The sequence below is a fragment of the Gopherus flavomarginatus genome, chromosome 17, assembly GCF_025201925.1.
Source record: "Gopherus flavomarginatus isolate rGopFla2 chromosome 17, rGopFla2.mat.asm, whole genome shotgun sequence".
Lineage (NCBI taxonomy): Eukaryota > Metazoa > Chordata > Testudines > Testudinidae > Gopherus > Gopherus flavomarginatus.
In genome coordinates, this window is record NC_066633.1 from 5,833,722 (window position 1) to 5,955,254 (window position 121,533).

Below are 121,533 nucleotides of genomic sequence, written 5' to 3' on the forward strand. Positions count from 1 at the left end.
ACCCAGGTGTGGCTGGTCTTGTAATCAGGGCCAGCTTAGCCTCTGTCTCTCCAGCTCTCAGGCCTCAGAACATTTGCAGAATTAGGGGCTTAGACCAAAAGTAGCGGCCAAAATATTTCTGTAGACACATGTGATACAGTCTGATTGTCATAATCCACACATATTTACTGCATGACCTTCGAGGTAAAACATCACTCAGGCACTGCATGCACTGCTGTAGCTGTGAGCTTCATTGCTACGGCAAATTTAATTAAAGCAGAATTAAAATAACCTCCTAGGAGGCTACCAAAGTATTAGTCTGATAAGAACTCCACCCTTAAAGAGACTGCTAAATTTAGCTCTCAATTTATATTTTGTTTTTAAAAAGACTTGTACAAAACCCTAAGATCAATGGAAACTTTGGAATGGCTTTTCACAATTCCAGCATCAACAGATGTTTTTGTAAACAAATGAATATTTCCTCCGGCATTGTCTGCAACAGTTAGAACCAGAAAATGCAACTGACTATAAACAAAAGTGACACTGACTTCCTCGATTTTCATTGTCATAGCTGATAGAAATGCAAAAAGTAAACAAACAAATGAAACCATGAAAGCTAATGCAATGATTAAGATTCTCGGTTGGTTCAGACTCCATTCTATTCTATTCTATTCTATTCTATTCTTTCTCCCACCACCATGATTGCTGTAATGTCCGAGCACATTCCAGCAGTGCATTAAGCAATGTGACTAACATTTGACACATGTGGTTTGTTCTTTCTCTCGTCCTCTCCCCAGGCGGAGAACTGTGTGTGCAGTGCAGGGTTTTTGTTAAGTCTGGTAATTTTGTTCAATGGGGATGCTGCTCTGTGTCTGTAGCAAAGAAGGCAGATCAGAGAATGTGCTCCTTGCACTTGGAGTGGAAGCAGTGAGGTTTTGAGGCCCTCAGTTCCTGTAGGAGTTTGTTCCATGTGACCCATCTCGAGTCTCTGCTTCTTTACTGAGGCTGCCCGAAGTGTCAAGGTAGGATGAGCAGTGTGGGCAGATATCCATTAGGAAGAGGACTGAGAGCCAACACATTGCACATAGGCCACCTGATAGATGCCAGTTGCTGAGCAGCACCAGCCTGAAAGCCATGAGCACGAGATGATGGTCTCAGCTCCCGTCAATCCCCTCAGCCAGCCAGTTCCACTCCAAAAAATTCCATACAAGGGGTGACATTATCTGATTAAAACATGACCACATAGATCATTGTTGCAACCACTGTAATATATTTGCAGCAAATCTTGCACAAAGGTTGTCAAGTGAGGTGTCTATGAAAAGGTTATGATTTGCTGGTTATGGTTATGCTATCTGTATGCATGTATCATTTTTGTATTTGAAGTTATAGACTTGGATTTCAAATGTTTGCTCCTGGGATAACACCCACAAGGTAGCTAATCAACACATCTTGGAGGGACTATTCAAATTGAGTGGCCAATCAAAAGAACATTCAACTGACAACGGTGGCCAGTGATATACAGGAGATCAGACTACATGATCTAGTGGCCCTTCTGGCCTTAAAGTCTCTGACTCTATGATTAAAGAGTTAAGCTGCACCCACATCCATGAAGCAGATTATTATCCCCATTTTACAGATGGGGAAACTGAGGCATGGAGCTAGGTGCTGTAGAAAACCCTAAGGAAAACACATGGGCCATGGCAAAGCTGGGGACATATCCTTGATCTCCCAACTCCTAATCTTTCACAGCAAGAACATCCTTCATGTCAGCATCGGGTACCCAGCCCTCTGGTTCCCATGCCCAAGGCAGTACGAGGGGGCCTGAGTTGCATTGATAAGTGCCATCAATAGCAGGAATTTCCATTGTGCCACCCATTACTAATAACAATTGCTACAGCCTGCTGCATTTTAATCTGGCATGATATGAATGGGCGATTGTGTACTACCTATGCACTAGGCCAGTGGTTCTCAAACCTGTCCAGACGACTGTACCCCTTTCAGGATTCTGATTTGTCTTGCGTACCCCCAAGTTTCACCACACTTAAAAGCAACTTGCTTACAAAACCAGACATAAAAATACAAAAGTGTCACAGTGCACTGTTACTGACAAATGGCTGACTCTCATTTTTACCATATAATTATAAAATAAATTGATTGGAATATAAATATTGTACTTACATTTCAGTGTCTAGAGAAGTATAAACAAGTCATTGTGTGAAATTTTAGTTTGTACTGACTTTGCTAGTGCTTTCTACGTAGCCTGTTGTAAAACTAGGCAGATCTCTAGATGAGTCGATGTACCCCCTGGAAGACCCCTGTGTACCCCCAGGGGTGCACGGACTAGGCAACTGGACTGAGACACAGCAAATTCATTTCACACAGGTCAAACTGAGCTATTGGCCAGTAAAGGCTTTCTGACACTACCAACCTGGGCCAGATTTTCTGAATTTGGCTCTGTTGTGTTCTCCACCATGTGTAGCTGATCTTGTAAGCGCCTCCCCTGCACATATATCCAGTGTCCGAGACAATGGAGGCATTAAGGGGACTCCAAAAGCTGCTCCTGCCCCAACAAAAGTAATTGAGGTAAAATGTTTCCCATTTTCCTTTATGAATCTGCATGAAGTGCTCAGTGAAGCAAAGAAGCCACATTTTTTGGCTGATGCTGCAGCTTTTTTGACCTCAGCACTTGAATCTGACAAAGAACCAGAGAGCGGGTTTGGGGGGTTGTGACTTCAATGTTTTTTAAATGAGAAAATATTCTGACGCTTAAGTTATTTCCATAGAAACTGCTGCAGCAAATAAAAAAAAGGGATGGTGACGAGATAATCTTCAGTAAAGCCAAGTCTGGAGGAACACTGACCTGACAAATGCTAATTTTTGTGGTGATGTTTCTCACGGCTGGAATCTATATAAAACCACCAAACACGACACATTTATCGGTTCCCACCATGTAGTACACTCACCTCTGTAACTCCTGTAAATGAATCTATAAACCTATTTCCCGGAGGTGGGCACATGTACATACTGAATCCTAAAAGCCCCCCCTGGAAAATACAAAATCTCAGCAGTTGCTAGCAGTGGTACAATTTAAAGTTCAATATTGTAATCACCGCTGCATTGTGGTGCCACAGAGAAGGCATGTGTGGTGCAGATAATCATGGCAAACAACTCCAGAAGCAGATAGCAAAGAGAGTGACCTAATTCAGGAAGGATGCGTTACCCAGAAGCCACTCTTTCTGTTGTGAGTTATAGCAGTATTGCATTTCTACTCCTTTCCATCAGAGGTACTTTAGAAACAAACCTCAAACACCCTGTTTGAAAGGAAGAATCACAGATGAGTAAACTGAGGCACACAGAGGTTACCAGGCACACACTGAATCAGTGGCAGATTCGGGAGGGAGGCAGAGAGCAGCTATAAGGAAAAATACCAACTTTTTCTCCAGTAGCGCTGGGAAGAAATCTAGGGAAAGCAGCAGAGAGCAGGACACAGGGAGCAACATGAAAGAAAAATGAAGTTAGCGAGACCTCAGAATGTCCTGAAAACTCTTCCCCAGGAGAATTCCTCAGCTGCCCTCCCTGGTGTTGGTCTAAGCTGTTCGAATGCCCAATGATATGGCTCTCCATCTCCTTCCAAGCCCCTATGCATTTCTATGGCAACCCTTTCAGTTACCTCCCACTGGACGGTACATCACTCCCAAACAGGCCGGCGGGATGATGCGAGATGCACCCTGCAAAGGCTCTGTCATATCAGGACCCATAAGATTTGCTCCAATGTGCGTCGGGTAGTAAACTGCCCATCAGCATGTCTATGCTGGATGCTGGTTGGGTAAGACGGAGCAGAATTTGAGTTTGCTATGGTGGGCAAAGGGAGACAGCTGCCAGGTTACACAGCATTAATGCTTCACTTTCAGAGGCTGAATGGAACATCTCACTAGCACATTTGATTCACTGGAAAATACTCTCTTCTACGGGGACTGAAGGTGGAACCCATTCACTTTCAGAAGAGATCGGAGGAGAGTATCAACAGCTAAATTGTGAGCCATAGAAGAGGGAGCCAGTGGAGGGATTCAAAGAGGGGGTGACATGGTCAAAGCGACAGACTAGGAAAACGATCTCTCCTGTGTGTGAAATTCACCCATGTAAGCCCTATTTTGAGGGCTGATGTGGTGCTCACACCTTATATTGGTGCTCTGTGCAAAAGTGAGTTTCATCCAGAATGTGAGGTGCATGACAGGCTCTGCCCCCTCTTCCCTGACAGGTTTTGAAAGCAGGCGGGAGTAAAGATGATCTTACCAAGCTACACACTGTCCCGAAAGAAACTAGATGAAAGTGTGTGTTCTAGGAGGCAGATCTCGCATGCCCCTGCAGAATGCAGCTCCTGAGATGTGATTTACCGTCTTCTCATACAGCTGGAGGCAGAGGGCAGGGCATTCAATGCCTAAAAGCCTCATGACCATGCAGACTTCCTCCAAGACAAATTCGTTCTCTTCTCCTCCAGTTCCGCCACCCTCCTTGCCAAACAGCATTATTTCTCCAGCATTATAGACTCCCATGACCACAGTCCCAGCTGGTTATTTTCTATCTTTGAATCTCTCCATAAGCCCAGCCACATGGAGAGGGGGTAGACACGCCCCCTTCTAAATTTGCCAGGCTCTGTTACTCATACAAAATACCAACTCTTGGGTCCTTATGGATAAGAGACGCTCCTGGAGTGCCACTACCTGCTCAGTACTTTAATGAATGAAACCTTTTTTGCTTTCAATGTAAGCTCAGCTGTATGGTGGGAAAAGCTTTGATTTGTTTTGTTCAGCTTTCCCATATTGCTGTCTCCTATCCATTTATCTTAGTTTTATCCTACTGCCCATCACCATGGTATCTGGGTACCTTCCGTGGAAAGCCAATGGCATTACCAAAGCCTGGAGCACTTCTCTTTTTGATTTTTTAGATTATATTAATTTCCTTAATTTAATTTATTCATTTCGGGGTGGTTGGGGGACTTCATTGTGCACACTCTCAGTTCTGTGCACGCTGGGGATGTCTTTTGGCTCATTCTTTGGCAAATGAAGATGGATGGTACCATTAACATGTTATTCTAATAACTCATTCACATTACGGGACAAGGAATGGCAGATATGGTATGCAACGTGCATATTCATCTGAATTTGCTATTGGAACAAGAGAGGAGATAAATCTGTGATAGAGCCAGCAACACGTCGGACAAGTGCAATGGAGTTCAATTTACTGGTAGGAGGAAGCAGAGTGTGTGTACACTGCTCTATACATCATGTGAGCCCTGTACCCCATGGGCCAATGGAAGCTTCAGCTGCTGCTGAAGTGGTGAAAGATCTGGGCACGGTTTGCGATCAGCTAATGTTATCCATTTACCTGTCTGTGCAGTACAAAAACAAGCCTCAGAGGCTCTATGAAGCAAAAGCACCTGAATTGTCTGACTCCTTTGTGCGTATGCAAGGAAAGACTGACCTTTTATTGATAATCTCTCCATATAAACTGACTGGGAACGCAGATCAGCCCACGAGCCTAGCCTCCATTGCATACTTGTTACAAACAAGCGCCTTTGTGCTTTCTCCCACGCTGCCCCTCATGTTCGGGAGGAGCTCCTCGTAAACATCAGGAAGGCTACCTCTACATTCACCTTCAAATCGCGCCTTAAAACTCCCCTTTGCTGTGTTGCCTACTTCACACGTGACATGTAGACTGCTTGCATGCACGCTCGATTGTGCTGACCAATATTTTCTCATTGTCTTCTTGTACTCTCCCCTCCCCGCCCCCACCTGCGTGTGTCCATTTGTTGTATCTGGTCCTATACTTTGTAATCTCTTTGGGGGCACGAACTGCCCTATTTAACCGAGTGTGTACAGCGCTGAGCACAGTGGGGTCCTGCTACAAGACTGGGGCTCCCAGACTGTACAATACAAATAATAAATACTAACACCACGGGAGTGTATCCAGAAATGTGATTCACACCAGGCTACTTTTGGAAATGTCTAGCTAGGATTTCAGAGTATTCATGTAATACTCCATGGAACTTTTTTGCACTTTTTTTTTTCTATTAGTACTATACCAATAGAACCTATTTACCTACCAGCTGTGCTGAATTCGATACTGTAATGTCCATTTTAAAAAATAAAACACGCAGCCAACACTATATACACAGCTGTCGCAGGCCTTTACGGAGCAACGTTAGTCATCTCTGCTCAAACCTTCTGACACCCTTCTTGTTGGCCAGTTGCCTCCTGGCAAACAATCAGTTAAACAAGCCTACAAACACCCATCCACATAGGCCTGCATAGTGCAAAGCAGGTCTGAGACACTCACTCAAATGCAGAACTCTATAAAATTCCCGTGGGCCCACAGCAATGCTAGATTGTAGACATTTGGGATTGTTGTAACTTCATGCCATTAGCTGTCATTGCCTTTGTAAAGGCAACATACAGTTTTCTGTTTTTTTAATTCTAAGAATGGACCATTTAGATGAGTATTTGGCATATTACAAGAACCGGGCAGAGATTAGACTGTAGAACTGTTTTTCTTACTGCAGGTTTTATGGGATGGATACAAAGTCAATGGGAATCTTTCCATTGACTTCAATGGATTTGCATCAGACACTTATACCCAGGCATAGAAAACCGGCAGTCATTTTGCTGCTCTTCCACTATGTCTGTACTTGATTCGCTCTAACCCCCCTCCCTGCCTCTCAGCGCAAGATCTGTCATTTTTTTCAAAGCCAAAATTCATAAAAAACCATCGTGCCGCCTCATCCACTCACCAGAGACTTCTCATCTCTCTACCGCCAAGCCGCCCACTCATGATTATGAACCGTCGTCGGGGTCCACATTCCAAATGGGGCAGGGGAAATAAGGCACACAAGAGCTTTTAATTTAATTTACTTTATTATTTTGTAAATGTGAATTTTACAATTAATGATCACATCTGATTCTTTTTTTTTAATGGATTTCTCATCATATGAAAACAGCTATGAGCACACTCCGAACTCTTGGGGTTTATTTATCTTTTTAGTTACTGATATATTGTGTCAGCCATGGCTACGAAATAACAGTCTTAACTCTACGGAGTAACAGCACATAAATACTAGTGAATAATGCACAATTTAAAAAAGCTAGCGTCTTTCGTGGCTGAGAGCTGAGAAACATAACTCAGTGGTACTGTGAAATTTTTCTTACAGCACAGAAAGGTTTTTTTGTGTGTGTGTTTTTTTTTAACAGTCATGAATTACAGTACTACTTAATACCCTATACAGACTCCTTAAAAACAACCTTGTACTTTGTCTTTTTTCCAAACATTCTGTCCAAAGGATTAATGTTCTATTTGAATCAAGTGCCATCCAAATGTTCAAGTAAAAAATATTTATACATTTATACTTAGGGTTTTTTTTGTTTTGTTTTTTTTGTCTGCTAAAAATAGTATTGCAAGTTTTGGCTTTTATTTTGACATAAAAATCACAATCCTGTGCAAAATGCTTAGAATGGAAGAAACTGATCAGAACACTTGAAGATTTTCCAATTTGAGTGCTTTAGACTTCAACGTTTTTTTTTATCTTTACTTTTTTTTTAAACCCTCATTTTTATAACCATCTCGAAGCAAGCCTGAATATCTTGGGCATGGTAATAATCATGTCTGGAGCTTGCTTGTTGACATAATGACGAATTTATACAGCAGAAACACTTTGAAACAGTAGTTGAAGCCCAAGACAGCTATGAACTCTCAATTTTCTGTTTAGAATTTACTGCCAGTAGAAGCAAACAGGGGTTGTCTATAAGTTTTCAGTTGGTTAATGGGCCATACACCCTTCTCCACTTGCAGCAAGATATTTCCATAAAAATAAGCAATCTGAACAAAACCTTAGCAGTAAAATGACTGAGAAAATGCATCAGTCCTTTGCAGAATACCATGTCTAGAATGCTATGATCCTTTAAACATGTGTTAAATAGGGAACAATTCCAGTTTTGTGTTGCTGTTAAGAAAAGACTGTAATAAGATGAGCTTAACCCTTTGTTTCTCTTTCCATATTAAAGCACTGCACTATGCAAGAGAATGAATAAGAGGAAAGAGAAAGATTAAAGTGTATGCAATTGAGCGTGAATCCACTGGGAATTTAGAAAGCAATAATTCTAGCCCCCTTACGAGAGTCTTCAGTATGAACAGACTGAAAAAAGGTTACACTCGCTAAGGAAGCGTCAAAGCAAACAGTTCAAACACATGGCAAAATGGACCCACTTTTCACTTTTTGAGAATCTAAGGTGAATTTCTTCATGAGTTTTTCCCCCTCTCCTCCAGGAAGTAAAGAGGAGCATTCTTAGGAAAACACAGTGGGCCTGATTTTCTTCTCACTTTCATTGGACTTCCACCAATGCAACTCCACTGACCTTAGTGGAGTTACTACTGATTTACACCAGCATATATGAGGAGATCAGGTCCAGAAAGACTGGGCAACCTCCAATAAATGGAAGGCTTGGCTTTGATTCAACCCTGCAGTAAGAAGATGCCTATCAGTTTGTGAAACCCCATCCCATGTTGGTAACATTTTCGTTACAAATCTTAGCTAAAACTGGAATCGCACAGTATTAACACAGGATGGACAGAGAGACAGTAGAAGGTCATGCTACCCCTCTACACAGCAACTGTAATCAGGACATTGTTCTTTAATTTGAGCTAGCGAGGAGGAGAGAGTCCGGGTTCTACACCATATGGCAACTGCATATAACTTGTAAGCTTAAATGCCATTCAGTTTTTTCAAAAGGTGCTTGATATAACTTTAGATATATAATATACATGTAATATTGCTAATAGTCAAGCATATGAATAAAGGTGCAGACATACCATAAATACTGATGCTTCGATTTGTACTACCAGATCTAAATGAATGCAGTTTCATATTCACATTATAAAGCAGCCCCAAATTCTATGATTTAAAAGGTGTCGTAAACAAAGAGGAGGGAGGATTTGGTTATGATCTGATTTTCTTAATCTGTTTTCCTGGGAAAAAATGATCAAAAAATTCTAAGGCACTCAGGAAAGCCCCATACAATCAATGGACTGCTCTGTTATCACTTTACATTCAGTATTTTAAAGGGATTATTTCCCCCTCAAAGAATACAATCATCATCCATATACATTTTCAAACATATCATTAATCCTCCACACACAGGAAACATTAGTGCAAAATGCTTGCCCTCATCTACCAGACAAGGAAAAAACCCTCCACCCTTCACATTTTAAAAGTTTGCCTTTCTAATTAAAAAAAATAAAAATAAAAAATAAAAGAAATTACAGGAAGTTGTGCTAGATATAAAAATATATATTTTTTCACTGTGCAACTTGACTCTCTTCAGATTCTCTGTCCTAAGCCATTCGATATCATTCAAGCACTTCTGCTGCTAACTCAGTCTAGGGTCTCCCAGTTCAGGGCATTAGGTGCATTTATTTTGCAGTTAGGTTGGTCCAGAGAAGCTTTAGCCAACTGTGAATCTCAGTTGGAGGGTTCAGTAAATTTACTAAACACTAAAAGTGCCACACAAAAGAAGGCGGGATTTTTAGTATCATTTTGAAAAAATACATAAAGGGATAGTCAGTACTTAAACTGTCACTGATTATAGGACTGACCTCCCCAGGGGCATGTATGTAAAGCAGAGACTTAAATCTTGTATCTCTATTTCCCAGCTCATTGAATCTCAGACTTAGGAAAGTTGCTGACTTGCAATGAACTCTGCCAAGTAGCTGAAGGATTTGCAGTGAGAACGCTAGCTCACTGAGAACGCTGCTGACCCACCAAGCCTCATTTCATATGGGATGCGCTACCATGAGGTTTGGGTCAGTCTATTCGAGACAGATTCCCAGCATTTATCTGGGGTGACAGTGAAATGGCTAAAGAACTGGACCAGTCAATTCCCTGAAAAAAGCAGCCCCGGGCAAGTCTAGTTCCATGGTCCCTAATAAGATTTGTTCCTAGGGCCATATCTTGACAAGTGGCACCTAAGCACTAGTCTACTATGCAGCTCAGAAGGTGCACACTCTGTCTGATATTCTGCCAGCCACCTGGACAAACCATGCAAACAGGGCACAGGGCGAGCTCTGGGCACCGCATGTAGGAGAGAGCGGGCATTTCAAACATAGCAAGAGGAAAATTTTCATTTGCAGAGGTGGGCAAAGTAAAAATATGGCCCACAAATGCCCTACTCTTTAATACACCCAAACAATACCCACTCAGCCACACAACTTTGCATAGGTCTTAAGGGCACCAATCCATGTGACCGGGGAGGGCAGAATACCAGCTCAGTTACATCTCAAGAGAGCCAGATTCAAATCATACAAAACTGAGAGCTACACAAGATGTAAGGTAGAATAGACCCGGCGGTGTATTTTATTCAGGGCAAATCGAGAAGAAGGTTGGAACACCTTAAGTCTTGGAGAACTTTGCTAGTAAGATGCAAACAGCTTCAAGTATTGAAGAAAAAAATTGCCAAAGGCTGGGTCACACCCTTTCCCCGCTTTTACATGGTGAGAGGAGTAAACCCCTGAGCAAAGCGCTGTCTGTGAATTCAGTTACCATAAACAACTAATAGCCTTTGTAGACGACTATTTGTGCACTTTGCACTTGTTCATAGTTTCAAACTTTGTTTTTACAAGGAATTGTAAATAACTTTAAAGCAGGCATTTTAGTCACAGTAAAAACAAATGAAAACAAACAAAAACAAGCCGTATTTAGCTTTCATATCACTCCCCCTCCCCCCGAATCTTAAAAGCATTCCAAACTCAGCATTATAAAGCACCAGCTTCATGCCGACCAGCACCTGGTATTTCCCTTTTCTACATACATCACGGTCTCCATGCTGGCTCTCAGCACATACTCACAGTCTCCCTGACTCCCATCCAGGTAACCTTGCAATCCTCTCTCGCCTCTGCAAGTAGTACAAACTTAATAATGGAACTCACGTAAGCAGCTCCGTAATGAGAAGCACAATTTGGGAACTGCGTGCCATGCTTTGCACTCTGTATGTTTTCAGAAGTTCTGGGGATGTCGTTACTTTCCAGAAAAGTTTACTGTCACTTTGGGGATTTTCTCATCTAGTCTGACCTTCGGTTTCAAAAATGAAAGCACTGAGAAGTCAACAGAGAGAGAGCACACGTCCAGCCACAGCTCTGGAGGACAAACTTGCATTACGACTTGCGCATATACCTGTATACATACCAGATGCCCTTTCACTTAGCACACGCCTTTAACAGTCAGCTGTAACACAGTGTGTGTTATTGCATAATAATGCATGCCTAAATGTCTTGTTAGACACAGGGCCAAGAAGGCAAAGTGCCATAAAATGTACCCAGAAGGGCATCGAAAGGATTTCTTTTATAAGTGATCAAATATTTCCCCTGGAGTCTCCTTCCATGAAGAGGTATTTGGAGTGAGAGGGTAGAAAGAAAAAGTACTTCATGGAAGGACAGAACCAAAAATTATGAAAACAAATCTGATTTTTCCCTTTGTATTTAATGTACTTTAAAAGTTAGAAACACAGGGCAGGTTACAGGCCTCTATAGGAGCTTACAGACTGTGGCAGCTGTCAAGGAAACCAAGCGTTTCAGCCTAGGCCAGTTTGATTTTGCCAGACATCTCTGGAGGAAGAGTTGCTATTTCAAGCAAGTCTGGTCTCTTTGGAGCAAAGTTTTCTGTGGTTCAGAGTAAAAAGAGTGAGGTGGCTTTCTGTCCCAGCTGCCAGTAATACTGCTTTTGGAGCGGCTGAATGCATCCTCACAAGCTGACAACTCAACTGCATTCTGGCGTGTGGCTTGGAGAAAACTAGTTTCCTGAAAGCTAGGACTTTTGTCTCCTGCAGGGCCCAGTTACATTTTAAAAGGGGTGACGGGTGGGTGGGTGCTGGGGGAATCTTAATTTTATTTTACCCTATCATGTGCACCTCAGTGTGAGGGAGGCTGTGCTCAATGGTGCATTCCAACCAGTGGAGAGCTGTTATTAGTGCATGCCAACAAGTTAAATCAGATCACTCCCTCACGCCAGGTCACGTAACAAGCACACCACTGGAAACTATGTTCATTCAAACCATTACCAGGTACAGCTGAATTCTCACTGAGGCTAACTCCATCTGCCTGCTACACTTGCTTCCAAGTATCATTCCCCCACAACCTGTGCCTATACCTTTTTTAAGGAAAAACAATGACGTATCTATCTATATCTAGATCTGTTTTCCTATTTCTGCAGTTCAGTTTCTCTCTGAAACTGTTACAATCTGTCTCAGCAACTGGACTGAAATTAAATATTAAGGAGTATTAGCCTAGTAAAGAGGTGGCCAAGGGGTTGCCCGGCAAGTGGGCCAGTCGAGTGACTGTTTGCTCTCATCACTGCCACACAATGGAAGAGGTGTCAGGAGGAGGTAAGGTTGTAGAAGCTGATTCAATCAAGAAGGTCAGTGATATACAGCTACACCACGTCCTGGGGGGAAAGGAGGAGCAGCTCCAGGAGAGAGACACAGCAGTCATACTGCAGGAGAATAACACGCCCAGGGTCTCAATCTGCAATTACCACGCAGTCCTCTCAACTCATACAAATATAAAATAAAAGGTGTGGCCACTCCTATCCTATAGCAACTAAAACCAACAACAAATCAGCGGACAGACACCGAAGAGCCCTCCGACCTTGGTTACAGCCTCACACTTAGTAACACTAATGTTAAGGATCTGTTCTCTGATCATTTAACAAGAGCCTTTTTTTTTTTCCAAGCAATTCCCCACCCTACCCGGCCTTGTTAGGGCCAATTGTACAAAAATGACTAAGTCAGATGACTTCTACCTTAACACATCTTTCTTTCCTGTTAAGTGACGGTAAAACTTTCTCTGGAGGAAGAAGTTAATGATGGCTTTACTTTGGAGCTGAATAATGCATGGGGTGGTGATGATGCGGTGCAGCAGCAGGGAGTGTCAAGTTTTTTCCTGCCCTTCTTAAAAAAAAAAAAAAAAAAAAGCTACAATCTTATAGGCTAATCTCAGGAATATCAAAAAGGAGCCCAATATTTGTTTTCAGTAGGTCGCCATAGACCTAGTCATTTACAGTGTAACGAATGCAATTATTTCCTTCATAAATTTTAAATACAAGCAGAATAAAAATCACATTTTTTTCAGGCAACAGTAGCAGTTCAGTAGGTAAGTGGCTTGATCACATTTTTTTGTATTAGTAATGCATGCAAGCAGCTTTAGTATTACGGATCCCTTATAGGTCACAAAATGTTTTCTCTCTTTTATAAAGTCCCTCCATAAGTACCATCTTGTCTTCTCACTGGAGTTTCTGGCCGACTAGTGGAGCCGGCACCTTGTTCGAAAGGTTGTGGAGTGCTTTGGGTATCTGACGCCATGGCATCTGTTCCAGCTGCCTCCTGTATAACAGAGCCAGCCCCTTCGGCATCCTCACTCTGTTCAAATGATTGGTTGGATCCATTGCTTAAGTCGACATTTACTGTGTTAGTTCTCAAAGCTACTATAGTTCCCGAATCACTCCTCCTTTCTGCATAGATTCGCTGCTCAAAGACTTGAGCGGTGCTGGGCTGGAATTCCGGATCCAGGGGGACACTGTTTGTTGTGGAGCCCATGACTGTGCGGTACATCTCCATCCCTTCCGGCAACATGGACTTAATCTTCGGAAGCCAGCGCTTGCGGACTCGTCGGGCGTTGGTGCACATATCGGCTGCAATAACATTCATCTCGCTTTCCTTAAAGCTTGGGGCAAAATTCTGACAATACACTGCAAAGACAGGGATACATTTCACTGAGAACTGCTACATACGCAACACAAAGAAGTTTGTGTGATCAGAGCCTTTGTCCCATCTCAGCGCTGTACACAAGACATCAGTAACATGCAGCTATGGTTATCTCTGACAGAAAACATACAGTTCTATCACAAGAACATAATTGTTATATTATATGAGACCACTGGTTCATCTAATCCAATATCCTGTTTCCAGTAGTTGTACCAGATGCTATAGAGGAAGGTACAAGAAATCCCTTTATGGACAATTATGGGACAACTTATCCATAGAGGAAGTTTATTGCTAAAACCCAGGCAGTTACCCGCTGGCTTACACTGAAACACGGGAGTTTGTATTCCGGATGGTATCACTACTATCCAATAGGCAAGTCCTTGCCTTAAATTGCTCCCAAATTTTCTAGTAGGATTTTACTAGACATTTATTTAGAGGTAAATCATCACTAAACCTGTTGTGGGGAGAAGGAGCGAGTTCTGCAGCAGTGCTGAATGGGATGTTATCAGGACAGTAAAGGTACACATCAGTGTCTGTATCAGGACTGGGAGTGGCTGGGTCATTACACAAATTGAATCTATTTCCCCATGCTAAGTATCCTCACACCTTTTTGTCAACTGTCTGAAATGGGCCATCTTGATTATCACTACAAAAGGTTTTTTTCTCCTGCTGATAATAGCTCATCTTAATTAATTAGCCTCTTAGAGTTGGTACGGCAACTTCCACCTTTTCATGTTCTCTGTCTGTATATATATCTTCTTACTGTATGTTCCATTCTATGCATCTGATGAAGTGGGCTGTAGCCCACGAAAGCTTATGCTCAGATAAATGTGTTAGTCTCTAAGGGTACATCTACACTACTCGATCTATCGGGAATCCATTTATCACGTGTAGTGTAGACGTGATAAATCGATCCCCGATCGCTCTCCTGTCGACTGCTGAACTCCAGCTTGGCAAGAGGCGGAAGCAAAGTCAATGGGGGAGCCGCGGCCATTGATTGAGCGCTGCGAGGGAGCGAAGTAAGCAATTTTAATTCGATGTAAGATACGTCAACTTCAGCTATGCAATTCTCATAGCTGAAGTTGCGTATCTTAGATCGATTCCCCACCGTGTACACCCGGCCTAAGGTGCCACAAGTACTCCTGTAGTTCTTGGCGGTCACTTCATTGAGATCTCACTGTATATTTGGAGTATTCAACTCATTCCTTCATTTAACTATCAGTAATTAAATGGGTAACATACAGATTTAAAACCTCAGGATTTTTCTGGACATAAGGTCTTGCCCTATTGTCCGCAATCCATTTGGCCCTGTACTATCATTTCAGGGCATCCATGGCTATCAAAATTCCTGTGGAAAGTGCTGTCATCTCCAACAGCAGTAGTGGAGGATGCCCAGTGCTACTTGGGGGGTGCCCAGCACCTTGCAAGACTGAGCCATTAGTAGGAAAGCTCTTCCTTCTCAGGGACTTGGGCTTTGCTTTGTAAAGCACCACGAACCATCTGTTGCTCAGGTAATAAATAATGCAGTCCAATATTTCTGACTTTTACAAATCAATTAACGTCTTCTGCTACCTCTTCGCCTCCCTCCACACCCTACAGATCTGCAGCTGGGGCTAGAAGGCCCTTAGAGTTCTGCAGCAGAACAACAATTAGGGCGAGGAAAGATTTATTTAACAAATCTAAAAAAAATTGCACTCCACTTCCATTTTGTAGTTAGATATTTACATAAAGATTTACTATCCAGACAGACTCCACTGAGGGGAAAGCATGAGAGGACCCTGGCTTGCACTGCATACCAAGCATACATTAAATAGGCTTCACTGTACTAAAAGACCAGCTTTTTCTAAACCACAGAGTTCCTCACTTGCAGTCAATCCCAAGCACCATTTGCTCTACTAATGTGCTTCTTGTATTCAAAAGAATTACTGTAATAGGCAAATTTTTAACCACTTGTAGCACATATTTTTAAGTATAAACATTCTTTTTTTTTTTTAGGATGACAACTCTCTTAGGATTTCTGTATTGTGACCATTAGTTTTCCCATATTCAGAGCACAGAAAATGGGCCAGATCCTCAGCTAGTATAAATCAGCATAGTTCCACTGGCTTGCGCTACACATTTAGATATCACAAATACAGGAATTAGTTCTTAGGATCTCAGACACTGAAATCATTGAAGTTAAAGAGCATTATTTATCAGTTAAAATGTATAGTGTCTTACCTTCTGGCCTTTTGGGACAGTTTCAGGTTTTAAAACAGTCAAATCCTATTACATTATCAGCTCTAAAATGGATTTTAGTTCCTCTATATACAGACTGGATAAACTGCTTGATATTATACAGAACCATGGTCAGTTTCCAAGTTTAAAAAATGATTTTTTAAAAAAAGCTATTATTGTTTACGTATATCCCTTTTAAAAGGTAATTATTTGCAGAAAGACTTCCTTTTTTACTTACAAAATAAAAAAAAGATTTATAAACAAGCATTTTCAGGGAAATAGGCTGTGAAACACAAATGCTTATACCCAGATGATGAAATAGATTAATCCACCCTAACAAATTCTGATGCAGACTGCAGAATTTCTAATTCTCAGTGGCCAAATTACTCATTAAGAACAAAAAACTGTGCCATAAAGCAGTGGTTCTGAACCAGGGGTATGTGTACCCCCAGGAGTACTCAAGTCCTCTGGGACAGGTTTAGGGGGGTCAGAAATGCAGGGCTGGCATTAAGAGGTGGCAAGTAGGGAAACTGCCCTGGGCCCCACACTATAGGGGGTCCCTGCAAAACTAAGTTACATGCTTCAGTCCTGGCAGCAGGTCCTGGGCTTCAAACAAGGCTCACAAGTCAAAAACAGCCTCAGTATCGCACTGAAACGTTAAGTACAATGCGTCTATCCAATGGATTTATTTTATAATTATATGGTAAAAATGAGAAAACAGTCATTTGTCAGCAATAGTGAGCTGTGACACTTTTGTATTTTTATGTCCGATTTTGTAAACAAGTAGTTTTAAAGTGAGGTGGAACTGGGGGTACTCAAGACAAACCAGACTCCTGAAACGAGTACAGTTGTCTGGAAAGGTTGAGAACCACTGCCATAAAGCACTGCAACTTTCAGACACAGCTATGGTCAGGATCAAGGAGGAGCAGACAGAGAACCACCGAGGGCCCATATGGAAAATCTCTCCTTCAAATATGGTTTGGGACTTTGGCTCTGATCTGCATGGGTGGATCCCTGCACCTACGTGGATCTGGCTGCAGACTCAGAGCCCTAGTTTAGTAAAGTTATTTCACATTTTGTGAAACGGACTGTTTCAGTTATCAAGCATGTAAGCCCATGAAAGAATCTCATCTATTAATAAAAGTATTGTACTGCAAAATTAGCGATTTAAAAAAATACCAAATAAAATTCAAGATAATGTGAACAATAATGTTCAGTTTCAAATTGTCATATTGTCAACACAAAATACTAACTTTAGACAGATAATTGAAAGTATTTTTTAAAAACAGTGAAAAGATTTGAATTTTCACATAACCAATTTCAATGTATAAGGTCACAATTATTATACACTCTTAAGGGCCTTCCCCGGTTTAAATTGCAGCTCTTTCCTAAGCTTTTGCTTTTGTCAGACTGTTCTAACACGGCAACAGTAAATCTCCCCCCTCCCCTTACATTTCACTGCATTAAGAACCCTGCTGTCCAGGGGCTTCCTGCTCGGATCACTCGTGGAGGACCGAATTCCAGTTCCACAGCTATTGGCGAGTGTGTTCCTGCAAGAAAGGGAGAGAAATGCAGATCTTATACCCAGGATTTCAGGTAAGAGTGAAAGCTTAAAGTGATGCAGAGAGATACTGTCTTACTGAGTTTATTCTCTTTCAGGTAGCAACCAAACAGTATATTTTTCAGTTGAGGAATCAGAAAAGCTGGCACTTCAGACCATAGGGGCTGACATCTTGGTTGCTCTGAGACTCAAGCACCCACCAAAAAAACCAGGGGGTGCTTAGCATGCGCAGGGCCAGATTAATGTTTTGTTGGCACCACTCCCGGCTCCGCCCAACCCCTGCTCAGCCTCTTCTCCCTGAGGCCCCCGCATGCAAGGGGAAAGTGGGAGTGGGGAGGAGTAAGCAGCGGATGGGGTCTTGGGAGGGAACACAGGTGAGGGTGACACAATCTGGGCACCGGAGCCCCTTCTCCGTGTGGATCTGGTGCCACAATGCCATTGTAAACCTAGTACTGAGCACCCACGAGTCACAGTGTTGTTGACACTTTCCCATCCAAAAAGCTACAGTGAGACGTAATGTCTTTAAATTGGGATGTTAGTGAGGACATCTTGTAGGTGAGTGCAATGATTTTAATAAACTGTAATTCATGATAATGTAATTAAGTAGTTCATTACTATTTTAATAATGATTACATTGGTAAGATACCAATGATATACACATATTCAATAACTGGAATATGAAAGAAGTGTATAAATATGCTGAAAATAACCTACCCCCAAAACTAGCAGAGTCCTCCCCCATCCCCCAAACACACACACACCTCTTCAAAAGCACCCACTGGCAAAAACAAAAGTCAGCGCTCGTGCTCCAGATTAACCCACTGAAAAGAAGAAAAGCAAGAACAAGTATGGGGAAAAAAGGCTCAAATTAATTTTTTTTTTGTCAAAAAGGAACATACCGGTCAAAGAAAGTGGCTAGAAGACGTCTCAGAAGAACCTTATGTTTGACACCTGCACATAGATGACAGTTCATGAGCTGTCCCCGGGTGATATAAACGCCTGAGCCTGCAAGAGTTAAAGTGTACAGAGTTTAAAACCCACACCCTTATTTTCCCTAAAGCTTTAAATCCCAGTACAGAATGCAACACAAAATATTTCTGTTTTCCTGTTTGGACTGCAAACTCTTCAGGGGAGGGATGGTCTCCTATTATGTGTTTATAAATGATCTGGAAAAAGGGGTAAACAGAGAGGTAGCAAAATTTGCAGATGATACAAACCTACTCCAGATAGTTAAGACCCAGGCAGACTGCAAAGAGCTACAAAAGGATCTCACAAAACTACTTGACTGGGCAACAAAATGGCAGATGAAATTCAATGTTGATAAATGCAAAGTAATGCACAGTGGAAAATATAATCTCAGCTATACATATACAATGATGGGGTCTAAATTAGCTGTTACCACTCAGGAAAGAGATCTTGGAGTCATTGTGAGTAGTTTTCTGAAAACATCCACTTGATGTGCAGCAGCAGTCAAAAAAGCTAACAGAACGTTGGGCATCATTGAGAAAGAGATAAATAATAAGACAGAAAATACCATATTGCCTGTATATAAATCCATGGTACGCCCACAACTTGAATACTGTGTGCAGATATAGTCACCCCATCTCGAAAAAGATATTTTGGAATTGGAAAAGGTTCAGAAAAGGCCAACAAAAATTATTAGGAGTATGGAACAGCTTCTGTATGAGGAGAGATTAATAAAACTGGGACTTTTCAGCTTGGAAAAGAGACGACTCGGGGGGATATGATTGAGGTCTATAAAGTCATGACTGGTGTGGAGAAAGAAAATAAGGGAGTGTTATTTACTCCTCATAACACAAGAATTAGGGGACACCAAATGAAATTAATAGGCAACAGATTTAAAACAAACAAGAGAAAGTATTTCTTAACACAACGCACAGTCAACTATGGAACTCCTTGCCAGAGGATGTTGTGAAGGCCAAGACTATCACAGGGTTCAAAAAAGAACTAGATAAATTCATGGAGGATAGGTCCATCAATGGCTATTAGCCAGGATGGGTAGGGATGGAGTCCCCAGGGCTGGCTCCAGGCACCAGCTAAGGAAGCAGGTGCTTGGGGTGGCCAACAGAAAGGGGCGGCACTCTGTCCGCTATTGGGGTGGCACGGCCAGGTCTTTGGCGGGAATTCGGCGGCAGGTCCCTCAGTCCCTCTCTTCCTCTTTGAGACCTGCTGCCAAAGTGCAGCTGAGGAGGAAGAAAGAGAGTGAAGGACCCGCCGCCGAACTGCTGCTGAAGAATAGAGTGGCGCGATAGGGCTGCTGCTGATCAGCTTTTTCTTTCTTTTTTTTTTTTTTGCCTCTTGAGGCAGCAGAAAACCTGGAGCCGGCCCTGGGTGTCCCTAGCCTGTTTGCCAGAAGCTGGTAATGGACAACAGGGGATGGATCACTTGATGATTTCCTGTTCTGTTCATTCCCTCTGGGGCACCTGACATTGGCTACTATCAGTAGACAGGATATTGGGCTAGATGGGCCTTTGGTCTGACCCGGTAGGGCTGTTCTTATACAGTGCCTAGCACAACAAGGCCATGATTTCAGCTGCATTCTCAAGGGACTGCTGTAAGGCATATAAATAACAGTAACAATGGTTGGGATTTTCAAAGAAGCCTGAGTGAGTCAGGGGTCTATGGGATCTGGGCACTCACTCCCTTGGGGTCTAGTGAGAATCACAGCCCATAATAATAATCCCCTGATTTTATCCAAACAGAAAGATCCACTGCAGTCTGGTGAATGGATCTGGTTACATAAAAGACACACAGTGCTATGATTTATTTCATTTTAAAAATGATCCATAGCAAACTACCACCATCCTTCCAGAGCAACCATCCATTTGGCCTTTCCTTCTGTCAAGGAAAGAGCTGTAGAATACACATTTAAACTAAAAAAGGAGGCTGGCATGGAAGAGAGACATATTTATTTTACAAATCCATTTATTTCCAAGAAACACAGCACAACCCTCGCTGGTAATTTTGGTGAGCTGGGAATTATAGTTTCTAATGCCCAGGAATTGCTGGGTGTCAAATATATTGGCTTAAAGTATGTTTGTAGGTGAGAAATCAACCTTGCTAAGGAAGCTTTACATGTCCAGAGGTTTGAAAACAGACTGTCAGTGTTTTATGGTAGGTCTCTTACCCTTTCATTATCGAACACTTGTATATAGCACATAACTTGCAAAAGCAAACCTACTGTATGCCTCAAAATCTGCCTGCTTACGCAAAGATGGGGAAGTGCATATTTTCTTTTCACGCACTGTTACAATATAAAAGTTATTTTTTTAAATAAAGCTTAAATAGTAGGTCACATCTAGAGCTGGAACAGACTAAGTTCTTGCAGATGCTGAGATATACAGGAGAAATAAAATTACTTCTTGTGTTTCCAGGGAAGCCTATGCACGATTAGATCTGTACTTACCTTTAAAATTAAGAATAAAAGAATATTTAAAAAAACTAGTGGGACAGACTGAGTAAACCTGGAGCAACTGCATTGAGCTCAATAGAGCTCCCGATTTACAATGTAGAAGATCAGTGCTTGCCCCTTTTCCTCTGTGTGAAATGGAGGACTAAACAACATCTGAGCTGTCCTGGGGCAGGCGGTAAAATGACTGCTTGATCTCTTACCAGGTGATGGTTAGCTCCTTTCCTCTTACATACGGTTTTTGGAATACAAGGGTAAGAAGGGGAGACAAAAAAGTGGCACGGTGGGATTTCTGAACCTTGCAGCTTCTCACCATGCTCAGTGCACGCTCTGTCTATCAATCAGTTTTACTATGATCATTTCTAGAGAAATTGGGCAAAGTTTTCAGAATCAATTATGGCAAGAAAAATCTGATGGAAGGAAGTATTTAGTATATGGAGGTTACTAAACTTTCAATGAAAGATTTTTCTTATGTACTTTGGGCACAGCCACCCCCATCTGTTTTTGCTAAGGGTGTGTCTACATCTACAATTTTGCAGCGCTGGTTGTTACAGCTGTATTAGTACAGCTGTATAGGGCCAGTGCTGCAGAGTGGCCACACTTACAGCAACCAGCGCTGCAAGTGGTGTTAGATGTGGCCACGCTGCAGCGCTGTTGCACACCGCAGGAAAGGAGACCTGCTTGGAGGAGGGGTTGGGGAACGCCAGAGCACACCGCAGGGAAGGAGACCTGCTTGGAGGGGGGGTCGGGGAACGCCAGAGCACACCGCGGGGAAGGAGACCTGCTTGGAGGGGGGGTCGGGGAACGCCAGAGCACACCGCGGGGCTGGATACCTGCTTGGAGGGGGGGTCGGGGAACGCCAGAGCACACCGCGGGGAAGGAGACCTGCTTGGAGGGGGGGTCGGGGAACGCCAGAGCACACCGTGGGGCTGGATACCTGCTTGGAGGGGGGGTTGGAGAACGCCAGAGCAAACCGCGGGGAAGGAGACCTGCTTGGAGGGGGGGTCGGGGAACGCCAGAGCACACCGCGGGGCTGGATACCTGCTTGGAGGGGGGGTCGGGGAACGCCAGAGCACACCGCGGGGAAGGAAACCTGCTTGGAGGGCAGTGGAGTTTGCTTGATTACCAGAGAGGCTTCCTCAGGTATGCTGGGATACCTGCTTATTCCACGGAGGTCAACAAAAACGCTGGTGAGTGTCTACACCTGATGACCAGCGCTGGTGATCCAGCGCTGGATCCTCTACACCCAAGGCACGACCGGGTGTACGGCCAGCGCTGCAAACAGGGAGTTGCAGCGCTGGTAATGCCCTGCAGGTATGTACACATCCTAAGTTGCAGCGCTGTAACCCCCTCACCAGCGCTGCAACTTTGTAGTGTAGACAAGGCCTTAGTTTGACACTGTAATTAGCCGCTAAGCCTTTATTTGTTACAGTATTTTGAGAGAGAAGCCATCGGAGAGAATGCCAGATGTTACCAAGGGTAACTTCACTTTAATAAGTAAAAAATAATCCAGGCAGGCACTATCCAAGATATGAATCTACTCTTTTCCAGATTGAAAAATGTAAATCAAGCAAAGATGCCCTGAGCCAATTTGCAGTTCTAACTGTGAAAATAACCTGCATCACTTGATGTCTTTAAGTCTTACATAAAATGCAAGTAGATACAAACTGAATATTCCAGCTACAAAATAAATACTCGGTGTTTTATGCTATTGTACAGTGGGTGCGTTTTATTTCTGCCATCCACTGAAGAAAATATATGTCCTTGATCAGAAAGAAATCTGTCTAGCTAATTTTTTAAATTAACATTCCTACAACAGGCTGAAAATAAATGTGTGCTACTCATAGTATTGTATCCAAGCTATAAAATGATCAGAAAGAAAGGACAACTGGTTTGGCTCGATAGCACTAACTCACTTTTCCCGTCTGTGACGTTTTCCGTCAGAGGAACTCAAAACACTTGACAGGTATTAATTAATCCTCACAACTACCTGTGAAGTTAGTAAGGGCTTTACATAGGTATTACACCACCTGAATAGAGTCACTTCTGGGGTAGAAGACAGCAGTTCATAACACTACACAATAGTGGAGGCAGGAAGTGGAAAAGAATACCATATCCAACTGAAACGGCAATGGGCATTTAGTGAGGTAGACTGTAATTACCCAAATTGGAATTTAGTCTGGACATCAAGGTCAACACATCCCTCTTACATAACAGTGCCATGGGATGTTTAATGGCCACCAAAGGACAGGACTACAGTTTTAAGTCTTGCATATTTTACATCTGCATCCAGCTCTACAACTCCAGTATATCAAACCTAAACAGTACCACGTCTCAGCTTTCTGAATGCCTAGCCAAAATATGCATCCAGGTCAACAGTAGCTGGATTTGGCTGAACCTAGAGAAGACTGAGAAGAATCTGGTGGACAGAGGGAAATGCTTCAAAAACCTTTGCCTCCTCTTGAACATCCCACACTACCCAGGATATCTGTCCTTAGAATGTTAAATTGGTTTCCAGCCTTGGGGTCCTATTGCCTTACTGGTAATTGGTTGCCAAAATTGACCAGTTCCACCTGTGACTAGTCAGAAGATTACAGCCTCATCCTTGCCCCAGATACACCAAATGTGTCCCTAGGGATCGATTCTTGCAATTCATATCTAGGGAGAAACCCACAAGCCCAACACTGTAATCTTTTACCCACTATTAAAGTTTTTGTTGTTTTAATTAAAATCCAAAATGTCTTAATGTGTGTTCATTTCTATAAATCCCACTTCCACTGCTCCGTAAATCTTGACATTTGATAGGTAAAAAATTTTTTTTCCATCTGTGAAACAAAATTAAAATACAGTTGTGATGCAGCCCATACCAATCAGGAAGAATATAAACTTAGGGAATTCAATTAAATGCTAAATTAATTCAATTGAATAATTCCTGCTAATGACACATTCTTCTAACAGTGAATTAAAGGAAATTTAAGATGTTCTATGTTTTTTTTCCCCACTGATTAGTGATGGGTACATTTGTTCATAGTAATACACAAAAAAGGAAAATTTGCATACAATATGTCTGATTGCAACTAAGGTTCAAGGGAGATAAGGGGTAAATTCTAAAAGGAAAGATGTCTAATCTTCAATTATTCTAATGTTAAAAAAAAAAAAGCTATTACCTGCAACAAGTTCAAGTTTTTCTCCGGGATCTCCCTCTGAGTAGAGTTTTGGGTGGCACCGATATCCAATTTGACTGATAAGACTTGCTGGGAGAGCAACTAAATCACGTCGAATGAGGACACACGAACGACTTTCTAGTGGGATCTGCTCTGGCTTCTCTTGAGCTACTTGAAAAAGAATAAACAGGGAGAACTGTTAAATGCTTTTAAGGTGCAGGATCCAAATAAACACAGCTCGATTTTGATGATTCAATATCTTTTTCACAACATTGTTCTTGAAAATAAATAGTTATCTACTCAACAAGAATGATCATTTTATATGTGGAGGCAATGGGCACCCTTATGCTGGAGCCAGGGCTAATATCTGTGATCTTCAGAATGAAGCTTCTCTTGTTCTTACGTTTAAACTCAAGGTCTTCCTTTTTTCCTGATCCCTTTCTGAAAGAATAGCTCATGTAGGAGCCTTGTCTTGAATGGATTCTGAGAGAGGGATTAGTGTAACCTAACTGTGCTTTATTTTTTTTAATCATTTAGAAAAATTGCTATTTCTGAACATCTGAGATCACTCTCTAAATGTGGACAAGTATACAGAATCAGCTTTCTAAAGAGAAGACACAAACTATTGTATGCAACTAACCAAAAATAAAATGTTATGCAAATATATTAGAGGTTTCCCCAAAAGGCCATAAATTGCCCAATCAGGTTAGTAGCTACTTCCCTATAATAACTACTTTTCTTTAATTTTCTGCTGCTGAAAAACGTTATATACACGCTGACAACAAAAGTTAATCTTAGCATCTCAATATTATCCGTCAGCACTCACTTTCCTAAAGCAAAACGTGATTCTTACGTTTCCTTTCCACTCCCATTCCCACTTCCAAGTGTCTAAAATTTTATCTCATCACCACCAAAAAAACCAAAGTTTTATTAAGCTTTGGCTTTAAAAAAAAATTACACTGACATACTAGGATATTGCTGCAACTTCCCTTAAAACATTTAGTTACATACAATTGATGGGGCCTGCCACTGCCTTTTAGCAGATGTTAATACTAAAAAGGTAAAACAAATGAGTTACTACGAACAAACTCTGCACAATGCTAGGTTTTGTGAACATACAGAGGATTAGCTTCCCAAAACGTGTTTATAATGGAAGTCCATTATCATGCTTAAAATTACCTATCACAGCAAAACAGGACTCATACAGATGTGCATAGGTGCTAACTGCATCATCTACAATATATTTTAAGCATTTATAAATTATAAAAATACATCCAACTGTATAATGGTCTACACCTTGATCAACAAGTTTTGATAACATATGTCAAACGCTATACATATGATCAGGACTGCTCCTTGAAAAGGACAAATACACCCTTAATATAATTGAGTATAGATTTATGATTCTTTTAAAAAAAATAGTTAGACAAAAGCATTGGATCAAACATGCCATCACTTAGCCTCTTAAATGTATCTTACTCTCATTATTTTGATGTTTCCTATCCTTCAGGTAGAATAGCAAATCTGGGGACTTCTGTGTAGTTGTTGTTACGGTTCCCACAACAGAAAGGTCTCTTTTACAAAGAAGTTAGTGTTCTAACTAGGACATATCCTGCAGTGTTCTATTATTATGTGACAGCATATTATAGGACAAAAAGTTGTAAAAGCCAACAAAATGTAAGGCTATATTAAGTACCAGCGTAATGCAATATTATTCTTAGGTGAGAAGCCGTTTAAAATGGAAAGTTTTTGTTTCTATGAGATGTGTGGTTTTGTTTTAAGAATCATGGCATCAGCATGTATCTTCTAAAAAAGATCATCTCAATCTACCAGCACACCCAGAACAACAGCCTGGTATTACCATGAATGGATGAGGAACTAATAGTGGAAGTAGGGTGACTAGAAAGCAAATCTGAAAAATCAGGACGGGGGTGGTGGGTAATAGGTACCTATATAAGAAAAAGACCCAAAAATCAGGACTGTCCCTATAAAATCGGGACATCTGGTCACCCTAAGTGGAAGAACAATCCAGACGATATTTTAAAGCATAATTTCTCCTACCACTACGGCCTGATTATCTATGCAAAGTAGAAGTACTTTGTAATGCTGATGTGCAGCTCACTTACATAAGAAATTTGCACCAACAGAAATAATTTTTCTGTTTCAAAGCTCTTACAAGGAGAATTTCCAAATATTCAGATGTACTATTTTAGAATGAAATTGCTGGTTCTTGTGGTGGAAGTATCTAAAGGGGCTGGTATCTTGCTGGTGCTTTTGGACATTGAGAAAGGAAGGATATGAACTGAAAAATATTAGAAGTATTTAATTTAAATAAATCAAGAACTGGAGAGCATTTTATCCAGCACTAATATTCAGACAAAAGCTACTCTAGTCTCCTTACGGTCCCTTTGGTTTTGCCAAAATTGCTCATATAAGCTGTCATAAACAGATAGCTAAGGGTTAATGTCTCTTTCACCTGAAGCACCTGACCAGAGGACCAATCAGGAAACTGGATTTTTTCAACTTTGGGTGGAGGGAATTGAGTGTCTGTGTCTTTGTTTTCTGGCTGCCTGCTTTCTCTGAGCTTTGGAGAAGTAGTTCTACTTTCTAGTCTTCTGTTTCTAAGTGTAAGGACAAAGAAATCAGATAGTAAGTTATATGGTTTCTTTTCTTTGGTATTTGCATGAATATAAGTGCTGGAGTGCTTTGATTTGTATTCTTTTTGAATAAGGCTGTTTATTCAATATTCTTTTAAGAAATTGCCCTGTATTGTGTCATCTTAATACAGAGAGACTATTTGTATTTTTTCTTTCTTTTTTTATATAAAGCTTTCTTTTAAGACCTGTTGGAGTTTTTCTTTACTGCAGGGAAATTGAGTCTGTACTCACCAGGGAATTGGTGGGAGGAAGAAATCAGGGGAGATCTGTGTGTGTTAAAGTGGCTAGCCTGATTTTGCATTCCCTCTGGGTGAAGAGGAAAGTACTTTTTGTTTCCAGGATTGGGAACAGAGAGGGAGATTCACTCTGTTTGAATTCACAGAGCTTGTGTCTGTGTATCTCTCCAGGAGCACCTGGAGGGGGGAAGGGAAAAAGGATTATTTCCCTTTGTTGTGAGACTCAAGGGATTTGGGTCTTGGGGTCCCCAGGGAAGGTTTTTCAGGGGGACCAGAGTGCCCCAAAACACTCTAATTTTTTGGGTGGTGGCAGCAGGTACCAGGTCCAAGCTGGTAACTAAGCTTGGAGGTTTTCATGCTAACCCCCATATTTTGGACGCTAAGGTCCAAATCTGGGACTAAGGTTATTACATGGTGTAGCAGTGGTGGGATATAGACAGAATCAAGAAGCCAGTAGGAATATTATATTTTTCTTTTCTCTGCTAAGGGCTTTTTAGCAGAGAGAGAAACAGTTGGTTTTAAAAGGGAACCAGAGAGAATTTTTTTTTTCTGCTCTCTCTGGCAGTTTGTGGCTTGCATGGTAAGCAAGAAGCCATTACCGGACTATTAACAGTCTTTTGTCACACAATAGCCCTCCCATTAGGAGTCAAGTACCAGCACTTATAGGCATGCAAATAAAGTGGTTTTTCTGGTTTCCCTTCATTGAACATTAGCTAGAAAGAGAAAAAGAAAAAAGGCACTGTTGCTAGGCAGACTTCAGGAGGCAACAGAGAACCTGCAGTTCAAAAGATAAACACCGGAGGGCACCCCAACACAAGAAAACAGGAACCATGACTTCTAAGGCAAAAATTGACGCCGAAGAACAAATCAAAGAAGCTGAACACAGGCGAGAGATGGAAAAACACAAACAGCAACTGGAAATAAAACAAAAAGAGATGGAGATGAAAGAAAGAGAAGAACAGATCAAAGAGGCAGCCTACCAAAGAGAACAGGCAGCCTACCAAAGAGAACAGGCAGCCAAAGAGGCAGCCAAGGAGGCAGCACACAAAAGAAAACTAGAAGAAGAAGAGGTGGCCCACCGCCGAGAAATGGAAAACCACCACCGAAAAATGGAAAAACAACAAAAAGAGAATGAAGAGAAGGAAAAACAGATGGGTATAATCCGCCCATCTTCCAGTGCATGGGCATCTCCAGTGGTTCTGGTACCCAAACCAGATGGGGAAATACGCTTTTGCGTGGACTACCGTAAGCTAAATGCTGTAACTCGTCCGGACAACTATCCAATGCCACGTACCGATGAGCTATTGGAAAAGTTGGGACGTGCCCAGTTCATCTCTACAATAGACTTAACCAAGGGGTACTGGCAAGTACCGCTAGATGAACCTGCCAAGGAGAGGTCAGCATTCGTCACCCATGCGGGGGTGTATGAATTCAATGTCCTTCCTTTCGGCCTTCGAAATGCACCCGCCACCTTCCAGAGGCTGGTAGATGCTCTACTAGCTGGACTGGCAGAATTTGCAGTTGCCTACCTCAATGATGTGGCCATTTTTTCAGACTCCTGGCCCGAACACCTACTACACCTGGAAAAGGTCTTTGAGCGCATCAGGCAGGCAGGACTAACTGTTAAGGCCAAAAAGTGTCAAATAGGCCAAAACAGAGTGACTTACCTGGGGCACCAGGTGGGTCGAGGAACCATAAACCCCCTACAGGCCAAGGTGGATGCTATCCAAAAGTGGCCTGTCCCACGGTCCAAGAAGCAGGTCCAATCCTTCTTAGGCTTGGCCGGATACTACAGGCGATTTGTACCACACTACAGCCAAATCGCTGCCCCACTGACCGACCTGACCAAAAAGACCCAGCCAAATGCAGTTAAGTGGACTAATGAGTGTCAAAAGGCCTTTACCCAACTTAAGGCAACGCTCATGTCTGACCCTGTGCTCAGGGCCCCGGACTTTGACAAGCCATTCCTAGTAACCACAGATGCATCTGAGCGTGGTATAGGAGCGGTGCTCATGCAGGAAGCAACAGATCACAACTTCCATCCTGTCGTGTTTCTCAGCAAGAAACTGTCTAAGAGGGAAAGTCACTGGTCAGTCAGTGAAAAGAAATGCTATGCCATTGTGTACGCCCTGAAAAAGCTACGCCCATATGTTTGGGGACGGCGGTTCCAACTACAAACTGACCATGCTGCACTAAAGTGGCTTCATACTGCCAAGGGGAACAACAAGAAACTTCTTCGTTGGAGTTTAGCTCTCCAAAATTTTGATTTTGAAATTCAACACATCACAGGAGCTTCTAACAAAGTAGCTGATGCACTCTCCCGTGAAAGTTTCCCAAAATTCAGTAGTTAAAAAGTTTTCTTAAAATGTAAAAGTCTGTTAGTTATATACTTAGTAGTATATGTAAAGGTGCATGTGTTGTATTAATCTGTTTATTTTCAAGTTCTAGAAGGAAATCGCCGCCAGTGAGCTTCCCCACTGTCTGCAATTTGGGGGGCGTGTCATAAACAGATAGCTAAGGGTTAATGTCTCTTTCACCTGAAGCACCTGACCAAAGGACCAATCAGGAAACTGGATTTTTTCAACTTTGGGTGGAGGAAATTGAGTGTCTGTGTCTTTGTTTTCTGGCTGCCTGCTTTCTCTGAGCTTTGGAGAAGTAGTTCTACTTTCTAGTCTTCTGTTTCTAAGTGTAAGGACAAAAAAATCAGATAGTAAGTTATATGGTTTCTTTTCTTTGGTATTTGCATGAATATAAGTGCTGAAGTGCTTTGATTTGTATTCTTTTTGAATAAGGCTGTTTATTCAATATTCTTTTAAGAAATTGCCCTGTATTGTGTCATCTTAATACAAAAAGACTATTTGTATTTTTTCTTTCTTTTTTTATATAAAGCTTTCTTTTAAGACCTGTTGGAGTTTTTCTTTACTGCAGGGAAATTGAGTCTGTACTCACCAGGGAATTGGTGGGAGGAAGAAATCAGGGGAGATCTGTGTGTGTTAAAGTGGCTAGCCTAATTTTGCATTCCCTCTGGGTGAAGAGGAAAGTACTTTTTGTTTCCAGGATTGGGAACAGAGAGGGAGATTCACTCTGTTTGAATTCACAGAGCTTGTGTCTGTGTATCTCTCCAGGAGCACCTGGAGGGGGGAAGGAAAAAAGGATTATTTCCCTTTGTTGTGAGACTCAAGGGATTTGGGTCTTGGGGTCCCCAGGGAAGGTTTTTCAGGGGGACCAGAGTGCCCCAAAACACTCTAATTTTTTGGGTGGTGGCAGCAGGTACCAGGTCCAAGCTGGTAACTAAGCTTGGAGGTTTTCATGCTAACCCCCATATTTTGGACGCTAAGGTCCAAATCTGGGACTAAGGTTATTACATAAGCACACACCAAAAGCACAACCGTCACTGCAAAAATATATCCTGGGGACAGGTTCAGGGACACTGCTTGCAGAAGGGTCCAGTTCTTCTCTCCCATTTAGAGCCAATGAACGAACACTATATACTGCACACCTTTGCATGACTCCCTATGACAGGGAAGTATTCAGGTATAGCACAAATACCATACACAGCATTAGGGGATACGGGGGTCATTTAGGTTAGATGTCTGATGTGCTTAATAGATGCTGTTCAGGAAAAGGATAGCATACGTTTAGGAGTCAACAGATATCAAAATCGGGCATCAGGTTTTTTTTTGGTGACGCCACAATGTTTTTTAAATGCAAGAGCCACAGCAAGGGATAAAGATTAGGCCATATTATTTCATATTGCTTGTGTTAATTGCGGGCAAGCTTGCCAGAGAAAGTGTTCCAGCAGCTTGTCAATTCTTTCTACACAGTCATGGTTTATACTGGTGAGCAAAGGCATAAAGTACCACACACACAAAAACAAAACTCCCTGCACTATTTGTTTAAAGCTGCAATTATTATTTTAATTAATGGCTTTGGGTGAAAAAATGCAAAAACTATTTATTGCCACTTTAAAAACTGGCAGAACATAAGCTGTTAAAAGGGTAAGAACATAGAGACATTAATTTTCCAAGGGCTGTTAAAATGGTTCCATGTTAGTGTCTTTGTAAAAAATAAAATTAAAGTCAAGTTAAAGAGCTGCAGTAATTGTAGAGAAAGTATCCTTGAACAGTTGCAGCCAACAGAGCAAAAATCCAAACATTTCACAACAGAAGGCAGACACTGTGGTTTGTAACCATCATTCTTATACATTTTAAAGAAAAACATTTAGACTGAGATTGTGGTTAGTTACTATTTTCCATAACCACATAGATGTGATTTTAATTTATCTTGCTAGATAAAGTTTGTTAACAGCTTTAAAAGCAAGCAAAGCTAAAACATGATCCCCATCAATGAATTAACAAACAAACAATAATTATTTGCATGTATAGAATGTTTTTCATACATATATTTCAAAGCACTTTACAAAGGTTGGTACCATGGAAAACTGAGGCACACGATGGTTAAGTGACTTTCCTAAAGTCATACAAGTAGTCCTGGAATAGAACCCAGGCCCTCTTTCTCCAACTCTTTATGCATTTCTTTTTCAAACTAACTGTTGTAATTGCAGGAAGTTAAACATACATAACATTCAGACCAGCAAACAAGCTGCACCAGATGACAGACAGTGGATTGTAAGTTTCTGTGCATGTCACACAGAGTGACTCTGAAGGTACATCAATTTTTGGGCTGGCCAGTCTTGATACTGCAATAATAAATAATGCAAAGAAAGCAATAGGATGCAGTCAAGAGACTGTACTGCCCCGGTATTTGTTAACTTCCTAGAGTAACTAATTCCAGCTGAAGCCGGTGTCAGTCCCATTTCCTGAAATCCAGCTACTTGGTCTGAAAAACAACTTTAACTAATAGTACAGACAACACTGATCTGCCCATATTGTGTTTCTGGAGATACACACGCACACACATACAATATTGGGAAATGTCAGAGATATTTTGGCAGAAAAAAATATTGTTCTGATTTATTTATAAGTGCCCTGTGTGTTTAAACATAAGAACCAACAACAAGGCCATAGGTGACTTAACATTCTCTTTTCTGAACCAAACCGTCACATGAGACTTCAGCCAAAATTTGTGCTAGAAAAAAAACCCACACAGCGTAATCCAGATTAATCTATTCTAATATAATCCAATATTGTTTCTCTTGCTTATTGCCTCTGTCTATAAAAAAAATCTTGTTTATATATGGACACATCTCATTTGTGGATTTTGTTTTGGTTAAAGAATTAGTACAACTCAAACAAGATTAAACAAACTTTATCAAAGATTTAGGTCTTTTTTAATGCTACTGTACTTCAATGTATATTAATCACTGCACACAGAACTGGAGCATAAAAAAGCAGGGTACAAAACACTTTGGCCCCATGTTTTCAAAGAAAGCAAGTCTGTTTGGCCTTTATGCTCTACAGAACAGGATAGTATTCGTGTCTAATTAATTTGTATCTTCGGAGGGCAGCTGCTCCTCTTCCTCTGAATGAAATGGCAAACAATGTGAAGTATTGTCTAATATAGTTTTGTACTAGACCAAGAAAGCAGCTTACCAGCTAACGCAGAAGAAAACAAGAAATAATTTAAAAGGCAGTGGAAGCTATGAAGTAGCACCAATATATTTAATTTACACAAATATATATTTGAGTCTGAAACTTGGAAGCGTTTCATAACATGCGGCAACTGAACTACAAGAGGACACAGCCAGGATTTCAGTATAGAAAACTACCTCAAAGCTCCCTGATTGGGTGAAAACTTTGTGCCAAACGCTGGGAAGTGCTGAAATTAATAGGAATTACTGGCACTCAACAACTTGTGGCATTGGTCCCTTCCAGCACCTCCTTGGTGGTGCTGAGCGCCTTTGTTCCACAGGCCCTTAAGACGCACTCTGCTTCGCAGAGGTCTGTTATGTAAGGTCTTCCATTTCTAAGCATCACTGTTTTAGCTGACAATGGGCTGTTACAAACCATTAGATCTTTAGAAGTATTTTATTATTACCTTTTATTACACAGTTCTAAGAAGCAATAATCCAACTGGCTATACATTTGTAAATATTATTCATATGATGTTAAAAAAACTAATACAAATTAATTACTGTACCTATAAAAACTTTTTAAAAAGTAGAAGTTATAAGCAAAAATGAAATTCTGACGATCTAGACAATGAAGAACAGGTTAACTGGCAGGGCTGACAAGAAAGGTAAAAGGGGGACAATTGTACCTGAACTCCGTTCTCAGCCCCCTCCCTATATCTGTAACTGGGTGAAATGGGAGGGGCTGCAGCCCCAGCAAACAATGTACCATGGCCTCAAATGTCTCTTGATAGGCTGTTAATGGGCCTAGTGCACATGCATCCGTTCAGAAAGAATGACAGTAATATGTCAGTGTCCAACATTTTCACACTGGGATGCCCAAATCATGTAGTTAGGCGCCTAAATAGGTGACCTCATTTCAGAGGTGCTCAGCACCCATGTCTCTGATTGACTTTAATGAGCATTGCAAGTGCCGAGATTTTGATGTCTAATTTCAGGCATCCAAATTGGAAACTGTTGACTGTACTCCCTAAAGACCAGTTACTTTAATATCGTCTTGGCTCTTGCCAACTCAAGGAGCAGCAATACCAGTTCCCCCTTGGAGGTTCACAACTCCAGAGGGTTTCATCTGGATTCTCTTCTTATTCTTCTCATTCACTTTTCTCCAGGGTAGGGAAGTATTATTATTCCTATTTTACAGACAGAGAACAGAGAGAGCAGCTGAAGTTACTCGAGCCTGGTCACACAGGAAATGTGAACCCAGAAGTCTTGGCTCCTAGTCCACTGTCGCGTCCACAAAATCATCCTCTTCTCACCTATCATGGGTGACTGGAATTTTGAAGCACACACCTAGCTGCCCTCTCTTCCCCACAGAGTCAGAAGTTTCCTTTCAAACAAAGAGTTTACAAGAATCCCTAAGTCACACTTGCTAGGTAGCGGACATGAAAACAGTAGCCAACATCAGCACCTATTTTCACAGATTCTTAGAAGATTTACTGGCAAGCGGCATGTATGTTTCTAGATAAATACACGCACGTGTGCATGCACACAAGAAGAAAAAATGATAATATAGTCTACTATAGAACTATACACAGTTTACTAATGGTGCCTTTTGCAGCAGTATACTCAAATGTAGAGATATGGTGTGTGTCCTATTTATACACAGAGTTAATCTGGAAGAACAAGAACAATATTATTGGCTTATAAATGCCTATATCTTGCCTTTGTTTCAGATCTCAGACAGGAGTGAAACATCTGCCAGTCTAAAATTAAACATCTGTGTTTTACTGTGAAGAAACAGGGACTAGAAGTTTAATGCCAAAAAAGGTCTGATGCAGAATGACACCCATGTGGATCTTAAGTTTCCTCAGGCTGCCGAGTCCTTAATAAGAGGGAGAATTTCTTGCCTTCAGGTTGTTTTCTGTGATTTGGTTCATACAAGTTTAGAACAATTCACATCGATTAGACAGGCGGCTGCCAATGAAGCCAAAGATTTTCCACACCCTCTAGTCGGCATTACACCTTCCCCCTTTTTCCCTCACAGCCATTAGAGTATTCCCACTTTTACAATAAGAAGATAAGACCAGCTCTGTCTGATGAGTGTGATGCCCTGTTCATTTCAGAGACCCATTTTCCTCTTTCTCCTCTATGTTTGTACCTAGTTTGGTGTTCTTTTATATTTCCTGGAAAATATATTAATTCTTGGCTTCTATTGACTGCCTCCTGCCTGATCCTAAGGGTCAGACTACTCATTGATCTGTATCGGAGGCAACTGAATCAAAGAAAGATGACTGCAGTTAAAACAAGCAGATTTATAAAGATTGCAATTATTTGGTTTCAAGATGTTCAAGGGATTATTGCTACTGGCTGTGGTTTAAATTGTAACATTTACTTTCTAAGTTTGGTCTGGGATCATCTTCATACACTATGCTATGTATACTCTCACTAAAGATTTTGGATTGTTTCTTGCCCTTTTCCCTTACTGTCAAGAAATCAGAGGGCCAGGAGAGAAAACTATTCTCTTAGCTAATTACTGCAATTTTATCCTATAAGAGCTACTTTAGATGAACTTTCAATGAAACATGCATGTGCCAGTTTGGTATTTCATAACTTTCAGGTCCATTCTTTATACTCTAGAAATTCGTTGCATGAGGATTTAAAGACACTTGGTGCAATTTCACTTGTGCCTGTTGAAACTGAATAAAATCAAATACACCCGCTAAACAGTAAAGTGACTGAAAAGAATATGGTTTGATATTGAAAGATGATGAGCAGCTGAAGTTCCATTGAAATCCTTTCAGGATCAGGCCCACGGTGCTAGAGTTAAAGCGATAAGTATTTTGCTTTTGTTTAATCTCCTACCTAGTTGCATACGTCTCAAATCAAATGCTAGATTCCATAAGAAGACTAATTAGTTTCTTTACGGCCTAAATGTTCTCCAAGTCTGGACCTATTTACAGAACAAAGAACCATCATATGGAAATGCTACAAATGCACACCCACAAGTTATGCAAATCCTGATGATGATGATAATAAATAATAATAATAATAATACCCAAAGCCAAACACACACACACAATTCTAACATCCTCTGACTCTATACTGGAATGTGATGTGAGGAATGGCCAGTTTCTGAAGTCTGGTCTGATCCAGAATGGCAATTCTTATATTTCCCTCTGAAAATTAGGGACTTCTTTCATGACAGCTAAGCTTTAATTCTTACATCTGCAATGTTTTTTAGAAGGGAAGTCAGCCTTCCCCTGGATTTATTTTCAGTTTCTTTTGCACTTCAGCATTCCTTATGGTTCACCACACCGTGCCATTGTTTCTAAGTCAGCTACTTAATGACGCTTAAGCTTTACTCTGACTTTCTACCATCAAAGCCCTTTGCCAAGGTCATGAATTTGCATGTTGTTTCTTTCATTTGTGCCGAATTTCAGAGATTCAGTCTGTTTTTTTCAGAAAGGCTTTTACATGGGAGAAAATAAACAAGAATCTACAATACCCAACTGCTTTCAGAACAGACCTAATGAACAATGGCCGGGACCATCCTATGAGCCTTCTTCACTGGCATTCAGCACCCTGCAGAACCAGGCCCCGACATGGAGATGAAAGACAACAGAGGACACTGAAAAAAAATTCAGTTTCAGCTTTAAATGTCCCCTTACAATGAAGCAGACAAATGTCTTTAACAATGGATACCTGGCACCATTCTGAATTACACTAAACTGTGCAAGGAAAGAGAGAAAAAAAAAGAGGGGCGGGGAGGTCTGTGTGCTCCTTTTTTGGCTTTGTTTTTGTTTAGACTCAAAAGGCTCTTGGAAACTTTGGCAATCACTGTTTTACACGGCTTTCCCCTGTCTTTTGTGAGATTGTCAAGATCTATGTGCCGGGAGCAGGATTAGCTTTTCCTTGCTCTTCCATGTTGTAGGGTTTTTCATTCTGTGTCTTTTGAAGGAAGGTTTTATTCAGAGTCATTGACACACAGTGAGAGTTACACAAGTCCATAATCGGATGGAATAGCCTGAATTTTCATTTCTTTTTTAAATCTTTCCTTCTCTCATCCCCAGATTTCAGGGCAGCCTGGGACTATGGCTATGGTTAAAAGAGAAAACCCTTTTTCAATGTGCTTGTGCAGGAGAGACATGTTCTAGCTAAAATTTTACTGATTATAACCCTGGGGGAGGGGGCACTGGCTGGCCCTTCAAGTTGGACAGAATGGTGACAATGCGACCTCCTACTTGGTGTGAGCTCCTCTGTCATTCCACCGTACCTCCCTAGACAAACTACCCATGGCTATGCCTCGTCCAGCAATTCAGAAGCCTACTCACAATCTGCATAGGGAGAAAGAAAATATTACTCCTCTTCTGGATCATCAGATCCAACCTAAAGGCTAGACAAGTGAAAAATTATCAAAGCCGGCAAGTCAGCTGTTTAAGTTTTCTATTTTCTGAGTGGAGCAGCTCTGTTTTAATGTTACACAGTAATAAGAGTTATATGCAACAGCCTGCTGGCTTAGTAGTCGCACACTGTACCATCCTATAGTCTTCTGTGTGTCTACTGAATTTGTTCTGTTCTGCTATTATATAAATAGGCCCCATGGCTGAGAAACAAAATATTGTATACAAGGGTATAATCCTGTTTCTCTAAAGAACAATGTTAGAAATGCTCAACATTATGAAGACAAACACTACTCAGTCATAACGCTCTGCAGTGGGGAAGATGGGGGGGGGACAGGACAAACATCCATGCAAACAGCCTCAGCTCTGTCCAGTTAGATGGAAATTTTGAAACACGTCCTATGCATCACCAACATCCTCCATCCCACCAACTAGCTAGCCAGCCGAGGACTTTACAGCAAATATATAGCGCACACATCATTCCCTAGAATTCCTTAGTCTATTCCTTTCTGAAAGTTTACAGTCAGTACAAGGAATTTGGATTCTTTCCTCAGAAACAGCAACTGAAAGAGCAGACTGGCTTTTTAGAAACTGTTTTAATATTTAAAAAAAAAACCAAACACCTCAAAATTTGCCAGTAGCAGTATTTGCTGTGAGAGCGGAAAGGCCAGTTTAAACAAGATACAGTTTCCCCTACACCTCCAGTAAAACACATGGCAATGATTTCTTCTCATCTATCCACTTACAGATTTGTACAGCAAGAACGTTACTGTTCAAACAGAAGTTTGGGGTTCTGTTTTTATGGAGAGGGTTGGAAAGCCACACTTGGGAGTGTCTTGGTGCTGAGAATTACCACCACCATGAATTACATAACTGGATCAAACAGAGGTTGTTAATGCAACATTTTCTACCCATCTCTAAAAATAAAATGGTTCCAAGGAAAGGAAGCCAACTTTTCAGCATATGTGAGAGAGCTAATATTTTCAAATTAGTCATTTTTGATCCAGGAATTACAACGGGAAATAGTAACAGTGAAAACTAAGCACAGACTAAAGAAAATTCTGCATTGCCAGCTTGACAAATCTCAAAAAAACCATGAAATATGTTTCCACCCAGGAACTGAATACAAATCAAAGCTGCATTCTCAAACACCTGCAGCACCAATTAAGAGTCAACTGTGTTCATCCAGGAGCCTCTTTTTGGAATGCAGAAAGAACATACATCTCCCAATATGTTCTTTTGAAATGCCTCAGAGAGAAATGCTAGCTGTTGAGATTAGAATCCCCACATGTTTGCTACCACATTGCCTCTATCCTCCTCTCTAGCCCTCCAAAAAAGCCAAAACAAAACAGGAACCAGAGACATTTCCAAATGTCAGTTCAAGATCTTGAAGATGAACAAGGCCAATGCGGTTGTTTTTCAGAAAAGTTTATCGCTTGTGAGGGAAGCAGAAAAGAGAATGTCCCCTCATATACTCATACTGCAAAATCACAACACCTGTGTCTCCTGGGTGGCAGAACCCAGTAGTTCCTTGTCTAGCAATTCATTGCTGAGAAAATGTTCTCCTTTAGCTAATGCTTTCACAGTGCAATACTAGCAGGTGATGAGTTAGGTTAATGAAGACTTTTAACTAGTCCGATCAATTATTTCTGAAGAGAAAAAGGGAACTTAACTGATAGCATACAAGATAAAAGTCTTGGCTGAGATATATGTGTTAGGGATAGGGGGAGAAAGGTTTGTTTAAATTATTTCTGATATACCAGAAATCTGATTTATTTGAGGTATTTGGATGGAGAGAGCAAGATATACCTTATAATTGATTTTTGTAAAAACAGGAGGGAGTAGTGGGGAAATAAATGGATGAAGTGATTTGCAATTGGATATAAAGCCTTTCACCTTCAGATTGCCGGTCCTAATCCAAACCAGGATGGGTAGTGGTTGAGGTAGCTCTTGGATGACCTACTGTATGTGAAATTAGTTGGCACTCTCAGTTCAGCAGTTAATGGATAGGTGTCCATGTTACAAAAGCATAAAACAAATGGAGTCCCTGGCTGAGACTGCCAACAGGAGGAGGCTAAGGATTAAATAGACTATGGTCACTGCACTACTCTCTCACCCCTACATGTGATCTCTCCAGTTCTGAGAAGAGGCACATTAGTGGAGTGATGGTGGTGAAGTTTGTATTGTCCTCTGCCCATGCTGTACATGTTCTGTGGATAGAGAATTCAAGTTTCCTGGGCTGTCAGACCAGCAGTTTTCAACAGCATTAAATTCACAAACACAAATCTTCATGTGTAAACAAGCAGGATATAAAAAAACCTGATGAACAATCCAAAAAATATATTCTGGACAAAGGAGAAAAGGACCAAGTAGCAACTTAAAGAGGAAGAGAAAAACAAAGGGGTTAGGGAAAGGGAATGTTTTGGTTTATTACCTGAATATCCTCCTGAGGATTTGATGTACATCTGACCATACTGTTCTTCGACCATAGTATCATAAGCCTCATCATCTTCTTCATCCTCCTCATTGTGGTAGGAAGTGGGACTATCAGTAGTTGGAATGCTGCTGGCTCCTGGGCTCGTCCTCTCCCCTTGGGAGTACTGCACTTGCTGTATGTTTGGGATGAGAGTAGCTAAGCTGGGCATTCCATAGTATGAAACACGAGACAACTTTAGTGGAGCAGCATTAGAAACGCTTCCTCCTGTACTATCCCGAGTGCTGGCTTCCAAGGGTCGCTTGGCAGGAAGGCCTGACACTGCTGTGGGTTGCAGCTCGAGATTTTCGTGTTTCACCCGGGTGAGGAGCGGGATGGGCATGGAAGGGGACATGACGTAGGGCACAGAACCAGACTGCAATTGGTTACAAGGGCTCTGAGGTTCCGAACTAGGATCTTCTATCATGGTGGTTTGAGAGTCACAGTGGGGAGAACTCACTTTGAACATCAAGTCTGTCCCTTTTTCTACGATATGTTGGATCTGTAGGAAACCTGCAGTATACATCACTACCAGCTGTTCACTCGCGGCCATTGTGAGTTTCCCAGTGTAACAAAATGAAAGGATTTGCTGGAAGCAGGCTGGTGGCACCGTACCTGGGAGCTCAAATGCACTTTTGCTGTTCCCGCTAAACAAGTCTCTGAAGTACAGGCTGCTGGCTGCTAACACTGCACGATGTGCCTTGAAGGCTTGGCCTTTGACAACTATGGAGACATCACAGTAAAGCCCCAACAGCCTCTGCTCATTCAGGCAGCCCAAGACGGTGTTCCCAAAGTTGGGAATTTCTATGTGCAGCATCTGTGACATGGCTCAGGATTAGTTGGAGCTCCTTAGACATGCAGTGCAGAAGTATCCAAAGTAGGGTACATCTGAAAAATGAAGAAGGCAGGGAGAAAAAAAACAGCATTTTTAGACAGTTCTCTACAACAAACAAATAAAAACAAAAACAAATAACCTAACACAACTGAAGACTCAAAACTAAACCTAAGGGCTGATGTACAACACCAACTGTTTATAAAATTACTTATTGCTGTTTTTAAACAAACTTTTTAAAACAATGTATTTAAATATTCAAATATTCTCAATTTTTTTTTAATTTATCATTGGTTCTTTCCTCTGGAGTTTAAAGTAAACAGGATAATATGGATGGTAACAGAGTCAGAATGAACAGCAAGGTAGCCCTACTAATATTCAACAGACCTTTGGAAATGGATAAAAATACCTGCTGAAACTCAAGATGAAATAGTTACAAAACAATGTGCCATTTTGTCTGAAATAAATATAGCATTCTGTCTAAGCAGTTACTGCAATGAAAACATATTTTCATGATCCTAGACAATTCCCCTACACTTGTTTTAAAAAAGAAAATATTCAGAGTTAAACTACTTCTAAGTGAAATTACAAATGCCATTTCATTGAAAGGGTATCAAAATTAAGCCAGGTAATTGAGCCCAAACAAACAAAACCAAGGTACTGCAGTAAACTTAACATCAAGTCATTTGTTTTTTTCTTTTAAATACAGACGAGGGCAAGAGAGTCTCCACATACGTCCCCCTCCGGCCAGTGCCCTATGTTCTGTTCCTGGTCATAGTAAAAAGGGATTCTGCAGGGGACATAGTGCAAGTCTAATCCAAGACGAGACACGCACCCTGTAATAGGAACAACTCCATCTTCCGAAATCAGAAACAGGACTCTCAAGAATGCCTCTGAACAAACTTAGGTAAAAAAAATATATCTTCAGCCTATCCGACTTTCGACTTTGCATCAAATAACAGCACACAGTGTGCTGGTTTAGGGTATCAGCACCTTTTGGGGATGAGAATAATTTCTCCTTTTCGGTACAGAAAGAGGCAAGCTCTGAAACAAGCCCTATAGGACCAGTAAGATTAAATTAGGTAATTTTAGTGCATAAAATTCCAGAAAAGCTGATCAGTGCTTATTAGCCCAAATAAAGGCTACACCCCAAGAATCCCCTGCCCACCATCACCGTCCCCCCGACTTAAGAGAACAGAAGATCTCAAATTATGTTTGCACTTGATGGTACTGAGTAAACTGTGTTTAACTAGCACCAAATCCTCATGACGATGGCATAAGTAGTAGTTTACCTGGTAATTTTTTTTTTTTTTAAATCTCCTCTGAAAAGAAAAATAACCTACAAAGAACTTCTCTGTTCACACTGCTGGAAAAAAGTACTATCTGGAAAGCCACTGAGGACAAGGAAGAAAAGAGAACATGCTCAAAGCCAATTTAATTGTATCTACATGGTTTAAAAGAGATTTCTTCAAAGCAAGGAACTTCTATGCCCCCTCCTCTGATACCATGTGAACATACCTTAAACAACGAATGATCCAAGGTACTGCTGCTCAGTGAAGGATCTCTTAAGTCCCTTTTTATCGCCTCCGTCTGCTACACTAACTGCAGCAACGAAGATCGTTCAGGGGGGAAAAAAAATAGCATCAAAACCTCCGTTTGTATCTGCTGTAGCTTAAGCTTTCACCAAGTCAAATCTCGACGGCAGTGCATAGCATCTAAATGAATAGGCCGGATGCAGATTAACATTCAGGCTGCTCTCTGCAATGAATAGAGCCCTTTGATTAGGGACCTGAAGTAAATGCCAGTTTCAAAGCGAAGCTTTAAAAACAGAGAAATATCAGAGCCAGAGGAATGCTCTCAGTGTTGGTACAAGACAGACTTTTGATGAGTCACTGCAATGCAAACAAAGATGGCAGAAATACTGTACTGTATGCTGATGAAATGCTTAGTGGTGCCACGGCAACTGAGACAGGTTTTAAATTTATAGTGCAGTTTTGCATATGAATTACGCTGTAAACTGCCTCCTCTGCCATCTAGTACATCCAGAGTGTCAAAGCATTTAAACTATTCCAAACAGTCTGCAGAGCTGGCACTGCTGCTGTTTAACTCCTCCAGCCTGAAGAAGAAATTAGTCAAAGGAAGCACATCTGCTCCAGAAAACACTACCCATCCCACTGAGGGGGCTTCTCATTCCTTCACTCTGGTTCAGATCTCTCTGCCCCATGACAACAGATGAAAGGTTAAAAACCTCTACAAGTATCTCCCCACAACAAGCATCTAAAAATATATGTCTGGGGGGTGCCCAAATCAGTACTAAATAAAGATGCTCCAGAGTCCTAAGTGCATATGGAGCAACATTCATGGCCCCCCTCCCCCTTCCTTAACACACAAGAAAGCTTTTCAAACACAGGAAAACATTTACCCCTTGGGAAAGCTTTTCAGTCTGTGGCTGCTTCCACTAAAAGCAAATCCATTTGCTTAAGTAATGAAATCCTAGTCACATTGTCTCCCAGATTCAAATTTTAAATTACCTTAACATTTATTGAGCATGCTGGTGCTTTTTCTGGGAAAGGGGGTGGGGTCTTGCGTTTCTTGCTTGTTTCCTGCACGGAATGTTTTTTATTTCAATTAATGTTCTGTGGTTGGTTCCAATTCCTCTGCTCATATGGTGTCACAGATAAAATTCAAAACTTAAAAAAAATTAAAGATTAAATCAGGCCACCTTTAGTAGAAAGTAGCTACAGATAATGCAAATATGTGGGGCTCTCCCCAGTCACTTCTTATTTAGTGTGTGCATGCCTGGTTTTTACTGTTCATATGTATTCTTGGTGCATTAAATTCAACTCTGCAGAATCAAAGCAAAACACTGCCACTTTTGAGATTACAGAGGTTGGAAGCAAGCCTGGCGTTTCTTTTCATTCCAGCAAAAGACACTAACACATTTACAGGACTATCAACCTCATAACAATACTTGGCAGTCCTCTAATCCTTCCAGCCAAGGATCTCAGAGCGCATTGAGAAGACATTAACAATTTAATCCGAACACACCATGAGCCAAGTTTTCCCTATTTAGCGGATGAGGAAACTAAGGCACAGAGTGGTGCCCAAGGCCACACAACAATTCTGTGCACAGCTGGGAGCAGACACCACATCTCCTAGCTCCTAGTCTCAGGCACTAACCACACTGTCCCCACCTCCCCTTCCAAGAATTGTCTATCGCTTTAAAAATAAAACAATCCTATTTGAAAAAATGGAGATTTTCCCCACACCAGTCATTCTCTCCAAATTTCTGATTGTATTTCAGGGTCTCTCTTGTCATCACCTCTGCTGGATTCAAGGAGAAAAGGAAACGTTTGGGATCATGGTCTCATAAGAGATTTAATTACTATACAGCGACGTTAACCCAGGGAAGCAAAACAGCTGCTCTTGATGTTGTTTCCCACTTGCTAGAAGAAACCTCAGCAGAACTGCATCCCAGTGGATGGTATCAAACCCAGGGTCCTCGTGCAATGGAAAACGAACAGCAAAAAAGTTTACCACTCAACCTTCTATGAAGGAAGCCATGGCTATATGGCAAGCCAATCCTGGGTCAAGAATGATCTCTCTTTTCTTATGGTAAGAGCTCCCTTAGAGATATATGAGAGATTAGGGAAGTACCAGATGGTACCTATTTTTCTGGTACTCAGTCAATCCCCCTGGTTCTGAAAATCAGACAATGCAACATGAATGGAAAGAGCTAAAGTCGGCTGATCACCACAAACAGAAGTAGCCAAGAAAAGGTACTACAGAGTAGATAAGCATGGTTTTCTTTTAACACTACAGATGAATCAATTAGTGGAGTCAATGGGGATATCAGACAAACAGATTATTTTGCATGGAAAATGGAAGAACACACCAAAACATCTTATGGGGAAATTTACAGTAGAGTTTCCTTAAAAAAAAATAAGTAAGTCAGATTTGGAGTATAGCATTGAAAGCTTCAAATTTACATGCAACTTTCCTCATCTGCCACCTCACCCAGTTGCTTACCCATCTTTTGTATCTACCATAACATCAGCTAGAAGTAACTTCTTTTAGTGGTGCAAAATAGACCAGGTTAAAATCGGCATTCTTCCAATGAAATTCTAGAATATCATCTTCTATGACAAGCCTGTTAAAGATTTCAACCTACTGTCTGCTCCCCATTTTAATACAAAATATATTTGTTACCTCTTAGAAATGCTGGGTGGGTTTAGCTATGATGGAGTAGGATTTTGTTTGCATTTTCCCTTAAAATAAAGAAGTCGTGCCAAGAAGATTCCACCACATTGTTACCGCCAGAAATTAGGGTCTCAATGGTCCAGAATACACTCCTTAAGAAGTACCAAAATAACACTAGACAAAAGACTTCACCTTAAACCACCATGAACTGCCAGTGCTTGAAACGGTTTTTAAGGCATTTCTACACTGCCTAGCAGTTCAGACTATGGGGTTGTGAAATCAGTACACGCCAAAGTGCTGTGCTGTAATTTTCTCATGTACATGCTGTGGGCGGTTTTCGTTTGCACCTGCAGTGCCCACGAGAGGGAACTGCAGCGCAGCACTTTGACGAGCACAGACATTCACACCTCCATTGTCCAAACTATAGGGCAATATAGACAAGAACCTGGACTTCCAGGGGCATTCCATATATAGTATTCATTTGTTGCTATGATGTTTCATGAAGGATCCAAATTTAAAAATCGCACCATTCTGATTACCATCTTGCCTCAATCAAATTAAAATGACAATTTTAATTTCTGTTATTTCACAACCTGCCAGGTCTAGAAACACTATGAGAAAATTAAAGCAAACGCTGTCAGGACTAGTTAGGGTGACCAGATGTCCCGATTTTATAGGGACAGTCCCAATATTTGGGGCTTTGTCTTATACAGATGCCAGTTACCCCCGTCCCGATTTCTCACCCTTGTTATCTGGTCACCCTAGGATCAGTAAGCTTTTCAAAGCACTAGTCCTGGACCAGTGTTCAGAAAAATGTTTTCTGGTCCTTGGCTATCTTTCTTCCACTCTTTTAGGGCTCATGTTCTACCATGGTGAATCCAACTGGTGGAGAGAGAGCTAACATAAAGTAATCTTGGAAGACTGAATAAAAACCACAAATGCTATTTGTCACTGTACACACCTGAAGAACTTGCTGAGAGTTTCTGACAATGGTAACATTGTCTTATACCTGACAGGTCTTGACCTTCCAAAGTAATGCTAGTCTTTCTCCAAACTCTTTGTTCAGAAAAAGAGGACCAATAAGTCCTTTGAATTGATTAAAATTTGGTTTTCACTACATTAACCTTGCGAGTTCCTTGTTCTGAAATAGAAGGAAAATGCCTTTAGAAGTTAAAGGTGTAAATTACTGGCTCACAATACTGCACCAAATGGAGCTACTTCTGTGTAATCAAGTCCTAGTCACTGTATAGGGCAATACAGGTTCTTCTTCATGTGGTCGGTCTGAGCTCTTTTAAATTGTCTTTTATTTTAAGAATTTTTAATCAGACCAAGAAAGTGTCCCCACCTCCTATGCACAACACTTTAGCTCAAATGGGAAAAAATGTAACTAAATTTGATTTTTTTAAAAAATAAAGAATTAAGATGCATTGAAAGTCAACTGAAAGAAAGATAATTTTCTTTTCTTGCTGAAAACCTCTTGTTGGGAACGTTTAGGCATCTAGCAAAACAAGTTTACATTAAAACATATTTTTAGGAAAGCCATAGCCCTAGTCTTAACACATTCCTAAAAAGTTTAGGCATTATTTGACATAAGGCATGTTACAGTTTTGTGAATATCCCTATACTGCTCTGTTGCAGCTACACACGCACTTTGGATGCTGGAGGTTTGCTTCTTCTAAATGACTTGTTTGTTGAAATGCCTGAGTGGTCTGGACCACACTAACTTTCCCTGAGGGAAAAAGTTATCTACCTAGAACAAGATGCTACCATCACAGCTCCTTTAGGAAGCAGAAGTAATGAAATAATGTATTTAAATGGTCTTTTCCTTAGACAACCTATAAAGCTCAGAGACAACCAAAGCACAACTTATTTATTTTAAAAGAAAGATCCCTGTCATAACTGCTTTCTTAAAAGTAAGTTGTACTGAAAAGCAGCTGGATGTCAGAAAAATAGAAGATTCAGTGACCCTCTGAGGGCTGTAAACAAAACTCTACAGAAAAGCTTTCACAGCTATCCCCAGCCAAAACTCTCATCAAAAGAAAATAGCTGAAAAGTCCTGCCCTTGAAAGCTCCAATGGGTCAAAAGAAACTTCCCTTTCTTCTGTAAATGAGGAGAGAGAAAGAAAATCACACCCTTCAATTTAAGGCTGCTAGGGGATTTCTAGCATGGAAGAGGCACATTTGAAAGGAACAATAGAACCAGCTTCAGAAGGAAAAAATGAACAGAATTTTCTCTGCTGAAAACATAATGGTGCAGGAGTGAAGCAGGATGCCTAATTCCCGTTTAAAACTTAGTCACCAAAATATATGGTTCTCCTTTGGCTCATCCTCAACCAATTAACTATGTAAGGTTCCCTTACTCCTAAATTCCTTAGGAAATCTACAAGGGAACGGGAGGGGTACTTATGGTTAACAGAAGCATAGACCCTTCTCCCCACCATTTCTGAGGAAATACACCTTCCATACAGGACTAAGGAAAAATATGCAATAGTTCACTACAACACTTGGTGGCTGAATTAGTCAAGTGCCTACTCATTGTAACTCCAGCAAAAAGGGAATACCAATATCGAAAAGATCGTGCAGATGGGGGCTGTAGGGATACAGAAGAGGGTCAGCGATACCACTCTCCACAATAAGGAAATAAAACAGCATTGCATGTTTTTGTTTGTCTCCCCCAAAGAACATGAATTACAAGTCACTGTCTTTTCAGCAAAGAGGGTGCGAGGAACTCAATCACAAACATGAAATTGTGCAAATGCCAGTATAATTTAATGCCAGCCCATCAGGAGAAGGAAAACAAGGTTATCTTCAGTAATCAACTGACAGTAATACTGAGAATCTTTTTTTTTTTTTTGGCTGCATTTGTTTCTGTAGCTTCAAAGCATTAAAAAGGAGTAATGATTTATTTTGAAATGCTGAGTTGGAAGCAGTGACCAATGCTAATCCACCCTATTTTTAGTGTAGCAGCAAGTGACAATTGGTGAATACGATTAATTCTGGTTTATTAAGATAGTAGAAACTAATTTTGCAAATATTAACAAGTAGCATGCAAACAGCGCATGCAGAACAGATATGCAACACACAGGACAGATATATTTGGTTTATGATTTTAAAAAATGAACACAGAAAGGAATGTATTAGATGTTCACATACCTCAGGGGAAGAGGGGAAAAGATGAAGTTAATTAAATTAATGCTGGTAATCTAGCCTAACAAAGTGAGCACAAATCCTTTATTAAAGGAGCCCAACATAACAGTTACTGGGAGCTTTCCTCCTGAAATTACAAAGCACTCCAGCAGCAGCCTCTGACACCCATGCATTAGATTTACGAAGAGATCTGTCATACTGCAAGGTGAGTCACTTACACAGCCTCAATGAAACACTAGCACTTGAGGTCATACAGTCATACTGGATTCTGTCTCAAAAAGTACAGTAATTTCATCAAGGCAAAGCATGCTATTTCAATTATTTTGTAATTATTTTTTTTCTTATTCACCGCAGATTTTAAGAGCTTATCAAATCAAGGACAAGCAAATCTAGAGAACAAAACATTTAAATTTTTGCAGGTTGCTACAAGGGAGAGGGTGAGGCATAGATATAAAATAAATAAAATTATTTTGCAAAAATTTAATTTTAACAATCTAATAAAAGCTTCTGAAGTCCAGGCTAACTCACAAACATAAGCATCTCCAGAGAGAACACTGTCTACTATTATCATGCCTTCTGCAAAAGTGTGCCTTTCCTGCATTCCATTACAGACATTAATTCATATCCATAACACATCAAAGACAAGTGTCATGCTGAATTTTATTACCCTCACTCCTTCTACACAACAGCATTTGCTAGCAGTATATATCCTGCATGACTCAGTTCTACCATCATGGCAATACAGAACAAAAAACCTTAAAATAAGTACATGTCTTAAAAGGTCAATTAAGAGAGCTTACAAAACATCAGACGCTGCTTCTTGCTTGAGCTCATTACCTAGTATGGTGGAGCTGCCTGTGTGATTTTTTTTCTTGTGCAAGTTAGCCTGTGAGTCAGCATTAACACACATGAGAACATCAGGAATACTGCCTAGTTCTGATGCAATGGAGGTTGTATAAAAAAAAAGCGCACTCCGTTTGGACAGGAGCCTGTAATTCAATTGCTTTTACTTTTCGATTACTGCATAGTCTACTGTTACCAAACTACATAAAAGAAGGGAACTTTGCTTACATATGTGTCTGAAATTAATCACTTCTTACTTCTGCCTACAGTTTATTTTCTTGTGCTTAAAAAAAAAACAATATGCATAATATAAATTAACCCTTCAAGGACAAAAATCTCTTTGAAGCTATTAAGACTGTCTCTTTCTGTACCATTTCCAGTGTAAGCAGACAACATTGCCAAAAAAGTTTTGGCCAGCGAAGGCATTTATACATTAAACTTTTAATATGCTCTATAAAGTGAAGCTACAACTGCATATGAGCTTGATCATTAATGGAAATATAAGCTTGCCTTTAAAGGTTGACATAAAGGAAGTTAAATTCTACAGGAATTTAACTGCATATCTAGCATCCATGGTCACATGAGAGCTATTTCAAAGACTGTTTGTGCATCTGGTTGTTGATCAAAGGCATTTAAATTGACAGCAAACATGGTGAAACCTGTGCCAGATTTTATGTGAGGAACTAAGCACCTGATGAACATACAGTGCTTTCCACCCAGGTTATGAAAGCTTTTTTAGGGCACATCTTGTGTACAAAATTACAACAAAGTTGGCAAACCACCACATGAAAAGCTTATTAGAACAGTGTTAATTACAACACCTTTTTTATACACATCCATATGTTTGCCTCCGAGGACTGTATTTTTAACTGAATGTGGGATGAAATATTGGTGCTACAGTACAGGAGTTCAGCTCTCCTGGATCCCTACGTACTGATTTTTGGGAGTGGAGATCCAACCAAAAACCCCACAGATCATATACTGTATTTAGCCAGATGATCTCAAAGAGTTTTAAAAAGCCTTTGTACATTATTGCGCCATTCACATGATCTACATCCTCTAGATGGCAAAACGGGTGAAGAGAAGATGGGTCATTTGCCAGTTACATGAGTAACAGAACCCAAGAGCCCTGATACTCTGGTAACAAACAAACATTGCCTCTGTTAAAGACGGGTAGAGAGGTACGTATGTATATATGCCACAAACAATAGCTAGGAGAAGTAAGATTAATATTCCCATTTACTGTGTCTAGTTACAGTAAGGATCACCACAGTGTGGTTTTGAATCACGTGAGCTGCAAGATCAAGGTAAAAGTGGCAACGACTAGGGTGGGAGAGTCATCTTTAACTTTCAGTTTCTGACTTTTCTGTTCATGTTACAACACTCTGTGTTTTGAGTATACAACAATTACAGGTTTGGAATATGCATTGCTCTTTGTTATCCACATTCTACTGACCCAACACAACATAATGGCTCCTTCAAAATTTCAGTGCACTAATTTTCAAGACATATACCTGCAATGCATCCCACAGGCAGCCCTGAAACAATTACAGTCCACAGGGTAACTACCAAAAGGCACAGGGAAATTACAGGATTTTGGAGGTAATCCTAGAGTCTGAGAACTTTTCGTGCTGTGCCACAGATGCCAAGATCACAAGCCCTGTCACCATGAAAAGTGCCAGTGAATATTATAAAGGGAGAAGGAGAAAATCTACACAGACAATGACAGAGCAAGCCCTACAACCGCCCAGATTTACTTAAAGCACAAGATATATTTTCCTACTTTTTTTGAAATCAGATTTGTACACTTTTTATTTGTTTATCCCTAAGTAGCAGAGAAAAACCTGGAGATTGGAGGGAGAATGGTAAGGAAATCTCTGGGCTTTCAATTTCACATTGTAAGTAGATTATCTTCACACACTAATTTCACCTCCTATTAAAAAAATGATGTTTGTTTTATAGATGATTGAACATGGATTAATAATCCAATGGATCATAATAATGTTCTAAATAAGATTTTTATTGTTTTAAGAGCAAGTGCAAGTTAAAGCACTATAAATTCCTATTACACTTTTGTAGGAAAAGCTAAGTAGCTATTAATTGAATGTCAATAACCAAAAAAAGAAAAAATGTTATGGTCCAATTTTCCCTAAACATAAAAGTATCTTAAAACAGTATAATCCTAGTGGGTTTTTTCCCCCCCAAAACATGTGCAATTATTCAAATACAGACAAATTGATTTTTTTAAAATGTAAATTGCCTCTGGGCCAAATCCTTGTGTGCCAAACTTCTTAAATACTACAGTACTGCTTGACAATATTTCAAAAGAATTTAAGTGCTGTTTTGAATACTGCTGACAATCTTCCTCACCCAAATTTGTAATTTAAATACCTTAAATTTGAAAAGCACTCTCTCTGTGGCATACTTAACTCCCCCCTCCCATTCTTCATGAAAAATTAAGCTTTTCTGAGTATCTCAGGATTTTCCTAGCCCTGCCTTATTAAGGACCCAATCCTGCAAACTGCTGTGTGATTTTTGGCTGGACCTTTGTGCCCACATGGATCAATGATACACCACATCACATAGCAGACTGTCCAAGCAAAAGAGCTTGCAGAATCAGGGCCAAAATGTTTAGGCTTTAAAATGTTCCTAAATCTGTTCTCCAAAGGGCACTTCCTGTGTTTGCAGTTAATAATTTTCATCTACATAACACGGTACATCTGAGGATCTCAAAGCCCTTAGATATTAATGAAGCCTCACAGAACTCCTTTGGTGTAACTATGATACCCATTTTCAAGACAAAAAGATGTTAACTGAGTTGTCCAAGGCCATTTAGCGAGTAAACGGTTAAACCAAGAGTTAAACCCCATGAGCCCTGGCTCCCAGTCCCACACTAACCACTAGACAAGACTTTCTCTCAAAGGACTATAGTGTGTGTATAAGATCATAAGAATTTTATGTAGATGAGACAGAGTGGCGAAAAACAGCTAATTTTTTTTTCTGGTAAGTGTGATTTTTGTATGAAGCAGTTCCATTTTTGCTGAAACATGTTTAAGATTCCCATTCAGTACTGCAAAGCACCTTGAAAGGTCAGCAAGCACTTTTATATTCTCAGAAATCCATCTACAACACTGCAATAGATGAAACGGATTGACCTATACAAGAACTGAAACAGCCTCTATGAAATAATCTATCTAAACTCTTTTATAGCTGCAGCAGTGTTTGTCACAGGCACATTTGAAAATAGTACCTACCTACTGCAGCTGATACAGGGCTTGATATGTTTTAAATAATGGTCATGGTCTCTTGGGATGTAACCAAACATGGAAGGAATAGCTGCAGAGCAGAGAATACAGTACAAAGATAAAATATGCCCATATTAAAATGTGTGCAGAGCCCTGTGCCCATTACTGAACTCATTAAAGGCAGCGATACTTTGTAACATACTCTAATCTTTAATATTCATAGCTTGGTTAATTTGCATATCATGCCATAAATAGTTGAAGCAGAGGTAAAACACAAAGCGCTCTACTTGCATTTCTAATTATGCCTAAAATCAAACGTAAATCATAACACATCCAAGATATTGAAAATATTAAATTTGCTGTCTTGCAGTTAAAGTTTTTTTTTTAAAACAATTCTCTGTAAAAGGAAGACTCAAAGAGGGTTCTATGTATGTGTATGAGGGACTGTATTGCCTTACGTTGCCAGTTAACATGTTCACGCTATAACCTTGGGAGGAAGAGGAAAAAGATGTGCAATTACATAGTTGGACTCAATTACCTAGCAGTTACTGTCAATTCTTCAGGCTGAAGGTTACCAAGGTGCCAAACCTTCCATTGTCAAGCAAGCTTTGCTATTGCCATTTATAATGCTTGCTGCTAATCGGCTGTTTGTTTGCAAGAGGAGAATAAAGGAAGTTATGTTCATATTTAAGGTACTACTGCAGAACTTTTTTCTGTAAACAATATTGCTGTGTCCTTGCCAAATTTCATCAGTATACTTGGAAAAACAAAAGATGTTTCCCCTTTTCTGTTTTTTAGATATTTTCTCTGGTTATCTCATAATGTTCCACATCAATAGTCACCAAAGCAGGAGAAAGACCCAATGATTTGTACCGTCTGCCAAAAACAGGAGAATTGGAAAGTGGAGACTGTTGGTGCCATTTGTTAGCTCAGGGATTCTCAAACAGGGGGTCGGGACCCCTCAGGGGGTCGCGAGGTTATTACATGGGAGGTGACCCCAAACCCTGCTTTGCCTCGAGCATTTATAATGGTGTTAAATATATAAAAAAGTGTTTTTAATTTATAAAAGGGGTCCACTAAGAGTCTTGCTATGTGAAAGGGGTCACCAGTAAAGTTTGAGAATCACTGTGTTAGCTACTTGCATCTCATCCCGTCACCCAACGTGGCCGTATCCGTTTACTGTAGTGGTTTTCAAACTTTTTTTCTCGTGACCCAGTTGAAGAAGACTGTTGATGCCTGTGACCTAACGGAGCTGGGGATGAGGTTTGGGGTGCGGGCTGCGGCCGTGAACGAGAGGTTCATAGTGTGAGAGGGGCAATCTGGGCTGGAGCAGGGGTGCGGAAGGGGAGCAGGGCTCTGGGCTGGAGGTGCAGGCTCTGGGATGGGGCCAAGGATGAGGAGTTTGAGTGCAGGAGGGGGCTCTGAGTCTGGGGCTCAGGGCTGGCGATTGGGGCACGGGCTTACTTCAGGTGGCTCCCAATCAGCAGCGCAGAAAGGGTGGCTAAGGCAGGCTTCCCGCCTGTCCTGGCACTGCGGAAGTAACCAGCAGCAGATCTGGCTCCTAGGTGGAGGCATGCAAGCAGCTCTGTGCAGCTTTCGCCAACAGGCACAGCCCCCCCCCCCCCGCAGTGCAGAGCCAGTGCTGGGGAGGGGGGAGCTCACGGAGCCCTGTGACCCCACTGCCTAGGAGCCAGACCTGCTGCTGGCCGCTTCCAGGGTGCAGTGCGATGTCAGAAAAGGTAGGGACTAGCCTGCCTTAGCCAGGCAGCACCGCCGATGGGACTTTTAACAGCTCGGTCAGCAGTGCTGACGAGAGCCACCGCGACCCAGTGCCTTACATTCCACCACTCAGTACAGGTTGCGACTTGCAGTTTGTAAACCACTGGTTTACTGCACTGACACTGCTAGCTGGAAAGTAAAACTGCGTATGTTTAATTATAGAAGAACTATAAATTTCTCTTCTCAGTTCCAAAAGGCATCTGTGCCAACCTCTTCCTCATCTCCAATAAAGACAGATTGCTAACTCACGTGCTCACCTGCTGACAACTAAGGGGAGAAGATGATAACTAAGATGTAGCTTGCTGAGGAGAGCAAATTTAGGGAAGCACAGTAAATTGACAGTAGCCACTCACGCATCTAGCCAGCTTCCAGATTGCGTCCAACAGAGTAGGATCCAAAGGACAAGAAACATACAGTCAAGAACCAGCTACAACACTGATATTTCAACCCAGGATTTTCTGTGATTTTGCTGAAAGGGTTCGTGTCTACACTCAACTCTGGGGGTCGGGGTGCGGTGGGATGAGAGGGGGAGAACAATGGCGTCTGTGCATGCCACAACATTTGAGCCTGGGTTTCGCTTCAAACTGGCATCTCTGTGGTACCCTCTTCCAAGACAGAGCTCAACCAATGCAGAGTAGCCCCAGATGCACCTAGGATGGTCTTTCACTGCTATAAAACAGTTCATGCTTAGTGTTAAAACAGTTAAGGATTTCCTTCATCTACCAGCAGCCAACACCTGGGCAAGCAGATCATCATGCTAACTATTAAAAAAAATTGAGCTGATTATCACTACTACAATGGTCTACCGTTGCTAATTTAAGCTTGGGCTAGGATGAAACAACAGGAGCCTTTTTCTTCAGAATAGCTGGGAATTATATCTTAAGTGAGGGAAGTAAATTTGAAGAACAGCTAGAATTTGGGATTCAACTAAAGCTTTAGAGCTTTTTGCCAGTTTGGCATTACAGGACTGTGTGAAAAGAAATCACCTGACTGAAAAGTTAGTCCTGGAAATGGAAGAATTTTCTACCTCCAAGATCTTTGAAGCTGCTAAGTCACGTTCACTGAAACCAAAAGAGGCAAGAGATTCAGGGAAAAACAGGTATCGTAGATTGCTAGATTCTATGGTTCTCAGCTCTGCAAGAGTGAGAGGGAAAACACTGCTTCCACTAAGTTACTGAGACTCTGCAGATACAATATTCCATTTTTCATCTCTATTTTTTCCTATATTTTACACAAAACATTTAATTTCAATTTTTTCCTCTTGTCATTGAGTAGGAGGAATGTGCTCCTGTGATTCAGTCCAGAGCCAGGAAGAGAGACTGGGAATTCAGGATAGAGATGATGGGATCTGCATACAACTAGTGCTCTAGGCTCTCACTCATGTGGGATCAGGTCAACCCAGTGCTCCTGTATGGAGTTCTGAAGCTGCAGAGCTCAGTTAACACAAATGGACGTTGCAGGTGCCCACCAATGGTAAAAGACATGGCAAAGTCTTTTAAGACAAGTTAAATATGAGTATCTAACTGGGTAAGTATGCTGTTTAATGGAAAGGGTCGGCCCCCCCAGCTCCCACTGGTTGCGGTTCACAGCCAATGGGAGCTGCAGAGCCGGCACTGGGGTGGGGGCAGCACGCAGAGCCTCCTTGGCTGCCCATGTGTCTAGGGGCTGCAAGGACCTGGCAGCCATTTTCGGGAGCCACATGTAGTTAGGGCAAGCAGGGAGCCTGCCTTAGCCCTGGGCCCACGCTGCGCCATCGACTAGACTTTTAACGGCCCGGTTGGCAGTGTTGACTGGAACCTCCAGGGTCCCTTTTTGACCAGGCGTTCCGGTTGGGTGATTAAACACGACAGCCGCACATACACCCAGCTGCAAGAGCATCATTAGTGTATGTGCTTTTGAATTCCCTCTTCCGTCCCCTTTAAAGATACTTTCCTCTGCATGTATGACATTCACCTCAGCATTACATAGGTATGTTTGCATGGAAGTGGAATAAAAATCTACTTATGGAAACTAAATTTATCTTTATTATTCTCCATCACACGGTGGCTGCTGCTAACAATCAAGACAACAGTAATAAGTGCCTGTGCGTTGTTATAGCTGGACACACACAGCAATCATTACAAGGTTCAGAGCATGGGACAAACAAACAATGCCAGGCCTAGCACACTACAGCAACACACATTACTGTGGCTCTGTGTTAAAATGTTCCTTCAAGGCCTCTCTCAGCCGAATATCCCCCGCACTGAACCCCTCTAACAGTCTCGTGTTCGTAACACACAGCACAATACTGAAGAGCAGTGCAGGATCCAGGTGTCTTTCTGACAGAGATGGCTGGCTCATAGGTTACCAGGGCAGTTGAAAAGCAGCTAAAACCTAGTAGGGATGCCTACGGAATGATGGGATTGAGAAACCTGCATCATGTGATGCTGAACCTTTCCCACAGAAGGCATTGCAAACCCTTCCTAAAACACCCTGCGGCCAGTTGCACAGTGGGTGCACTGCTCTCTGTGTAGATGCAAGAGCTGCTACAAGGAGCACAGTGTGGACATGCAACAGTGGTTTAATTACAGCGATGGCTGTACATCAACATAACTTAAGTTGACTTAACTTTGCAGCGCAGACATAGCCTAAGAGAGGTGAAGTGATTTGCCTGTCTGTAAAACAGAACTAACAATACTTTCCTACCTCACAGGCATGCTGTGAGGCTTAATATACGTAAAGCAATTCAAGATCCTTGGATAGAAAGTATTACTACTACATTACTGTCAATGGCATAAATAATTTCTTTTTAAAAGCTTACTCCTTTATCAGGCACAAGTGGGTCTTGATTTTATGGAAGGCCAAGACCATCACCGACAAAAGCATGGATTTTAGCACAACAGTGACCTCAGGGACCCAGATATCTATGCTTTTTACCCACCCTTCTCCATGTAAAGGACCAGAGCAGAGTTCCTTGGCAACTAAGACCCATAAAACAAAGACATAATCCTATCTCCACAGACCTGACCCCACAGTGACATTTTTATCTTTGCTGCTACGCAGGGGCACATAATGCTTCTCTGAGGGAGCCACTCTAATGGCACATTTCTGCTCTAAAGAAGCTCAGAACCTTCCTCCTCAATGTCCACAAAAGTAAGTAGCTATAGGTGAGGAAAGCATCCAGGGCGCACACAGTAAAATATGTTGTTACAGAGCTATGTTCAAAGCTCCAGTTAAAAATCAAATCAACCAAATCTCAGTAACTAGGACAAAAATAACTTCCTGCAAGACAAATTTTAGGAAACCGCAGAACGCGTGAGCTACATGACAGATCAAGGTGAAGGAAAGATGGTTTACTGTTATCTACATTCTTTGTAACTTTTTCACTTTTCTTTATTTTACCACTGGGACATTCACTGGGGCATCATGCCATTATTTTAAGCTTCTTGTGTGGCTGTCCTCAAGAAAGCAAGCATTTTTCAATCATCTGAACTCAACTAACTGATTCTAAGCAAAGAGTAAGCTAAATATCACCAAAGGGAGAAAGGTAATCGGATTTTCAAGTCAGACTACTATTGAATCTATGCAATATAATCATCATCACTATGTTTCCCTGTCTTAAGGCTTGTCTACACAAACATTTAGTTCTCAGCAAGCTGGAGTATAAAACTACTCTGCATTAGCCTGCCAAATGCTATCTGTACAAGTGGACCCTGCCGATGCACAACAATAGTTTGTCAACGTGTTACCTGCTTTGAACCGGGAGTAGATAAAAGCGCACCACACACAGGTAGTGCATGTGACCAGGCTTCACACCGACAGTTAATGCACGGCAGACTAGATTCATATCACCCCAGCTTGCCATGAACTAAATGCTTGTGTAGACAAACCCTTAGAAAAAAAGACAGAAGACACTGCTGAGAATGAACAGATGAAAAAAAAATTACATTTTTCATCTATTTTCTTAATTTTATGTTGTTTCCAGGGCAAAGAAACTCCATCAATAGTGGGGGTGTTAGACTTTGATCCCACTGAGTCCCCCAAAGTTCTTGTGTTATGATTATTACTAGTAACCTCCTCCTGCCTCCTTTTGGAGCTTCTGTTTCCATTTCAACTGAAGTATAGTCAAAAATGGTACAGATTTTATCAGAGTCAGAACATCTTTTTTGTAGTTTCTACCTTAAAGGAGTTGCAGAAGAGAAATCACAAGTCACTCCAAAAGGTGACCATTTACCCCTTTTTTCACAGTTAATACAATCTGCTGCATGTAGAGAGAAGTGAAAGCAAGCTGCTCAGAGTGTACAAAGCTTTTTCGCTGTTCATATGTACCCTGGCATTTTGCCCAGACCTATTTTTAAGCCCATTTACTAGAAATCCCACAAATTAAAGGAAATACGGATAATGTTGTAAGAATCCTTTGGGCCAAATAAAAGCTACACATAATTTTCCTTGTGCATCAGAGTAAGATCCTTAACCACAAAAACCAGATTTCCCCAAAGCTCTTTTGCAACAGTGAGAAAATCTTGTTTTGTAAAAAGTTGCTTTGATTCGCTACAGGATTACAAGGAATAATGGCAGACACCACTGCTTAGTTCAATATGCCTTTAAGCTAAAACTGTAAAAGATAATTACTGTTATGAAACAGAAAGGTGTTAAGAGAACACAAATAATATCTATCTAAATATAATATCTATAACTCATGAATGGTTATTGTTAATGACAGTGAGACATGCAGAATGGGCTCATACAGAAAAGCTTTAAAATAGTTACTGCAGTATTTTCCTCCACACAGGAGACTGCCACGTATTTTTATTTTCTAGTTTCTTTCAAAATGTAAGTTAAAATTGTTCATAAAAGCCCAACAAGCACTAGTTAAAGTCTGCAATGGCACAACAACATTCTGTACCCGCTTCCCTCATACTGCTCAGCACAGTCCGCTCCCACATTCCTTGCTATTCCAGTGCTGAGAAAACACGAAAAAATTGTACCAGATATTCTTCTGTTTTGACTTTCTACCCACATGGCAAATAATGAGACCGCTAAATTCATTTCACTTGTACATAAAACCAGGATTTTAAGTCAGGCACATCTCTGATGGAGCTTCTTGCATTAACCAGTTCATTAAGTGAATACTGGGTTGTACCAATGACCTCTTTTGTTTCTTCCCAGTAGCTACATCATAATACCTGCCACCTCCTTACTGGGTCTAAGTCATAGTGTTGGGGCTTGGTTCACTGCCACTACTTGCCTCGCAGTCAGCTGAAGACACTAATCCACAAGCAGTAGTTACAGTAAAATATAAAAGGAGAACTGCGCACAATGGTGGCTATTATGACAAGTCTAGATGTCATACAGCGATGTGTCATTGCATCATCGTGCTGTGACTGGATGCAGTAAAAAGAACGTGGAGAAAAAAAATGATCTGAAGAACTTATCCGCAAGAGAGGCTACTTCTTGGTGCTCCCCACCCCAATTTCTACAAAATGCCCTCATTTGGATTTACGCAGTGTTGTTGTAGCTGTGTTGGTCCCAACGTATGAGAGATACAAAGTGGGTGAGGTAATATCTTTTATTGGACCAACGCCTGTCGGTGAGAGAGACAAGCTTTTGACCTTACACACAGCTCTTCTTCACATCTTTATGTAAGAGATAAAACTTTATTAGTCACTAACATAAGTCTGATACTGCATTAAGAAAAATAATTCTATTAGTTCTATTTAAAAAACCACCCTTTGAATCTCTAGCACGTGACACTCCACTGATAAGAAACTAACACTAGTCTAAATACCATTATACTACATTCTAAGCAAGAATTGGCCAGGGCTGACATATGTTTAATTAAGGATATGATTTGGTCATGGAGGTCACGGATTCCATTACTTTAACAGATCTCCATGGCTGGCTTCAGCCTTGCCATGACCAGACCCTGATTTTGTACTTTTTTACCATGACTGCCCTGTGAATTTTGCCTAATTTTACTGTGACAAAATCATATCCATATGTATAATAAAATAGTTCTGCTGAACCTTGTGACTCTAGTAGGATATAAACATATACAAGGAGGCACAGAAACATTTGGAACAGCTGCAAAACAGTTTAATGATATCTATGTAGAGCCCCATGTGTGTTCAAACATGGTCTCTGCCCCAAAGGATTTTCAGACTAACTTATAGGCCTAGGGTGACCCACTCGCCCCGAACTGGGTGGGGCAGTCCCAAAATGCAGAGTTCACGTCCCAGTCCCAGGCTGAATGACTCCAGGACAGCATTTGTCCCGGACTCCCTGCAGTACCAGGCCGCACCTGCCCGAGGCTCAGGAGCAGTGGCAAGCCTCTTCCCGGTGTGTGTGTGTGTGGGGAGGGGGGGCTGAGGTGGGCCTTAGTCCCACCTTTCCACAAGACCCCCTTCTCCCAAGATCTCGCCTCCTGGCCAGGCCAGAAGCCGGAGCCAGGCACTAGTAAGAGCTGCCCAGCGAGTGGGCCAGGGGCTGCCCAGGGCAGGGGGAGCGGCCTGGGCTCCCTGAGTCGCTCTTATCATGGCCCCGCTCTGGCTTCCAGCCTGGCCAAAGGGCAGGGCTCCTACATGTGTCCCGCTTTTGCCTTTTGAAAAGGTGGTCTATGTAGGCGACACTCTTCTTGCTTTATTCATGTGAATAGTCTCACTGGGAATGTCTACTCTGCAACATAAGCCCAGGATTAGTTTGACTCGAGTCAGTTGACCGTGTTATGGAATTCTGGGCTTGAGCATCTACATTGTATTTTAACCCTATGTTAAGACTTTTCCTAACCCATGCTTGAACCTGGTGTCCACCCTGCAGTGTGCAGACCTGAGTCAAAGTAACCATATCCCAAAGTTCCCCCTAAAAATGGCCTCTCTAGCCCTAGGACCATGGTGCACTGTGGGAAAACTTTGCTGCCCACCCTGCACATTACCAGAAAGCAGCTTGCTTTGCAAAAGGCTTGATCGGTTTGCTGTCCATTGCAAACCCAAGAGGCTCTCTAACAGTGTATTTGCAGATTGATGATTAGGAGAGAATGAGTTAATGCTGACCTAAGCTGCTGCCATTTGTAAAGGGTGGGCATGACTTCCATTTTCAATAGAGTAGACTGCAGATTACTGGAATAAACAGGACTAAGGAAGCTGTCCCAAGAAATTGTAGAATACTTCCTGCTGACCCCGAGACCTGAGTCTAGTGAAGCTGCATCTATGCTGCAAAGCGACAGGCCCCGGAGCCTGTGTCCCAGCTTAACTTGAGCTCAGACCCTACACTTCTGCAGAGTCATGGGACTCTGGGCCCAAGCCCTGGGTTAGCACAATTGCAGTGCAGACGTAAGGTGGGTTAGTCTTGAGCCCGAGCTCAAGGCTGCGCTTACATTGCAGTGTAGACACATCCACTGACTAGTTGAGTAAGTGACCAGGCTTCTGCTCTAATTTAAGACATATCTGGACAAAAGAGGACGGTAATAATAGTAAAGTCACATGGTTGCTTCAGTTTGTAATGCACATGTGCAAGTCAGGTGAGTTCTGATCCTGCTTCAAACACAGTATACCTTGTAATAAGTCCAAACTTATCACCTACTGGGTTTGGCTTTACTTGTTTTTAACCAAACAAAACAAACCCTAGACTAAGTCTTTTTCTAATGCTTGGCTGCTCCTAAGGAATTCCTCCAGGACCTCCTCCATCCCAGTCCCTCATTCCCTCTGTTTAAGGCAGAGTCCCCAGCCACTCTTAAAATCTGACTGGATTTTACAAGACTACCTCCCAGGAAGTCAACCGAGCTCTAGTCCTTCAGCTCAACAGAGGAGTCTTGCATTCCGTGACACATTATAGCAGAGTGGCAGTTCCAAGAACACTGTTTCAAAGCTTTAACCACATCCACCTAGAAGGAATCTTCAGTATAGAGTTATCCCTTTTTACTGCTTCTCATAAAGTAAAGATGGCTGCAAATCCCTGATAAGTAAATTACAATAAACATTTGCACTAGGGACTTTAGAAATATATTTTAACACAATGGCCATAGTTTTAAAATATTCAAAGAACCTATCAAATCAACTGAGCAATACCTACAGTAAGTTTTGGTAAGTTTTAAGGAGAGATTAGCAAACAGCTACATGTGTCAGCAAAAGCTATAATTGTGGTTAGCTCCCCTGGACTGTAGGGATAAGGAAAGGGGCTGTTTTTCAAATGAATATGATACAAAATGAAGCAATCATCATTATACATGGATCCCTCTTCACTGTGGTTCATCCCCAACCATCACTTACTAGGTCTCCCTTACATTCGTTTAAAAACTTTCCTTTAAAAAAGTAAAATAATTATGCAGAGGATTAACGAGTTTTTCTACTCTACAAAACGCACCAATCCAAACAGATAAACACGTCACTCTGGGACCCTTTCTAAGGTTTACAGGTTTTGCTTGAACAGCAAATGTTTTTTCCTGCCTGGGAAAATATTAAACCACTAAACTTGTGATGCCAACTCTGTTTACTCCTATTTTATGTTGCTTCTCAGATGGAATCTAATGAGCAATTTAAACAGTGGAGTAAGAATTCAGTGCCGGTCAGCGACACAGCCCACCAAATTTTAGCTAGACCAACATGTGTCACAAGTGAACAAACAAGCAATTTTGTTCTAGCTTGCTGATCTTCCAGCCATTATCCTGTTTATTTGGAATACAGATTATCCAAGCAGATAACACACGACAGTGGTAGCCCTCTATTCCCTGCCCTCTCTCAAACATACATTTTTAGGTCCTCAGGCCAATACGACAACCAGCCTCAAAAGTAAGAGGGAACGGTGTGTGGGGTTCCTCAGAACCTAGTGCTTTCTGAACTGTGTGTTGGACAAATGGGATTGCTAAGAACAAAACCCAAAAGCCAAACATCAGCTGCTTGAACCCATTTTTCTCCCCACAACGGCCTTACATTTGATAGAACCATGAAACTGACATCTTATTTCAAAGCCAGAGAGTATAAAGGTATTCAGTAAAAGTTGAAACATCTTTCAGTTCGTCATACAATCAACAGCTTTTAGTAGCCAATACTCATATTATTGTATTTCAGCACCATAACATCTTACCATGCCCATATTATTAACACCAAAAAAGGCCTTGTTTCCTATTTGCTGGAATGTATGCCTTGCTTGTCGAACTGCGGGTGCACATGACAAATCCTATTTTCCTACTGGACCAGACCAATGGTTGTCCAAGCCCAGTAATCCTATGTTCACAGCAATCAATAATTGAAGTTTCCAAAGAAGGTGAAAAAGCAATCCTAGTGGCTATGGCTAGTTGTTAGGATGTAGTATACTGGAAGCAGGTGTAATTACTTTTGAAATCTGTGAGATCATAGTATGCTATAAGGCATGCAATTTTACTATCCTATTCTATAGTCAGAAGAATAGCTAGACAAATATTATTGATCATAAAATTCTCCTATCCCTTTCTTAGTTCAACCACTGACTCCGATTACCTGCATCAGTGAGTTCCACAGATACATTACCTGCGCATGAAAACATTTATTTCCTTTAATTTGATTTTTATTTACTGACCATTAACCTAGAGTAAATTTTGGTCTTTTATTATGGGACAGTCTGAAAGGGGGAGACTGAACAATGACAAATGTACTTTTGATCTGGAATACGTCATGTCATTGGACTGATTGATTAGAATCAGACTTGAAGCTGCTAAACAGATGCTGCTTCTAACTCTTTAGTACAAAATGGTCCTCAGCACAAAATTCAATACAATTAGAACAAGCTCAGATGGTTTCTGAATATTCACTTCATGAGAAAAACATAAGCTCAGGACACATAGCCTAAATTATTTTGCATCCCTAGAAAGAGCACAACTTCTAAACCAGGGATGAGATGACATCCATTTTAATCTTAACTTCTCCTGTGACATGACCAGGACTTTTCTTTATGAAGATATTCTCATTTCCTCTTAACTGTCAGAAAAAAGAATATGTATTCCTAGTAGTATATAATTACTCCTATACTGGGATTTTCTTATGGGCACTTTCATTTATGCAAGGGCAGCCTATTTTAACATTGATCATTTCATAAACGTACCAGGGAGTCGAGTCTAGTGGTTGTAGCAGAGACTAAGAGTCAGGACTCCTGTGTTCAATCCCCTGCTGACACTGACTCTCTGACTTCAACAAGCATTGGAGTGCATCCTGTGTGACCTTATGCAAATCACTTCACTGTGCCTCAATTTGCCCATTTCTAAAATAATGACCTACCTCAGAGGGCTGCTTGGCTTTAATTTATTAAAGGTGATGACACATTTTGAGATCCTTAGATCGAGAGGCAAAGAATTATAATTGGGTTAATGAAGGAAGGGTAAAGCCTGGAGGCAAGGAGCCTTTCACCACAAAAGAAACCATTATCACTGCAAAAAACAGAAGTAGGAGTGATTTGCCTCCGTTATTTATTTTTTTATATCTTCCTGGCCAGTTAAACAAGACCCATTGCAATTGTGAAATCCAGGAAAGTTTGCTGCAACACTGTGTAATACTTACAAGGCAATTAGCCAAAAAAAAAAAACAACCCACAAAAATAAGTTTTTTTGCCACACAATTCTTACCACTTCTTATTAACCCACTTCTTAAGAAAGTCTGCTGAAATAGGTTCCAAAGCTGAGACATGTCAGCTTGGCAGAAGGAATGGAAAAAAGAAATAGCAGCATTTCTAGCATATGGTGAGAAAGATCCTCAGCTGCTATATATCACAATAGCTTCTTTCAGCATAGCTCCATTAATTTACATCAGCTAAGGATATGTCTGAAATGTAGATCAGCTCCTCACAATCTTCTCCAGCAATGGTAAGAGACATTGATGATTTCCCTGGTCCCCTCTGCATTTTTATACTCTTGGACATGGACATTGAATTGTCTTGCTGATGCAGGCGACCTTTTCATTTCTCGTTCCCCCAACATCTTTCTTAAAGGCTTATTCGTGGAAACTCTGCCTCAGATGTGTCAACTTCCACCACTAAACTTGACTCTTGTAGCACTTGACTCTGTAGCTTTCTAAATAAGTCACAGCAAAAACAAGATGACAACTAGTGTCTTCTGGGCACTGTTAGATTCCATATTTAGTTGTAAAACAAGTAAAACTTGTTTTAATGTTATAAACTTACATCCTCTTATGTTTCATTTACGCAGCACCTTTCTTTTGAGGATGTCAAAGTGGTTTAGAAACAATAATTAAGCCTCACTAACCCTCTGGGAAGTAGGTATCCACCTAACGATAAAATTGAGGGAGAGAGCGGTTAAGTAATTTATCCAAGGTCACGCTCTGAATCAGAGTCACGATTGAAACACAGGTGGCCCTGACTCTCATTCCCTTGTTCTGAGTTAATAAGTAAATACATACATTAATAATAAAGCTTTCAAATAAAATTTCCATTAAATCACTCCCCCCACCCACACACATCACCTTTTGGGAACTTGGGGGATAATAATAAGGCTACCAATAATGCAGCAAGTATCCAAAGAATTACAAAAGAAGAAAATAGACTGCTAAGTTGAAAGGGAGTCAAGTGTTTGCATGGTGTTAATTGAGAAATGAATCCAGCTTTAAATATAGTAAATGGGAGACTATTCTGAATCACCTCTTGAATTTTTTAATGCTACTCCTGGGAGCACTGAAGGTAAATATGTTAATTTGACTTCAATCATGGTTTAGGAAAAAAAGCACACTGTATTAGTTTAGGGTACCAAGTCTTAAAACTATTCATGCATTTCTGCATATTTTATACTCAGCAAATAAAGTTCCAAGGAGGCTGTGAAATTATTCTGAGTAAGCAATAATGAGGCGTGTATTATATAAACCTCATACTAATGGTAATTTATTATTAAAATTTAAAAATTATAGCAGCCACATTTCAAAAAAGAGTCCTACAGCAATTTTTCTTCTTTTAAGAGGGAAGGGAACATTTGTAGGACTGAAGTCTGAGGTACCACCGGTTTTATACATTCTACAGACAGTAGCCATTTACTAAAGCTATACTACACATCCTTCTGGAAAACCTTACTCTTTGACAATTCTGTAATTATCTCTTCCCAAGTACACCACCATTTCTATGATAGCTACAGTGAGGAGTCATGTCCACCTGTTTATTACATAGTACCCGGACAGAGAAATTGCCTTGGTTTCAACTGAAGTTCGTAGCCACAATACAGTTCACAGACTGATATTTCAAGGAAATTTATTTCCCAACATGGAGTAGGAAGCAGAAAAATCAACAGTGCTACAAATCTGTATTTCTCACAGTGTTTTAAGAGCTATCAGACCCTTGAATTCTTTCAGTGAAGATACTCACTTTTTTGGGATCTCAACTAAGTTGAAAAGAGGACAGAAATCAGAAAAGGAAGTGACATCGCATATTTTTGTGCATCCTGGCCAATGTGATTGCTCTCTACAGCATGCTCTTTAATGCTTTTTCCAGTTCAGAGAATAACATGGTATGCTGGTACAAGGTAGGGTGACCAGATAGCAAATGTAAAAAATTGAGATGGGGGTGGGAGGGTAATAGGTGCCTATTTAAGAAAAAGCCCCCAAAATCGGGACTGTCCGTATAAAATTGGGACATCTGGTCACCCTAGTACTAGGTGCCTGACACCACTTAAAAAACTCAACCACCAACAACCTCCAAAATAAGACATTATATAAAAACTCAGTAACTTGAGCGATAGTCTCCCACAGGTAGCAGTGGAAGCACCATTCCATAGTCTAACAGACCTCATTATTTGGAAATTCTTCCTATTTAACAAAATAAAAAATGTAGGCTGGAAAATGTTATCATGTTACTCCTTCCTTTATTTGCCTTGGACCATCCCAAGGAATTTCTTGCCCTACTTGGTGTAAGAACCTTTCCAATACTAACAGATTGTTATGTCACCCCCACAATGTGACATGAAAAGTTATATATATTCAGTTCTTTAATCTTTTCTTGTAAGTCAGTGGTTTCCAGACTCTCAACCCATTTTGTTATTCTTCTCTGCAGTACATCTCAGTTCAAGTGGCATCTTTTTTATATTGATATGCTCATCATTGCTTAGTGTATAGATGAAGCCACAGAAATGTCTTCCACTCTCTCTCTCTTACGTGCCTCTGGTGTCCACTGATGTATGTCAGTCTACTTACAAATCTGGGGAAATAGACTTCAGGTGTCAAAGAACTATAGAAGAGGGGTTCACTTCAAAGGTTATAGGAGAAGTAGTACCAAATTTCTATGTCAGATATATAAAATAGCATTCAAGTACATTATCTGAAAGATACAGAAATATCACACTGATAAATTTTATAATAATTAGTGTCATGATCTTGGGAATCTGTCTATGTCTATTGGAAAACAATCACAACTGTACATACAAAATGATGGAGTCTAAATTAGCTATCACCAAGAAAGATCTTGGAGTCACTGTGGACAGTTCTCTGAAAACATCTGCTCGATGTGCAGAGGCAGTCAAAAGAGCAGATAGAATGTTAGGAACTATTAGGAAAGAGATAGATAATAAGACAGAAAATATCATAATGCCACTCTATAAACCCATGGTATACCCATCAATACTGCATAAAGTTCTGGTCATCCCATCTCAAAGAGATATATAGAATTAGAAAAACTACAGCGAAGGGCAACAAAAATGTTTAGGGTATGGAACAGTTTCCATATGAGGAGAAATTAAAAAGACTTGGACCTTTCAGCTTAGAAAAGAGACAACGAGGAGAGGATATGATAGAGGTCTATAAACTCATGAATGAGGTGGAGAAAGTGAACAGCGAAGAGTTATTTATCTCTTCACATAACACAAAAACCAGGGGTCACACAATGAAATTAACAGGCAGCAGGTTTAAAACATAAGAAAGTATGTCTCACAAAAAGCACAGTCAACCTATGGAACTCGCTCCCAGGGGATGTTGTGAAGACCAAAAGTATAACTGGATTCAAAAAAGAAGTAGATAAATTCATGGAGGATAGGTCCATCAATGGCTATTAGCCAGAAGCTGGGACTGGATGACAGGGGATGGATCACTTGATGACTGGTATGTTCATTCCCTTTGAAGCCTCTGGCACTGGCCGTTGTCAGAACACAAGATACTGGGCTAGAAGGACAATTGGTCAGAGTCCTCAGTATGGTCATTCTTATGTCCAACTTATTTGCAGTATTGTTGTAGCCGTGTTGGTCCCAAACTATGAAAAAGACAAGGTAGGTGAGGTAATATCTTTTATCAGAACTTCTGTTGATGGAAGGTACACTCTGCTTCTTTCCTCAGATCTGAAGAAGGGCTCTGAGTAACTCAAAGGCTTGTACCTTCTAGCAACAGAAACTGGTCTAATATAACATATTACCTCACCTACCTTGTCTCACTCTATGCATAACTTATAAACTCTGGTTGATGTAATTGAAGTATCCCAGAATACCTCGGTATATGTGAAATCAGCTATGTGCTGTCAAGGTTGTGCCTCACATTCCCTAGACCAGGAAAAATAGAGTCATCGAGGTTAATGACTGAACTATGACCACTGAACAATGGGTATGCTAAGGAGTTTTGCCTGTGGTGGGAAACCAGTTCAATCAAGTTTTGCATGCAGGGCTGGGGTCAGAAGAGTGGAAAATCTCTGAACAAGAGGACAAGGAACCAAGTTATTGATGCTAGCAGAACCCATTTTTAAAAGATTCAGATTTGAACACATCTGTTTTTCTCCCATGGTCAAATCTTCTCGCAAACAGGAAGATGGTTCTGGATTGACTAGGTGGCTAGTCCCGGAAATGACCAGATTGAAAGATATCCTGGGACCTTTCCTGGCAACCATTACAAATTGGAGTCCTTAGGTGCCACTGTAATAGAAATAAACTACACGGACATATTGTTTGGCTTATTCTTCCCTTGTATTCATCTTTCGTTACAAATCAAAAGGAGCCTCTGGAGGGTATGTTAAAAATCCCTACCTTACAAACATGTAAAAAAAATTTAGTTGCATCAGTGAATATCAGGAACTGCTTAAAGGACCCATAGCAATGTTATAAGGCTATACATTTAATCTACTAAAGGCTCCATCCTGCAGTTCTCATACACAAATCACTAACTGAGCACATTATGGATTAACTTTTCTACATGTTTCTTTGAGGAAAATAGAACACTCAACCAGTTGGAGGCAACGAAAATCTATTTAAAAAGGCAATTCTTGTAAGTCAGGGATCGGCAACCTTTGGCATGCGTCTTGCCAGGGTAAGCACCCTGGCAGGCTGGGCTGGTTTGTTAACCTGCCGCGTCCGCAGCTTTGGCCGATCACGGTTCCCAGTGGCCACGGTTTGCTGTCCCAGGCCAATGGAGGTGGCGGGAAGCAGCGGGCAGCACATCCCTCAGCCCGTGCCGCTTCCCACCACCTCCATTGGCCTGGGACGGCAAACCATGGCCTGTGGGAGCTGCGATCGGCTGAATCTGCAGACGCGTCAGGTAAACAAACTGTCCCAGCCTGCCAGGGTGCTTACTCTGGCGAGTTGTGTGCCAAAGGTTGCCGATTCCTGTTGTAAGTAACAGAATTTTGAAATTTCGTTTAAAAAATAATGTTCTTATGCCAAAGTTCAGTCCAGAACAGGAGTAATATGGGTACATTAATTCACTGAAATAGAAGGATTTCAGGAAAAAACATCCTTAGGTTAAGATCTATTTGATCATGGAATAGTCTCCAACAGTGATGAAAACCTTACAGCATTTAACAGACAGGACAGAGCATTGGAAAATTTACTACAGGGCAGGGGGACAGACTAGGTCACTTAGAGTCTCTCTCTTCACTGCTTTTAACTTTATGATTTATAACAGAGATGTTAAAGACCCTAGTTTCTTACTGGTTTCCAAGAAACATTTATATTATTTACAGAAATAGACCTATGCAGAGGAAAAACGAGTTACAATTGATAGAAAACGTTCGGTATTACATAAGAAACTATTAAACAAAAACATTGGCGAGGAGTTTTAAAGTTGAGACGGTAAAAGATCACATCTCTTTGTATAATCAGATTCAGAACTGTTCAAACTGGGCAACATACCTTAGCTTCCCAGAACAAGTCTGATGGAGTCTGATGGAAAGGGGACCAAAAGGAAGCTGTTCTGTCTTGTAAGGCCAGCTACTTAGCATGGCACTGTGACCTTTTTGTAAGTGCACTAAGTGCACCCACTGAGAAGGAAATTCAACTTCAGAGAATTTCTGCATCTCAGCTGGGAGGAACACTGTTTTTTATTCCAATTTTCTGCTGCATCTTCATGCCTGATAAATCTGGTCATTATGTGTCCTGAAAAGGTAAAATTGAACAGTAGAACAAGCTGCTGAATCAAAAGCAGAAGGCTTCCCTTTACAGTAGGGATAACAACACTTCTACAAACCATTATGAAAATGGCAATTAAGTTACCTTTCAAGAGGGTTTTTTCACATCTCAACTCACTTGGATCTCAACTCCTTGCAACCTCATCACTACACCCTCTGGTGCTTGGAAAGAGACTGCTTTTGAGAAACAAGAACCAGCATGCCAGGAGGTAAATTGGAGAATCATTCATTCCAGGAGAGGAACTCCATACAGCAAAATATCATTGCTACTGTACACTGAATTTTTTCAGAGCTTCAGCCAGCAGACTCCCATTTTCTAATACCAAATGCAGTTTACCTTTGAAGGGGGATATGTTTTTATACATTCCAATTTAGTCTGACAACCTCTCTTATGCTGTTATAGAGAAGCATTAGAATGATTTACACGGAGGGAAGAAGAGAATCAAGATCTTAACAGTATCACTGCACTTGACATTACAGACTCCAGCCTGCCAATGAAAATGGAATTAGACCAGCACCATCACCACTGTTCATTTCATTGGATAAATCTACACAATCCAAACTATTGTAGAAACCCATTGTACTCCAGGCTATTCTATACATCACAGAGCTTAAAAACATTTGCTATCTTTCTCACTTCTAGAGGGAGATGAAACAGACATATTTATATTAGAGTTTGAAATGCAGAAAACTACCATTCTAATTCTCATGCCATTCCCTTGATATTTTTTCCCAGAAGGAAAAACAGAAGATGCTTTCCATAAGCAGAGGATTTCAGCAGCTAATTTTACTATCACTTATGGTCAACTTTATGACTAAGATTTCATGCTGACTATATTAATCCTGTCAAATTTCAGAGAGCGAGAGAAACAATACTGTATATTTTATGGCTGCAATAACTTCTAAGCCATTAGACATGCATGCTGACATGAAAGTAATCAAACTGATTTTTCCCCATTACAATGAAGAATTTTGTATGAGCAAATAGTCTTTCTGACACAGGACTGAAAACCCCAAGAACCCTGCACTCAACTCAGGAAATTAGGAAATCACCATAAGACATAGCTCAGAAATTTGGGCATTCTGCTTACTCACATGTTATTTTCACTAAAGCAGAAAGGAACATATTAGTCAATCAAATGATCAACAAAAGACAGTGCAAGGAATAAGTTGAGGTTTACAAAGAAATGCAGACATTACAGAAGATGCAATTAATTGTTTTTCCAGGATCAAGGGCTCCATTATTCCTCTTACCTAGGAAGAGGCAATGATCTCCTTATACAATATAGCAACTCATCCTCTGCATTTAAAAATAAAAGTACTTCACTATCAGAAGGAGAATAAGATCAAATGGTGAAGGGGAATAAAGTTTATGACACAGAATTCATTCCAGCTAGGAGCTCTTCTCAAGAGCCAATGCTGCATTTTTGCTGAGTGACCTAGAAATATAGGTGGACACATGGATGTGAAGTTATGGAGGGCTCAAGCTGGGGGACTGATCTCACACTTTCCAGAGGTCCTGACACAGATAGGTTCCTATGCGGAACATGGTCAGTTAACTAGTTCTTCAGTATTGTAGGATTAGGCTGCCACTGTCATCCCAATAGATTCTGCAGCTCTGAATCAGCTGCCTGCATAAAAGTCATTTTTTGCACCGGAAAACAACGTCAGAGGCAGCTTATTCCCAAGGTTTGGAAGAGGACTTCGAGCTACAATTTAAAAAACCTCCCACACAAACAAAGGGGGGTGGGGAGAGTAGCCATCGGAAGTGAAAAATTAAATCATGTTCCAGGATGAAGAACCCTCCCCTCTGAGAAGTCATCTTTCAGCCATTAGAACTCCCACCTGCGCTATTTCAGACACAGTCTCCTTAAAACACAGAGTTTGTGTTTAGTATCAGTATCAAAGGTCAGCAGTAAATTAGAGAGCCTTTTAGGTCAAAAGTTCAGTTGAGAAAGGAAGCTTAGTTTTCAACTTGACCTTTCCTCCACTCTTCCAAGCTTGACAGAATAAATGCTGAAGTGGTACTTTTAGCTTCAGATCCTGGTACTCTTGTCCATTAACCTGCAGATAGAGCCAGCAATCTGTACTACTAGAACTTTCTCCTCTTCAGCATCCTCATTTTTCTGCCAGAGCTAGGTGAATGGCTCACAAAGTGTAAGAACCTGCTGCGATTCATTTTGTATGTTTAAGATGGTATCTTCTTCCAGTCTTATAACTATAAAGACATTTTAAAAAGTCATTACTGCTCTTAGCATTTTGAAATCTTACAGAAAAGTTTGCATAGATTTATAACTAGTTGATATATAAAAATGTAAATCTGTTTTGAATATCTTCTTGGACTAAAACCAATTTTAAAAAAAAATTGTAAATGAATTTTGAAATGGGGGAAATTTTGAACTCTAGCCTCTTACTATACTAATAAAGTCCACCCAGATTTGGAGACTGGTACACACTTCTCCAGAACCTCCTTTTTACCCTGGTTCAGCATTCCTGCTTGTTCTTTGCTTCCATCTATTTTTCTTCTCTTTTAGCTCTATTATTGGGACATGATTCAATATCAAACATTTTGTGGCTTCACCACCCTCTGATTTCAACGAGAAGGACTATCTCTAACCACTGATTGTGAGGGATTTTTGAATTGTCTTGCCACTTATTTCTGTACTTTGAGCTTTCACAATTAAAAAAGTTTAAATAGCTCCACTATTACACTGAGGCATCATGTTAAAACTGTATGAAGCACCTGCATGATTGGAGTCCAGTATAATAAAATGTACTTAATGTTGTCTAAAATCTTGTTTGCATTAGTCTATAATGGCAACATTATTCAACAGTGTCATTTCTTACACAAACAAACTTTGAAGGTGTCTTAAAAGGCACAAAAATAAGGAAATTGGGATTCAAGGCTGAAACTGTAACCTTAATTCACCTTATTGTGTTTGGGAAATCAAGAATTTCCAAATGGTATCTAGGAATATTGTAAACTTCGGGTCAGGGGAGTGAACTCTTGGAGTTTTAGCCTTCGGTTTCCTTGCATTTGCCAGCAGCTTAATTATAAGTAATTTAAAAACAACGCTGGTCTGATAATCATAGTACATTCAGGATTGGACCGCTAGTCCAGTAAAGTCCATTACAAACACCCACTCGCATTATCTACCTAATTTTTTTTAAAAGGTCATTTTAAAGCTTACTGTTCATGGAGCACCTTTAAAGCTCTTTTAAATTGGGCAAAAAGCAGTTAATGAAAAAGTGGTATATGTAGATTGGTGTCATTAAAAAAGTTGCATTAAAAAAACAAAGTGCCTAAACAAGGCCTCTCCCAACCAAACCAAAGCACAGTGTATTTTTTTTTACAATCCACAGTAAACAGAGCTGGCCTATAGGCCAACAATATACCAACACTTACCAAACTGTTACAATCAGTAGTATTTGTGATGTATTAACAGCCCACCTTCGGAAAAAAAAGGTCATCTAATATACGAAGTCTAAAACATTTACTTGTATCAACCTCTGGCCAGTTCTCCTTTTCAAACAAAGATCACAAGTCAGCACATGACATACGATATCCAGTCAAAAATTAATTTCACCTGAACTTGTAGACCCTTCAGTTACCAAGAAGTAAAGAGCACAATTTGCATAATCTTGAGTAGACACAACTGGACACGTGATTGTTGAAACATGGCAATTGTTTTGGGGACACTGCTGTAAGAGCATTCCCAGATACTAGAACTGATTTTGACACAAATTATTTCAAGAGATAAGCATGTTATTTATCAAAGAATCATTGGAGCAGAATTATCTCAAAACTACTTGAAAGTTACACAAAACGCCAAAATTCATAGTTTTGCAAGTGTATCAGAAGTCTCCCGAGAGAGGCAGTGAACAGTATCAATGAGTTTCTCATGACCTTACAGCGATTGCCATGACAACACAGTCTCAATCCTCCAAACATGGATATTCATTTGCACTAGTGTGATTTAGAATAATTAGAGTGAGATTTTCTGAGCTCGGGAGACAAGGAGTGACAAAGCAAATGGAGACGGTAATGCTGTACAATGGTTCACGAGAGCAACGTCTGAATTTCGAAGGCTGAGGAAAGCAGTTCCAAATTTAAATGTAAAGAGAAGAAAAAAAACCCAACACTCTTCAGAGCTGTGTGACCTAATTTATAAAACACAATGTCAGTTAGAAAAGCTTTTAAATAAAACATTAAGCTAGAGGTAATTTTAAACCTTGTGGATTTTATTTTACTCAATTATTTTCTAATGCTTCAAGAATAACTTCAAGAATAAATATTAAAAAACCCTCAACCAAGAGTTTCATCTAATTCTTTGCAAAAGAAATGAAGATATTTTATACTAAACAAAATATCTCCACTATGCCAGACATGAGATCATTTTTTTCTCGAAACTTTATTTTCTATAAGTTGTAGGAAATTCTTCAAGGTTTTAATACTTTCTTTGGGCTGAATTTAATTGTCCATTCGGAGGTTAGTTTCTTAAATAAAGATTTATGAACTCCTAAATACTTTTATGTGCTGTTTAGAAACAAAGTGGTATATACTGTCCATTAGATTCAGAGCAAGGGAGTAGAACGTGTGACTCCCATTAGAAGACCAGTTAGAGAACGGCTCACAGGGTGGGGTTGGGGTACCACTGCAGAATTTCACTGAATTTGTGCAAAGACCCATTTTTCCATGTCACGGTCATTCATAGTGGAACCTATGGCAGTCGTCCTGTTAATTTAACTGCAATTTTCATACAACTACAAATAACACATTGACTTCAATGGTGAAATATATTTTTTTTTGTTCATTTATCTGACCAAAAAGGAGAACTCCAAAAGGCACGGGAAAAAGTACTCCAAAATTACTGAAGTAATTACATTCTTCTAGAAGCATCGTACTGTAATTCATTATAGAATAACCTGTGCTAAACATTATTATAATTCATTTCCAAGACACCTTTTATTACACATACTCACAAATTAAACTAGCCTGGAATAATTATTTATCCTGCTCAGAATCTGCATGAACAATTGAGATTTGGACTCTGTTAGTCAGGAAAATACTTTTCCTGCCTCCCCGCACAAAAGGAATTTTTTTTCTCATTTTAACCTCAGTTTTTTAGCTGTATGATACATAGCACTGCATCTAAAATGTGCATTTGTAATGCAGGTGTGCCAGGGATTTATAATCAACAGTATAGCAGCCAAGGCTCGTCTACACTTCAGTTTTGTTGTGGGTCAAGTTGAGATACTTACTGTTAAAGCACCTTGCATCCACAAACAAAATATTTTGTTGTGGATTGCCTGGCCTTCGGATGCATGGTAACAACACCTCCTTGGAAGCATGTTTTCTCAGGTGTGGGACGATTTTCCCTGCAGCAAAGCATGTGTGGCTACTTATTACCCTGTGTGCTGGCAAACTGGGTAACGGAGGAGCATAAATAGGGAAAAACAAAGGGAGAGAGTTTGATGATTAATACTGCAAGTGCCCTTCTCAGAAATACTGTAAATTAAACTTTATTTCTATATGTTGCAGACTTGGGTACAGGTATTTGCCTCACCTATAAAAACTGTAATTTGGAGTCTAGGAAATACCACCTGTATTTTTAAAGAATTTTGAAACATCTTCCTTGGCTACCAAGGGTGGTTTGGTGAGTGTTTTGCTTCTCCGTCATCCCCATTTGATAATATGATGACATTACTTAGACTAAAAAGAATGTGATGTTTCACTATACAACTAACTGAGCAGTCACTTTTTCTTCATACAGGTCAAGGACTGTGGCACGTTTTCAGATTGTCCTAAAAGTGAAAAAAGTTCAGTATTTTAGGTCAAAACTGAATGTCAGAATCTGTTACAATCTAGTATTCTGAATAACTTCTATTTTAAACGAATGTCATTTGAAAATTAGAAATACAGCTACTGTATGCAGGAACAGCATTTTGTGATCTGGTGCTTCAGCACAGTTAGAAGGAACAAAATTTAAAGGACATGCAGGGATCATAGTACCCAGTACAGAAATGTAACTACCTTTGGGGTGCAGCACAAGCAGCTGTTTAATGGCACACTGCAAAAGTACAGCAAGAGCTTATGAAAAGGAAAGGGGACTTTTGTATCCAACTGAAAATGCACAGGAAATTTAGGAAGGCAGAGATCATCTGCCTAAGTGAGACGTTAGCCAGGAAAGCAAGGTTAACACCGAATACTTTAAAACGAAATGCAAAGGGATATGTAACAGCCAGGTCCTCGGTTTGTATGTATTAGCTGAGAGACAGCAATTCCAACCATACCACACATCCTTGCACAGTGATTTTGCACTGGTTCAGTACTGATTCAGAGGAAAGCGCACCATCTAAAGATTCATGAACGCCACTTCCTCACTTAAGTTATGATCTGGAAAGGTAAAAGCAGTTGACGGTATGGCTGCCAGTCATATCCAGGATTGTTTATCAGTGTTGCAGAAGTAAACAAATGCAGAGTCGAATGTGTGACTGGAAGCAGAGAAAGAGGGGAGATTTATAGTTTGTCATATTGAAAATGGAATGTATATGTAACATTTCAATGAGCGTGCCATGAGAGAATTAAAGTTCAACTCTTAAAATATGCTTAACAGTGTTCCTTTAAAGTCTATAAAAGGAAACATTTATGAAACACACAAACCCAGAAGATAAAAAATTCCTCTCTGCCACCGTATTTAGGTTAAAACATCTTACTACCTTAATTCATTCTGTGACACAAAGTTTTTTTTAAACTTGATTTATTTCTTTCACAGTAATTAATTATGTAGGTCCCACTGTATATCTAAATATTCAATCAGTGATGCATTACAAGGGGTGCATTTGTTATCACGAGATGCCCAAGGCAGGCCATAGGAAGCATGAGGCAGAGCCAATTGTTAGAGCCAATTGTTGTAATCACTCACTAGTATAATTATCACATCACATCCACACCCTGGGGCCACTTTTAGGGTATTAAAGTTCTCTTCTGTGCTACCAAAATATGTATTTCATGTGGGCAAAAGGCATAATAAGTGCACATATCCAGCCAAGCTCTGTGGTTCATACAGAATGTCCCTCAGACAATCTAGATGCTCTCTCAATGAGAGCTTCTTTTAAACATACAAATGCAGATGTGTCTGCCTATTTCTTCGTATATTAAAGCAGAAAATAAACCAGGTTTAGTATTCATCCATTAACAACAAGAAAAACTCTGCAGCTTGACCTAGCGCCGTCAATGTCCGAACATTCAACTGAAGTTGCTTGATGAATGTTATAATTTCCAGGCTATTTATTTAAGTTAGTTTGATTTTAAAACATTGAGTTATCTAGCCATACACACAAAAATCATGTGAAAAGTTTCTTGGCAGGTGAAAAAACACATTTTTTTCATGATGTGGTACTTCAATGACCAATCAGAATTTTACTGATCTTTCTCAGTCACTTATGTGTTGAGAAATAGCCTGTGAAATTTCAGTCCAAAAGCTACAGTTTTAAGTGCCTGAAAAATTGGGTCTTACAGTGAAAATATCTTCTTAATTTCCACTGTAAATCATGAGCCTATAGAGATTTTAGTTATTTAAGTAGTTCATAGTGTTTGTGAAAAAGAGTCTGTTTTAATCAGCCATTAATCTATTGTTCGGGCAAACTCTGTGTCTGGTTCCTAAAATGATCCTCTGCTTTCATTTTAGTAAAGACTCTTGCTCATATACCATGAAAGGGAGTAATTTTGAACAATGCTAATTTATAGTAAAATATATGGTGTGAAAACCTGACTCCACTGAAATCATTAGAAAAACTCCCATTGACTTCAATGAGGCCAGGATTTCATCTAAAATGTGCTGATGCTTGGAGAAATGAACATAAGCAACCCAAGATTCCAATCCTGGAACAAGTTCTGTGCATGAACCCCCTTGTGACTGTGCAAAGTTCAAGGCAGTATTAGGGCTTCAGTGCGGGATCTACTAAAACTGTACCAACCCCTCAGCCTTTAGAGTAGTTTAAACTGGCTACATTTATAATAATAATATTGGCTACTAATAATGTCTTAATTTTATAGTACTAGTACATTTTACCATTAACAAAAAAAGCTACATGCTCTATTGGTAGCGGTGTGATACAGGCACCTGTCCATTAGGAACGGGACTGAAACCATCAAATCATTTCAGAGAGCAATGAACAGCCATTAAATCAGTGGTGGGCAACCTGCAGCCCGTCAGGGTAATCCACTGGCAGGCCAATGTTTGTTTACATTGACTGTCCGTAGGCGTGGCCGCAGTTCGCTGTTCCCAGCCCATGGGAGCTGCGGGAAGCAGTGGCCAGCATGTTCCTGCGGCCCGTGCCACTTCCCACAGCTCCCATGGGCTGGGAACGGTGAACCGTGGCCACTGGGAGCAGCGGGCAGCCGTACCTGTGGATGGTCAATGTAAACAAACTGTCTCGCAGCCCAGCAGTGGATCACTCCGACGGGCCACATGCGGCCTGCCCACCACCGCATTAAATGACAACAACTTTTGGTCAGAACCTACTTGGGCTGGACACAGAACAACCACTTAGAAAAGGAAAAATTCCTGTCCATTACCAGCTCCAAGATGTGCAATATCCCAACCTCCGCTATTTTAAAATTCATACTTTATCATCTGGGGTTGAAAAAATCCAGTAGAAAGGCACAAATGAATTGTGCTAGTAAGCAGAAAAACTGTTACATCTTCTAAATGAAATTTTGCCAAAAGCTTCTGCACATTTTTTGTGTCACGCTTTGCATTATGAAGGAAATTTCTTTTTAGAAGAACAGGAGAATTATTTGCATAATATTCTTTGCAAGTTAATATCAGTCGCTGATAATGATCTCTGCATAATACAAAAACGTTTGAGAAGACTGTTACAACACTAAAGTAATCATATTTTAAATTATGTTTCCCTTTATAGAAAGGTGTTGCAAAAACACACAGACATGAAATCTGTCTGTTGAAGCATTAAGAACCACCTGACCATCTTCCCACTATTCTACTGTTACATATTGCAACACTGGCTTTCAAAATCTTACAAAACAAATTATACTGCAACAGTCTGGCTTCACAGAAGGCAGAGCTTTTTCCTGTGTTGATGCTACTGCACATTAGATTTCACAAGAGCTTCTGATGCACTGTATAAATTAAAGGAAGATCAAGAACTTAAGTTCTACTACAAGGCCATACCAACTAAGGCCCAGATTCTTCCATCCCTGCTCATGTTGAGTAGAACCTTGCCACTGATCTAAATGGGACTGCTCCTAAGTCATGCTACTCCTCAACCAGAATAAGCGAGGCAGAATCTAGACCCACTTTACTTGCTATCTGCCAGGTTGTTTTAGCTCACCACTGTCCCTTAAATTTCTCCGCGTGTAATAAACCATTTTAGTAAAAGTGGACAATGTGACCAGACACCAATAATTGATCATAAAACCATTTCCAGAGCACAAGAAATTAAAACTGCACAACCACCACCACTTTCCCCCGACTGAATGAACCTGTTCTCATGTGCAAATGCATACTACAAACAACGTGTGCAGGAAAAAAAAGATATCCTCTCTGACCTCAAACAGCTTCACAAACCTCTTTGTAAGGGTTAGGTGTATCTTATCCAGGCAAAAAAGACCTCACTTCTTACCAACATCATGGTTATGTATCTCCTTAGGCTAGGAACTTAAGGATGCTCTTTAATCAAATATACAGGATAACATCCCATTCAGATGTGGGTATAGACCAAGTATATCTGTCAACCCACACCAACAGGAATCTAATACATTCTCATGTTCAATGCATAATGTGAGACTAAGATTTAACAACCAGAACCCATCATTTAAAAATGAACTAACCTTCTCTGGTCAAGAGTAAAAAATCTAAATACACACTCAGAAAGACATCAAAAGCTAAATCTTACCTCCGACTAACCCACACATAAAATCACATACTTCTATTAGCAAAGCAGGACAAATATATTTCTAACTGTATGTACAATATAATGACCTCAGACTCAATTTACTACAAAGACTGTATTCTGCAGAATTTAAATTGATATAATTCGAATAAACACTCTTGAAATCAAATGTCCTCAGAGCCTGCCTGTATCATCTTCAGAATCAGTCAGGGAAACAAATTCACTTGACCATCAACCATTCCCCCAGAACTTTAGCAGGTACTACAGGCATAAGCCAGTTTCAAACCCTGATAAACATTTTTGGCCACTCACAAAGGCAAAACTAAAATTAAACAGCTGAGCTACATAGCCTGGGCACAATGCAAACTGAGAATTTCTAGTATTAAAACTCTGCTTGCAATTCCTGTTGCTTTTCATATTAGATTTTGCACTCTTGATGCAGAACATGTAACAAATAACTGTACCTGTTCCTTACCCCTTTTTCCACCCTTGTTGTTAGTGAGTATGAAGTGAACAACTTCCCTTATTCCATTAAGGTCTCAAACATTCAAGAACTACAAGCAGCCTCAAGATCCACATCTAGGGTGGCCAGACAGCAAGTGTGAAAAATCAGGATGGAGGTGGGGGGGGTAATAGGAGCCTATTTAAGAAAAAGCCCCAAATATCGGGACTGCCGCTATAAAATCAAAACATCCGGTCACCCTAACCACATCCCAAATTCTCTTTTATACCCATAATCCTTAAATTACAGATTGCTAGGCAAATTCCCCACGCTTTCTATTTGGCACTTGAGACCAGTTAACATGAATGAATTCTCTACCCCCTTTTTCAGTTTAAAAAATGTCTAAGTATTATATCTGAAGAGCTGGTTTTGGACTCCAGCAAAGAGACCTGATTGCCTAAACTAGCCAATACCTCATACGGAACAAATGAAATGCACTGGGGATTAAATGCCAACAACGTGGTCTTTGCATTACAACACGAGTAAGACATGATCACTCCTCCAAGAAATCACTGAAGTTTTCTTCAGAAGGCCTGAAGATGTCACAGGCCTCATGCAAGTCCAAGATGGCTGCTCACCATCTTGGAGGATTACACAGTAACATACACAACCTTAAAGTCTTCAATGCAGATTTATTTCCGTGGCAAAACAAGTTTGTGAAGACACAGTGGAGGAGATTCTGCTGCTTCACCCAAAGCAGACGGGAGATAACCAGTTCTCCTCTTTTGTAGTTTACAGATTTCAGCTTAGGATGTTTTACTCATGTTTGCAGCATAAATGGTAACAGGGCTGAGTGTTCCATTTTACTCTGCAATAATCCAGCTCCCTCATCAGGATATATTCATCCTTTGACTCTGTAGTTTATTCACCCGCACACCCATCCTATCAATTCAATACTCTGTCCAGATGCTGAGAATGACAGTTCAGTTCTTTAGCAAAGGATCTGTATTTACTACTTCTCTAATATCCTATAGTAGGTGTAGATGACTCAAGACTTAATTATATAAAACAAAACTTCACAAAAGAACTTTTAAGAATTTAATATGTTTAAATTTGGGACTAAATAATAGTGTGTTCTGGATGATTGAGAGGCTTGATAATGTTAAACTGAACAAGTACAGTCTGCTATACTGAGGAGGACATGGCAAGATTCCTAGGAACTGTCTGGTAAGTCAAGAAGTTCTGTGGTTCGATTCATCATGCAGCCTGTACATTAGTCAATCATACTCCTTAGTCTATTCTGGAGAACAGGAAAAACGATGGCTCCATTCCAAATACTGTGTACTCTGAAGAAACCCTAATAATCACTTAACACGGCTCTTGTAAAACCTCAAGAAACACTGAAACTCTTCACTATTTTGGAGGAAAAGATGAGAATTACTGCAAATAATTCTTTGCCATTCTATTATAACCGTCCCACATAGACCTTAAAAACAGTTTACAAACAATCTGCAATACCCCATATTACTATTCTCATTTTACACTTGGGTAAACCGAAGAACAGGAGTAGTGATCCATGTCCTGTCAGAGAGTCAACAACAGAGACAAGAACAGAACCCCAGGATTCTGACTTCAAGTCCTCTGTTCTAGCCACTGAACACCTCTCTCCCCCCGAAAGTGCTGTACACTTACTGGTGGGATAGGTCAGCCTTGCCCAAGAAGCACTTGGCATCTGCATCTCCAATTGCGATTAACAGGAGTTGCTGGTGAGTAGTGCCTATCAGGCTCAAGTAATTAGTAAACAAAATTTAATGTATTATCTCAAGCTATACAGCATTTTCAAGGTTTTTCCTTCCCTCTGCTACATTTCAAAACATGATTATTCTGTTCTTTTTTAAAATCTGAATTAAAATAAAAGTCAAAGCTTTGTCTCTTAATCAGAAGTTAGGGAAAAAGTCACAATAGCCCCATTCATCAAAAGCAAACTTGGTAAAGTAGTGGGTACAGCTTATATTCATAAGGAGAGAATGGAAAACACTGAGCTGAGGAAGAGTTAAGGGACAGAAATAGAAGACAGCCCTCTAAAATATTTTTTTTTAGCAACATAACTGGCTATGACGCTGTTTTCTCTTTGTTTACCTTCTATGGAAAGCAATATAGAAAGCCAAAGTAATACACTCAACTACTTTCTTATGAGCTTTGCTCTTTTTTAAAAAAATCCAATTATAGAACAACTTTCTCAGCAGGGGTCAGTATAGAATAAAAATCACCAAAGTTAACATACACAAGACCAACAAAGATTAATGTCTACATGGTTTCAAAAGTAGTACAATGCAGATTTCATTAACATTTTAATTGTAATGTATATCTTTTTAATCTTCTTTCACACTAATGGTTTTATATAAGAAAAGAACAGAAACATAGAATAAAAAAACTGCTGACAACAAAAAATCAACATGCAAAATTTAACAGAAGGAACTTAATGCTGTAATGGGAAATGAATTAGATGTTGAAAACTGTGTTAATGTTGCATTAAAGTAGAGATTGAATTTCTTGACTCTTCCATGAAAACAAAGTTAAGATTACAACTTTAAATCTGTCCCTTACACAGACACACTACAATAAGATTGTTCATTATAAGACAACAGAACATGTACACCTAAAGTTTTAAAAAGGGACAGTTAAGACATTGCACTGTACAGTTTAATTTATTTACAGAGCTGCATCTTAGGAGGAGGGTTCTATTCTTCTTCTTCTTCTTGTCTATTACATTATGCTTTTCAGTAAATTTAATATTTCTCTCTGTTGTATGAGCATATAAGTATGTAAAGATAAAAGTTACACACACTTAGGTCTTTTTTCCATTGTACAACCAAGGTTGGATGATAAAGTAGAGTAGAGCAGGAACAGCTATTTATACCAATGTTTGATAAGTGCAAATGGAGCTACACTGGAGCATCAGAAATGGCATAAAACTTGCAGAGATGCATTTTTACCTGAATATCCAGTCCTCAGAACAAAAATAATCTAGGATGAAAATCAGCATGAGAAATTTCAGCACAAACTATAATTGTGTATAAGTTGTGAAAATACAGGTTTTCAACAAAAGTGCCCTCTCAACCATAACTATAATAAAAACAGATATGCATAAGTTCTTTACACAGGAATAAATATAGGTTGCAAAGCTTGATGTGCTCAATGTAAAATACAGAAAGGTTTCCAAGTAAGCAAACTTCTAATGAAGGATTGTCCTTATTTGTGAGGATTCCATTCCATCAATGAACTGAACCACAAACCTCTGCATCCGACAGAAAGGAGAATCTGCTTGCTCTCTCTCTAAAATGACTAGCTGCGCCCTGTAAACAGCAGGCTGGCACACAATGCTTCATAGACCTTTCTCCCTTGGAAGTATTTAATCCAACTACTTGCCAAACCTAGTTATGTCTAGTTTTCAAAAACAAGTGACGTTTAGCATTATCAAACCAACATAACCCACCAAGTCTTTCAAGCACACAGCTGTTGTCTTTCAAACAGAAATTTCTGTAATTCCAATAATGTATTAATGCACCTGGGTGGTACTGTATCTGTCATATCATAATTTGAATATGGGGCTCAGCACCTTGCAGGGACAGGAACTCAGAAGACAAATGCTATCCCCACCATAACTTTGGCATTGTTACATTGACACTACAATATGTTCTTCTTGACACCTCTACAAGAGGTTGTATTTTCCAGCCTAACTCTGTTTTTTCTAGTGCATCACATAACTATAGTATCCTGCGGCATAGGGAACTGGCATGCGAAACACATATCCACACACAAAGTACGTAGCTTTAGGCTGCCACATGTGTCTCTAATAAATCTTGCGGTGTTAAAGCATTTATGGAAAGAAATCATTGCTGGCGCTGGACGACACGACCCCTTTCCATACAAGCGTTCAAACCCACTATCTTGAGAGAGCACAGGCTCTGTCATATTTAACTTACAATTCTTTGCACATGCTATTCTTCAGTTTGCTGATGAATTTTTGCCTCCAGACTCCCAAGGATGGAAAACATCTGGCTCCTCTCCCTAAATCAATAGAATCCTCAAAGAGCTCTGATTGCTACAAATTAGTTGCTACAAAGTGAGGTGAATTTTTTGCTGTTTTTACAAATGATTAATAGGTCCCCATATTGGCTTTATTGCTGTTAGGATGTCACTGTGAGGTAAAGTATTTAATCTCATCCCAATGACTATATATGGTCACTTTGATGGAGTCACCCCCTCCCCCTACATTCTGCTGCCCTTAACTCCTGGCACGTACTTCCAAAGCAAACTGGCAGTATTTGGGAACTGTGCCACTAAAGCAGAAGTCAGTAGACTCCCAATGTTACCATGAACTCCCCCCTTTTCCAGTTAATGCTTTTAAACACCCCTTAAAGCTAGAAAGATTTTGAAAACATACATAATGAGAAACTTTTTATAAATACTTTGAAGTCATTTTATAAAAGAAAAAAGTGTCAAGTTACTTTTGTTTAAATGTAGATTTTATAATTATTTCTTAGAAGTTTAAAATCAGCCCCTCTTGATGTTGAAAAGTGTGTTAATTTATTGAGCCTGCATACTAGTTTGTTATTATATGATTGCTTGTGACTTCTGGACTGGTGTCAATGATTCCCACAAACCTGGGGAAAAAATGCATGGAAACATTTTTGTCTGGTTAGGAAAGGAAACATAAAAATTTACTTTGCGTGAAAGTTTCTAAAAAGTAGAATTTCCAGACTATTTAGAGGATTAAGAAAATGATTATTTCTTTGGACAGTACTCTGAACATGGAAAGCACAAAATACATGCCAAGAACTATTACCAATACAGTATTTCAATAAGGTTGCAAGGTATTTTAAGTCTCAGTAAGTGTACCAAAAAACTTGTTTCCTTCCATGAATCAGAGTCACTGGCAGCCAATCACTGTCTCAAATCATATCCCTCTATGGTGAAAACCATGTGAGGCAGCAGTGTGGTACTGGGGGAATTTCCCCGGCAGATCTCCAGAGATATATGGGAAGCCAGGGCCTTTGACAGAGAGGTCCTGTACTTCCACACCATATCCTATCCCAAGCATCCCCAAGCAGTGTAACTCTTTTGCAGACACATTGCCAGTGCCTGCTCTCTGCCCGCCCTGTCCCTAGAACCCCCAAATAGTTAAGCCACAAGGAAAAGAAAACAGTTCTAGGCTGCATTATCTTTCCTAATTTCTGTGAAACTGGAGAGCTCAGGGTCTAGTATTTGTGGTCAGGAAAGAATTTTCCCCCAGGTCAGATTGGCAGACACCCTGGGTTTTTTCACCTTTCTCTGAAGCGTGGGACATGGGTCACTTGCTGGTCCGAACGAGAGTAAATGGTGGATTCTTTGTAACTTGAGGTTTTAAAATCAAGATTTGAGGACTTCAATAACTGAGCCAGAGGTTATGGATCTATTACAGGAATGGGTGAGTGAGGTTCTGTGACCTGCAATGTGCAGGTCACACTATATGATGATGACGACTCCTCCTGGCCTATGAGGGGTTGGGGGAGAAAATGTGAACGCTCCCCCACTTCCCACGCAGCCCTTCCTCCACTCCTCACATCAGGCCTTCAAGTTTCCACCCTTCCCTTCACAGAGACCATGTATTCTGGGAAAATACCTCCACCCAGTCTGCAGTGATGGGGGAGGGTGAGAAAGGTCATGATATCGCAGAAGTGGCTGAGGCTAAGTCTACACTACAGCTTATGTAGGCATAGTTTATGTTGCTCAGGGGTGTGAATAAACCACCCCGAGTGACATAAGTTACACTGACATAAGTGCCAGTGTGGACAGTGCTATGATGGAGGGAGAAGCACACCTACTACCGTCAGTGGAGGTGGTTTTATTATGCCGACAGAAGAGTTCTTTCCCGTCAGCACAGAGCGTCTTCACCAGATGCAGTGCAGCTGCATCGCTGCAGCATGTATGTGTAGACATGCCCTCAGTCTCCCTCCATAAGGAAGGGGGAGACTCAAGCTCAGAGAGTTCCCTTTGTGCACTGATCTACGTCACATGATCTGGCTGAGTAGTAGGAATTTTATTACCTCTGTCCCCATTTAAGAGAAATCACATGACAAAATGAGTGCAATACCTCACACCTGAAGTCTTGGCATGATTCTTTACCCCTCTGTAAGATCATGTCATTTAACAAGTTAAATACAGCAGATGTGGATAAATACAGTGCACGATTTAATATTTTAAAAAATCTCCGCCTTCAAACATTTGCTTAATTTAAAAAAAAAAAGTTGAACTTAAAACTTGCTAACGAATCACAGTTCCCAGCAAATGAGCAATTACAGTTGACAATGATTTATGCCTGAAGCAAGCTGGGAAACATATTTTGCAAATGATCTCATCCACAGGCAAATGTGGCATGACACTTGATTTGCTAAAAAAGACACAAGGTTGTCAAAATTCCTGTCACTTTGCAAATAAAGTCAGGTAGAAAGAAAATGAAGAGCCTCGCCCTCTTTAGCATGGTTAACCTATTTCTCAATGTGCTTGAGAAAAAAAAACTTTAGGTGTTTCCATCAAACCTAGTTAGTGACGCTCTGATAAAGAGCAAAGGTTAACTGAACTGCTAAGACTTCACAGAACTAACCTAAGCAATGTAGAAGAGATGGCCCCTGAGTGACTGTAAGGCTGCAATTCACAAGAGTTGCTCTGCTGGCATCATAGACACCAGCAGAGATTTAGGGTATGTCTACAATGGAAACTTCAAAGCACTGCCATGGAAATACTCCCACGGCAGCGCTTTGAAGTGCGAGTATGGTCGCGTGCGAGCACTGGGAAAGAGCTCTCCCAGCGCTCCTGGTAAGCCACCTCCACGAGATTAGCTCCCAGCGCTGGAAGTCTGTCTACACTAGCACTTTAAAGTGCTCAGACTTGCTGCGCTCAGGGCAGTGATTTTTCACCACTCTGAGCCAGCAAGTTAGAGTGCTATAAAATGTAAGTGTAGACAAGCCCTAAGTAATTGAACAACTGCAATGCACAGCACTTTCCCTGGCCATCAGGTGTTACAGAAAGCTTAAATAATCAAAAGAAACAATATATAATAAAGATATCCGTGTTTGGGTAGAAGAAATGACGTGTCTTTAACTTTCCATTTTCTTCAACGTCTGCATGAGTTTTGTCAAATCAATCTAAAATGTTAAACAGTTTAACTGTCCCTTGAAGTGTTTTGTGACTTATATAATCACTAGAGCTCTCTGAAGCTATTATTCCTTTCTACCTCACTAAACCCCCTCTGTTTTCACAGAAAGCTACTAACAGGTTGCCTCAGCTTAAATTCAAAATCTGGGAAAATTATGGCTGAATCTCCATTCTAACCTAATTTTGTCAGGCCTGGGTATTTTTAAACACAAGCACTCTAGGGAGATAGCCAATGGTAAAGTCACATCATCATTTTGTAAGATTGCTTTGCTAAGTTTATCCACAATCCAATGACTCCAAACAATACTTAGCAACACACCAGCCTATTGTGTCAGAGAGCCATGTACCAATATAAGTACTATTGTGTCAATAAAGCTAGCTTTCAAATAAAGTACATATCTGCAGACGTGCACAGCAGAGCAGAAACCGTCCAGGAGACCTGGCAGGGAAATCACACTTTATAAGAAGATGGTCTAAAATAAATATTTCCATTCCACACAGTGAGGGTTTGCAATCTGATTGGAATAAGCATACACAAGTGTGGAAGTTTCTCTGAAGCTAACCCAGATTTCTTCGGGGGTACAACGCTGAGCTGAACAAGTGCTCTTGTGCTATTTCTGGCACTTCTCAGAAAACCAACTGGATATACCACAAAACAGCATCTTGTCTCTCGGCACTTTGCTGTCTGATCCTAACTGAAACCTGGGGCTAAAATCTGAAGTTTACAGAGAGGTTTGTTTTGAGTCTAGGCCTATTAGAAACAGACAAAGATTCAGAGGGAAGGAGCATTCTTATCTTCTCCAAACCAGTTTAAACATCGATGATCAGAATCCACATGAAAGGCCAATTAATGCAGTAAGACAGTGCTCTTCACATCTTTGGGCTGACAAAGTTTACAGAATTAGAGCCCGACATGAAGTTGGTGCTGATGGCACCATTTCATATAAACTGAAATCTGTCGGAAACCTAAAAGATTCCCAGGGTAAGGAAAATCCAGACAGATCAGATTTATTATTCAATAGTGGCATGAAGTTGCTTTCATTTTGCAGAAAGACATTGTCATAGCCTGAAAAAGAAGCAAGTGTGAATTGGTCACCATCACTTGCAGGAGTACTTTTATACACACTTTGTCAGCATGCTAAATATGGTTTTATCTTGCATGTCTTCTATACCCTTAAAAACAGAGAGAGAGAGAATTAGTGTAGCTAATAATAAGCAACACAGTCATAGAAAGGTTTCTTCCAAGATCAAACTTTGGGAAGCTGGAACAACTGGGCTTAAACTCCATGAACAAAATTATTAAGATAACTTTAAATTGGAATCCAGTACTTGAAGTTTTCACCCATCTCTTATCCACATCAAGATCTTACATTTCAGAAACTATATATTCTAATACATCACAATTCAAGATCCATTAAAAAGCTGCCATCAAGTAAAATTTATGCCACCAATTTAAGTCTTACAAAAACTGTGTTTCTCAAAAGGTACGATTAATAGAAATGTCTATATGTCTGGCATTTTCTCCTTTAAATTCTAATGGAAATGTTTTTGTTTGGTTTTCAGTGCTCCTCTACAGTGTTTGCAAAATAAACACTGTAGTATTGTGCACCTGCAGAAGAACCAGAAGACTAAACTTCCTATAGACTGGGTCAATTGTTTGTTTATTGCAACGGTCCAATTTAAGAGAAGTTCAAAGCATAAACATTAATGGTGCAAAATTAAGTGAGATTTTAGAATCCACAGTGTTTTATTAACTAGGATAATTAAATTTGTTTTGTAAAATTATGTTTACCTGAAATATATATTATATATTTAACCTGAATGTCCCTTTAATACTGTTCTATGCCCTTTTGTGTATTTTTTAACTAAAGAAAAAAATTCACATTTCATTACAGAAAATGTATTACTTTAAAAAATTGCTAAAATTTGCAAGGAAGAAAGATTTCAACTCCCACAAGTTCATTCTTTCCCTTGGGCATTCCAATTCCACCACCCCTCTTTCACATAACCCCATATGAAACCTCGATTTTGAGACTATTTGTTGTTTTTACACAATGGCATGAAATCTTCAGTGGACCATGGAATGACATTTATTCCCAGGAAAATAAGGGCAAGGTCCTTAATTATCTTGTATTTGCCTCTCACTAGAGGTTGAGCTATTATTACCTCTACTGTTCATAGCTTGAGGATATGTGCTGACTGTTTTAGGCCTGGCTAACAACATATATTCAAGTAAAAGGCAAAAGGTTTAGCCTTAGTCTGTTTAAAGCTATTCAAAAGTAGATATTCAGCAGTTGAATGGGCTTGTATTTTTGTTTCATTTTAACTATACTCATACATACATTTTAGCACTGCTTCTGGATAGCGCTGAGCATTGTTCGCTCTTATGAAATCTAATAGGCCTGGAGGGTGCTCAGCATCTCACAGCATCAGGATCCTAACGCTTTGTATGAAGTATGACTAGATTGTTTCAAGAATCACATTAGATACATGATTCCAGAAACCCACTCTTCATGCACTGGAATATTAACTTCTAGAAGCCAATATGCAACTGAGAGGACAGCAATAATTCAGTTTTGTTTACCGATTTCAACTTCTACTACTGTTTAATATTTTAGTTTGAAAAGGTAAAACAGCATGCCAGCTCATCAATTACTCAGGACACAAGACAGACACTTGGCAAGCATGAAGTGCATCAAGCTACTCACAATCTCACAAATGCCTTTTGAAAGGAGGAAACACACAAGTAAATATTCAAATTAATGAAGCAGTGTGTAATGGAGACTTCATTTTAAGTGTTCCTGTACTTTTCCTGTGAATACATATGGGTGAGTCTCACATACTGAAGTACAGAATGTACTGCTATCATTTTATTTTCTATAGCAGTGGTGACATTTGGAGAAGTCCTTGAACAGGGCAAATGTAGTTTAACTACAACATGCTGCCTACTGCGGTATCTACCATAACACACCAGCATTCGGAAAGGCACTTATCCAAAAAAAATCCCAACCCAATAAAGTACCACTATTTTTTCCACACTTCTACATCAACAAGCTGCTTAACATTCTGTGTCTTGCTGACCACGTGAGATAGCGTAAAATAATACTGGAATATTATAATACATCTGCTCCGCACATACACACCCCCAAAAAACCACAACTGCAGTCATTTGAAATGATAGCATCCTTTGCAAAAATGTTATACCATTATTCATAAACTATGCATTTGGGTGTTTTTTTTGTTTTTTTTTTTTAAATCCCTTTACTTCAGGCCATACAATCCTCCAGTACCAAGAAAGAGTGCAAACATCTATACAAACACTTAGAAATTAAAATCAACTAAGCACTGCAGCCACTTCATTAATGTGTTTCTAATTATAACCTATTTCTCAAATCCATTTTGCTAGGTGAATAGGATTTGGAAAGACCATAGGATCTAATCAAATTCTACCAGAAGATTCAGCATCTTTTCTAGGAAAGCTCCAATACTAGGAGAGGAGGTGTGCTTTGGGAAGTAACTCTCCCCCACCCACCCCCAAGCAAACAAAAGAAAAGAAAAAATAAATATCACCTTTTTACACTAATGGATGCTTTAATCCTTGTTACACAAAACACTTCCTTATCTACATCTCCAAATAACTGCAATTTGACATTAAGAAAAAGACAGCACAGCTCATCATGTTATTTGAAGTAATTAATTTATGTTTGTGTCCCTGACTCCATGAAAGGCTAAGCGGTTTGTTATAATATTTACTGTGTCTGTTCCTTCAGTATCAGGGTTAAAATCTACTGTATTTATTATATTTTTTTTAAAAATGAGAAAGAAAAACCTGTTTACTGAATGCTCACTGAATTAGTGACACGGGGCAGAAGACTGTTTTATATTTTATTGACTCAATACACTTACTGTATTAAAAGCAGGACCTGCCAGCAGCAGGAAACAGCAGTAAAACCTCAAAGGAATTTTTTGGGGAGGTTGAGAGACAAAGTCCAGGATATGTTTCCCCCATATTACAGAGTGGATTAAAATATCTCTCGTAACTATTTGTTAAACATTAGTAGAGTGCTGGGCATTGTACAGAACAATGAATTACTATGTACAACTGGACACAATCCTTTTATCAAATGCACCAAAGGACTATCAGTTCTTTTGAGGGCAGGGCAGAAGGAAGACGACAATACCCCTAGAGAAGAGGAATGTGGTGTGAAGGGAAAAAAAAAAAAATCACTCCCAGTGGACAGAGTGAAGAAAAAAAAGTCTCTGTGCTGTTTCTTGGGCAGGAGGAATTCCCTAGGGAGGATGTGGGAAAAGATGGGGATTCGGGACTGGCTTTATTCCCTTGGGAAGGACAGATGGGAGACAGAGCTGGGCAGAAATCCGCTGCAACAGTGAGAGGACTGGAGCCCGCAGGGGTGCCTCAGCTATAGTACTGGAGAGTGGCTTTTCAGGGGTAGGGTGTGGGAGATGACAGGAGAGGCATTTTCCGGGTAAAGGGTGTGGGAGGGTAAATTCCTAGCGTTAGGACAAAGGCAAGTCCAATGAGATCAGAGGGAATGGTGTGGGGGGAAACTCCAATAAGATAGGGTGTCAGGAGAATTGGGACAAGTCCCCTGGAATGAGGATATTGGGATGACTCCGCTGTATATGGGCAGGTGACTCCATTGGATGAGGAGGAGTAAGGGGTGACAGCCATAGGGGGGAGTAGGTTGGGACTGAGCCTCATGGATGGAGGGTGAGAGGGCCTAGGCAAGTGCTACCTCCATGTTAGGGGGAGAGGTAAGGAAATAGAAGGATTATTGTCCCAGCTGGAGGGGCAAGGTGTTTAATCCCTCGGAGGTGACTGGTAGAAGTGACTGTGTGGGGACAGGTAGGGGTTAGTCTGCTGTTAAAGGACTGCACTCTCATGCAATCAGTGGGGCCAATTCCCCTGTGAGTGGACTGAATATGTTGGAGTTGAGTCCCGTTTGGGAGGGAGCTCTTCTCCCCCCACCCCGGAGGCAGCATAGGAGGTGCGGGGGAGACCCTCTGGTGCAAAAGAGGGGTGGGTGGGGCAAACTCTCTGTTAGAAGGGGCAGAATGAGGAGGGTGTGATCCCCATGTTGGGGGACAAGCAGGGGCAAGGCCCATGTCGGTGGGAAAGAACATCAGAGAGGGAAGAGGCAAATCCTCTGGATGATTGGCGGGGGGAGGGGTTCATGATGAGTCTGCTGTGGATTGGGAGCAGGGTAGGTGGGGACTGAGTCTCTGCGGGAGAATCCCCTCTGGGATGTAGGTTAGGAAGAGAGCACCAGGCTGGGGGGGTTAGTCCTCTCTAGAGAGAAAAGAACCAGGGAATAGGTGTGGGATGGCTGCCCTCTTAGGGGGGAGGATAGAGGAACCAAGTCTGCTGAATAGGGTGAGCAGGGGAGGGATAGGTCTCCCTTTAACAGCAGTAGGAATATGACACACACACACTTTGAGGGGGTGACTCTCTGGAGGCAGGTGTAAGTTAGGGGTGGGTAGTTCCTGCAACTAATAGGCTAGGGGACAAGTCTCCCTTGAGGAAAAAGGGGTTGATTCTTTAGGGGAGAGGATGAAGAGCAACCACAGGCAAGGGGGTGACTCGGGGGGAGGTGTAGGATGGGGTGCGAGCCCCAGGGGAGGTGGACCCAGCCCTAGGGGTGAGGGTGGCTGGGGGGGCAAGCCCCAGGGGAGGGGAGGTAAACACTGGTGGGGCGAAGTAGGATGGGGTGCAAGAGCCCCAGGGGAGGATGGGACCCTAGAGATGGGAGTGACTTATGGGGGGGGTGACCCCAGGGAAGGATGACTCCATGGGGGAGTAGGATGGAGTGAACAGTGGAGGGCAAGCAGGGAGACTGAAGGGGTAGGTTGGGGAGAAGGGGAGGGGGATGACTCGGGGGTAGGTTGGGACAAGCACTGGGGGAAGGGGAGTAGGAAGGGTGAACACTGGTGGGGCAAGGGGGATGATGGGGGAGGTTGGGGCAAGTCCCGTGGGAAGTGGGCCTAGCCCTAGGGATGGGGGTGAGAACCGGGGGAGATGGGCCTAGAGGAGGGAGGGTGACTCTGAGGGAGGAATAGGCTGGGGCAAGCCCTGGGGAAGGATGACTCAGAGGGAAGTGGGGGGCAAACGCCAGTAGGGTGAGCGGGGTGACTAGGGTGGTAGGTTAGGGAAAAGGATGATGGGGGGGAGGTTGAGGCAAGCACTGGGGGGGAAGGATGACTCGGGGGGAAGGAGAGAGGGTGACTCGGGAGGGGGTAGGGGAGCAAACATTGATAGGGGAAAGGGGTGACTGGGGGATACAGTGGGGGGAGGGAGGAGGTGGGGGAGAGGGGAGCAAACACTTGTGGGGTGAGGAGGTGACTGGGGAGGTGGGGAGGTGACACTCAGGGGGGCGAGGGGGTGACTGGGGTAGGTTGGAGCGGGGGGACAGGTGGTGACTCGGGGGGGAGGGGAGCAACACCGGGTGGGGCAAGTAGTGCAGGTTGGGGCGGGGCAGGGGGTGACGGGGGGGGTGGGGGAGTGACACCTTAGGGGGAGTGAACCCCAGGGGGTAAGAGGGGGTGACTGTGGGGTAGGCTGGGGCGGGGGATGGGGGGCGACTCAGGGGGAGGGGAGAAAAGCCCAGGGGAAGTGAGGGGGTAACTGGGGGGTAAGTTGGGGTGGGGGGCAGGGGTTGACTCTGGGGGAGGGGAGCATCACACAGGGGAGCAGGCTGGGGCAGGGCAGGGGGAGCGAAGCCCGTTGGGGTGAGGAGGGTAGGGTGGGGTGGGGTTTGATGCAGGGGGGTTAAGGGGAGCAAACCCCAGGAGGGCGAGGGGATGACTCAGGGGGGGCAGGGTGTGACTTGGGGGGTAGAGGGGAGCAGGTTGAGGTGAGTGATGGTGGGGGTTAGGGGGAGCCAAGGAAAGCCGGGGAGGGAGAGGGGGATAGGTGATGGGGAGGGTTGGGGGAGTGAAGTGAAGCCCAGTGGTGGGGAGAAGGCTAGGTTGAGGTGGATGATGGGGGGGGGTTAGAAGGAGAGAAGCGAAGCCTGGGGGGGGCGAGGGGTGACTGAGGGTAGGTTGGGGCGGGGGGGGTGACGGGGGGTTGAGGAGAGTGACACCCGGGGGTGGCGAGGGGGGTAGGTTGAGGTGGGACAGGGAGGTGACAGGGGGTTAGGGGGAGCGAAGCGAAGCCCAGGGGGGCGAGGGGGATAGGCTGGTGCAGGGGGGGGACTCGGGGGGTTTGAGGGGAGCGACGCCTAGGGGGCAAGGAGGATAAGTTGGGGTGGAGGGAGCGAGGGGTGACTGGAGTAGGTTGGCACGGGGTGGGAGACTTGGGGGGGTTGAGGGGAGCGAAGCCCGGAGGGGCGAGGGGGATAGGTTGGGGCGGGGGGGCCAGGGGTGACTGGGGGTAGGTTGGCACGGGAGGTGAGGGGTGACTGGGGGTAGGTGGGCGAGGGGACTTGGGGGGGTTGAGGGGAGCGAAGCCCGGGGGGGCGAGGCGGATAGGTTGGGGCGGGGGGAGCCAGCGGTGACTGGAGATAGGTTGGCGCGGGGCAACGGGACTTGGGGGGTTGAGGGGAGCGAAACCCAGGGGGGCGAGGGGGACCGGGGGTAGGTTGGGGCGGGGCGAGGGGGACTGGGGGTAGGTTGGGGCGGGGGGGCGAGGAGGATAGGCTGGGGCGAGGGGGACTGGGGGTAGGTTGGCGCAGGAGGAGGTGAGGGGTGACTGGGGGTAGGTTGGGGCGGGGCGAGGGGGACTGGGAGGGGTTGAGGGGAGCGAAACACAGGGGGGCGAGGGGGACCGGGGGTATGTTGGGGCGGGGCGAGGGGGAGGAGGATAGGTTGGGGCGAGGGGTGACTGGGGGTAGGTGGGCAAGGGGGGCTGAGGGGAGCGAAGCCCGGGAGGGCGAGGGGGACCGGGGGTAGGTTGGAGCGGGGTGGGCGGGGGGTGACTGGGGGTAGGTTGGCGCGGGGGGGGGGCAAGGAGGATAGGTTGGGGCGAGGGGGACTGGGGGTAGGTTGGAGCGGGGGGGGCGAGGAGGATAGGTTGGGGTGGGGGGGGCGAAGGGTGACTGGGGGTAGGTTGGGGCGGGGGGGGGCAAGGAGGATAGGCTGAGGCGAGGGGGACTGGGGGTAGGTTGGCGCAGGAGGAGGTGAGGGGTGACTGGGGGTAGGTGGGCGAGGGGGGTTGAGGGGAGCGAAGCCCGGGAGGGCGAGGGGGATAGGTTGGGGCGGGGAGTGACTGGGGGTAGGTTGGCGCGGGGGGGGCCGAGGATAGGTTGGAGCGGGGGGGGTGACTGGGGGTAGGCTGGCGCGGGGGGGGCCGAGGATAGGTTGGGGCGGGGGCGCGGGGTAGGCTGGCGCGGGGCGAGGGGACTCGGGGTGGGTTGAGGGGAGCGAAGCCCGGGGGGCGAGGGGGACCGGGGGTAGGTTGGCGCGGGGGGGCGGGGGGTGACTGGGGGTAGGCTGGCGCGGGGGAGTGACTGGGGGTCGGTTGGAGCGGGGGGGCAGGGGGTGACTGGGGGTAGGCTGGCGCGGGGGGGTGACTGGGGGTCGGTTGGGGCGGGGCGAGGGGGACTCGGGGTGGGTTGAGGGGAGCGAAGCCCGGGAGGGCGAGGGGGATAGGTTGGGGCGGGGGGCGGGGGGTGACTGGGGGTAGGTTGGAGCGGGGGGGGGCGAGGAGGATAGGCTGGGGCGAGGGGGACTGGGGGTAGGTTGGAGCGGGGGGGGCGAGGAGGATAGGCTGGGGCGAGGGGGACTGGGGGTAGGTTGGCGCAGGAGGAGGTGAGGGGGGACTGGGGGTAGGTGGGCGAGGGGGGTTGAGGGGAGCGAAGCCCGGGAGGGCGAGGGGGACCGGGGGTAGGCTGGCGCGGGGGGGTGACTGGGGGTCGGTTGGAGCGGGGGGGCAGGGGGTGACTGGGGGTAGGCTGGCGCGGGGGGGTGACTGGGGGTAGGCTGGCGCGGGGGGGTGACTGGGGGTCGGTTGGGGCGGGGCGAGGGGACTCGGGGTGGGTTGAGGGGAGCGAAGCCCGGGGGGCGAGGGGGACTGGGGGCGGGGCGGCACTCGGGGGGTTTGAGGGGAGCGAAGCCCGGGCCAGGGGGCGCGTGTCCCCGGCTGCGCTCCCGGGCAGGGGCAGGGCCCGGGCCCGGCTCCCGGCGGTTACCTGCGGGGCTCGCTGCCCCATGGACGCGCGGCGGCTCCCTCGGGCCTAGCGGCGGCTGCCCGGCTCGGCGGCAGGAAGTGATTCCAGCGGCTCCTCACATGGACTTTCCCTGACCTCGCCCAGCAGCGCCGAGCGCCGCAGCCAGGCAGCCCGCGGGCGGGGACACGGGGCGCAGCCGGGCTGATCGCGGGCCCTGGCCCGCCCGGCACAAAGCGCCGTGGGGCTGGAGCCGGCTGGCGGGGCCCTGGCCCTGCAGGCGCCACAGGCTTTCCCCGGCTCCCAGCCCCCTCCGGGGAGCTGCCTCCCGCGAGCCAGGCGCTCCCTAACCCTGGGGCTTGGGCTAGCATCGGCCGTACACTCTGCTGTGACATGCCAGGGGCAGGGGAGGCAGCCACCAGACTCCCCCCAGTCACGCGTGTCCCCCACAGATAGTGTCAAGCTGGGGACAGCGGGCGCTAGGGGTCTGGACTGTGCAGTACATGGGGACATGCCGGGCGGGGATCAGAGGGGTTTGATCCTCAAATGTAGCGCTTATTATTTTTCAGGGGAATTAAAAGAGGAGGGAAAAGAGGATCTCAAATATGCACAGCTCGGTTTCCCAGTATTCAAAGGGTCCCTGCGCCTACTCAGGGTAGGAACACACACTGCACAGTACTGGACCCTATTCTGCAAGCCCTTTGGGCTGTGAACTTCCACTGAAGTCAACAGGCTTTCCACTCCCAGACCATCTCCAAACTGGGCCTTAAGCATGCACAATGTGCTCATTATTATATTTAAAAAAAAATAGGGGTTGATGAAAACTTAAGTTTTTAAAAAGCACCTGGGTTGTTTCTACCATGCTGCCTGTTTTGCTGGGGAGGCACTCTGCAGAAACAGCTGCAAAGAAACCTCATAATCCAACTCCAAATCCTCACTCAAAACTCTGCTTTGCCAGTATGCCTATAAAAACTTGACTGGCTAGGCTACTGCTGTGCTGAAACCGTTACCTATCACCAATATTGTCTCATTGTTTCCTTGAGCCCTCCTGTCTGTATCCATTTCTTGTCCCTTGTCTTTTACTTAGATTTTAAACTCCTTGTGGGGCAGGGAGTGTCTTTTTGTTCTGTTTGTAGTGCACCTACCACAATAGCATTTTCATAGAATCTCATAAATTGGAAGTGGAAAAATACCTGAAAACTCAGCTAGTCAATTCCCCTAGCCAGTACAGAATTGGTTCAATGGTGTATTCTTAAGTATTCTCTACAGTCCAGTTCTAAATGTCCTAGACCATGAGGCTTCTACCACATCTTTGGAAAATTGGACACAGTCTAATACAAGTATTCTGTTTGGAAATGCATTCCTGTATCAAGCCTGAATTTTCCTTTGCTCAAGTTCATGTCATTGCTCCTAGATCTACCCCTTAGACTGCACATAACAGTTACCTATAATAAGTGAAGCTATTTGCTGATTCTGGATTTGTTTTATTTTTTAAAATATCCAGAATATTTTGAACCAAAACTTGTAAATGATCTCAGTGGTTTTTTTTTATCCTGGATTTAAAACATCCTTTCACTAAGACTCCAATTCTGCAAATGCTTAGGGATATGCTTAACTGAGTAGCCCCCTTGACACATGCATAAAGTAATATATATGCATAAATGTTTATATCAAGGCCTAATTAATATTTTTTCTTAATTTAAAATATTTCTGAATCTTTTTATCTAAAAGTGTGAAATCCTGCTGACAGCTACATCACAAGATTTTCAGATTCTTAATTGCCCATCTCTCTCTCAAAAAAGAGAAATTTCATTCAAAATATTAATTTCAAGGAAGAATTACAAGGATCACTGAAGGGATGGGAATATTTCATATTATAAGAACATTCCCTTTACTCTATTATCTTGGCTAGATGAAGCTTTCAGCCAGAACTCAATTATGATCTGAAGGCTAAGATAAAGAAAATTACTAAATCTAAAATAATAATAATAATAACCCTAAAAAACCAACCCCCCCAACCCTATTGTGTTTACAAGAACTAAAGAGAACATTGTTTGTTTAATTCTTTGTGTTAGGGTACGTCTAGACTACCCGCCGTATTGGGTAGCGATCGATTTCTCGGGGATCGATATATTGTGTCTCATCTAGACACGATATATTGATCCCTGAACGTGTTCCTGTCGACTCCGGAACTCCACCAGCGCGAACTGCGGTAGCGGCGTCGACAGGGGGAGCCGCGGACGTCGATCCCGCACCGTGAGAATGAGAGGTAAATCGATCTAAGATACTTCGACTTCAGCTATGCTATTCACATAGCTGAAGTTGCGTATCTTAGATCAATTCCCCCCCCCCCAAGTGTAGACAAGCCTTAGCCTCATCTTTTAAAAGAAAAATGTTGATTGTTAGAGGTTCCTATTAGTGTAATCGAGGAAAAGATTGTCTCCTTGTACCCTCCTGTCTGTAACTACTGGTTGTCTCTTATACTCAGATTGTGAGATCTTTGAGACAGGCACAATCTTTTTTGTTCTGTGTTTGTACAGTGGGGGCCTGATCAGTGTCCCTCTAACTTTTCCCACCCCTGTGCAGAATGAATTTTGTATGTGCACCAATATGAAGGTGATGTGTGACATTTGGGCTCCCATTAGGCAACATTTTCTGAATATGTGTGTTTTGCCAACACAGGACCTTTTTTAGTTCCGTAGACTTGCATCAGAAGGGGTAAGAATTTGCAAGATCTGCTCTCTGTTAGAGTCTGGTAAGTAACCCTAAATCACATTGTGAAATAACTCTAAAGCAATTAAAAAAGAGGGAGGGATGAATGATATATCATACTCTGTAACATGCAAAGAGTGCCTTCCAGTGGAGACAAGCTTAGTACAGAGGAAAGACCCTTTCTGAGTTCATAGACTTCCTGCTCCCATTAAAGTGAATGGCAGTTTTGCCATTGACAAAGACCCTGATAGATAAATTGTCTACAAATTCTTATGGTCTAGGTTTCAGTCTCAAGGGAGGATGCCCTCCACAAAGTAGGCAAAAAACTGCAGTGTTATATCTGTACAAACCCATTGGGAAGTCAATTGTTGTTGTTGTCTGTGAGGTTGGACAAGGTGTAAATCAATATAGCAGTTAGCCTAGTGAACACAGCCACCAGATGTAGGACTCTGCTAATCTTACAAGTCAGCTATAACTTTATCTTTCCATAACATTTTCCCAGACATCAGTGTATTTTAAGTTTTATATACATAAGCAAAATTCTCCAGGTCATAGAACTGCTTTAAACTAGCCCATGCGAAGGCCATGTCTACACTACAAAATTATGTCAACTTAATTTACATCAGCATACAGCCACTGCACTTATTAAATTGCTTGTGTGTGCGTGCACACTTAGAATCATAGAAGATTAAGGTTGGAAGAGACTCAGGAGGTCATCTAGTCCAACACCCCTGCTCAAAGCAGGACCGACCCCAACTAAAGCATCCCAGCCAGGGCTCTGTCAAGTTGGGCCTTAAAAACCTCTAAGGATGGAGCTTCCACCACTTCCCTAGATAACCCATTCCAGTGCTTCACCACCCTCCCAGTGAAATAGTGTTTCCTAATATCCAGCCTAGACCTTCCCCACTGCAACTTGGGACCACTGCTCCTTGTTCTGTCATCTGCCACCACTGAAAACAACCTAGCTTCATCCTCTTTGGACCCCCCCTTCAGGTAGTTGAAGGCTGCTATCAAATCCCCCCTCACTCTTCTCTTCTGAAGACTAAATAAGCCCAGTTCCCTCAGCCTCTCCTCATAAGTCATGTGCCCCAGCCCCCTAATCATTTTAGCTGACCTCTGCTAGACTCTCTCCAATTTGTCCACATCCTTTCTGTAGTGAGGGGCCCAAAACTGGACGCCATATTCCAGATGTGGCCTCACAGTGCTGAACAGAGGGGAATAATCACTTCCCTTGATCTGCTGGCAATGCTCCTACTAATGCAGCCCAATATGCCATTAGCTTTCTTGGCAACAAGGGCACATTGTTGACTCATAGCCAGCTTCTTGTCCACTGTAATCCTCAGGTCCTTTTCTGCAGAACTGCTGCTTAGCCAGTCGGTCCTCAGCCTGTAGCAGTGCATGGGATTCTTCCGTCTTAAGTGCAGGACTCTGCACTTGTCCTTGTTGAACATCATTAGATTTCTTTTAGCCCAATCCTGCAATTTATCTATGTCACTCTGGACTATATCCCTACCCTCCAGCGTCTCTACCTCTCCCCCCATCTTAGTGTCATCCACAAACTTGCTGAGGGTGCAATCCATCCCTTCATCCAGATCATTAATGAAGATGTTGAACAAACCAGCCCCAGGACTGACCCCTGGGGGACTCCGCTTGATACTGGCTGCTAACTAGACATCGAGCCATTGATCACTACCCGTTGAGTCCCACGATCTAGCCAGCTTTCTATCCACCTTATAGTCCATTCATCCAATCCATACTTTTTTAACTAGCTGGCAAGAATACTGTGGGAGACTGTATCAAAAGCTTTGCTAAAGTCAAGATATATCTTGTTCACCGCTTTCCCCATCTCCACAGAGCCAGTTATCTCATCATAGAAGGCAATCAGATTGGTCAGGCATGACTTGCCCTTGGTGAATCAATGTTGACTGTTCCTGATCACCTTCCTCTCCTCCAAGTGCTTCAAAATGGATTCCTTGAGGACCTGCTCCATGATTTTTCTAGGGACTGAGGTGAGGTTGACCAGTCTGTAGTTCCCCAAATTCTTCTTCCCTTTTTAAAGATGGGCACTATATTTGCCTTTTTCCAATTGTCTGGGACCTCCCCCAATTGCCACGAGTTTTCAAAGATTGTGGCCAGTGGCTCCGCAATCACAGCAGCCAACTCCCTCAGCACCCTCGGGTGCATTAGATCCAACCCCAGGGACTTGTGCATGTTCAGCTTTTCTAAACAGTCCTTAACCTGTTCTTTCACCACTGAGGGCTGCTCACCTTCTCCCCATACTGTGCTGCCCAGTGCAGCAGTGTGGAGCTGCCCTTGTCTGTGAAGACCGAGGCAAAAAAAGCATCGAGTACTTCAACTTTTTCCACATCATGTCATTAGGCTGCCTCCCCCATTCAGTAAGGGTCCCAGACTTTCCCTGACCACCTTCTTGTTGCTAACATACCTGTATAAACCCTTCTTGTTACCCCTCACATTCCTTGCTAGCTGCAACTCTAATTGTGCTTTGGCCTTCCAGATTACATCCTTGCATGCTCGAGCAATATTTTTATACTCCTCCCTAGTCATCTGTCCAAATTTCCACTCCTTGTAAGCTTCCTTTTTGTGTTTAAGTTCACCGAAGATTTCTCTGTTAAGCCAAGCTCCTTGTGTCAGTGGTGTGCGTCTTCACTAGGCAGGGCCACCAATGAGAGGGGGAGGGCAAGTGGGGAATTTGTCTCAGGCCCTGCAGGGGCCCCCACGAGAGTTTTTGGCGGGTCTTTGGCGGCAGGTCCTTCAGTGCCGCCGAATACACCTGGAGCAAATGAAGGACTCGCTGCCAAAGACCCGGAGCTTCTTCCGCTCCGGATCTTTGGCGGCATTCGGCGGCGAGGGCTGCTTCTGCTCTGCGTCTTCGGCGGCGGGTCCTTCACTGGCTCCGGGACCCACCACCGAAATGCCCCGAAGACCCAGAATGGAAGGACCCTCACTGCCAAAGACCCCAGGCCCCCTGAATCCTCTGGGTGGCCCTGTCACCAGGAACACTTGTTTCAATTGCATTGTTGGTGTAGGGCATTGTGGGATGGCTCCTGAAAGCCAGCAACAGTGGTCCTAAGCAATACAGTATCTACACTGACACTGTGTCGACCTAATTACACCAACCGTGAGGCAGCTTGGGGAGATGGTGTGACCAATCAGCATAAAAAGGCACTTATGTTCAGCAGGAGCCAAATTTAAGTGAAGGCTTTTCCACAGCTAGGTCTATGCAAGGCAGCTTATGTCAACATAACTGTGTAGCATAGATCAGGCCTAAAATATGTCATTTATTTTCCATCTATGTAGCAACTCTAACAAAATTAATAGCTCATAAAATAGTTGTAAGAAAGACAGAGGTTATAAATCCTGAGTGAAATCCTGGTCCTATTGAAGTCAATGGGAGTTTTGTCACTGATTTCAGCAGAGCCAGAGTTTAACTCCATATTTTAAAATATTTAGATTCGCTTCCCTATATTATTAAAACTGAAAGAATTTTAAAATCAATGAGCCTTCTCATGTGAATAATGTGAACAGGCTTTGGCCAAAAGTATTATTATTACAATGAGTTCCAAATGTAAATACCTACATAAATAAAGTATAATCCTTCCTCCCACCCCATTTTGCATATGAGATCATGTTAAAGCATTTTTGCACCTGGAAGTTTCTTTTCTTTCTCTCTCTTGTTTTTAAACCTTTACAGTTTTGATGCTGCTTTAAAGACTGTAGAAAAAATATTTTTTAAATCAACATTTGATGTTTCAGAAGGGCTTAGGGCTAAGGAATTTCATTAACACTCAACACTTTAAAAAAACAGTGCCAGGCAAGGACAAACACACTTTCTTTGGCATGCAAGATAAAACTGTTGTTGTTGTATTTTTAAAAGGTACATGGGATGTATGCCCCAGAATCTCATTCTAAGATAAGCCAATTAGTGGAATGTTCCTTCTGTGCATTGCCTTCAAAATATAATACTATTTTGTCCTCCCATAATACATTCCATCCAAGGATCTCAATATGTATGAATACTTTTATAATTATTATTAATGTAGCCGTACAACACCCCTGTGAGGTAAGTATTATCCTCATTTTACTAATGAAAAAACTGAGACACCGATGACTAATTCCTCTGCCTTTTATCCTGGCAAAGAAGCTGAGTTTAATGCAAGGCGGGTTGGCCAGTGGTGGAAGGGAATGAATTCTTGAGGAAGCTTCAACCACTTCTGCTGTGGGAGGGTGGGTGGATGGATGGATGGACTGCAAGTGAATCCACATATCAGCAGATCCACCAGTCCTGCTCACTTGTGGGGGGTCATACAGGAATCCCTATGCTCCGTGGCAAAAAGGAGGTGTGGTTTACCTGTAGGGGATCCACAAATACCACCCCGTTCCCCCCAAGCAATAGAGCTACATCAGTCTGCTGCATCATACCTCTGAGCTGCAGAGGTGGGGAAATGCAATGATATGCATTTAAATACAGCTAAATGTAAATATATACATCTCGGAACAAGGAATGTAGACCATACTTACAGAATGTGAGACTGTCCTGGGAAGCAGTGACTCTGAAAAAGATTTGGGGGTTGTGATGGATAATCAGTGAACATGAGCTCTCAGTGTGTTGCTGTGGCCAAGAGCTAATGTGATCCTGGAATACATAAACGGGAATCTCAAGAAAGATAAATTCTTTTACTTCTATATTTGGCACTGGTGCAGCTGCTGCTGGAATACTGTGTCCAATGCTGGTGTCCCCAATTCAAGAAGAATGTTGATAACTCGGAGAGGGTTCATAGAAGAGCCACGAGAATGATTAATGGATTAAAAACCTGCCTTTTAGTGATAGACTCTAAGGGTATGTCTACACTGCAATTAGACACCTGCAGCTGGCTGTGCAAGCTGACTCAGGCTTGCAGGCTGTGGGGTTGTTTAATTGCAGTGCAGACATTTTGGCTCTGGCTGCAGCTCAAGCTCTGGGACTTTCCCACCTCACAGGATCCTAGAGCCAGGACTGCAATCTGAGACCAGAAATCTACATGGCAATTAAACAGCCCCACAACCCAAGCCTGAATCAGCCAGCATGTGCCAGTTGCAAGTTTTTAATTGCGGTGTAGACATACCCAAAGAACTCAATCTATTTAGCTTAACCAGGAGAAGGACTTAATTACAGTCTATAAATATCTACATGGGGAACAAGTATTTAATAATATGTTCTTCAATCTAGTAGAGAAAGATATAACATGATCCAGTGGTTGGAAGTTGAAGCTAGACAAATTCAGACAGGAAATGAGTACATTTTTCACAGTGAGAGTAATTAACCATTAGAACAATTTACTAAGGGCAATGGTGATTCTCCATCACTGACCATTTTTAAATCAAGGTTGGATGTTTTTCTAAAAGATCTGCTCTAGGAATTATTTTGAGGAAATTCCATGTGGTCTGTGTTACACAGAAGGTCAGAATAGATGATCACAATGGTCGATTCTGGCCTCTGAATCTATTAATTTATGAAGAGGTTTTGCCCCAGAGAGATTAAGGATCTGACTTTCAGAGGCGCTGAGTTACTTGCATCTTACCTTGACTTGCAAGAAAGCTGTAAGTGCTCACAACTCTGATAATCGATCCCTAGGGGCCAGGTTTTCAGCAGAGCTCCAGAATAAGTGGCTGTATTTTCAACAGAGCTCAGCATCTGCTGTGTTGAGCTCCTTTGAAAATCTGGCCACAAGTGTCATGATGGGATCTGCTAGGATCTGAGCACTCTTGAAAATCGGGTCCTTTTTTAGGTGCTTAAATGGGAACCTTTGAAAGCCTGGCCCCAACTGTGGGTGCTCAGCACTGGAACATCTGGTCCTACGTGACTTGCCCAAGGTCTCACAGAGGTCTACTGTGTCCAGGAAGAAAAAATAGCTCTCTTGACTCCCAGTCCTGTGCCTCAACAAAAAAAATCTTCATTCCATTCAACTGTGGACATTTTAATAATCTTTTATGGCTGAAAAAGAAACATTCCTTAAGTACTGTTTGATATTTCAGAACAGCTCCAGGGCTGGAGTTTACATGCTTATTTACTGCTGCGCTGAACTTAATGCAGAAGACTGATTCAGAGACTAGAGGAAACAAAATAGGCAACATTTTCTGTAATGTCCACAAAGTCATCCGGGGCAGAAGAAAAATATTTCCTTTCTTTCTCTTTCTTGGTTGCCTTTGTGTGTGTGTTTGTTTTTTAATCTAGCATTTCAAATTGAGCAACAGTTTGAGGGCTGAAGAAATTTGATAAAATATCCAACATTATATTCTTGCAGTGGAAAAGCGAACTTTTCTCATCTGAACAGTAGTTTAGTGAAGCAAAAGAAATAATCTTGCAGTTATACCATCCATTATTAACCCCTTTGTGGGTACAACTTCTTCAGTGTCAGCAACCCACTGCAAAACATAGGAAGATCTATATTCCTTCCCCAAGGTATCAGTAGTCTTGAAGACAATAACATGGTTAAGATGTGTTTTACATCTTGTTTCCTACTTTTATTTCTAAAGAGAATGTAAAGCTGCCTGACGGAAGAACTACTGTTTCTAGACAATGGTCTAGATAGATTATGTAGTCTGTAAAAAAGCAACGAGAAAGCACATTAAAAAAATTACAACCAAATTAAAATTCTCAATCCCTGTCACTGCTCACAGCAGACATATATTTTATGGATTCTATGGGCTTCTCCAGCAAGGTTCATCACCGGTGTAACTCTACTGTAACCATACAACTTCACCAGGGATTAGCTTGGAACATAGACTACAGACAAGTAACATTTCAAAGCAATACTAACTACAGTCTGAATTCCAAAAGAAACGGACTCTGCCTCAGAGTCTGGGTGTGGATCTGAATGTTCTCAAATGCCAGGGTATTTTGGAGCTGGGATTTGTTTCAGCACATTATGTATTTGTTGTTATATATTATTTATATTACCAAAGAACCTAGGAGACCTAGTCATGGGCCAAGACCCCACTGTGCAAGGCACTGTCCAAACAGAGCAAAAAGACAGTCTATGTCCCAAGGATCTTACAATCTAAGTACCCCGTTATATAGAGACCGGCTGTGAAGTTCAGCTCTGGGTCCAAACTTTGGGTCTGTAGATCTGGGTTCAGATCTGGAGTTCTGGTTCAGTTCTTTGTCTACATTCTCGTGAATATTAACACCAGAGTGGAAGAGAAGAAGCGTTTTAAATGAATTAAAGGGGATATAAGGAGTAATGACCCGAGACTGGTTTAACTTACTTAAAGGGAAACTTTGACAGACATTAACAGCACTCCTAACTGTGAGGCTGATCAAACAGTGGAATAGGGTGACCAGATAGCAAGGGTGAAAAATCGGGACAGAGGGTGCGGGGTAATTGGCACCTATATAAGACAAAGCCCCAAATATCAGGACTGTCCCAATAAAATCGGGACAACTGGTCACCCTACAGTAGAATGACTTTCCAATAAAGGTAACTGAAGCACCATCCCTTAGTGTTCAAGAGGAGACTTATAGGTTCAATGTACAGTACAGTTTTACCCTTGGTGCCTGGTCTTAGCAAGGGATAAACACCAAAATTCCAGCTGGCAGGTATCCTGTGGAGTAGATATTGCTGTATTATTGGAAAATATTCTGCTAGGAGCATTCCAGAACTGTTAATGATATGCTGTGACCCAAGTGAATAATGATGTTAAGAAAGTACTTGAAGGGATGGTTTTAACAGTACAAAGATGGGTCTTTTTAGCAAATTGGTGAAGTAAAGAGGCCTACAAATTCTCCTCAGTCCTTATGTTTTAGGAGGTACAGTCATGACAATCTCTTTCATCTATTAGCAAGTTACATGGCATATCAGCACTCTACTCTTTGCTAGAAACTGTGAGAAACGTGAAGATAGCAGTATGGCTCCAGGCTACCAAAGTAACTAGGGAATAGAATGCTATAAGAAAGACAAGGTGTCTGTCAGAATAATTTAATGTTTCATAAGCAATTCTTCAGAGGAATTTGGAAGACGGACTAATTGCCAAGTTAGGACACATTTTTTACTTGGGATCTAAATTCTCCCTGAAAGTAGTTAATATATTGCTTCCTTGGCTTGATATACATGTCACAGGCTTGCTGTCCCTTTAAGGGGAGCTGGGCCCAGCCCCATCTGTGGCAGATTAGCTACCTCCTAGCTGAGACCACTCAGCTAGGGATCAGGTAATTATCAACGCCAACAAGTAAGTCACTTGGGGAGAAAGCTGCAGGGAGCAGGAAAGTTGTTCCAGGAGACCTTGGGGAAAAGCTATAGGCAGCAAGTTGACTCATACGGCAAGCCCTGGAACAGAGTGTGATTCTAAGGCAAGTGGCCTGCAAAGTGGAAACCTGTAGGGAATAGAGAAGTTCCCGCAGAAGACCGCAGTTTAAGGGGATGGGCAACTGATGTGCTGTACTAGTTTTATATGGAAGAAATAAATGTGAAGTCCTGAGAGTAAGAACCTGAACCAGATTTTGAGTGTAGTGTCAGTCCTTCCTAGGTCAGAGAAACAGGCCTGCAGTCTACAATGTATAGCCAAGATTGGTATTGAGCTGTAATGTAATCTGGCAAGGAAAGAAGATTACTTCCTAAAATAAACCTTTATGTTGATGGAACATTTAATTAGTTCTGCATAATAGTAACTGGTATTCATATGAAAGTGGAGAGGACTTCTCATCTATGTTATGATCATGTACAATTAATTAGGATCAGTACCCCATCAGCAGCAAATGAGATAGCAGAGTATCTATTAGAAACCCTCTGGTCTTCATCCTCTTATACTTGCATAACAAAAAAACCCAAACAAACTTGTTTTCTCCTTCATCATACATGAGGAAAAATTTGGGCTACCTTGGCCTGGATAATGAGTTTCTTGGTGAGTTATAAATGCAGTATGGTACTTTTCATCTTCAAAGAGTAGAAATCACCTCTAAGGTCCTCCTACAAAACTAAAATCCCTTCCAAGGGGGAGGAGTTGGTGCCTCAGAGGACTGTTATATCCAGAGCCTTAGTGGTGGGACCTTTCATTCAAATCCAGCCCACATTTTTAATGACAGTAGTTTCCATCAGACTGCTCAGAGGCTGGTGTTAAATGCCCTGATGAGCTCAGCAACGGTCTTTATTCAGATTCTATCAGCCATTATTCATAAACCAACAATTGGTAATACCTGTCACCCTGGCAAGCCATTTCAGCAGCGGCCAACAAATGGATGACCCATAATTATCCCTGATTCCTTAAAACTGGTTCTCTTTTTTCCCCATAATGTTTAAGGGTAGATGGGACCATTACATCATTTAGTCTGACCTCTCGTATGGCATGGGTCTTACCAAATTCACAGTCTATTTTGGTAAATTTCACAGTCATAGGATTTTAAAAGTCATAAACGTCATGATTTCTGCTATTTAAAACTGAAATTTCACAGTGTTGTAATTGTTGGGGTCCTGACCCAAAAAGGAGTTGTGCGGGGGAGGGCTGCAAGGTTATGGTAGGAGGTGTTGTGGTACTGGCAACAGCATTGCCTTCAGAGCTGGGCAGCTGGAGAGCAGCGGCTTGCTGGCCAGGAGCCCAGCTCCGAAGGCAGAGCCGGCACCAGCAGCAGTGCAGGAGTAAGGATGGCATGGTCTGGTATTCCCACCCTTACTTCTGCACTGCTGCCTGCAGAGCTAGGCCCTCAGCTGTCTTGGGTCACAGAAGGTCTAGTTCCAGTCCAGAAATGGTTTTCGTTTTTGTGGGGGGTTTTGGTCAGCCTTTCAGAATTCCCCCAGGAGGTCCAAGATTCAGAATTGGCATTATGATGGTGTCTTAGTTCTTTGAGCCAGACCATGACCTTAGAACATAAGAATGGCCAGACTGGGTCAGACCAATGGTCCATCTAGCCCAGTATCCTGTCTTCTGACAGTGGGCAATGCCAGGTATCCCAAAGGGAATGAACAGAACAGGTAATCATCAAGTGATCCATCCCCTGCCACCTACTCCCAGCTTCTGGCAAACAGAGGCTAGGGACACTCCTATGGAGATAACCGCTATTTCAAGAGACTTGTAATGTGAGTAAATTGCTATTGTCAGATGCAATCAGGCATGATAGGACACTAAATGGAGTATAAACTGTTTGTGGGGTTTTTTGGTTGTTTTTTTTAAACAGATCATCTCCAATGAAGACCTGAAAGTCAAAATGATACTAATATTTGGACAAATCCTGAAGTATTTACTCAATCAAAATTCCAACAGAATGCAATGGAGATTTTTATGTAAGGAGGCCTTTTATTTGCAGTTTCTAATATTTTATGTCAGTTACAACAGCAAATAAGATATAAAATGTCTTCTCTCATATGTAGATTTTGGTGCAAAAGCCCCAGCGATACTAACCTTTGGCCTGGTCCAGCTAATTAGTACTAAATTTGAAAATGAAAAACATCAAGAGTCAAATTCTACCATCCTTACTTCCTGAGTAACACCTTATTCCATGCAGATCCCTACTGATTTCAATAAAACTACTCACAGAATAAGATACCACACAGCGTGAGTATGGGTGATAGAATCTGATCTAATTCTTAATGAATAAGTATTAATTGTTAATGAGTCAAGTCCTGAAGTCCTTACAGTAGAAGTGTGTGAGGCTTAGTGCATGTCTACATGCAAAGTTTCAGCCATTTAAATTAAATTGTCATTTAGTTAAACTGGTGGAAAAGAAAGTCGTAGATGCTCTTATTTTGTTTCACGTTAAATTGATTAGGAACAGATTAATGAAACTGAAACTGAAATGAAGCCACAGTTAAATTGGAGTAAGTGTCCACAGAGAGGTTTGCACTGATTTAACTAAACTGGTACAAGTTTGTGTTTAGACAAGGCCTTAGTTAATGTTTGTAAAGTGCTTTGAGATCCTTGGATGAGAACTACTGTAGAAAGGCAGTGGAAATAAACAATACCTTGCATATCTCCCAGGAAATGGAAATGTGGGGTTAAACTGAGTGGCTTCACTTAGCCAGCAAAATGAATAATGTTGGCAGTTTAGAAAAGTTGTTTATTACATAATTTGATGCAGACTTGAAATAATTAACAAAATCCCTAAGGAAATATGTTCATTTTGATAATGTTAATTCACATTACAATGACCAGGCAATGATTCTCATCAATTTCAGCTTCTACCTCATTAGGTTGTAATTGAGATCACACATTTCACAGAGTTTGAGGATTCTGAAACTCAGATAGGTAGCATTACACAGGCATGTAATTGGGGACTATCTGAACCTTTGTTTCCCACGAGCTCAGGTATGACTTTTATGGGGGGGTTTAGGCAATGACTGAGATCAGGATATTTACCTGAATCACTCAAATCAGAACTTAAAAAAAAAAATCTCAGGGATCTTCTGCTATTACACCCAGTTATCTTGATACACTAGGAGCCCTTAAGCCATCACTCTTCCAGGCTTTTTCCTACCCAGGGTAATAGTTCTCCTGTATCTCAGAAGAGACCACTTCATAAACAGTGGTCAGTCTCTCCCTGCTGATTCTCTTCAACCCTTTACTATCCTGTGATTTCAATACATGGAAACATGGTTACAAAACCTTATTTCAGGCAGCTCAAGTCACCTTTAAAGAGGCAATTAGCTACAGATTTCCCAGAGAGCTGTAAGCTACCCACAGCATTTTTGAAGAATATATTTCCTTCTCCCCCTTCAGATTCTCCTTCTACTGTGTATTCTTTTGAAACTAGCCCTTCAAATACTATCAACTCCATAGCTGGAGTGTCTTCAGCTCTAAGATGTGAATTCTGTCCGTCAGCTCCAATTTGGCAAGAATATAAATGGGTTTCTCAAACGCAGCAAGCTCTCCTGTTCTTAAGGACAAGAGAAACCATGGGAGAGGTGTGTGTCAGTGTGACTCTGTGTGCATGTGTGCACTTCAGTTGTAATTTACTTGATATTCCAGTCTTGGTGACAACAATGCTAATGTAAAATACCCGAAAGGAAGCCACACGCTTAATTTTTCCACTCTTACCACATAAATTAAAGATTGAAATAATCAGGCCCTGTGTTACCCTTTAACTTTATTGAGCTGCATTAAAAGAACATTGTTCAAAACATTTATCATCTGATGATGCAGTAAATCGCTGTTGTCAGAAGAACGATACATGCTTTGATCATTTCACTTCCAGGGTAAGTACTGGAGGTGAAAAGTGGTAATCTTGAATTCCCTGAAGTGTTGAACTATTTCTTACAATAAATGAAGGGGACACTGTCAGAGTGTAAGGGACCATGGTTAGGCGGTTTGGCCTAGTGGTCCCAGCTGGGCTGGCATCCACACATCAAGGATGGCCAAAAGACAGTAGTCAGTGAGCAGGGACCAGAGGAATCGCTAGAGCAGGGATCAATAAGCCAGAGTCAAGGCGGGGTCAGAGATCAGAGCTAATTCCAAGCTGGAATCAGGAGGCAACAGCCAGGGTCAGAGTTGGATGGGATCAGAGACTGGAGATCAGACGCCAAAGTGTGGTCTGAAGTCACAGCAAGCCACAAGTCTATGTGACTGTCCAGACAACTTCCTGGGCCACCCTTCAGGGCTAAATAGTGATCAATGTCCAATCAGAGGGCCACAATGTCACTCCGGAGCCTTTGGGCAGATCTTCCTGCGGCACCTAATTTCCACAGTCATCCCTGGATATAGCGCTGCGTGCCCTCCAAGTAGTAATGTGGGAATACCAGCTGTCCCAGGCTCCACAGACCTGGGTTCCAGTCCCAGGGATCCTTACACAGAGTTGTAGTGAGTGATGTCTAGTGATTAGAGCAAAAGCCAGTGGATCAGGACTCCTGACTTCTTTCACAACTCTGCTACTGGTTCACTGTGTGAAAATAAGTCTCTTGACCTCTCTGGTTTTCAGTTTACGCCTCTGTAAAACAGAGAGAGTCATATCTGCTATTGTGAGGCTTAATTAGTTAATGGGTCAGATTCAGACCTGATTTAAGTATGTGCAAGTCCATTTACTCCAATGGACACAATTCAAAGAACAAGCTTCTGTCCAAGTTAATCCTTTTCAACAGGGCCTATCTAGCCTGACCAGTCTGTACGGGGGGAAGAAATATTTGTTTAAAAACAAGCACTCTTTCCCTGGTTCATAAATAGCTGCAAAAAGCCAGGGAAACAGAGAGCCTGATCACATAAGGTAATGAATGCCTCCAAGAGACCTGAAGAAGAGCTCTGCATAAGCACAAAAGTTTCTCTTTCCCCAACAAAAGATCCAGTAAAAGATATATCACCCATCTTGTCTCTCCAAAAGCACCCTCAATTTCCACTGACTTTATGGGAGGCCGAGGGTGCTCTGCAATTCACAAGATCAGGCCAAATGGATATATTTCAGTAGCGAGACAACCAGTGCAAAGAAACAATCAGTGGAAAAAAAGAGTGCCTTCCCTATATTTGTATAATGATACAGGTAGATGGCTTTCCGCAGGCGCCGCCTCTCGCTTCTGCAACTCTTTGCGGCTGTGCTCAGAAGCATTAACAAAGACAATCATATTCATTAAGGAGGCATTTATGCATGGAGATATCTGAGGGAACTGACAAGGTTACATTGTTCAGTTTAGAAAAACAAACAGTACAATCAATTCGCATTCCTGTTCTGTCTGTACTCTGATAAACAATGTATTTTGCAAAAAGCCACATTTAATTAACATTTGGATCTGACACAGACCCTATAATGTTCAGAAAATAACAAGTGCCGCCAGTCGTTTCATTGCTGGCGTTTTTATCCAGCTGTTGTGCTTCAAGACCACCTATTAGGCTGAGACAATGTCCCTTCCGCCTAACTTCCTCTTTCAGTGTCCCATTGAAATCGTAAGGGAAGGTTGTGGTGTACCAAGCACATTGAAACAACACTAGAGGTGCATTGAACACAGAAAGACAGCATGATCTCTAAAGGAATGAACCTGGGTCTGGGAGCCAGGAAGTTCCTAACTCCTATCTGGTCTCTGGCTGTTAATTTTCATGTAGTTTTGGAAAAGTGATTTGCCTTTCTGCCTCAATTTTCCTAGTTTCTTAGAGAAGGAGTATTGTGAGAATTTGGTAACATTTGTACAGTGCTCTAAAGATATAAAAGGCTAAGATTTAGTATTGGTAGCAGTAGAGCTAATGTGTCTTCAAATTAGAAGCACCTAAATACAACTCCAAAGAAGCTAATCTAGATGCATATATTGTTCCCAATCCCCATCGCTACAGTATCTGAGTACCCCAGAAAAGAATGATCAGAAGGTACAGCAGTCTTTTTAAACTACTACTTTCTCAGTCAGGCTAAAAGTGTTTTTCTCAATACAGGAAAACCAATAATACCAGATGTATGTGGCACACGTAATACCAGCCAAAGTTTTGTTCATTGTTCAAAGTCAGGTTATTTGTTTCTTTCAACAAGCAGAAAACAAGAGGAAAATAAAAAAGGAAATCTTAACAATAAATAAATAGCCAAAATACTAAAGATTCATTTTGATTTCCCCCTTGTGATTTTGTACTTTGTCCAGGAAAAAAATTGCCCTTTTCAATGAAAAACTTTCATATCAAAGTCATTTCAGAAAAAAAACATTTAGCTAAAATCAGACTCACTCTGTCTGTCTGGTTTTATGGGACTGAGGGATTTTAAATGCACTGGTCAAGAGGAAGATATTAAGGATAACATTTCTTTTTAAAAGTTGATTCAAAAACCCTTAAAAGAAAAGGTTTCTAAAGGGATCCCCAACACACATAATTTTAGTTTCCAACCCTGCTGCCTTCAAAGTCAAGGAAAAACTCCCATTGATTTCAACATGAGCAGGGGCATGCTTTAAATTATTTAGGGCCATATCCTCAGCCGATTAGTGGCATAACTCCACTGTAGGCTGTAGCCAAAGGTATTACGCATATTTACACTAGCGTCCTGATTATGACTCTGTTACAATAAAATTTTGAATAATGATGTACAGTCAAAGCACATTACTTTGTTGTATACATTCTGTATGTGACAATAGTTTTACTCTCAAGAAGAGAGAAGAGAACACTAAGGCGGCGCTGGGCCTGATTCTCTTTTTATTATAAACCACAAGCAAGTCCAAAGAAATGCATGGAGTTATGCCAGTGTAAGGACACATAGGCCCATTTATTTTCAAGAAAATGCTACTCCTTTCCTACTATATAACAGCTTTGATAGCAATACAAATTCTCCTTTAGTGCCCATGTTGTTGTAGGGTAGATTTTTAGCCAAGTAGTCCTTGGAATCATTGCAGATCAATTCATTGTAGCTGAGCAAATCCTCTTAACACCTGGCAGCTCCACAATGTTACACGCTCTTAGTAAGGATGGAACGTGCATGCCGTAGCTGTGGATAGTTAGGAATTAGAGTACCAGTTAATGCACAGAGAAGCAGACAAAAACCCTACTGTGATTTACCCACAAGCAGTTCAATAAACATTAGATCTGATGGCATTCATTGCTTTTTCATAGTGCGCTCAATTACTGCTCCAGTTATTGCTCAGATGACATCATTCCTGGCAGAGGAATTGATTGATTTGTTAATGAATATTCATATGGTATTTCAGCCACGAGTAGGCATTAATATTCTAAGAAAGAGGAATGAAACATACATCCTAATTTAATGAATGATTGTAAATATGTATCTGATGGATAACATGACCATAAACATTTAAAAAGACATCCATAATCACTTTTGATGCTTTTATTAGAAACAAAGAAAAGAAGAAACTGGGATGCAGAAAGAGAGCAAAATTTGGAACTGAAGAAGATAGGAATTTCCTACTCCTACATGCACAATGACTGGCGATCTTGCCTTCCCGGTCACTACACAAGTAGAATCTCTTGTGGTTAAGGCACAGGGCTGGGGAACTAGGATGTCTGAATTTTAATCCCAGCTCTGCCAAGGACTTCCTGTGTGATCTTAGCCAAGTCATTTAGTTATTTATTTTTGTTACAGTAGCACCTAGAGACCCTACCTGATATTTGGAGCCTATTGTGCTCAGCATTGTACAATCACTTAGCAAAAGACAGCCCCTGCTCTGAAGAGCTAACAATGTAAATAGACAAGGCAGACTAAGGGTGGAGCACAGGAAATATTCTTATCCATCCAAGTTGTCTGCGGCAGAGTCAGGAATTACATCCAGGTGTCTTATGCCCCAGGCCTAAGCCTTAACCAAACAATCATCCTTCTTCCTTGTTCCTCTCTTCCCCATCTGTAAAAAGAGGCTAACAATACCTATTTCAAATGGGATGTCACGAGGTTCAATTCAATAATAATTGAGGGTGAAGCGTTTTGAGATCCTTCAGTGGAAGACACTGTATGCATATTAATTATTATTACCACTGTATATCATGCGTTTGGCTGAACCTATATGAAGCTAAATCCTGTGGTTCAAATTTGCAATGCTGGCAAAGGAATTTAGCCACACAACCCCTAATGAAATTGACAGGAGCTTGCATTGAAAATCTCAACCTATATTTTTTTTTTTTCATTTTCAAAGTCCATTGATTGCTATTTGAATGTACTGAACTCACAGCTGCAGAACACGTTTCTCCTACCCACACATGCAAATAGCTCCACCAATGGGCTGCTTTCCTGACCTGGAAGGCTAGTTTGGCCTTTGCCATCCACTCAATCCTTGTCTTATCTGCTGACTCAGCGAGGGTATTTAATCTATTCTATCCTCCACAGAGCGCTGTCATGTTCAAAACATTGCACTGTATTAGGAATTCAAGGCTTGCAGTCCCCAAATCTACAGATATTTGTCAGATATTCCTAAGATATCCTCCTTTTCTTTAGCACTGATCCTTGGCTTTGTGAGGGGAGCAGTTAAACAGAGATAATGGGCCTGATTCTCTTCTCACTTGCACCAGCGTAAGGCCTCAATTCAGACAAGCACTACAGCACTGAGTCAAGTGCATCCCTATTCAGGAAATCATTTAAACACATGGTTAACTCCAGTTGACTTCAACGGAAGTGCAGCATGCACTGAAGTGCTTTCTTGAATAGAGTTTTCTGTAGCAGGGCTTAAATCAGGAGCAAACCCATTAAAGTCAATGGAGTTATACTCGTGATAGACATTCATGCCCAATGGTTTTCTGTTGTGCTGGGAAGTGCGTTAACCCTTTCATTGACAAATATTCAATGTGTCCCATGGCCACAAAAGAAGAAAAACTAATTTACTATCCCATATTCATCTTAATCTTTTAAGATAGGCAAATACTGTTATGTTAAGATCCATTATTAGGGACTAAAGGATCCTGAATTTGTTCCATTTTGCTGTTTCCATCAAATCAACTTGTTATTCTTGTTATGAGCTGACTGCATGCCTTGCTGTCTCGTTCTCACTGCAAGGACATCTTAGCTTGTGAAAATCTGTAAAACAAAATGGCCAAGAAAAATGAACAAGTCCCCCCTTGGAAGAGTAGCACTGTCGCCAGAGCCCTTGTTTGCACATTCAGATGCATGGGACTGAGTTTGATGATAAAAATATATACAAAGTTATGCTTGGTATGGAACAAGCAGGCAGCAGCCGCCAAAGACTTCATAATATCCAGTATTTGGCTTGCTTCCAAAATAAAATATATATATAAAAAAAATCAATTGGCATCTCTGCAGATTGAAGCAAGTCTTCTCTCTGCGGCAAATGCTGAATAAACATTTGAATACTGAACCATCCCCTACTTACTCCCCTGGAACATGTGCTACATGGGACACAAAAGATGCTTAAGGTCACAATGCATCAGTATCAAATTGTGAATAAGCCCTACAATTTCCCCATCTCTCTCTCTCGGTCTCCTCATTAACTTCCTTATATTGTGCCATATAATAAAGGGGAGGGGAATATGGGACTTTTACTTTTCACTTCTCCATGGTGGGGCACTGGGGCTGCTTCTTGAAGGTTTGGGTCACTCCTGCCTTTTATTATATCTTGACTTTAGTCTCCACAGTGGAATTGCATTTGTGTACATCAGAGTTGAGTTCAATCCTGTGGGTTCATTTTTCACTTTGAATAGGAAAACCATTTCCCCACTGAAGGTCCAGTGTACGTGCAGCAGATTATCCAGTTCCCTAGATGTCTCCCAATAAAGTTTTCATCTCAGATTAAAGATTCTTTCTAATCTTTTTGTCCAGCTCTTCCAGCATCCATTTGCGAGAGTGTATAAAGGACAACACCACAGGCTTTTCTGCCCCAAACCCATGAAGAATCACCAGGGTGCACTGAAATAATGTGCAAGTAATAACAGTGGTGAAGTCAGTGGGAGTTTGGCCTGGGTAAAAATGGAGTAAGGATTCCAAGATTTGGCCCAATATTTCTTTTTTATGCTATATACCAACAAAAAGAGATGGCTATGAATATATGCATGCTGTAATCTGACCTTGTGAGCAGTTTACAAATGCGTTAGTCATTTTCCAGAGAACAAGCAGTTTTGTTGGAGAGAAACATAGGATGAAATCCTGGGTTCACTGAAGTCAGAGAGAGTTTTGCCATTGACTTCAACAGAACTAGGATTTCATCCATAAGCTCTGCAAGTCTCATTTTCCACCTCTGCTATTGGTTGGTACCTGTGTGCTTTCCTACAGCACGGGTCCAAGACCAGCATAGACCTGATCTCGCTTATACTGACATCAGCAGGAGTTTTGCCATAAACTTCAATGGGAGCAGGATTGAAGGTGTATATATGCTGCAATAGCTAGGTACAATGGGGCAAAATATAGGCTTAGGATAGAAGTAATGATGGATCCTTTAAGGGCCTGAGTGTGTGACTACTGTCTCCTCCTATGAGGTTTCTTGTATCTTTGATATTGGAAGAAATTATTGTGATCCCATATTTGAGGGGCAGCGTTAAGCTTTTTTAAAATAGTTTTAGAAGCTTGGAAATGAAATTCCATTTTGCACTGATTCCGTTCTTTTGCTTTTGGCAAATAACAAGGAGGCCCCTGCCCACCCAACTGCAAATTCTCCTTCTTGCTGAGCAAATAATTTGTAACAAATCATTTATTTCATGACTGCCACCTCTTTTTTAGATGGCCTCAAACACATTGTGATTTTCTTCAATTTCTTAATTTTTGGCAAAATTTTCATAAAAAATGTCTTCACTCCTTGAGAGCAATTTACTCAGTAGGAACATTCCCCAAAAGAGCAGGAAATCTGAAGGGCAGAGTGGTTCATTTCATTAACATGTACAACCTTGACATCCTTCCTCAGGAAAAACTCTCACTGGAGCCAATGGCAGATTTGCCCGAGTAAGAACTGGGCAAAGACTTCAGTATTTGTCTCCAGTGGTTTATGTGGTATCTATCGAAGCTAGTTCAGTTCAACTATTTACTCAGCTCTGAATCACCCCCACTTCTCCCCTGTTCCCTTCACCAACAAAGGTCTTGTCTGAAAGGTCTTCTCTGAGGATTTAAGAGTAGTAGCACCATGACTGTTTATAATGGAAGGAAGGTTACAAGTTAAACCATTGAGAGGCCACCCCTACTCTATAAGACACTAGGCAAACTCTGAGATAAGGCCTTGTTTACATGCAGAAGTTGCATTGGTTTGACTCGTGCCTTCTCTACTCAAGAAAGGTGCACTAGTTTAAGTTAAAACATTTTTTTTAAATCAATTTAGTTGGCAAACCCCTGGATGGATGTTTTTATTTTGGTTTAAAAGTGGCTTATTTTAAATTGATTCCTAATCAATTTAAGATAAATTAACACATCAGATTTATATTGATTTAAGAGTGTCTGCACAGGGGTTTGCACCAGTTTATCTAAATTACTTTAAAACCACACCTATAGTTAAATTGGTACAATTTTGCATGGAGATAGGCCCCAAATTAGTGTGCATCGGGGATTAAACTCTGATTTAGGGTATGTCTACACTACCCACTGGATCGGCGGGTAGTGATTGATCTATCGGTGATCGATGTATCGTGTCTCATCTAGTTGCAATACATCGATCCCCAAATGTGCTCCACATCGACTCTGGAACTCCACCAGGGCGAGGCGCGGAAGCGGAGTCAACAGGGGAGCGGTGGCTGTCAATCCCGCGCCGCGAGGACACAAAGTAAGTCAATCTAAGATAAGTCGACTTCAGCTACGCTATTTTCATAGCTGAAGTTGCGTCTTTTAGATCAATACCCCTCCCCGCCCCAAGTGTAGACCAGGCCTTAGAGCCACCAAAGTAGCAAAAATTCAGAGCAAACCCTGATAACCCCAGCCCGTGATATCCCTTAAGCACAGTTTTTAGTAGCTGAATAAAAATGTCTTGTACTTAGCAATTTTCATTGGCTTATTACTGGACAAAAACTTTGCTTTGAACTGACATTTTCTGGGCATGACGACTGCTTTGAAGCAGGAAGAGAAAATTAAAACAGTGAGTTGGCTGGCGAAGAAATGAGATGAGAGGGTTTTTTTTTTCCCGTGGCAACATAGCTGTCCAGGGGTTATGGAAACTTTGTTTGGCTAAACAAAGATGTTAAAAGATAACAAGGCTTCATTTTCCCCTGCAGTTTCTTCATTCTAACTGCTGCCTCAGTATGCAAGAGCCTCCCTAAAAGCTTTCCTGGGAGTAAACACACCTTGTTACTTTTAACAGCTTCCAGAAAAAAACACCCCAAAACCTTGCTGCTCCCTGTGGGTTAACTGCATTGGGAATGATAGCTCAGAGGTGAGCTACAGGCCAGACTGTCCCTGCTTGGGATGAACAAGTAGGAGAGAGCACAAGGAACCTTATCCCCCTTGCATTTCCTGCGCAGGGGTCAGCCCCAGTCACAGCTCTTCTAAGCACAGGGACTGTTCCCTGTTAGCACTCCCAAGGGCACCATCCACACTGCACCTTTCTAAGGGAATGTGCAGTAGAAACACCTCCCTCTTCCCCTGCCCCCATGCTGAAGAGCTCCAGAAGCAGTTGTGGCAATACCTCCTAGTGTTTCTGCTTGATTGGCGTGGGTCCATGCAGCCCCTGACCTACAAGATAAATCTGGCTCTCGGGCCGTGTCTACAAAAAGGAATTCATACATTGATGTAATCACCCCAGTGCAAATCCCTAATGTAGACACTGTTGCAAGGCATGGCTTGCACAAGTGCTGCTTGATCTTGCAACATGTAAACTTAACATCAACATGGTTGCAATGGTTTGAATTTCCTTAGCATATACAGGGCTTTCGTAAGCAATCCCACATGACAAGGAGTGGGTTGTTACTAAGACAGTTGCATCTCTCAAGTGCTTTGGGAGTCACAAGGCCACGGATAACATGCTTTCAAGCACAAGTAGTCTTTTAAATGTAGCACACCCACAGGGCTCCAAACTCATTAGTCAAACAAATGCCTCCTGTTCTCTATCCCATTGTATGGCTTGCATCACACTACATCTTGCCCTATCTACTAACTAGAAACGAAAGGATTTACGGTACCAGATCAGACACAAGATCCGCCAACTCCAGTGTCCTGCCTCCAGAAGTGGCCAACACTTGGTGTTTCAGAGAAGGGATTCTCAAACTTTTTCACAGTGTGGACCATGTCTCAATAGAAGCCACTGTGGCACCTCCCCAGCCATTAATGACTGGGCATGACACCCGCTCTTTCATCTGTCATCATGTAACTAAGCTATGGCAACTACAGCACTTCTTGCATAGATCAATAACATTAGGAAAATAGTTGATGTATTTTTAGCTGTCTTCTAATACAATGTAGCAGCTGGATACAGCAAGGAGATGACTGAAGTAATCCCAGGGCTAGAGCCTCCACGGGTGCAAATTGGTTTAGCTCCACTTATTTCATCTGAGCTACACCAATTTACACCAGCTGAGGATGTGGTTCCCCATGTACAGTTTGAACATAAACTAGTTAAAAGTTTGTCAAATGCTTCAGGATGATAGATGCTGTATAAATACAAGTTGTTACGACTTGTCTAAGAACATGGGGCACAATGAAATTAGCTTTTCACCAACTAATGCACTTAACAAAGAGCTCATATACTAATTTTACTTCCACTGGTATATTTCCAGTGCCTTCAGTGGAGTTACTGTGGATTTCCACTGGTTTAACTCAACCAGAATCTGGCCTGAGTGTGCTTTCTTACACAAATAGCACTTTATCGCCGATTAAAGCAGCCTGATTCTTAAAATGTACCAACTGAGAAGTGAAATGCTCAGTTTCATGGTGTATGCTCAGAGAGCACACTCATTAATTTTGCTTAAATTAGTCATCCTGCACACTACATGACTCGGAATGGGTCACGCTCACACACACCACTCTGATGCCAGTACACCATTTTGCTTCCATCATTCTCATTCAGTTTCTCCAAACCTATGTTCTTGTAGCCAGCCT

General features: G+C 41.8%; 1 protein-coding gene across 6 annotated transcripts; it reads right to left on the bottom strand.

The window, feature by feature from the left end:
* Window positions 1-6,871: 6,871 nt before the first annotated feature.
* On the bottom strand, window positions 6,872-96,602 carry NACC2 (NACC family member 2). 6 transcript variants are annotated; one of them, XM_050926697.1, is made up of 7 exons: window positions 42,810-42,945; window positions 41,797-41,880; window positions 39,408-40,334; window positions 24,154-24,321; window positions 18,456-18,561; window positions 17,448-17,545; window positions 6,872-13,762 (listed from the first exon to the last, which is right to left on the bottom strand). In XM_050926697.1, the coding sequence occupies exons 3-7, from the start codon at window positions 40,270-40,272 to the stop codon at window positions 13,263-13,265; spliced, it is 1,737 nt and encodes a 578-aa protein (XP_050782654.1). In that variant the 5' UTR covers window positions 40,273-40,334; window positions 41,797-41,880; window positions 42,810-42,945; the 3' UTR covers window positions 6,872-13,262. The 6 variants fall into 6 exon arrangements, with proteins under 6 accessions (XP_050782654.1, XP_050782653.1, XP_050782655.1 ...); XM_050926696.1 differs by having other exon boundaries at window positions 41,797-42,036; XM_050926698.1 differs by lacking the exons at window positions 41,797-41,880; window positions 42,810-42,945 and adding an exon at window positions 96,513-96,602.
* Between the last annotated feature and the right edge of the window lie 24,931 nt (window positions 96,603-121,533).

Coding starts and splice junctions, on each gene's coding strand:
- NACC2 (XM_050926698.1), bottom strand. CDS start 40,272: ATGTCACAGATGCTGCACATAGAAATTCCCAACTTTGGGAACACCGTC. Junction 24,322..39,407: donor ATCCTCAGGAGGATATTCAG/GTAATAAACCAA, acceptor TTCTTTTTCAAG/TAGCTCAAGAGAAGCCAGAG. Junction 17,546..18,455: donor CTAGCCACTTTCTTTGACCG/GTATGTTCCTTT, acceptor CCTTTCTTGCAG/GAACACACTCGCCAATAGCT.